We start from the raw sequence: 144,179 nt of genomic DNA on the forward strand, positions 1-144,179 counted from the left end.
TATAAATACCAAATAGTTTCTCTGGTGTGAGAAACTGAAAGTGTAAATAAGGACTAAAATGTATAACAGGTAATGTGAAATAGGAAGAAAAGGGGCAAAGGGAAGGAAGTGAGAGGGCTAGGGGAAAGGATAGAAGGGAATGGGATTAATATGAGAGAATGGAAAAATAGGAATAAAATCTTTGTAAATAGGGAGGAATGGAGGGGTTGAAGGGAGGGCTGGGCAAGGGTGAAAAATAAGAACCAAGAGAGATTATGTAAAGGTGCAAATTTCCAATGATGAATGTCATTATATTGTATATCTAAAATGTACCAATGATTAGAATGAATAATCGATAATGCAAAATAGGAAGAAAAGGTCCATAGGGGTAGGGGTAGTGGGAGGGGCAGGGGAAAGGAAAGAAGGGAAAGGAAAAATGCTGAGAAATGGAAAAAATGGAAATAAAGTCTTTGTAAATAGGGAAGGGTGGAGGGGGTGAAGGGAGGGGTAGGAATGGGGAAAAAAATCAGAACCAAGATGCATTATGTAAAGGTACAATTCCCAATGAGAAATGTAATTGTGTTGTATACCTAAAATGTAACAGCAAAAGAATTTAACAACAACAAAAAAAGAAATACAAGATTAGGGTGTGGCGAAGTTGGCTGGGTAGTAGACATGACCTCTTTTAGTTAAAAGATTCCAGAACCCATGCACATAACAAACAGTTCCTAAAGCCCTGCCCCTAGACTTCTTTCAAGAACACCAGCAAGTTTTCAATAGGATGGCCTAGACTTGACCTCAGTTTGAGGTGTGGGATCCCAGCACTGCCTCTCAGGACCCTTTGTTGAGGTTCTCACAGGTTCCCTCAAGATTTGGACAGTATAAAAGGACACAAACATGAAGAACTTGCTACCAATATTTTCTTCACGGTGGTCTTTCCTGCTTCTTCAGGGTGTCCTTTTATTGTTTTTTCTCCTTTTACTCTGCCCAAGCTCACTCTGCAGAGCCAGTTTCTCCTTCACTCTTCACTTTTACTTTCTCAAATAAACTTAGCCATTGCTTTTTGCTCATTTTGGTCAATTCTTTGCTCCAGACAAGAAGAACCTGAACTCTAACTCCAGAGGTAGAAGTGAGCAACCCAGAACTCAATAACATTTAGTTGGTAAGCCACTTTTAGAAGGAACTACCTAGTAACAGTATCACTTAAAATATAGGCCAGCACTGGGCAATCCATCACAATCAGTTAGTATTGTTACCTTGTGCTCTAAATTCCATGCACGTATCATTTCATAAAATACTACAATGATCCTCTAGGGGAGGTACTAATATTCCCATGTTACAAATAAGCTGACACAGACTTTACGTAAGCAGCCAGATCCCGAAGTGTGGAACCATGTTTCAAACTCCGAGTTCTAGAATCCCTAAGTATACCCTCTTGAACACCACAAAGGTCAGAGAAAAGAGACGTATCATTCCGGTGGCTGCAGCACTGCTACAAATTGGCACTTAGAGGCTGGGTTATACGACCCAACTTGGTTTTTTTGTTTGGTTTTTGAGACAGGGTCTCGCTATACAGTTCAGGCTGACCTTGAACTCACTATGTAGTCCAGGCTGGCCTCAAACTCGCGAAGATCCTTCTGCCTCAACCTCCAGAGTGCTGGGATTACAGGTGTACACCACCACACCCGGCACGACCCAACTTGAAAACCTTCTGTAGACTCAACAGGTCCAAGGTCTTGAAGCATAAAAGTGGGCTGAAACAGGAACATTTTCGGCACAGTATGACAGGAGCATGGCCCATAGACCCTCTGAATTTACCAGGCTGGAAAGTTCCAGGCAGGAACCGGAGGCCATTGAAGTTACAGAGGCAACCTCGAAACTAAGGAGGGGCTTCTAGATTGCTAAGAGGCATGAATCATCCTGCAGGTGAGAATGGACTAGAAAGAAGTTTAAGCAGCTAAAACTCGTAGAATGTAGAACAAGAGCTGCAGGGACACGCAAGGAATCTTCAGTGACGTGAATCACCTCTATCCCTGCCGATCCTTCTACTCTGTAGTTACACCAGACGTGAATGTGGAGGGCAGGGGCTGTACTCTCTGGCTTTAAAACTGCAGATTTCTGCATTAGCTTTGCTCAAATAACTATGGGACCAACTAGAGGCAAGAGAAGACTTAGAAGGGGACCCCACCCCCCCCCGCCATAGTCCATAGCAACTAGGCCTCTTTACAGCAGTGTCCAGATAGAGAAATGCCAGGGGGCCTGGACCAGGGGTCTCGTCAGGTGAGATGATGTGGCTAGCACAAGCCTTCAGATGTGCCAGAATATAAGTGTGTGCACGTGAGTGGAATACGTAGTAGGGATTTAATCTCAACAGGCTTTTCCCTACGCAGAACCCTATGTTCTTCGTAGCAATTATCACGTGTTGTAGCTGTTTTTCCTCTTTGCCTTCAGTCTGTCCTCCAACAAGCCGGGACTCCGAGTCAGCCAGAACCGCGTCTGACTCGGTCTCCCAAGAATACTCAGCCCAGAGAAATGCGCCGACAGAGCTGAGGCCGGGAGCGGTCCTGCCCTAGGGCGACATGGGGAAGTTGAGGAGCATGCGCCAGGGGAGCTGGTCCGAAAACCGTGAGGCCAAACAGACCGCAGGCGGGTTCAGGGTGGCTGGCTGGAGCCACCCCCCGCGTGGCGCTCTGGGAGTTGTAGGCGCGTTCTTTCCCCTCTCCTTCAACCGCTTGCTCGCCAAGCCCAAGGACGTCCAAGCGGTGGGCGTCGAGCTGCCCAGCCTGCCGGCTCCTGCCGCCGGGTCCCAGGTGGCGGCTGCCCCGCCCCCCGGCAGCGGCTTCCGGGGCGCCGCATTGTGGGTGTCGTAGTTCTGCGTGTGGCGGCCAGCGCCCTGCCGTTTCCCACCGAACTACATTTCCCCTCAGCCCGCCGGCCTCCCGCCCTCGCGGCCCCGAGGCGCGAGACGCGAGCTAGCCGAGTGTCTCCAAGATGGCCGCGTGGGGAAGGAGGCGTTTGGGCCCGGGCAGCAGCGGCGGCAGCGCCCGAGAGAGGTGAGGGCCAGCGGCTTATTGCTCCCAGGAGCCGGCTTGGGGTCAGGGAGCCAGTGAGGCCTCTGGCCGCGCGCCCTCTCTGCCTGGGCCACGGTTTTGCCGAGAGGACCCAGGCCCGTTTGGGAGTGGGCCGGCGCGGCCTCCGCGGGGCGCGGCGGACTTGGGGAGGGTGTCAGCGGGTGGCGCGGGGGATCTGGCCCTGTGCGGCGAGGGCAAGGCCTGGCCGGAAGGACCAGGCACCCCGCGCAGGCCCAGGCCCTGGGCAGCCTTGGTGGCTGTGACCGAGCGCCGTCCGAGCTTCCACCCCGCTGTGTCACGCACGTGGCGGTCTTTGCCGCGGCCGGGCCCCAGACGTGGCAAGAAGGAAAGGAAGGGAAGGTTTTGATGGTTGTGAGGATGCGCTCGTTTACTTTGAAGCCTGACCTACCCAAATAAGTATGCCTCCCGGCTTTGGTCTAGCCGCTTTCGCGAGGGGCGATCCGATGCCATCCCTGTGACTGAGAGTTTTGTGCAAGGGCTTCTGCCCTGGAAGTCCTTTACAGTGACCTTTCCTAGTGTGGTTAGGGTGCTAAGAGCTTGTTGCTTCCAGAGTGGTCTTCGTGTTGAACTTGCAAGTTTTGCTTCTGGAAAGTGTCTTTTGTTAGTAGAAGCTACTAGAAGCTGTTTAGCCACTAGAAATTTGAGAGAGAGGTGTATATCTATATGTAGAGCCACTTGAGTTAAATTGTTCTGTCCGTTTTGCTAAGTTTGATTGACATAGAAGAGTTCAGAAGAAAGGAAAGTTTTGTTTTCGCTTTTTTAGTTGTTTCGGGAAGGGTTGTCAAACAGAAAAGTTCTCTTAGCGACTCTGGGTTGTTCTTTCCTCTGATTCCACCCCATTTTCATTGCTATTGCCCCTGCAGCTGGCTTTCTTAGCCCAGAAGATTCTTCTTGTTTGGTAGTTATGACAGCTTACATTTTATTCTTAAGCTTACAGTTATCCAACCCTCCTGCATTTCCTCTTCCTTGGGAGAGCAGTGGCAAAGAGTTTAATACCCAACAGGTATTTCTTAGAGACCACTAAAAGAAATGACCTCTCCCCGGTGCGCCGCGGACATGGTGGCACATGTCTGTAATCCCAGCACTTGGGAGGCAGAGAGGCAGGAGGATCATCCCAAATTCGAGGCCAGTCTAGGCTACATAGTGAGTTCAAGGCCAGCTTAAACTACGTGGTGAGATCCTTTCTTAAAAAATAAAAATAAAAATAAGTAAAAAATTACCTCTATGGTTTTCAGATGTCATTTAAACCTAGCACTTTCAAGATTTTTATCGTAACCATCGATTGCACAGTAATAGGAAATGAACTGCTTAGAAAACTCAGCATCAGAAGGAAAGGTGTTCTTCACTGGATAAAAACAACTGAAAGGGCCAAATAGGGATGACTCAAGCGTGGTGCAGGTGGCTGGGCAAGTTGATGCACACCTGCAGTCCTAGCACTCTTGATAGGCAGGAGAATAGAAAGTTTGAGACCAGCCTGGGTGATTTAGTGAGAAACTATCTCAAGATTTAAAAAATTTGTTTAAAGATTAAAATATTTTAAAAAGTATTGGGGATATTGCTCCATGCAAAGGCCCTGGGTTCAATTCCAAAACAAAACACTAAAACTCAAACATTATAGGAGCCTTGCCGTTAAGCTTTTACTGATCTAAGACAATAGATACTGGGGATTATTTTTCCTTTGATTTGAGACAAGTGTTAATTCAAGAGTTGCCAACCAACATGAAAGGAACAGAATCGAGGATACAGAAATAACCTAAGCACATTCAGCTATTTGATCTTTGACAAAAGGGCTAAAAACATACACTGGAGAAAAGATACCCTCTTTAATAAATGGTTTTGGGAAAACTGGCTGTCCACATGCAGAAGATTGAATGTAGACCCTGAACTAAATCTTTCACCTGAACTAAACTAAAATCAAAATGGATCAAAGACCTAAATATTAAAACAGAAACACTTAACCTGCTGGAAGGCTTAATAGGTAAAACTCTTGAATACAAGTAATAGCACCAAGAATCAACAAATGGGATTACATCAAAGTAAAAGCTTTTGTGCAGCAAAGAAACAACAGAGTGAAGAGACAACCTACAAAATGAGAAAAAAATTTTGCCAACTACTCCTTGAACAGAGGACTAATATATAGAATGTGTAAAGAACTCAAAATATTTGACCTCCCCAAAATAAAAAGTAAAACCACACACAAAAAAGAGTTGCCAACCAGTGTATAGGCTGAATCCTGTCCTTGTTGAGGCTCCATGGCTTTTGATTTGTTTTGTTTGTAGTGCTGGGGACCCACAACTTGTGCATGCTAGCCAAGTGCTCTACCACTGAGCTATACCTCCATCCCCCTCAATAGCCTTTAGGAGAATTGAAATTAGTTGCCAATAGATTTCACATAAAAGACCCTGCAAAGCTGGGTATATTGATTGACTTTCTTTTATCACGGCAAGTGTTTTCTAGTTTGAGGTACCTCACCTGGCAGAGTCATTTCAGTTGACCGGTCTGGTCCCTGTCGGTGTTCTGGCTGCAACCTTTGGCAGTGAACCGAAGTCTCTATTCACACATGAAGATGTGTCAGCCAGGAATGAGCTGTCTGGTTTTGTAGTTCGAGAGTCACCAGCTGCTTTCTTCCAGATAACATGGTGTGGCTAGAGGTTAAACCTCCCCCTTCTGCTTTGCTGTAAGGCCCTAGCCAGGTACTGTGGGCGGAGTTGTTTGCCTAAGTCCATCTTCCCTAAGATCTTCCCTTGCTGAGCAGGACAGGGAAACACAACCTGCCTGCAGCCTGTGAACTGACTCCTGGGCGTACCTCCATTCCTACTCAGTTGGTGGCATGACTGGGTGGAAAGAGCTATATTAATTGATAGCCCAGCACCATAGATTATGAGGCCCAAGTTTATTATTATACTTCATGACTGAAGTAGGCTGTTTATGGCTCCTAAATGATTTTGTTCCATGTCACATTCAGACTAACTCAGATTTCAGCTCCACTGTTAAGAGCACTTTCCTGAGTTGCTCACACTTGGTTGGCATCTGCTTTATGCTAAAACTGAAGAGAGTGTTGTCTGGTCTGGGGCAGGGTTGGAGCAGAGCAGAGCAACATTTTTGCAAATTTGCCAGAATTGTCAATGGCTGCAGACTGTGGAGCATGCTTTGTATTTAAAGGCCAGCCTATGCTGCACTGTCTGTTCAGAATATGTAGTAGATAGGTTCTTGCTTTACTTGGTTCTTGAGTCTAGAAACAGCTCTGGGATTAGAGCTAAATGTCTGAATTATAGCAATTCAGTAGCCATATGATAATTACTTCTTTTTTTTTTTTTTTGAGATAGGGTCTTGCTGTACAGTTCAGGCTGACCTTGAACTCACAGCTATCCTCCTGCTTCACCCTCCTGAGTGCTGAGATCATAGGCATGCGCCACCACACCTGGCAACAATTATATTTAAATTAATTAAAATTAAATACAATGCAAAATTCAGCTCCTCAGTTTCAACCAGCCACATTTCAGGTGCTCAGTAGCCACTTTTGGCTAATGGCTACTACATTGGACAGAACAGATAGAGAACATTTCCATCACTGCAGAAAATGTGGCAGTGCTGGTCTAGACTAAAATAGGGGTAGAAATGGCAAACTAATAGCTGCTTGCATGTTGATTTTTCTCTCCACTCCATTAAATCTAGGGAATCAACAGTATTTATAATGAAGAGCATCAGACTCTGAGCTGTAACTTGAATTCTTGTCCAGAATTCGGGCATACTGGCAGCGAGCACATCATACAGATTGCCACTTGTCCTCCCGGCGTCCTTGAGGCACACTTGCGCATCTAGGAAAGTACAGAGCAGGTATCTGTGTGTTCTGTTACCTATGTGTCAGCTTGGACCAGCTCACAGACACCCCACCTGTCTTACTTGGGCTGCTTGGTGCTGCTCTCTCAGGGTTTCTGAGCATCTCTGAGTTCTCCGTGATTGTTGGAATGTGAGTATATAGTCCTCTGAATTCCTGTCATGTGAAGATGTATTTGATCTGTGTCTGAGCATGATGCAGGGCAGCCTGGGGTGTTCAGCTTCCAGGGATAGACAGTTTTCTGCTGCCTTCCCTACCCCAGAGTCTGCAGCCATTTGCCTCAGCATTTGTTAGGCATCCAGTTCTATAAGATTACTATGGGGTCACCTCTGCATCCTTCCCTGCCACCTTGGAGGGCTGTGTTTTATATGAACACAGATGGACAAGGTCCAGATCATCAGTGTGGGATTTATTGCCCAGTCCAGCAGAACAGACAGTCCACCAGCCAGGTGGGCAGTTTGGCTTGTGTTCCTAGGGTGACTGACCCTCTTCCTGACTGGATCCTTCCCTTTTAGAACTTGGGGTTTAGGGTATCTAATTTCTGGCTTTTATGTGTGGTGAAAGTTTTTCTTTCCTTCTGGTCTGGAGGAGGTGAGCAGGCACAGGGTTTGCACTCAAGTCTATCAATGTGTAGTTACTTGGGCTGAGCTCTTCTCAGATGGTTAGTGAAGGATGGTGTCACCCATGGCTGGGCTGCACATTCTGTTTGTAATGGGAGAAGGCTTAGGTTAAGCTCTGCAGTGGTTCAGCCTCTTTGGCATTAATGCACCTTGACATTTGTTTCAGACATTTTTTTTTTTTTTTTAAATTCACTCAGGCATTCCAGTTTGCATTCCAGTTGCATTGATTTGTGCCTCTATGGTTCATTCAGGCTACATTCCAGTGGAGACCTACCTTTCTGAGGAGGGGAAGCCTGATGCTGTGTCCAGGGAGGAGGGAGGTAGTTGAGGTCAAGCCTGAGGCCAAAGCTTCTCTGCCTTGGCCTGGGCTGGGCATGTCTTTCTCTGTGAGCCGAAGGGCTGTGGGCGGAGGTGGAAAGTGCTCCATGAGCAAGCACACAGGAACCTCCCAGGTGCCACCGAATTCTGTCTTGGTGCCAGCAGCAGGTTTATGGGCATAGGGTTGTTGGGAAAAGCCAGTAACCACTGAATAGTCCTAACAGTTGATCAGGAATGTGCAGAAGCACTTTCTGTATCTCCACTGTGCAACAGGGTAGCTATGAGCCACATGTGGCTATTGGGTGCTTGAAATGTGGTTTGTGTGTCTGAGGGGCTGCATTTAAAAAATGCAATCTAATTGAAAATAACAACTTAAAATTTAAATAGCCGAAGGTGCCTTACACTGGGTGGTGCTTTACTACTGTCCCCTTTGGTTTGTGTACCTGGCCCAGACCCTGATGTCACTGCTGTGAGAGAGGCAGGGCCTTTGGCCCCACTTGACATGAGAAAACTGCTCCAGGTAGCAAGGTGCTTTGTTCCTGGACACAAAGCTAGTAATTGAGAGAGAGACAACTTGAACCCAGGCCCCTCGACACACTACACTTGGTACTTTCTGATCTTATTCCTCAGGCAGAAGAGCTGCTCAGTTCTAGACCACAGAGGAGGAAAGTGACCTGTATATGGTTGTCTCTGAGATGGTTGAAAGCCTCAGGTGCCCGGTGAGAGTTCCTTGGACTGTTTGGAATCGCCCTCAATATTTGGGCCTATCTGCTTGTGCCTGTTTGTCTGCACTGACCTTTAACTCAGTGGCATAGGGTTTGACTGCTTAATCTTTCTGCTTTAGGGGCTTGAGGAAGCCATGCCTGGTTAACCAGAAGTGGATTTCTGGGACTTGGGGGCGGAATGGTACAGTCCAGCACCTCATACCACATGTTTATGAACTGAACCTGACATGGACCTACTTTAATTTTTCAGGCACCAGTTCTCTTAATTACCATCATTGTTTTTCTTCTTCCCTTCCACTAGTGTCTTTTGGAAGCCTGTTACATTCAGGCCCTTTGTTGGACATTTTGTGAGGAAAAGTTTTTACCTTCAAGGAGCCCAATCATCCCTTTGTATTTTATTTTATTTTTTTATTTTTTTGGTACCGGGGATTGAACTTGGGACTTTCCACTTGCAAGGCAGGCAGCAAAACCACTGAGCTAAATCCCCTGCCCTGAATCCCTTTGTGTTTTAGATGTAAGTTCACACTTGAATCCTGCGTAAGTTTCCAGGGTCCCATTATGAGAAGTAGGCCTAAAGCCACTACAGATAGGGTTTTTCTGGGTCTAGCAAGATGAAAAATGATGGAAACTTGGAAGGCACCATGGCCAGTGCTTACTTGAGTGAAACAGGGAAATGGAGTTTTCTCCACTTCTCTGGCAGGACTGCAGGGTTATGAGACCAGCACACTTCAGCCTTGAGGGCCTCTTGTTACCAGACAGGAAGTGCTGGTGCCCTGGCCCTTCTGCATGGTTACCAAGAAGATTCCAGAGCAGGAAGTGGCAGTCTCCTTCTCTCTTTGGTTCTTTTTACTCCAAGAGATACAAGTTGTTGAATGAGATTTTTCTTTTTAAGAAAATTTTACACTTACTTTTCCCATTATAAAAGAAGCACTTTTTTTTCTTCCTGCCCTTCCCCTCTTTTCTCTTCCCTCCCTTCTTTCTTTCTTTCAGAAAAACAAAAAAAAAAGAAAAGCAAGAAGAAAAACTTTATAGAGGTCACCACCAGGTGAAGATGATATTTTATCTTTTTGCATAGCTCCTTTGATATTTCCCTGATATACCTGTCTTGGGTATTAAAAAATTATATATTTACTATATCAAAAGTTTTATGAAACATAAACGTGCCACAACTCAATGACTCTTGATAGGCGTGCACAGCCACATCTGGCAAAATACAAACATTTTTTACGTCAACATTTGGATAAGGGACACTTAGCCTATGTTGCCTTTTTTCCCCATCTCCTGGTATGAGGATCAAATCTAGGGTCACTACCATTGAGCTGTGTTCCCAGCCCTTTTCATATATGTATTTTTAAATATTGAGTCAGGATCTCACTGAGTTGCCCAGGATGAGCTCAAACTTGTGATTCTTCTGCCTGAGCCACCCCAGTAGCTGTGATTAGAGGCATGTGCCATCATGTCTAGTTGTATTGCTTTTTAAAAAAATCATCTTCCATGTACCAGAGGTCAGCCTGTCAAGTTCTGTGGCCTATCTGTGGCCTTAGAAATTGGGGGTCACCTGGTGATGCTCTGATAATTCAAGGCAGCTGTCCAACTGGGTTCTTAGCCAGGTCACATTTGACACAGAAGCAGAAGCCAGGCATTGAGGGTGGGTACTGCGGTAGTTGGAAGGTGGCTGGACTTGTCTCTCTCTTAGGGAGCTTAGCTACCAGCTTCTGAAGTAGATGAGTTCAGAGTCCATATTAGCAGTATAGACCTGAGCCCTTTAATACCTGCTGGGTGCTGACTGCTTGGTCTGACCTGGTGGACTCTGACAGAGATATATCTCTTGCTTGTATGTCTGATTTGGGTTTGAACCTTACACCTCCTTCCTTATATACATCATAAAGGATTCCAGAAATCTGCTTCTCTAGACTTCAGTTTTATCCTGGCCATTAAATGGTGAAAAATCCTTTGACTGGCTTCACAGCAGACTTGGAGAGTCTGAGCCTTGGGCAGGTGTGCATGGCACAGCCCATGGGCTGGCTGAGAAATTGCCTCTGTGTGAAACGCCTGGGTTCTTCCAGTGGCTGTGCCCCTGATTTCAGATGGTGGGTCATTGGGTTAAGTCTAAGTCTGTATGCCTTAGTGAAGGAGAATGGGCTGAGCTGCCCACAGGGAGACACTAGGGCTATGCTTGGCAGGCAGTGGGGAAGCTCATGTCTCTTAGGAAGTACGTATTGGGTGTGCACACTTGTGTCTGCACATGGTGCCTGCAAATGGTAGTGGTCACAAGATACCTGTAGCTAAAGGTAGAGGCTGCCCAAGTCCCAAGTCTGAACCTCAGTGACCTGAGAGCGCCTTACTAACCTAGTATCTGCTGTTACTCCTGTGCTGTGGGGGTAGGGCACCTCATAACAGAAACAAGGCAGAAGCAGGCTGGCCTCTTATTCTCAGGCATGTTGGGACTCATCCACACACCTGCTAATCTGCTTGACAGATGGAAGGAAATAGCCTTGTTCACCGTGCCTGCTTGCCTGAAGAACCTGAGTGAGCCTTCCCTGCAGGGAGGATAGGGCAGGTGAATGTGGGTCCCTTCTTGGGCTTGCAGAGGGAGCTGAAGACTGTCAAGGGTCCTGAGAGGTGGCATCTGTCCACTACTATGCTTCCATAATGGGCTGTTTCAGGTGCTGATTGAACTGGATATTCTTTACTGGGACAAACAGCATTTTTCGCATTAAGAATGGCTGCTGGCCTGCTGGGCAGAGAACTCAATACCATGGTAGATTAGGGATTTTTTTTTTTTTTTTTTTTGGTACCAGGGATCGAACTTGGGACCTTGTGCTTGTGAGGCAGAGATTAGGGATTTGGCAAGAATATTCTCTAATCCTAACTTGACACCACCATTTACTTTGAGAGTTCCACTGGGATAAACACTTGCCTGTGATGTCCCACAGCCATGTGTCTCTGGGCTCACTTTGAAAGTGGATAGAACACACACCTGCTTTTTTGGAGGAGGGGGGCTTAACTTCTTTTTGATTTCACAAATGGGTGCATGATTTCACCCTTCCAGTCTCCTGTTCTTTGGCCTCTTGACTGATGACATTGAGGCCATAAGGAAATCTGTAGGGCAGGAGCTCTGGAACCTGGGGTTAGAACCCCTGTCCCTCCCATACACGGGAGGCACAGTCACCCTCATAGCTCTGACTTAATTTCTGTGTGATTACATGAGAGCTATTCACCCATCCTACTGGTGGGGTGAAACCTTGCCTCAGGCTTGCTTTTGTTCTAGATGGCTTTTAAAATGCTGAATTCTGGTCTGGAGAAACAGCTACAGTGGCCTCTCACCTCTTTTCTGAATTTTCTCCAAATGGAAACTTCATGGAAAAACTTCAAGGAAAAACTGCTTTTCTGGTTCAGTTTATCAGCTTCCCGTGTGAGGACTGGCATGTTGTGTCACAGGGTGGTTGTCTACATCCCATGTTGAGGCTTCTGAGGGAGCAAATTTCTCCCCAGTGGACTATGATTTAATTAGGAGGCTCTGCCTTACCCCAGCTTAATTAGTTACTTTTTAGGTTTAAGATTTCCCTTTCCCTTTGCTTGCGTCAAACCAGGGCCTTTTATGAAAGGGGCACCCACTTAAGAGTGGGATCTCCCTCTGCCCTTGGGAGCAGTCAGCCCATTACTGATGACTTTTTTTTTTTTTTTTTTTTGGTGCCAGGGATCAAAGTCGGGACCTTGTGCTTGTGAGGCAGGCGGCGGCACCACTGAGCTAAATCCCCAGCCTGACTTTCATTTTTGACAGACCGTGTAAGAACATTAATCAGTTGTTCATCCAGCTGGAGTGAAACTCTGCCTCTAAGGCTTGTTTATCTGCTTCCTCAGTGAGTTTTAAAGAGCTGAATCTTGGCTAGGGGTGTAGTTCAACATTAGAGCACTTGATTAGCAATGTGTGAGTGCCTGGGTTCCATCCCCAGTACCAAAAATAAGTAAAATAAAGTGCCAGATCCTGCCCAGAAGTGACAACTGGAAGGAGTCTAGTCTGTTGGGATTGAACTCAGGACTTTGTGCTTGCAAGACAGGCATGGTGCCACTGAGCTAAATCCCTGGCCTTGGTAATCTTTTTTTTTTTTTCCTTGAAGTTTGCCCTCTCCACTCTGACTTCCACTGCCCTCCTCCCATGCTATTTCTTTAAAGGAGGACAAGAATCTCCTGTGCCTGAATTGAGAGGGTTTTGGGGGGACCTTGTTTTAAGTGTCTTCACTAGTCCCTAGCATGTCATAATGACTGATCAGGCAGCTTTGAGCCTAGCTCCCTGTAGCTTTCTTCTGCATGACCACTTGGTATGTAGGTGCCAGGGGACAGGTCAGATGGGCTGGACCTTATGCCTAAGGGGCACTTGGGCTGTGCTTCTTATTAGCCACTGAAGGAGCTGCTTTTGGCAGGGACAGTCAGCTAGAGTAGATGGTTACATTGTCCCTTGTGTGGCCAATGTATACAGTCAGAGCTCTCCAGTTGGAGGGGCATGGACTTGGGTGGAGGGAATGGTGACTACCAGGTCCCTGGGGTCTCATCATTGTGGTGGGTCTGACCAGCCTGTAAACAGCTTGATCCCACTTCCAGTGCTGTGTCTAGCAGCGTCTCAGTCTGGGATAAAGAAGGCTTCCTGAAAGATAAGCAGACAACAGAGCCAGGAGCAGTAGTCAGTGCTGCGTGACAATATGGAGGCTCAAAAAGATTGGGATAGGCTGAAACAGGCCACAGGAAAGTGGAGTGTGCAGCCCTGTACTTCGGTCTCCCTGTCCCAGGTGTGAGAAGATCTACTTTAGAAAGTCCTGCACAGGAGAGACCACACTGAGCCCCTACCCTACCCAACATGCGCCTGGGGGTGAGGTCCACTGTTGACTGGCTGTGATGCAGAACTGAGTCTTCCGTGGAGCTCAGTTTTCCTCTTTCCTGGCCAGGATCATGTTCATAATCCCCAGTGCCAGGGGAAGTTGGGAATCAGACTGGACCTATGAGGTGGGCCCCTATGAATAGTGTCCTCACAGGTGTGAGAGCAGCTTTTCCTGGGCTTGCAGAGTCATCGTGGTGTTGTCATTTGGGCTGTTTGAGAAGCCCTACAATGCCCGTAGAAGTTGTGAGCCACTTCTGTCCCAAGCCTTTTCCCAGCTCAGGGAGGCTACTTTTCCTTTACTGTGGTCCTTACCACAAAGATAAGGAGCTGGTGAGCTGCGCTGTGGACTGTTCTTCCAGAAAAAACCAGAGTTGGTTTTCAGGCTCCCAAGGTGAAGCTGTCCCTTTTTACCTTTTGTTCTACGGGCCAAAGATGACCACTTTTGATCCAAATGAAGGACGGAGTGTTTGGCATCATCTGTTGCAGGGTCTGTGGTTTCCATGGAAGAGCATCCTACAGTTGCCCTGATGTACAAAGAGCAGCTTCTGAGTTGCTGACCTTGTGTTTCTCTTGTGTTCATGTCCATGGCATTTGTGCTGAAATTGTTCTTCTCCTCTGGGCTCGTGCTGAGATGCAGACCTAGCAGGATGTCACCGTGGGCTTTGTGCCTAGCCCCTTGTCTTCTTAAACTTCCTGGTTTATTATTTTATTCTTTCAGGGAAGAATAATCTGATTATCTCAGGGGTTGAGTTCTAAAGTAGATAAACATGTAAGTGAGGTGTGCCCCCAGGGACGAGCCCCAGCCTTCTCCCAGTACCTGAGGAACACTGAAGTGCTTCTTGGCCTAACTGCCTGTCTCTCTACCCACCAAAGGGTGACCTTGTCGGCCACAGACTGCTACATCGTGCATGAGATCTACAATGGTGAGAATGCCCAGGACCAGTTTGAGTATGAGCTGGAGCAAGCCCTGGAAGCCCAGTACAAATACATTGTCATCGAGCCCACCCGAATTGGTGATGAGACGGCGCGCTGGATCACTGTGGGCAACTGCCTGCATAAGACGGCTGTGCTGGCAGGCACTGCCTGCCTCTTCACCCCATTGGCACTGCCCCTAGATTATTCCCACTACATCTCCCTGCCCGCTGGCGTGCTGAGCTTGGCCTGCTGCACCCTCTATGGGATCTCCTGGCAGTTTGATCCTTGCTGCAAGTACCAAGTGGAGTATGATGCCTATAAACTGTCTCGACTGCCTCTGCACACACTCACCTCCTCTACCCCGGTGGTGCTGGTCCGGAAGGACGACCTGCACAGAAAGAGACTGCACAACACGATAGCACTGGCTGCCCTGGTGTACTGTGTAAAGAAGATTTACGAACTCTATGCTGTATGACTCCAGTGAACAGGGAGCGGAACAGAACCACACAGCCTGTAAGAGACGAGGACGCAGAGGTTTTTTGCCACAGTGATACTTTTTGCTCTGTGAGGCAGCGGAGCCTGGGAAGGTGTTTGGTTTAATATTTGTTATTTTTTAAAAAAAGAACACAGATCATGGGTGTACCAAGGGTTTTTTCAGCTTATTACAAAAATGGATTTCCATAACCCTGGAGGGGGTCTGAGGCTATGGAAGTCTTAACTAGGCAGTGGACTGTGGATGGAAGCCAACGCTGCTGAGGGGGTGTGAATGCGCTGGGGGGGGGTGTCTTTAAGTATATTGTTTAACTGTACCATTCAGAGCCAACCAGAAGCTATTGACCATTAAAATTATGAGAATTTCAACCCTGCTCTTCTCTGTCCATGCCTGTACCTGCAGCTGCTGCTGTGTGGAGACGGGTGCCACTGTGGACATCACCCTGCCCATTGCAGCCAGGTGCCACCACTTGCAGTGATGACAGGCCTAGACCTGGGGTCTTGCTGCCAGACCCTGCCCAGACATGGTCTCATGGCTTACCTTGGCTTGTTCCCGAGGCCAGTGCTGCTGACATGCTATTCAGGGACATGGCAGGGTTAGGTAACAAATCCTAGAGGTCACAGGGCCTCCTTTGGATTCACTTGGGAATTATGGGGGCCAAGAGCCCTCTTTCAGAGAGTCTGATTTAGGAGGACACAAATTAAATTTGTGTTTTTTAAAAGCTGTTCTTGATGTGGACCCATGGGTCCCAGTGAGGGAAGAGCTCTGGAAGCAGTCTAGGTTCCATTTCACAGAAGCTTCTGTGGTTCTCCCTTAGCCTAGAGCTATATTCCCCCTAAGGCTTTGGATGCATGAGGAATTGTCCCTCCACAAAGGCTGAGGCCTCAGTGCTGTCTGTTGCTGAGAGTCACATAGCACCTCTTCTGAAGGCCAGGCAGTGTGTCCAAGACTAAGGTCAGCTAAGCTGACCTTGCACCCAGTTATGAAGGCTCCATCCAGGAAACCCAGTCCACACAGCAGGGTCTTAACCTGGGGTGCATGGCAAATCTTTAGGGAGATCCACAGCTTTAAAAAAGTTTAAAGAAAATTTGACTGACTTCCAGGGGCCCTAGAAATACCAACTGCTCTGTTGAGTGTTGGATGGCAGAATGATGTGAGGTGCACAGTATGTTTACATAGCAGCCTTTGGCCAGTGGGAACAATGGTAAAGAGGGAGCTGCCTTGGCCAGAGATCCAAAACAAACGCCTCATTTCGATTGTGCAGGGTAAGTTGGAATTGGCACCCACCTCTAGGGTGTCTGAGCACTGGCTGCTAACCTGCTGGGTAAGCACAGTATGGTAGGTGCTATTGTAAAAGACCCAAATTTGGGAAGGAAGCCTGTGTCTAGCCTGGCTCTTCTCATTCTGTACCTCAGATTTCAAGGGGGAGGTGGCTGGAACATGACAAGCCCTGGGACTGCAAATCAGATGAGCAGATGCCCTTGCCCAAAATAAACACCAGGAGGCTTGACAAGCAAAGTGGAAAGTGTCTTTAAACTTTATCAGATATATAAAGCAAAACCAATTAAAAATCATGCTTTTCAGACCTCCCAGCAGAACTTGAGGAAAGTGGGCCAAAAAACCACTAACCTTTGAGGATAGTAAAACAACGGCAACAGAGCTATTCATGATGGGCACTGCTCAAACACTGGTTTGAAAAATCCAAGAGCAAAATGAAGGTTGCTTAGAGGCCACAAGCTGAAGCCAGGCCATGGCTGAGCTGCCTTAAGGTGGGCACTTGGCAGGCCTCGTCCACAGGAAGGCTGTCAACTCCTGTCCATGTTAGAACAGTCCCAGGGCTGCCTCAGGAGGTCCTATGTGTTCAAACCAGTGCTCTCTCCAGGAAGGGACAATTCAGGGTTGTCTCAATGTAGGAATGGCAAGGGTGATCCCAGGTTCTCTGGGTCTTTAGTCTTTGAGGCTAAAACGAGCATCAGTCTGGTGCTGGTTTGTGTGACTTCTATACCTCTATGATTTGCCAGCCACCTTAAAAAGCCTCATGGTCAGCCTCTTGGCAAGGAGCTGTATCCAGCTAGATTTTTATAAATACTGTTTGCATTATATTCTTCTAAAGTAAGTTTTAGAAAACAAGTTTTAAAAATGTTAGGTGAGAAGTGCTGGGGCTGTAGGTCAGTGGTAGAACACTTGTGTAGGTGTGCAAGGCCTGGGTCCTATCCCCAGCACTACAAATAGATGTGATGTTCCCTGTCTTTGAGGATAGAATATGCTGTCAGTAAGCTTGTAGTGTAGTATATCCATCAGGGTTGACCATTTTATTTAATGGAGAGGAAAGGTCAACAGATGGATATAGGCCTTTTTGCACATGCCAGTCATCAAGTGTCTAAGGAGAGATATTCTGTTCTTTTTAGAGGAAGAGAGTCATTTTGCTACCAGCCACTGGTAGCCTGCTGGTGCTGGGCAGCCTCATTCAACCTGGGTTGGGGGTGGGGAGGTTGGAAGGAAGCTCTAGAAGTCTAGAACAGTTGCTGCCACCTTGGCTCCAGTGACTCTGGTACTGGGATCTACTGTGAACACTGAGAAGCCCTTTCTCCCAAGCCAGGACAGGTGCAGATGATTTACGTGGAAAATGAAGCAGCACCCATCATTTGTATTTGCATTTCACCAGAGGTTCCTGGATCTGTCCAGGGTGTACTACTGTGACCTGGAGCAGATCTAATCACCTACAGGTCCTCCTACTCCCAGGAAACTGGAAAGCCTCTGATTCCCTAACCCTAGACTGTTGTAGCTATTTTTATCATCTTTTGGGGGCAGCTGTTTAAAATAGAAGCTTGACATGGCTAGAGTTGGGATACAGTGCAAGATGTCAACATGACAGACTAGGTGATTTTTATTCCAAATTTGGGGACATCTACAATGGAACTACTATTCCAATATTCAGTTTCAGTAGTAGGAAAAATTTCTAAAACCTCAGAAATGAAGTTGACCTACTCAGTGAATCTCAACCACGTATTTTTAATAGAAAGGCAGATGTTCCAACTAGTTCCCATTTAAGGTACTCTTTCCACCAGGAGACCAGGGGTGTTTTAGACTCATCTCCCAGGGCTTCGTGTTCTAGGGTATCTGGGGCCATCAGGGGTCTCTCCATTTGGCTGGTGTCTCTTTAATAATTTAATCTTCTGCTTGAAGGGGTGCCTAACATCTTACATGGATACACTGAGAGTCCGAAGGAACGTGAGGAACTCCTGTTGGTGCTAGAGTTGACATTACTTGGGATATACCAAATAAGCCACCACACACTAGCCTGGCTTCTATGCTCAATGAGCCATCACAGGGCCCTGGAAACATATGAGTTTCTGAAGCTACACCCTTCACCCTCAAGCACTGGAGGTTGTCTCTGTGCCAAAACAATCAGGGAGATGGTCTTGGATAAGTCAAATATAAGAATAGTTGAGCCATTTCTAGGAGTTGGTGGGGCTGGAATTCAAAGGACATGTGGTTCCTCTAGCCCTTGAAGACTATGACTTACTGTTCCAGTCATTTAATTTGTAATTAGTTTAAACCCTGCTCCACATTTATTCCTCATGCATTTACCCCTCATCTTGGGAAGAAGCTTGTTGCCTGGTTTGTCCTGCTCTCCAGGGGCAGGGGCCGAGCCACAAATGAAGTTGTCCCTTGTAGAGCAACCAAGCCCAGGAAGTTGTTGCTTCTCAGCCCCAGCTCTGATCCACATTAGGAGTTCTTGGATTTCTGCTCTTTCCTGGCCCTGGAGGCCATGATGCTAAAGAAGAGCCCAGGAGCCAGATTTCGAAGATAAATGGCCAAGGAAGGCACCCAGTCAGCCAGGATCACATCTTTCTTCTTCTTCCCCACAGCAGCAAGAACATCCTGGGCCACCTCTGCAGGGCTCCGGCCCTGGGCTGTGTTTCTGTCCATAGCTAAAATAAAAGAAACACATGAACTTGGAAGCAGAGGTCCCACTCTTGATCTGAGCTGACACGAGCAATTAGGTTAGCTTGCTGCACTCCCTACTGGGGAGCTCTTCCTAGTCTGTCAGGAAGCAGAAGCATCTGATATTCTTAGCCCCCCCCCCGCATCCCCACTATTGGGAATTGAACCCAGGACCTTTGCACTTAGTTACATCCCCAGCCCTTTTTTAGTTTTTAGAATTTTGAGACAGAGTCTTGCTAAATTGCCCAGGTTCAGCTTGAGCTTGTGATCCTCCTTCCTCAGCCACCCAGAGTGCTAGGATTATAGATGTGTGCCACAGTGCCAGACCCTGATGATTTTATGTTCTGAGGAACCATTCACAGTTCCAAGTAGGTAAGTGGGGGTGAGGGAGATATGGGGTGAGGACTGGAGAGCCTACTCTGCTTGGAACCACAGTGAGTCCATCTGGTGGTCTATGGTGAAAGCAGAAGGCCAGCCCAAGTAAGGTCTCAGAGCTCCTCACACATCTGAGCTTCCTGACCTGGGAAACTTTTGCATCTTCGAACAACCAATGACTAAGCGATGTTATACATATAATTTGCCTGGGATGGCTTAGCTTCAGGGCTACCAGATAGGAGATGGGAAGGACTGTCTGACCCCTACATGCACTATCAGCTCACAGAAGTAGACAGATGCCCTAGCTCCCAAAGTCCTGTTATCTGGATAAGCCAGGAAGAAATCTTGTAGTTTGCTTTAGGTGTTGGAGGGAAGGAGGGAGATGGTAGAGTTTAGGAAGTGTATGACAGTAACTGATGTTCCTTTTTCACTAGTGATCTCACATTTTGCTGGCAAAGTAGGAGCAGTAAGCAGGTGCAGGAGACAGGCCATGGGCACATGCCATGTGAAACCATCCATAAGCTGTCCACACTGCCTGAGCTCCCTCACTGGGTCTGTTCTCATGTGTTACTGCAGAAGGATGGGGAATTTCGATTGTTGCTTATTTATTTTTAAATGCCAGAGACAATTTTTAAAGCAGTATCTATCTTCTAGGGATAAATAGGTATGAAGCTCTTGCCTGTGTGTGGCTTCTGCCATGGGGAGACTTGTTATGTGAGAGAGCAGATGCCAACCAGGACAGGGAAGTCTTGGTTCAGGCCCAGCAGGGTGGGTATATGACCAATGAGTGGGCCCTTGGCCAATGCTTTAGCACAGACCCACAGAGATCACATCCAGAGCAGCAGGACAGTACTAGAGAGGCAGGCAGGTCTGTGCCAAAATGAGGCACTTGTGGGACAACTGACCCGAAATAGCCTGTGTCTGCATGCTGGGATGGGATAGGCCAGGACTTCAGCCCATAAGTAGCAACTGCAGGTTAGCTCAGACCAAAACTGCTGCCCCACATTGACTCACCTGGAAGACCAGCCCTGAAATCAGTCATAACATATGGGAAGGGACTATTCAGGCCAAACCTTCCCACTTGTCATGAGGTTGATTCACTTAGGCCTGATCATGACAATACTTCGTGGATCTTGGGATTTGGGAATGGGTTAGATGAAGTTTGGTGGCATTTCAGCCTAAAGATTTCCTTTCTATGCCCCAAAGTCCTCAACCCAGGCTCTTTGTGGAGTTAAGTGAAGATTATGCAAGAGTCTGTATTTATAACGAATGTGAAGATTTTTAGTTTAAAAAATTCTCTTCCAAATGAAAATGACTGAAGAATCACCGGGGTAAAAGAAGTATGTCCCACTGTGGCTGCCCAATAGCTTTTCTTTTTTTCTTTTTTTAAAATTTTGCTTTGTTTGGAGACAGGGTCTCGAGATGTAGTTCAGGCTTGCCTTCTGCCTGTGATCCTTCTGCCTTAGCCTCCCAAGTGCTGGGATTACAGGTATGTGCCACCACACCTCACTTCCAATAGCTTTTCATAGGAGAAAAAGAACCCTGCCGTACCTCCATATCTGGACCCATCACTGGTGACAGCATTTACAGAGAGGTTGGTGCGGATATAGCCAGGGCTGATGACAGTCACCTTGATTTCATCCTGTTCCATTTCAGCACGCAGGCAGTCAAAGAATGCCTGGGTTGCATGCTTGGAGGCTGCATCTGCAACAGTGGAAAGAGGCAGTGAGGGCAGTGGGGTGGGCAAGGCCCAAAGCCTACCTATTTATTTCCATTCACTGTCTCTCTTTCAAACCTGGTTTTACCATTTAAGAGTATAGCATTATAGCAATGTTCATTCTTGGTTTTGAAAAGTGCACTATGTCCTTGTTCTCAGAAAACATTGAAATAGTAAGGAGGAAAGGAGCATTGTGTACCGAGCCCCCTTTCACACAGCTTAGAAAGAAAATGCGAGTGTGCACACACATGCGCGCGCACACACACACACACACACACACAATATGCTAAAGCAAATAGGGAAGAGGTAAAATGGGGAATCCACATGTAAGTCACATGGGAATTGTTTCTGCTGTTTCTACAACTTTTCTTTAAGTGTGAAATATTCCACATTAAAAGTTAAAAAAAGGGACACGGATTTAGCTCGGTGGTTCTGGCGCCTGCCTTGCAAGTGCAAGGTCCCGAGTTCGATCCCTGGTACCAAAAAAAAAAAAGTTACTGCCTACTGAGTAAAAAATTCAAAATAGTATACACCATAAGGTAAAAAAGTGAAAATCCTTCTGTTTTCAATTCTGATCTCAGAAGTTACCAATGCTGTTTCTCAGACTTTTTATTTTATGTGTTCACACATGATTTTACATAGAAGTAGTATTTTTTTTTATTGGAATGGGAGCACAGTTCCCATTGTTCCTACAAGTAGTTTTCTTCACCAGGCACAGGCAGTACAGACTCCTTCCCTGCCAACCCTACATACCTACCACAAACAACATCTCAGGTTGTCTCATTTCATCTGGCTCTGGCTGCCCAGTCTTCTCCTGGGGTTACTAGGTGACAGGACTGGTCCTATCAATGGACCTCAAGGGCTATTTCCAGCTTTTGCCACTGTAGAACATGCTATGAGTGAGGATCCTTGCACATACATGTGCATAAAATCCATGCCTAGCTTCTTAAACACTTCCCCTGGCAAACTTCTGGACAGTAACTTTCATCTGGAAGAGCCACAGAGCTTACTCTACCTACAAGAGACAGAATCACCTGTGCTCCTCAGCAACAGCTCCACAAGCCAGTGAAAAGTAGTGCGGGGACACAGGGACCCTGAAGGGACATCCTTGGGAAGTATACCAACATCTTCACAGAAAATCAGTTTTCTCTAGTTCAGAATCCTAAATGTTTTTAGTCTTAGTAAAAAAAGTGCATCACCCATCAGTCAAGAAAACAGGAAGGGAAAAAGCCAGGAAATGGCACAGCAAATCACAGAAGAAACTGGTCATGGGGGAATTGTGGGTGGAGAGAATATGGCTGTTGGCTGTGATTCCAGGGCCAGCCCAGCCCAGAGGATGGGGAAGAATGGGTCACCCTGGTCTCCACAATAGGATACACACTGGTGGCTGGGTCTCCTCTGATCTCTTAGGCTGCAGGTGCTTAGCAAGGATGAGCTGGGCCAAGCCCTCACTGCTGTCACCATCACCTGCCCCCTCTGTGCGTGGATGATCTGACATGGCCTCTCAGCAGTAGTGTGAAGATGAGGCTGTTCCCTTGGCTTATAGATGAGAAGGCTGTTGCCGATCTGGGTTAATTCACTCACCCAGAAGGCACAGCCACTCATTCAGTCTGGTTACTATACAGCAGTGATGGTGAACCTTTTAGAGCTTTCAATGATACAAACAGCCCGTTGTGGCACACATGCCATAGGTTCCCCACCACTGGTGTACACTATCAGACCAATCATGGCACCTACTGAAGTCAGCAAGCTGTTAAGAGTGTAAAAGCCAGTGGGGTTAAACCAAAGTAAAATGTGGAAATAATGTAGTACAAAGAACTCTGTATGCCCTTTATGCTGATTTACCTATTGTTAATGTTTTACCTTAGTTGCTTTATCATTTGTGATTTCATATAGTTGTTTTTATTTTTGTTTTTGTTTTTTTTTGTTTTGTTTTCTGAACCTCTTGAGCAGGCTTAAGTTACTATCCTGTTTGAGCAGGGCTGAAATAGAATATGAACAAACAGAGAAACCTTAGAGATAAATATGGATACAATTCTTTTCAATTTATAGAGGACATCTCCAGCTATCTCATTTCATCTTTTAGACCAGCCCTGGGAAGTGTTCTGATGAGTGTAAGTCTCATGGAGAAGGAAGGAAACGGAGTCAGTTCAGGTCCACAGACATGTGACCAGAGCTAACAGGCAGAACAGGGACTCAGATCTTGGGGAAAAGCATAAACTTTTGTTCAGATGTTTGGTTACACATTATTGAATTGGAGTGTCACTATCCTTTCAACACTCTGAAAGAGCTTAGCCACCCACCTTCTTCCTGACAGGGCTGTGTCTGGGCCTTGAGGGGTGAGAGCAGATGAGGCTGTCCCAAGTCTTTCCTTTCAGAGGTTGCAGCAAAGAAAGTGACAAGATGGTTTATGAAATTTCCTTTAAAATCTTTTAAAAAGCAGAAATTATACTCTGTATGCTTGCTGATGTGACGCAGAGGTAGAGAGATGGATGAAATGATATCTTAGATTGTGGCATAGACACTCTCCTTTGTGGAGATGTATGTATGAACTGGAAGGCAAGTCAGTAGGTTTAATTTCGTCTCTTACTTGAAAACAAGGGTGGGCACAGAATGGGGAAGATTCTTGCCCAAGGTCACACAGTGGGTAAGGAATAAAGCTGGGATCTGAACTGAGACATGTAGCTCCAGAAAACCATGTTCACATTCTGTGGTTCCTTCACATTCTGTAAAAGGTATTTTGTCAATATCTTAATTCTGGAAGTAAACATTTTTATAATCAGAAAAATAAAGAAAATCATTCCAGATGAGGGAGGGAGAAGAAAGTACTCACAGGCTGATCGGAAAGGAATGCTAATTTTTCCTTGGACACTGCTGATGGTGACGATGTGGCCTCGCCTCCTCTTGATCATGGATGGCAGGAGCGCTGAAGGGAGAATGCAGTGATGTAGATGGCACTGTTCTCCCAGCCATGGGAAGTGACAGCCCCTTGATGACAACCATGCAGAAGGGGAAGGAGGCAGGGGGAGCCGACAAACAGCCTAGCTAAGTAGTCAGCACAGCACCTTTGTTCTATGGAAGACTGTCCCCTGGACTGATGTCTGTGCCCAGCATCAAAACATTCCCACATTGTCAAGGTTTGCAGACATCATGGGAAAGATACAGGCAATGCTGTGCAAATGAGGCTGCACTGCAGAGACCCTAATGTGTGAGAATAATGCACATAAAATATAGATAAAGGCCTGAGGGGGAAAAACACCCAAATTGTAATGACCATAACCCCTGTATGGTATAACAGCAGACAGGGACAGGCAAGATCTAACCAAAATGGAATCGACTGAGACAAAAAGAATGCCAACACATCAGTGCCTTTTCTCTTTTAACCCAAGATTGTTACCTTTTGTTAAAGCAACAGGGCCAAAGTAGTTTGTCTCCATAACCTTCTTGTCCACATCCACTGTGGTGTCCATGATGGCCCCACGGTAGCTAATGCCAGCATTATTGATGAGGATGTCCACATAGCCAAAGCACTGCAGGATCTCAGCTCCTGCAGCCATGACAGCCCTAGGGTCTGTGAGGTCGAAGGTCACTGTGTAGGGCTTGTGTGTCTGCTTCTGGTCAAAACAACAGACACAAATGCACTTCCTGAGTGATGTGTCCCTGCTTTTCAGAGTTCTTGGAATGGCCCACTGGGCATGAAATGACACATGATGCAGTAATCTTCTTCCCAAGAGATGAAGCCTACAGGGTTCCTGCCTACTGTCATCATACCTACCTGGGCAACTGTTCTCCTGAACTGAAAAGGACGGCACCCTATAAGAAGTGACCTGGGGCCTCTCTCAGCTTCATTAGACAGACTGTAAGCTGCCCAGAGCAGGGTCATGGATTGCATGGCCTGCTGTAGATTATCATAGGAGCTATTAGTTACATCTCCCCACACTGCTCTGTGTTGTCCATTGTTACTACCTTAAGCAGCAGTGTGTGTGTGTGTTGCTGTCTTTCTCAAGGTATGTTACTTGTAGTCATTTGTTCATGGAATATTATTTACATATCTCCTGTGTGCCAGGGACTGGGATGTAGCAGAAAGACAAGGTTCCTGTCCCTCTGAAGCACACAGTCTAATGGAGAAGACAGGTTCTATAGTTCTATAACTGTAAAGAATGCTATGAAGAAGAAAAGGGTGCTAGAGAAATAAGTAATTGAGCAATGTAACTTGGAGGGCTTCCCCACAGAAGTGAGGCTAAAAAGACACCAAGAAGATGAGTGGGATGAAGTCAGAGAAGATGGCAGAATAAGCAGGAAGCACCAAAGATATACTCGCAGAAACTCTCTGAAGGGACCCTTATGGAATGGTGGAATTTACCTGAATGCTTGTAACTTCCAGGGGAGTGTTTGCTGGTAAACTGCAGTAATTTTGGTAGATTTCACCCGTTAGCTTACTGATACCTAGCAGCTCCACTACCACTGCCCCGCTGGTTGGCATTGTTTGAGTTACTACCAGCTACAGCAGCTTGTACCTTGCAGTGGAGGCAACTTCTAATTTAAGGACTGTTGGGAGCAATGCTACATAATTTTAGGGAAAAATCATTTGGTTAGCCTAGTTCTCCTGCCTACAGCCCAGCTATGGAATTTGGAGACATAATTGCATTTTGGCCTCCTGTCACAACTGAGACCTCAATGATCCGGTGATGCTGTGATTCTCCAGGACAAGAAACATCCTGGGAGCTGAAAACATCCTGGGAGGAACAAAACATCCACTCAGTTCCTCATTATTCTTGGACCTTTACCATCCTGTTTACGCAGATGTACTGAACTCTCTGCAAGCCATTTGTTACCTTTGTTTCTCCCGATGTCCTGAATAAAAGGTGCAGTAAGCTGGGGGCTTTTGTCTTTGCTGCCCTGAGCAGCAGTGATCAGACTCAAAGCTCCGCTTCTTCTCAGTCTCATTTGTCTACCTGTCCTGTAATTCGCCATGTGCTGCCGTGGCTCGCAGGAGACCAGGACTCACTGCAGAGGTTCTGGTAACATCCCCTTCCCGTTCCCTACAAAGGACCTGTGACTGTTTTATGGACATTCAAAAATACAAATAAATTTCAAAAAATATACTCAAAGAAATACTGGACTTACTAGACAGAGATATTAAAAAGACTGACGTGCTGGCACATACCTGTAATCTCAGCACATTGGGACACTGAGGCAAGAGGACTGAAAATTCGAGTCCCACCTGAGCAACTTAGTAAGATTCTCAAAATATATATATTTTTAAAGGGCTGGGGCTGTAGCTCATGTAAAGGTTCTGGGTTCAATTCCCAGTACCACCAAGTAAAAATTTAAAAAAAGACTGTCCACTATGCTCAAAGAGTAAGGAGACATGGACAAAACCAGGAAACTATTAAAAATGGGAATATAAATTGAAAGATCTGGAGCTGAACAGTACAATAAGTGAAATAAGATATACAGGGAAAAGCAAACAAGCACACTGAAGAATTAGTGAACTTAACGAAAAATGAAATTATCATATCTGAGGAACAAAGAAAAAAGAATGAAGAAAAGTAAACAGTGTACCTAAAGGTAAATGTCACTCCATCAAGCAGACCAACATACACACTGTGGATTTCTAAGGAGAGAGAAAGAGATAGAGGTAGAGAGAATATCTTGATGGCTAAAAACCTCCCAGCTTTGATGAGACATGCATGAACCTACACATCCAAGAAGCACAGCACCAAGTAGAATAAACTCAGAGACCACATTGAGACAAATTATAATCAAACTATTGAAAGACAAAAGGAATCTTGAAAACAGCAAGAGAGAAGGGAACTCTTCATATAAAAGGAATCCTCATTAAGATTATCAGTTGAGGGCTGGGGATTTAGCTCAGTGGTTTCGCCGCCTGCTGCACAAGTGCAAGGACCCCAGTTCGATCCCCGGACCCAAAAACAAAACAAAACAAAACAAAAGATTATCAGTTGACTTCTCATCAGAAATCTTGAAGACCAAAAGGCAGTGGATTTATATATTCAAAGTAATGAAAGAAAAGCACTATCAACCAAGAAGTCTGCATCTATACAACTGTCCTTCAAAAATGAGAGAAAAATAAAGATATTTCCAGATAAACAAAAGCTGAGGGAGTTCAATGTCATTAGGCCTGTTCTGCAAAAAATCCTAGGGGAATCCTTCAGGTTTGAAATGAAAAACTGCTGGACAGTAACTCAAAGTCAAAGGAATAAGTAGATCTCCAGTAATACATGGGCAGTTATAATGGCTATTATTACTACAATTTTGGTTTATAAATCTACCTTTTGGGTTCTACATAATTAAGAAGACAAATGAATAAAAACTATTATTAATTTGTTACCAGGCAAACATTATAGGAATATTTAATCTGTGACATAAATATCAGAAAGGGGGGATTACATGGGGGCAGAGTTTTTGTATGCTACTGAAGTTGATATAAATTTAAATCAGTGTTATAACTTTAGGATATTAAATGTAATCTCCATGTCAGCCAGACATGGAGGCACATGCCTGTAATCCCAGCCCAGCCCTTAGGAGACTGAGGCAAGAGGATCACTGTGAGTTTGAGGATAGCCTGGGCTACATAGCAATACACTGTCTCAAGAAAAAAAAAAGTAATCCCCATGGTAACCACAAAGAAAACATACATATAAAAATAAGAGAAGGGAATCAAAGTGTTTCACTACAAAATATCAAATAAACAAAGAAGTCAGGAAAAGAAGAAATGAAGGACTGTCTTTCCTCATCTCTGGGACACAATATGCAACACCTAGAAATTAAAGGAAGAAAGGTTTATTTTGGCTTACAGTTTGTAGAGGTTTCAGTCCATATTTGGCTGGCTCCAAGGCAGAGGGTCATTGTAGAGGAGAAACAGCTCATGGCATGATAGTAGGAAGGAGGAAGAGCTCAAAGGAGGAGGGAGGCAGCTATACCCATCCAGGCCAGGCCCCTAGTGACCCACTTCCTCCAACCTGGCTTCACCTCCCAACATCACATTTAGGTATAACTCATCAGTAGACCACTCCACTGATGAGTATCACGCCCCAATGATCCAATCACTTCCCAAAAGGTCCACCTATGAGCACATGAGGCTTTGGGGGGAACATTTAAATATAAACTATAACAGGAATAAAAGAGCTAAAACAGTAAAATACTAGTAGGTCTCTCATCGGTAATTACTTTAAGTGCAAATAGATTAAACTCTAGTCAAATAACAGAGATTGTCAGAATGGACTTTTAAAAAATGATCCAACAATATGTTGTCTATAAAAAGACTCATTTTAGCCAGGGATCGTGGCACACGCCTGTAATCCCAGAACTCATGAGGCTGAATCAAGAGGATCATCATGAGCTTGAGGCCAACTTGAAATACACAGTGAGACCGTCTCAAAAGCACAAATAAGTATAAAGTAAAAGGATGAAAAAAGATATTCCATGCAAATAATAACCAAAGAGAGTTGGGATGGCTATACTATCAGACAAAACAGACTTTAAATAAAAAAGGGTCACGGAGAAGGATATTATATAACAATAAAAGTTCATTATGACAAGAAAATACAAGAAATTATAAACATTTATGTAGCTAGTGGCAGGCCCTCCAAATATATGAAGCAAAACTACTAGGAAGAAACATTAATATTTTGATACTTCAATACCATACTGATATGGTCTGGTATGTATGTATGTATGTATGTATGTATTGTATGTATTTATTTATTTTGAAACAGGGTCTGGCTATGTAGTTCAGGCTGGCTTCCAACTCACAGTGATCATCCTGCCTCAGCCTCCCAAGTGCTGGGATTACAGGTGTGTGCCACCACGCCCGGCTGGTTTGGATTTTAAATGTCTCTCAAAGGTCCTTAAGCTAAAGGCTTGGTCCCAGGCCTGTGGCACTATAATGGAAGATGGACTCTTGCAGAGGTGGGGCCAAGTGGAAGGAAGCTAGCTCATAGCTTGTGTGGCCTTGGAGGGGACAGACAGTAGAATCCCAGCCCCTTCAGCTCTCTGGCCCCTTCAGCTCCCTGGCTTTGCTTTACAAACACCCTGAGGCTAGCAGTTCCCTTCACACTCTCCTCTCCTTGATGTGCTGCCTTGCCATAGGCTGAAAGGCAATAGAGCTAAGTAACTACTAAGTGAAACCTCAGAAACTGAGTCAAAATAAACTTTTCCTCCTTTTAAGTTGGTTTTCTCAGATATTTTTTTCATAGTGATGGAAAGCTAATGTACCTATTTTCAACAAGGGAAGGAACAACCAGACAGAAGATCAATAAGGAAAGAGAAGACTTATACAACACTATAATCCAGTGAGGCCTGAGAGAGATGTACAACTCTTCACCCAACAAGAGCAGAACACACATTCTTCTCAAGTGCACACTAAACAGTTTTAAAGCTAGCAGAGGAAGAAAATAACAATAATTAGGGCAGGTATAAAACAGACAATAGAGAACATCAATGAAACTAAAAGTTGACTCTTATTTAGAAGAAAAAAAACAGTGAAATTGAAAAATCTGAGCTAGACTCATAAAGAAAAAAAGAGATACAAATAATTAAAGTGAGGTCATTGCTGCTGATCTTTCGGAGATTAAAAAAATTGTCAGATAATAAAAAGCTGGACATAGTAGTGCATGCCTATAATCCCTGCTTCTTGAGAGGCAAGGCAGGAGGACTTCTGAGGCCAACCTGAGCAACTCAGTAAGATCCTGGTTACATTTTTTTTTTTTTTTTTTTTAAGAAAAAGGTCCAAGGATATATCGCAATACTCCCCTGGGTTCAAGCCCCAGTGGTGGTGGTGGGGATCAATATTTTTTAAAAAGATTATAACAACACTATGGATAATAAGTCAACAAATTAGATAGCCTAGAAAAAATCGACAGATTCCTTGGAACACACAAATTACATAAACTGACTCAAGAAAATAAAATAGAAATCTCAGTAAACTTAAAACGGGTTAAGAGATTGAATCAGTAGTCAAAAAAGATTAAGTTCTGGACCAGTTAGCCTCATGTGAATTCTACCAAATGTTCAAGAAGAAACAAGGGCCAGGGATGTAGCTTAGCAGGCACTGCACCTGCCTGGCAAGTGCAAGGTCCTGAGTTGGATTCCCAGTATGGGGAGGAGGAGGGGAAACAGCCATCATTCTAATACTCTTCCAAAAAACTGAAGAAGAGAAAGCTCTTAATTTATTCTACAAGCCCAACATTATTTTTTTTATCAAAGCTAGATAAAAACATCACAAGAAAATGATAGACCAATATCCCTTATGAATCTAGAAGCAAAAATCCCCAACAAAATATTAGCAAATTGAATTCAGCATATTTAAAGGATTATTCAACAAAAGGGCATTTGTCCCCAGGAATGCATGGGTGGTTCAATATCAGAAAATCAGCAATGTAATAAATCACATTAATAGAATGATAGAAGAAAATACACATAATCAATTGATGCAGAAATGAGGTCTGACATCTATCATCTTTCCATGATTAAAAACATTTAATAAGAATGGAGGGGAAATTCATCAACATGGCAAAGGATGTTCATGAAAATCTCAGAGGTAACATCATATTCAATGGTAAAAGACTGAACACTTTCTGCTCAGGTTAAGAAAAAGACAAGGGTGCCCGCTTTCACTGCTGTTAATCAATGGTGTTCTAACTAGAGCAGTTAGACAAGGTAAAGAAAGAAAAGCCACCCAAATTGGAAAGGAAGAAGTAAAACTATCTCTGTTTGCAGATGACATAATTCTACTGTTAGAAAATCTCAACAAATCCATGAACGCTATTAAGAGCTAACTAACAAAAAGAAAAACACATTATATCCTAGGAGTTATATTAGGATATTTAGGTAAAATAAAACCTGCATATACATTAAACAAAAAAAGAGAGCTAACTAACAAACTCTACAGAGCTGCAGGGTAGAAGACCAACACATAAAAATCAGCTGTGTTTCAATACAGGGGCAATGCATAATTTGAAAAGGAAATTAGGAAAGCAACTCCATTCAAAATAGAAGTTAAAATAATTAAATATTTAGAAATAAATCTAACCAAGGAGGTAAAAGATTTGCATGCTGGAGACTATAAGACACTGCTGATAGAAATTAAAGATAACATAAATACATGGGAAGACAATCATATTCATATACAGGAAGACTTAATGGTGTTAATTTGACAATACTACCCAAAATGATCTAATGGCTCAATGTAATTCCCATCACAATCCCAGTGGCAATTTTTGCAGAAATAGAAAAAAAAAAAAATCTCAGAATTCATATGAGATTGCAATGGGCCTTGAATAGCCAAAACAATCCTGGAAAAGAACACAGCTGAAATACACTTCCTGACTTTGAAACTTGTATTTTTGGAAAATTTTTTGGAAAATTAATTCTATAAATGATTCAAACTTTTTGTGACTGTAAAATAAAGTATCTTTCAGTATGAAGGTTCTATAATCCATATTTTGGCAACTTAAATAATTCTGCAGATTTTCAATTAAATTGACAGATTCTGATAACTATTCTGTAAATAATATAAATTCCATTAAAGTAGAACTGGAGTATTTTTAAGAACAAAAAAAGAAAACAAAAGTTCTTTCTAAACTTATAGGCCAAGTTTCTGGATATGGGACTTAAGAAGTTAAGCACCAAAATTAAAAAAAGTTTTCTTTAAACAGAAAGTTAGGGACAAAAGCATGTATACATTTACCAAAAAAATTAAGTACTCTAATCCTAATAGTATCAATAATTGATAATTTGATAGATTGCTAATCTGAAGTTTAAAAGATATATATATATATATTTTTTTGTATATCCTTTCATTGGTACACTTTAGGTGTACAATATAATGACATTCATCATTGGAGATATGCACCTTTACATAATCTCTTGGTTCTTATTTTTTCCCCCTTCCCCTGCCCTCCCTTCCACCCCTCCATCCCTCCCTAATTACAAAGACTATTTCCTTTTTCTCATTTTCTCATATTAATTCCATTCCCTTCTTTCCTTTCCCCTACCCCTCCCACTTCCCCTTCCCCTTTGCCCCTTTTCTTCCTATTTCACATTATCTATTATACCTAAAAGATACATTTTTTGGTGTTTGTATGTGATAGTATATGGAAGATATAAAACACAATTTTAAGATCTCAAGTTATATAATCTTTTTTTTTTTTTTTTTTTTTGTACCGAGGATCGAACTCGGATCCTTCAGCTTGCAAAGCAGGCAGCGGAACCACTGAGCTAAATCCCTGGCTCTCAAGTTATATAATCTTAATCAAATGAGAATGTCACACTATTTGTGCATAAGAATTTTATATTTTTATTTTATAGTGTGTATTTTCCTTTTCTCTCAAAATTCATGACTAATGGATATCACTAAATCATTCTGAAGTGCAGAGAATTTATGACATATGTTCTTATGAAAAAAAATCTCCTCTGAAAATAAGAGCTCAAAATAACTATGTGTAAATGACACTTTAAAATAATATTCCTATAAAATAATAATCCTACAAGTTTGCCTTCTTGTGGATCTAGTTAGCAACATAATTTCAATAACCAAAATAGTAACTTTTAATTTCTCTTTTCCATGATATGTCTACTCTGTTACAAACAGAAGTAATTTTTTAGCATGTGTATAGATAAAATGCCGAAAAACTTAAAAGATTTAAAATCTATGAGTCATACATGATTACATACACAAGACTGGAAATGAGCAACTTTAACTAAGCATATGCCTTAAGCACTTGCACAAAAGAAGAAAAAGACAAAAAACAGGAGAAAATATTTCTCCTTGTGTAACTTTTGACTAGAGTACACAGCAGAAAAGCAAAATACAAGATATTTGGTTTTCACTTCAAAAGAAATTATCCAGAAATTAAATTCACTAAACATTAGAACTGTAAGTGTGCAGTATTTAGATTCATTCTATTCAGATGGAAGATAATACCTTTTTGGGAAAAAAGATCCTTCCCAAGCAATGTAATTTGTATCTCATTTACCTTCCAAACACCACTTCAACTTTACTACCTATACCATAAGCTTTCTTGACAGTTTCCAATTCTACCTATCTAAAAAAAGAGTTTAACCTCATAGATTCCAAGTGTTATGTCCAATTCCTCAGATCCCCCTAATTCTATAATCTTATTATAAACCTACATAATTAAAACAGCATAGTACTGACTTAGGCCAAGTATACAGACCAACAGAATAGAATAAAGAGCCCAGAAATACACCTTCAAATATATATCAATTGATTTTTGACAAGGGTGCTAAGACCATTCAGTGATAGTTTTCAATACATGGTTCTAGAAGTAGATATCCACATGCAAAAGAACGAAGTTATTCCCTTACCTAATAACATATATAAAATCAAAGACCTAAATGTAAGAGTTAAAACTATAAAACTCACAAGAAAAAAAAACACCAGAGAAAATTTTCATGATACTGGATTTGGCAACAATTTTGTGGGTATGACACTAAAAGTAGAGGCAAACAAAAGGAAAAATTAAACTGTATTTCCTCCAAATTAAAGATGTGTGGATTAAGGATATTATCAAGAAAGTGAAGGCAATCTACCAAAAGAAAGGAAATGTTTACAAATTGCATATGTGATAGGGATTAATATTCAGAATATATAAAGAACCCCCAAACTCAATAACAAAAAAACAACTTGATTAAAAAATCTGCAAAGGGCTTGAACAGACATTTCTAACGATATATAAATAGCTAATAAGCAAATGAAAAGATTCTTAATATCATTTGTAATTAGGGAAATTAAAATCAAACTACAATGAGATATTACTTCACATCTCTTAGGAGAATGGTATAGTTTTAGAAAAGCCAAAAAACCCCCAGAAAATAACAAGTATGGAAAAACTGGAGTCCTATATATTGCTGATGGGAATGTAAAATGGTGTAGCTGTTGTGGAAAGCAGTTTGGTGGCTCCTCAAAAGGTTAAACACAAAATTACCATATTATCTAATAAATCCTCTCTTAGGTATATATATAAAAAAACCTGAAATCAGAAACTCAAATACTTTTTACACCAATATTCATAGTAGGATTATTCATAATAGCCAAAAAGTAGAAACACTCAAGTGTTCATGGACAGATGCATGGGTAGATAAATACACAGTATATACATACAATGGCATCTTATTCAGCCTTAAAAAGGAAGGAGATGCTGATATAGAGTACAGCATGGATGACATTTGAAGATATTGCTCTAGGTGAAACAGAAGGGCAAATACATGAGGTTCCTAGAGCAGGCAAATTCCTGGAGACAGAAAGTAGAAGACAGGTTTCCAGGTGTGGGGGAAGGGGGAGTTACTGTTTAATGCATACAGAATTTTTGTTGGGAATGTTAGAAAAGTTTTGTGTGGAGATAGGGTTAATTGCTACCCATATTATAAATGCATTTAATATCTATGAGTTTTATATTTATCAATAATTAAAATGATCAATATGTAATTTTTAAAACAAACAAAATTTTAGGCACTATCAACCCCTCCTCAAGAGGAGCAGAGAGTAGCCAGGTAAAAAAAGGAGGAAGCATTCCTGCAAGGGGGACTTCCTCACAGCTGATTGGCAGCCACACATAGACCATGGACTCACTTCATGAAGAGCTCTGCTGCCTTTCCTGGTACAGCATGACCACATGGACAACCAGGAGCACTAGGTGGACACCACTGGCTCCTCAGGGGTCTGTGGAGGCAGACTACAGTGCTTCCCCAGGAAACTTTGTCCAGCTTACCTGTGGGGAACGAAAAGCTGTGAGCTCTCTGACGAGTTCCTCGAGGCCCTCCACATTCCGGCCACACAACACCAACTTAGCACCGGCAGCATAGAAGGCTTTGGCACATTCTAAGGGAGAGAAAAGAACCTTGACAGCCAAAGACAATCAGTGCTGCTTCTCTCCAGTACAATTTAAAGACTCCCAACATTGCACAGTGCAGGTTTGTCTCTTCATGCAACCCCCATGTGCTGGTGGGTGCTGTGGATCAGTGTGGGGCTGGGAGTTAGGGCCCAAGGTAGGGTTCCTGTCCAGAGGAGTGACAGGAGGTGCAAGAGACAACCACAAGGCAAAGACAAGGTTAAGAGGGATGGGCAAATGTGTGTCATATGATGCTTACAACTTTCCCTGATGCTTTTATTTAACCTTGAACAACCTGAGCATAACCTTCATTTTCAGAGGTGAGGAAGCTCAGCAACTGATGTTCCCAATGGCCAGTCAGAGAACCCATTCCAATGAGCTAGGATAAGTAAGCCTGGCTGTCACCTGCTATCCAAGGAGTCTGTGTTCCAGCACTCTCTGACTTACTCCTTAAGCCACCCAAGAGCAATCAGCACAGATCCACAGGTGACTTGTGCTGCTCTGCAGAAAATCAGGGCAGAGACTGTGAGAAAGTGTGGTGTCTTTCCCTGGAGTCCTGGATCCTCAGGGGCTGTTTCACAGACAGTGCTCCAGTCAAAGGGAACAGGATGTGTACAGCACCCAAAGGATGAGGGGCAAAGGATGCTAAGACAGAAAGTGGAAGGCCAAAGGCTTTGCTAGGCTGGGGGTGGGATTCAGGTAGCAAAATGTTGTGGGGTATGGGGAGGCCAAGGGGGAACAGGGATAAGGGGGTGATTAGGGGAATGTGGGGTGAGAAGAGGTCTAGGAAGCTGGGGCCATGAATGTGAGGTGCAGCAGAGTCCCAAGGGGATGTCTCTTGCTTGCTTTACCCTCAAACATGTTCCAGCTATTGTTCAGTGTCCTGAAAACTTTCAGCCCTGGAGAAGCAGTGAAGCACAGTGGTCCAAAAAAGGGACTTTTTGTGTCAACTCTGACTTCCCATGCTTACTGGTTCTGTGATGTCCAATAAATTATCTTTCAAAAAATTTTCTTCTTCTTTAAGATGCATATAAAACAGTGCCTAATTCAGGAAGAAGTACATGATTGAATAAGTTAAAGTAATGAATCCTTCCTATAATACTGGGCAGATAAAAAGCACTATGAAGCATTGTCTTTAATAGTACTTGTTTTTACTACTTATTAATATTTTAATATTTCTAAGCTGCCTTTTAAAAATGGTCTTAAAATTACAGATGAAAGCTTTGGCATGTGGGAATAGGGCTGAGCACTACCTGTCCTCACTTGAGGCCTAGTCTCCACAAACATGCATGAGAAGCTCTTGGGACACCTTGGGTCTTGACTGACCAGTGGGGCACAACATGGTCCTCGAACAAATCTTATAGGCCCAGATGGTCAAGTGGAAGGCTAAGGCTTCTTAGTCTTACTGGCTCCTAAAAGGGCCAAGCTTGCCCTACAGGGTAATTCCATCTCTGGGAGCCATGCTGCAAGGGCTTGGTGAGGTATCAGGGTTATCACCTGCTTGACTGGGAGGGGACAGGGTCAGAGGATACAGACAGTGTGTGTTGGATTTGAACAGCCCTTCCCTCACAGAAGTGTCAAGTTTCTTTAAATCTAGAAGGTTAACAGGAAAGGAGTCCAAATTCCAGTGTCTTTCAGGACTCGGGCCTGAGGTGTCATGGGAAGAAGGTGCTATGTTGCCTGCCTGTCTCTGGGTATGAAGTCTTCTCTGCAGCTGCAACAGTACCACCACCACTCCTGCTTCCCACTCATTCCCACACATAGTTCTCACTCACCCCCTCAGACAGTTTTCTGGAAGGAGGGACTAAGGAGATGACATAAGGAGTCCCTTCCTCCCTATGTCTGGGTAGCCTGGCCTGGTCTGGCCACAGCACGTTCTCAGCAAAGCAGCAAAGGCCTCACAGAAGTGATCATGGTGTAGGTCTCATACCATGCCAGACACTGTGTTCCTGAGGCTGGAATTGCTCATCCAGTTTATCGAATCATTCCCAAAGATTAGGAACCTTGGGCCCTGTTTGTCCTGTCCTAATGAACATATAGGATATTTTGTTTGTTTGTTTGTTTTTTTTTGGTACCAGGGATCGAACCTGGGACCTTGTGCTTGTGAGGCAGGCGGCGGAACCACTGAGCTAAATCCCTGGCCCCCATATAGGATATTTTGTGTGATGCCACCAAAGGGTGTGGACATAAAGAACCAAAGGTGGAGAGGCATAGTGGTATATAAACAGTTTCTGGAAAATGATCATCCAAATTCCACTTAAGCCTTGCTTCTTAGTAAAACCAGATGGGGAGGAAATTAAAGTGTGTGTATGGCATGAAGAACGAAGACGCGATTGGCAAGATTCCATCTTTTCTTGAAAAAGCTGATGCAGAGGGCAAGGAGGATCAAGGGATAAAAGGCTAACAGTTTCAAAGCGGCAGTTATCTAGGGTTGAAGTGGAGTCCCCAGTGCTGCCAGCATGTCTGGACTATAAATCAGAACACCTGTGCACAGCCATGTGCTTCAATGTGGCTGAAGAAATCATCCAGAACATTCCATGGTTAGTCAACAGCACTACTATTCTACAAGAACAAACCCCATGTAGCTTAAATGCACTAAATACCAGAAAAGATAGGAGAAATAGGAAAGCTGTCTGAAGACTCATCACAAAGCCCGTGGCCCCCAGAGTAATGACATGGCAGGCAGAGCCATTGAGGACAACTCGGGTTTGATCCTCACAGAAGCCAGCCAGTGGAACACAACCTTGGTGGCATCTGGCATCAGTTGTGGATATCTGTACTTGAGACAGCCCATTTAGAGTCGTTCTCACTTTTATTTGGATGGAGGGACGCCTGTCCTTAAGATGCTAAATGGGGCAGAATATAAGTAAAGTGGATGGGATCCAGGAAAGGCTTAACTACATGTACAGGAGTGGTTTTCTTAACTACATTTCTATTATGTTCACAGTCTTGGAGTTGAAAGGAAATGCAGAATAATGAAGAGGACAGTGTCTTCTGAAACATCCACATATTGGGACACCTGCAACTCCCTGGTGACTCCACACCAGGCAGCTCTCAAATACTCTTCAAGGACTTTTAAAAATTGCTTTCTCTGAGATCAAGAAGCAGCTGCTTACTACCCTATTTATAGAAGCTAAGTAAGGTCAGAGAACTAACTGATGGCAAAGGGCCAGGGGGCAGCTGTCCCTTTGAAGGTCTGGATATCCAATGACAGGCTCAGGGTTCACCCTTGAAGACCTCACCTAGTGGCCACAGTGGTGTGCAAATGAACCCACACTCCCTATAAAGTCCTCCCAGGCTCCCTCAGCCCTGTCTGCTTCTTTATTTTTATCCAACACCCAACTGATCACAATTCCCTGTGCTACCATGCTGCTCCTGTCATGAATGCCCTCCCTACTGGCCACACTTTCCTTTTACAGGGCCATCTCTCCCTGGGTGAGGCTTTAAAACTGAGTTCTGGCCAGGCATGGTGGCATATGCCTATAATCCTAGCACTATGGTGGCTGAGGCAGGAGGATTGTCATGACTTTGAGGACAGCATGGGCTACATAGTGAGTTTAAGGCCAGCCTGAACTGTATAGTGAGACCCTGTCTCAAAAAACAAAACAGACTGAGTTCTGAAGTCAGAGAGATGTGGGTTTGATTCTTAGCTTTGGCTTTCTGGATGGAAGTCCTAGGGTAGTGATGGTGAACTTTTTAGAGCTTTCAATGGTAACAGCTCACTGTGGCACACATACCATAGATTCACCACCACTGTCCTAGGGGAAAAGTCAAACCTCTGAATCTCAGGTGGAAGAATTTAGTGAGATCATGCACTTAAAAATGCTTAGCACAAGCCAGCACATAGAACTGGGCTTCCCTTCATCAGGCCTGACTGGGAACATCCACTACTATTTAGCACAGCTAAATAGCTGCCTTTCTCCAGCAAATTACAACCTTAAGAGGACCCTGTCTTTAATATATTTGTTTTTTTGTTGTTATTGCCGTGCTAGGGATGGAACACAAGGGCTCACATGGTAGGCAAATGCCGTATCACTAAGCCATCCCCCTGAGGCCCCAGGGACTCTGGCTATCACCTGTTTGTCCAGCCCTTGGCCCAAAGCCTGGCACTTTGCAGACACTTAGTGGGCACTCGTTGTGCTAGCAACAAAACATGCAGCAGCAGGTGGCCCATCACATTTCCCAGAGTTTCTCACCCTCTTCCCTGCAAAGTGCACTTAAGTGTGGGTGGTTACAATGTGGTGTGTGTGCAGAGGCTGAGGAAGGAGGGTGGAGACTTCATACCATGTGCCCTTTGCCTTGGCTGCCAGAGTCTATATTAGGTATACTCCCCTTCAGTGATACTTTGAGCTCCTGAGGCCTGGGCATGGTGTACTAGGACACAGACCTGGGACTCTGACAGCTCTGCAGTGCATGTGCATGGGCTTCTAGGCAAAGAAAGACTAGGGGTTTGACTGACCCAGGTCTGTGTCCTAGTACACCATGCCCAGGCCTCAGGAGCTCAAAGTATCACTGAAGGGGAGTATACCTAACGTGGAGAACCTGGTAAAAGGAACAGCTGAGGCTTCAATTATCCTGTCTCTGACCCTGCTGAGCCCTGGAAGGGAAAGGGAAGAGAAAGGTGTGTTCCAAGGTCATGCAAGGCTGGAGGTGCTAGCTGAATCAATGAAATAGTATGTTTATTTGGTCCTCACCGAGGTAAAAATACTTGTTTAGTTATCCATATTTGAAAATCAGGAGATTTCATATCAAAATCATCTTTCAAGAAGCAGCCAGAGCTAAATTAGGCATCCTTTCAACAGATAGTGGAGTCTTTTTTACTTGCTTTTGCCTCCCCACTCTGAGAGTCAGGGCCATTTCTCATTGTGTGTAAGGCCTTACATTTTTTCAACTAGACTCAAGGACTGTGTCAGCCAGTTTGCACATCCTGCAGTCCCTGTGCAGCCAGCCTCCCCTCATGCCTGGCTGGCTCTCCACACCCAACAGCACTGATCCCTGACCTACCTCTCCCCAGCCCTGAGGTGGCACCTGTGACCACCACCACAGCATTCCTCAGGTAGGCCTTCATGCGAATCCACTGCAGCAGCCGGAAGAGGCCAAAGATGCCCAGGCAGCCAAACAGCAAGGGCAGGATGGCTGTAGAGGTGATCAAGTCCATGGCCCTCCTCTTCAGCAGACTCTTTCTGGAAAGACCCAAAGCCAAATCAATAAATGACAGAGTAGGAAAACACAAGAAACTTGCTAAGGTTCCTCCCCTGATACAAATCCCAGATCTCCCTCCTGTAGACCTCTGCTTGGGGGCCACAGCAGTGCTTCTCCAGGTCCAGCACTGCATTCGACTGCTCAGCATCATGGCTTTTGTTTTCCCATACTGCACTGCTATGAGCAGACAGTAATACCATAGGCCTCAAGGTGCCTCTCCAAGATAAAGCTGAGAGTATCATTCAGCTTAGGGCTCGGTAGTTCAGTGGCCTGGCAAGTGCCACAGGAGGTGGCAGCTATCAGCACTCACTCGATTTTCCTTCAGAAACCTGTTTTAGGGAATTTACATCATGCCTGTTCTCATTTTCAATCCCTGAGTATTTGTGGGAAGAAAATTGTTTTAGAGATAAGGAAAAAGGAAATCATACTGATTTGTACACCTCTCCAAGCAGACAGGATGGATGTCTCTTGGTGGGGCAGCCCTGGGACCCACAATGGCCCTAAATGTATTTCTGACCACAGACCTCATGGACACTCAGGGGAATTCAGTGCAGGATGCCTGGCTGTCAGTGCTAAGGGTCGGCACAGACAGGCTGGTGAGCATGGTGCCCTGCCATGCACATGACATGGTCTCAGCTGGCATTCTCCAGGAAGCCATGGTTGGCCATATGAAATCAGGAGGGCACACCAGTGTTGGTGCAATAGTATAGTTAAATGTTTAGGAAACATAACCATTTTGTTCACAACTACCCTAATTTCCTTATTTCTCCCGAGCCTCCTCAGCTCTTCACTTCTCAACCAGAAACTATGACCAAAGCAACAAATAATCAGGAAGACAAAGAGTTAAAGTCAACTATGAGCTAGTGAGGACATCACTGTGATCAGTCATTTCGAAAGAAATGTCATCTAAGGCCAGAGTCTATTAGATAAAGGTCTCCTAACAGCCCACAAGCTAGACTGTGGTGTCAGGAACACAGTGATCCTTTGCAGGAACGAAAAGGCTAGAAATCAAGAATAGAGTTCTAGCGAAACAGGTGTGTCTTATTACTTTTCTCTCATTGCTGAGACAAAATACCCAACACCAAAAGCTGGAAGGGAAGGGGTTTATTTGGCTTACAGTTCATGGAAGTTTCAGTCCATAATCAGCTTGCTCCAAGGTAGGGATGGCAAACAGGTATTGCAAAGGAGAAACAACATGGTGGGCACAAGCCAGCAAAGGCAACAAGAGGCCTTCAATGAGTCTTTCTGCCTCTTTTATCCCATCCAGACTATGAAGATTAGGGCAGTGCCACTGAGGCCATCCTCTTAAGTGAAATAAATAGGACACACATGTGTAAATACCGAATAGTTTCTCTGGTGTGAAAAACTAAAAGTGTAAGAATCAAAATGTATAATTGATATTATGAAATAGGAAGAAAAGGTCTAAAGGAATAGGGGAAGTGGGAGGGGAAGGGGAAAGGAAAGAAGGGAAAAGAAAAAATATGAGAAAAGGAAAAACATGGAAACAAAGTCTTTGTAAATAGAGAAGGGTGGAGGGGGTTAAAGGAAGGCAGGGGAATGAGGAAAAAAATAAGAACCAAGATGCATCATGTAAAGGTACAAGATCCCAATGATGAATGTAACTGTATTGTATACCTAAAATGTACCAATAAACTTAACAGAAAAAAAAAAAGATTAGGGCAGTGCCAAACTAATCACTCACATGTAGTAGTTTAGTAATCGCATGCCCTTAACCCCAGCATCACACATTCCAGGTTCAACTACCTCTGAAAAAGAAAGTCCCACCTCATCTGCCTGAGGCTTTGGGGAGACATCTAAACACAAGCCACAACAAGGTGGAAGCTTTAAATTATTCATGAGTTTGGGAATAACTGTGTAAAACCATCTACCTACTAAATGTCCCATTGGCTCAACCCTGCACATTAAAAAAACTTTACAACCTGTGCAGGCAGATGGGCTGCACATGGCATGAGGCAGGTGCCTGTGGCCAAGGGAAATCTGGGTATCAAAACTGACTCCAGAAGAGAGAACCTAACAGACCAGTAGCAATGGAAGAAATTGAGTTACCAGAAACCTGTCATTCCCTATAATGAAGGCTCAGCTGGTGTCACAGGTTAAAAAAAAATCCTTCATAAACAAGAGAGATCAGAAGCAACGATGGAAGCTTGAAGCTCATGAAAAGAGGCCGCCAGTCCTAATGTCTTCAAAACAAGATATATCACCGCATATTACCAGTGTTGATGAAATGAAGCATTATTCGTGTGGCTGTTGCACAGCTTTCAGCAATATAGCAATCACATTTCCAGTTCCAAAGGTCTTTTGGCAGCACCTTTATGGACTCACAACCTGGGATGCAGTACTTCAGTTGAGGAGGGATGGATTTTGAAATTTGTATCAGGATATCCTCCCACCATGAGTACAGAAAACAACTGTCCTGGCATTTATGTTTGGTCTGTATGAGGATTTGTCTTGCCTTCTCCATAAGGACGTCAGTGCTCCAGAGTTGCAACCTGGAGTGTGGGGGCATTACTTGCAGGGCCAACAGAAGCCATTTTCGCTCTCTTGGAAAGAGTTCAGACATTGTTTCAAGACCACAAACATCATGACAAATTTACAAACACTTAACAGGCCTTCAGGGTGTTGAAATGCCATGCATGGAATTAGAAAGTATTATTGAGGCTTGGTGTCCATTCTTTTCCAAAAATGGATTCAGCAATGTTCTTTTTTTTTTTGGCCTTCGAGGTCCCATTAAGGAGCATGTGCTTACTGCAACAACTCACAGTGCTCATTTGGTTAATGCCTTTATTTGTGAAGGTGTATTGGATGCCATGTTGGGATTCTTGTTTTTTTCCAGTTAATGTTGCAAAAACTCACATACAGTCTCAGATTGGTGGGAAGTTTCAGTCTTTCTACAGGTTTTCAAAACGATCTGGCTAGAATGGGACAGGAAACTGACAAATCTCTTCAGGGGTGCACATCTAAATTATCTTCAGTGCTTCGTCTCGTGGGGCATCATCAATGTGACTTATGAATTCTTGTTAAAGATCACATGAAAAAAAGTCACCAGTGAAGTGCCACATATCAACTGAACAGACCTGAGAAAAATGCAGTTTGACTTAGGTTAAAACTGGCCCCAATACAAGTTGGTGTCAAAAAGAAAAAAACCAAAAAAACCCAAGTTGGTGTCATTCAGTCCAGGACATAGTGAATTACGGGCAAAGCTGTTTTCCCTGAGCATCAACAAAAACAGAATAAAAGGTTTCAGTAGGAAACTTTTAAGTTATTTTTCTCTTTTGTTTTTAATTTTTATCATAACCCAAGAGCTTTAGGCTAATTGCTGGTAAATAGCTGTTTATCTGACAGTCTTTCACAAGGTATCCTAATAGTCAGGATACCATTCTTTTCCCCAAAACGACCTTTGAGCCTTTTGCATTGAAGCCTAAAATGGCCACAATCCAGGCCAGGAAAATGCCCTTAGGGCCCTTAGACTTCTCAGGCTTACTTTGTTACTTCATTTCTTCTTTGCTCTCAGGAGCAGTTGCAAGGTGGTCTTCATTAAACTCAAGCATATATGTGGCAGGGCACAAGGGCAGAAGAGAAAAGAAAAACAGCTTATTTGGTCAATCTGAATTCTTGGTGTTAGTTTTGAAATTAAACACCTGTTGGGATAGTCATAATCCAGATTCATCTGGTTAGATGTGCTAGATGGAATCATGCAGCTAATGAAAGTTCTCATTTTGTTTTCTATCTTTGGATGTTTTCTGTTTAATTCTGAATCTGACCTTAAACCCTTCCAAAATATCCTTACGCTAATTTTACTGATTTCATTGACGAAAGATGGGAAGATTTAAATTTTTTATAGATGTTTCATCGTGTTATTAATTACATATAGTTCCTAGTCTCTCTCTAAAAAAATTAAAAACATTCCACTTGCTTTCTTCAGGTGACATAAACTCTGTACATGCTGTAAGCCCAGGAACACTACAAACTTCCATCACACATCTACCTATATGAAGTTGCTTTGATCCTGCTTTTGATCCTGAAGTTCATGTTCAGAGTGGCTGTCCCAATCTAAGCTAATCTACATCTCTGCCAAAGGGTTCTGCTCAAACTTCAACTGTCATTTCGAGAGTTTAGTATTTAATTTTTTACCTGCCTTTCAAAATATGTCTAAATTTTTTGATTAACACAAAAAAATCAACACTTGGGCTTAAAAATGACTGTCCCATCAACGGTCGCTTTATCCACTACATGTGCCTCTCTGTTCCGCTGAGGGAAGTAAGTAGACAAACAAGGAGACAGAGTGGCATCGAAGTGCCATGCTTTTCACCCAGTGCTACTGGGACCATCTCTTCCCCCAGCAAAGGTCCTAAGTTCTGTCCTACAGGTCATGCCAAGTCCCAAGTACATGCTGGGACCCAAGATCCTTCATCTGGCCCCTGGCTCAGTAAGGTGTAAAGCCAGCTCCGGTTCCATGCTGGGGTTCTGCGGGTGCTGCCTCGGGTCCTTCACAGGCCCAACCCTGCAAAGTGGAAGGGCAGGTTTCCTGAGGGCAGGAGGCTTTACTGGTTGGGGTTGGAAGGACTGCCAGTCTATTAGTACAGTGTACCAGATAACTACAAAAAATGGCAGAAAGTATGGGGAGGCCCTCACCTAAGTATAGCTTACAATTCTTATATAATGAATTAATTAGAGAGGGGTACATTTCAATCCAGCTGTGTAGCTACTTGGGAAAAGGTTTTTCTCACTGCAATCCTAGGTCCTTATAAGGCAAGTCTCATGGTACAATCACCCTGACTTGTCCAGAATGGCCCAGAATCAGCCACTTCCCAGGATAAGCAGGAAGGTGGGAGGAAGGAGGCAGGGAAGGGCAACAGGGCTCAGCCTCTGGGGCTAGGCCAGAGCTCTGCACACCCTCCTGTGAGCCTCTGGAGACCAGAGCTGACAGAGTTAGTGCCATTTCAAACCCACAACCTGGGACTGAGCCACAAGTCTATCCAAGGCCATGGGGGTCAAACACCAAATATGCAGCTGTCACCTCCAGAAATGCAGAGACCACCTATAAAATATGACTGCACATGGCAATGGCAGTGCAGGGGTCCTGAGAATGAACCCTTGAGCCAGCCTAACTGTTGTTATAACCTGTCTTGGCAGCTTACCAACCCAGAAAAAAGACCTGAAGCTTTGTCTTGTCTCTGAGATTGGAGAATGTAAGAATCCACCTCCCAGGTCTGCTAAGGGGTTGGATGAGTTAATCTGTGTGCCTGGAGAGTGGCTCAGGTAAGTGCTCAGGGAATGCAGCTGCCAGCAGAGCAGAGTGACCCACATAAATTCAGAGCTCCTGGGCTCAGGAAGTCACTTCACAACAATCAGACTTCTTCCAAGGTTCATAAAAAAACACTAGTTTATAAATACTGGTTCTTTCCAAATGTAGGAAACTCACTGAACATAGAATTCAATGTATTTTAATTTTCATTTCTTCATAAACCAGTTTAACAAATAGGAAAAAAAAAGTTGGAATTAAATATCCTATGTTCCAATTCATGTGCCAAAAAATGTCCCTAAGAGGCAAGCATGGCAGTACACATTTGTAATCCCAGTGACTTGGGAGGGTGAGGAAAGATCAATGCAAGTTCAAGGCCAGTACTGGCAAGTTAGTGAGACCCTGTCTCAAAATAAAAATAAAATAGAGGGCCGGGGATTTAGCTCAGTGGTTTTGCCGCCTGCTACACAAGGACAAGGACCCAAGTTCGATCCCCGGTACGAAAAAAAAAAATAAAGTCATAGTGTTTGGGCCGGGGATTTAGCTCAGTAATTTCACCACCTGCTGCGTAAGCGCAAGGATCCAAGTTCGATCCCCGGTACCGAAAAATAAATAAATAAATAAATAAAATAAAATAGAATAAAATTAAAAAGGGAGGGGGATATAGCCCTTGGGTTCTGTTCCCAGCACTACACTTCAGAAAAAGGAAAAAAAAATGTCACCAAGGTCAGGAGAGCCCAGACAGGCAATAAAGTATCCTCAGCCTTTTACACATCCAGGAAAGAGCAGGGTAAAAATGAAGCACCCACAGAGTGCTTCCACTCAATGGAAGATAATTAAAGCTCCCAACAAACTGCAATTAAAACTCAAGAAAGAAAACAAAAACAAAAACCTATGACATGTAGAAGAGGGGGGACACTCTCAGTGTCCTGTACACTACTAGGATTCCTTCAGCACCTGATACAACATCACAAGCCAGCTTTGGTCACCTGGTCCAGAGGACTGCTTTGCCTGGGGCAAATATGGAGCAGGATTAATGGGATCCATCCTCCGCCCACAGCCACTATGGGGAAAGTGCACAACTGTATTCAGTCTGTTGTGAGAGGATCAGAATGCACAATAAATTAAAAAACCATGCCGACTCTCCCCAACTAACACAGGATGATGATAATGGGAAACAACACCCCATACCAAGCCGTTTATTTGAGAATCAAATTCAATTTCAGCATGATTTTCCCAACCAAGCCAGGCAGGATGGCACATGCCTGTATTCCCAGCACTATGGGAGGCTGAGACAGGAGGATTGCTCAAGCCTAGCCTGGCCAACTTAGTGAATTAGGGCTGGATGTAGCTCAGTTTGAAGGCCCTATGTTTAATCTACAATACAAAAAAGAAAACAAAAAATAAAATCTTCACTAGGTAAAACTATTCAAATTGGCAGTCCACTTCTTCCCACAAGTTTTTCAAATTCTTAAAAGATCTCCCAACTCTTATTCCATTGTGCATACATCCCCTTGATGGCCTTTCAGGCTGCTGGGCCACCTCAGGTTCAAAAAAACAGTTGTACCAAGAGGGCCAAGAGAGTGAGACAGGGAAAGATCCCTTGCTGTGGTATCCAGGAATCTTTTCACAGCATAGGAGACTGCTGCAGAGTGGAAGAAAAGAACTTTATCTTGGCTAGTTGCATTTCCAGATTAGGAAAAATTTTTTTCTATATAAAGCAAGGTCACCAGGAGGTCTGTGCTTTTTGAAAATGGAATATAAGAAGATTTAATGTTTGTTAATTATGCATTTATATCAAAATGTTTATTAACTGCTAGTTTTGGATCTGTAACCAGATTATGGAGTGGAAAGGCAAGAGTGATGGTATAAAAAGGAAGTGGGAGGGCTGGGGATTTAGCTCAGTGGTTCCGCTGCCTGCCTCACAAGTGCAAGGTCCCAAGTTCGATCCCCGGTACCAACAAAAAAGGGAGGGGGATAAAAGTGTCTTGCTCAGAATTTCCAGTATTTGGAGATCAAATGGTAGAAATAAGGGACAGGCAGAGTCTGCCAGCACCACTGTGAGCCACAGCAGGAAGCAAAACAGGGAAACAGAGAAAGTGAGGTCAGGAAAGAATGAGACCCTTCCATAGAAACCACAGAGCACACATCATCCACAAGTAAGGCCATGCTGCTTATGTGCAAAATGTGTGCCACAGTTATGTCCACTCTTTATTTGCCAGGGAAGGGACTTGAGGCATGAACTTGCACTAATGGCCCACTGAAACTGGCATGAGCCTTAGAGAACTCAAGGGTCACATGGTAAGGCTGTCTGCTTGTATTTTCATACAGCACAAAATTAGTGAGTTCAAACCTAGGTTTGAGTGTAAGGGGATGTAAGTTCCTTTAAGAATGAATATTTTCAGGCTCAGGGAGCAAGAGAGGTTGTGGGTTCTCACTGTGACTCTGGTTTAGTGGCTCCCTTACTTTCCATAGAGAAATTCTTTTTCAAGGCTTTCAGAACTTCAACTTAACAATAAGGCTATCACCCAAAGATCAGCTCTGAGTAGAAATGCCACCCTTCATGATATCTACTACCTTCCTCATACACTGGCCAAAATTCTCAATTGTGATTGATAAATGGAATCTGTTCCCAAGTCTCCTTTCTTTTCTAAGAAGTTTTTAAAGAATTAATTATCAATAAAAATAGGCTGTTGGAATTTCCTCAGAAACTGCACACAGAAATTAAACAACTAAATCTGAGAATCAAAGAAAGGAATCTTAAAACCCTCCCAAGATTAAAAAAAGAATCATGCTAGGTCTATGAGAAGGATGAATCATGAAATAACTCACCATGTTACAAGAGAAGCAGCCCAAAGGGCAGAGAAGTTCCAAATGGAAGCAGGACATTGAGTATGCGGCAAGGAGTGGCTTAGTATCACCAAAAGCAGTCAGGATCCTGTTCCCACAAACTTAAGCCTACTCTTCTATTTCCTAAGTGCTGACTTGTTCTAATCAGCTGGTCTACTTAAAGTGACATAAACTATGGCTCATGCTTACCACCCATATCTGTAAATATATCTAAAAATCTATTTTTAGAAAGTAAAAGCAGAGTAAAGCTGTTCTTTTCTGGAGTCAAACATCTGAGAAGCAGAGCCAAGGCTCTCTTTAAATGGAAAGAAAGAACCTTAGATGGCAGCTACTTTGCACAAGTCCTGGCACCAGTGCCTTCTCTGGTCTTTTGACCTGAGGCAGAGTGACTGGGACCAGAAACCAGAAGGTATCTGCAGGTCAACTGGACCTCCCAGGATTTCTGGAACAAGCCATAGATGAGTGTCTTGTGGGGTGTATCTTGGGACGCCAGCCTGAAGGGCTCTAGTTTAGAGGATTGCAGGCTGGTATCAGTAAAAACAAACTTGAAGGAAGACTGAATACTTCAGACCAGGCTCCTGAGTGTTCAATTCTGGGAAGAGCAACCATGTTAAAGTATGCTCTGCTTTCTAGTAAGATGCTGGGCACTGTGTCCAGCAATCCTGGCAGGGAGAGCAGGAAGGGAAGTGCCAAAGCTCAGCCTCAGCCTGGCGGCTTGGCCACACAGGAGCACAAAGCACAGCACTACATGGAGGATGACTATTTGTTAAGGTCCCGAGTATTAGATAAACCCAGCACTGACTTTAACATACACAAAAATTGAGGTTTCAATATGCTTTTCAAAGGAAATTTAAGGTTACTGGAAGATGATGAAATGATCTCACTTTCTTTTCTAGAAAACATGCTGGAGATGACTCTCTGGACAGAAACTGGACAAGGCACTCTCTGTGATGGCAATGTAAAAAAAATTACCAGGTTGGCACCAAAGAGTGCTATGTATACTTGTCACTGGACACAGGCAATTTATTCCCTGTGCACAACTAGATGTCCTGTTGTCAAAATGGATTGTTTAGCAACAAAAACCAACTTTAGTTTCTGATGTGCTTTTAAAGTGAACTTGGTTCCCAATCTATAGTAGAATGGTTGTAAAGACTCAAGAAGTCAACAACACAGAACTGATAAAAACTCAACGGGTAAATGTCCTCCCAGTGTCCTGAAAGTATTCTAAAGCCATCTCTTTCAAATTTAATATTTACATTAAATCTGTATTTCCTTTTATTTTTGTGCAATGCTAAGGATTGAACCCAGGGCCTTTCCTATGCTAGGCAAGTGCTACTATACCAACCTATATCTCCAGCTAAACTTGTACAGGTATATATTTTTTATTTTGGTAGCGGGGATTGAACTCGGACCTTGTGCTTGTGAGGCAGGTAGCAGAACCACTGAGCTAAATAAATCCCTGGCCCATACAGGTATATTTTTATTGACTGATTGACTGATTGAGACAGGGTCTCAGGAAAACAAGCTAACCAGGTGAGTACCTTTGTAGAAGTAGCTTAAATGCTTCAGCCAGTTTTTTCATGTGCAGAACATGTCTATATCTACCTTATAAGATTGCAGGGAGGATGATATGACTAGATGTATGTTAAGAAACCTTCTATCTAACATAAATGATACTGATTATCACTGTAATTTCTCGGTGATTTATTTAGAGGGGTAGTAGGTAATAGGAGGAATGGTGAAAAGAAAGGACAAAGAAAATGAATAAATCTTCCTTACTGTGCCCAGCCCTAATTGGTAACCAGATTAATCAATTTAAATTTCTTAGCTGGGCACAGTGGCACACATCTGAAATCCTAGCACTTGGGAGGCTGAGGCAGAAGGATTGCCATGAGTTTGAGGCTAGCCTGGGTTATGTAGTGTGAGTCCTCGTCTCAAAAAACAAAAGAAAGAAATATTCTTTATCTATCTACCAAAAGACAATTTAGTAATACATTTTATTCCCCCTTTTTAAAATTAAAATGCTTCTACACAGTATATAAAATTCTACCACATGTAACATACAAATATGTTTTGTATTTTTGGTGGGTGGGACAGCAGGCAGGGAGCGGAGAGGACCCCACATTTGATGAACTTGAGCACCAGGATCCCCCACCTATGGCTGGCCTTACCCCAGCCCCGGGATCTCCGTTCCATTCCTGCTCCTTCCACCTGGCTGCATCTAGCGAAAGCAGTCCCCAAGCTGAGCTCTCTCCCAGCCTTTCATCTGGAGCAATGTCTCTAGAGTTCAACAGCTACCGCTACACCAAGGTGGGCTTTGCACCACACAATCTTCTTCCAGAAACCTAGGCTGAAGGAGCCTCCAGCATCAGGGACATCCCCATCCTGTGGCAGAAAGAGATCTCGGCAAGTTGCCCAACTACGATGGAGGCACTGAAGCTTAACAAGATTACGGAAGGCCACAGTTAGCAAAAACATTTACACTGGAAGTCCCTCTGAAGAGTCACCTGACAGCTGTGCTTCCTATATTCTGAATGTGTCTGGCCAGGTGGAGCAGAAAACAGTCAGTGTGCTGGTCATGCTGTGCTTATATCCTGATGGCTGCTCCACAAGGTCAACACTAGGTTCCATCCATCCTACTGCTTTCCCAATGCCCAGTCTCATAGGGTTCATTTTGAACCCAACACTATGGCATCATCAACCTCCCTCCCAAATCCCTGCTCCCATTCCAAGAAGCAGGATGGCTACTGAAGAAGCCCAAGAAGATTTCTGTCTCCCAAGAAAGCCACTCTAGTGACAATTCACAGCTGGGCTTATAGGACAGTCTCCCACCCCCTAGCCTCAGTTCAGTCATGTCTTCTACTTGCTACCAACACATGGACACCAGCAGCAGTGGCCACTGGAACAAAGACTATGACATCTGCATGTGCCACAATGAGAAGGATCTGACTGCTGCCCAGGAACTGGTCTCCTTCCTGGAAGCCAGCACTGCCAGCCTGTGTTGCTTCCTACAGCTTTGGGATGCAACCCCAAGAGTGCCATCATGTCTGAGCTGTGCCAGTCACTGAGCAGTAATCACTGCCACATGCTGTCCATCACCTCAGGCTTCTTTTATAACACATGGTGCAAGAACAAGATGCTACAAGCCCTGACCCAGGCCCCAGGGACCAAGAGTTGCCCCATCCCCTTGAGGTCAGACCTGACCAGAGACACCTACTCCCCATAAGCCCTAATTCAAGTACTACGTGGATGGCAGAGGCCCCATGGACGGTGGTGGTTTTCACCAAGTCAAAAAAGCTGTCATGCATTATCTACCAACAGTTGACACTTCTAAGGTCATGGAACTCACAAAGTTGAAGTCAACCTGGAAACAGCTCACATTAGGGCCTTGGGTTCCAGAAGATGTGCCAGGAAGCTTTAGGAGCAAGAGTCTGCAGCACTTTGCACATGACCTGGGGATCAGATTGTCCATCAGGCTTCCATTACTGTGGGCTACACAGGAAGGCCAGGGGGACAGGGTCTTTTTCTTCTTTTTTCTTTTTTTCTTCTGTGAGAAGGCTATTCTTTGTAGGACAGGCAAAGTTTCATTCATTTGTACTCAGTAAGTTTGTTGTTGAACTAAAATGAATTTTCACCCCCCCCCAAAAAAAACCCAGGCATTTTCCTATAAAGCTACACTTAATTTCTTTAAAATCAACTAGAGAGGTAGGGTCTCTACCTTTTATCAGCATAGATTCCTTTGAAAATTTGATTGTCGTTATGTCTCTGCTAAAATGCAAGTACGTACAAAATTGTGGTAATTATTTCAGAAGATCCACAAACCATCTGAAACAAAACAGAACACCTACTTTTGCTGGAAAATCCCTCTGTAATGCAAATGTTCATCACTTAAGCCTGGATGAATTAGTAAACCTGAATTTTCATAAAGCTAGATTCTTTTAAACTAAGAGTCCAGCACTACAAATGAAATGTAAATCACTACAGTTCCCACAAGGCAAAGCAAATGATTTGGAGTCAAATTATTGCCACCATAATGTCTTCTGTTTGACACCGGAACTTAGCTACTTTGCACCTCACCTGTGGAATGTGGCAGTAATCATGCTCTCCGCATCCTAAGACAGTTATGAGATGGGGTGAGGTGGGGGGGGGGGTCGACTGGAAGGAATTACTTAGCCCATAGCTGCTAGAAGAATCCTCTGCTACTACTGCATTTTGGCTTCCTATGAGTACTTTTTAATGTGAAGGTACGAATTAGATTAAGAAAAAGTTCAAAATTGTCTGGTGCCTCCTGCCAGACCTCCTAGAACACATGGATGCACTTGATCTGTCCATATACAGTCTCTCTGGTAGCCTAAGACAAGCCACTTAATTTCATCCATTTCCTGGGCTCAGATGCTAAGTTTGAATGAAGATGAATGATGAAAAAAAGTATATGTGAAAGGAGCAAATACCTTTAACACTTTGGGTTCCCTCACTGTATTTCTATGTCCTAGTTTTCATCAACTGTGACTTCAGGACCCCAATTACCACCCCAAATAGTCAGTAGCCAGCTGGAAGGTCCCTCAGGAGGTGCACGCACAGGTATATGAGAGCCACTATTCTGTCATAATTTGTAAATCTCTGGGTTAAGATGATAGGAAAAAAAAAGCTCACCCTGGGGTTGGGGATTTAGCTCAGTGGTTCTACCACCTGCCTCGAAAGCACAAGGTCCTGAGTTTGATCCTCCGTACCAAAAAAAAAAAAAAAAAAAGAGCTCACCCTTTGTAAAGAACTGGCAGGAAAAGAGGAAAAAATCGTGATGGCAAAAAGAGTGACTATTCTCCTTTTGGATGCCATATATATGTATGTATATATACATACATATATATTATAGAATGCTACAAGGTTTAATATATATATGTACGTATATACACACATATATACATACATATATATTATAGAATGCTGCAAGGTTTAATGTCACAGCTCTTACTCCTTTGAAAATGTAGTAGAGCTGGGCATGGCTGTGCATGCCTGTAATCTCAACACTTGGGAGGCTGAGGCAGGAGGACTGCTGTGAGTTCGAGGTTAGTCTGGACTGCATAGTGAGTTCAAGGCCGGCCTGAACTACACAAGACCTTGTCTCAAAGAACCCTCCAAAATAATTAATAAAATAAAGGGAGAAACATTGCTACATATGCTGACTCCTCAAACCAAAAGTTTATTTTTGTTTCAAACACAATTAACTTTTTGCCTGTCCTGGAGTTATTTTTATTATATAGTGACAACTTTGAGTGAAATGATAATAAAACACAGATGTCTAAGTCATAACAAAAAAGTAATTTTTTGTCTGCTACCATATTGTGGAAAGAGAAATATTGATAATGATTACTAACATTTTTTAGTATTTGCAATGTGCCAAATACTACATACTTCATACTCATGCTCTCATTTCATCTTCATAGCTATCCTATAAGGTAGGTATGATTGCTATTCCTATTTGCTAAATAGTCACATAGTAAATGGTGGAACAGAGATTTGAACCTAGGTAGTCAAACTCTGAGGCTCATATTCTCTTTTCTTCTTTGTTTTTTTGAGACGGGGTCTTGCTATATGGTCCAGGGTGGCCTCGAACTCACAGAGATCCTTCTGCCTCAGCCTCCCCAGTGCTGAGACTACAGGTCTGCATGACCATGCCTACCTAAAGCCCATATTCTTTTTGGGGGGGAGGGAGTTGATACAGGGTCTCATTATGTAGCCCAGGCTAGATTTGAACTCACTGTGTAGCCCAGGCTGGCATCAAACTCACAGTGATCCTCCTGCCTCAGCCGAGTGCTAGAATTACAGGCATGCACCACCATGCTCAGCTAAAGCCTACAATATTAACTCTTAAAAACTTCCACTGGGGATCATGTGAAAACAACAATCCTTTAGTAGGAGCTTTATACAATATGGAGTCTAATACCATCTAGGAGATAAACAGATTCCTAAACTCAGTTCTAATACCCAAACAGAATGCAAAAGCTTCTACACAATAATTAATTATAAGCAAGCTAGTTGCTCAACAGGAACTTGGTATGGTTTCCTTGTTTCAGTTTAGCTAACATGTTAAGCCAGTCTGGACAGTAATGCCTTGCTCACAGAGGTATTTTTTGTTGTTGTTGTTTTTTTCTTTGGAGGCAGGGTCTTGCTATATAGTTCAGGCTGGCCTTAAATCATTATGTAGCCCAAAGTGACCTTGAACCTGCAGTGATCTTCCTGCCTCAGTCTCCCAAGTGCTGGAATTATAGGTATGTACCACCACGCCTGGCTAACTCACACAGAATTTTAAAACAACAATAATGTCCTATTATAGTGTCTGATTTAATCACTGCTAAACACTGCACACACAAACTTGAATTTTTTTTTGCGATACTGGGGAGCGAACCTGATCAGGACCTTGCACTTGCCAGGCAGGTGCGGCTCCCCTGAACCACATCCCCCGCCCAGACCTGGAAATCTCTCTTCAAAACTTAGTGTTCCTGGTACAAACATAATCCTACTTAATAAAACAAGGGCACAGTGAGAGTATGTAAAGGTGCAAATTCCCAATGATGAATGTCATTATATTGTATATCTAAAATGTACCAATAAAATTAATATATAAAAAAAAAAACAAGAGCACAGTGTAACAAGCAAACTCAAAGCACCAGCAAGAAGCATTCAATCAATTCAGCAGCCACAGCAGACTTCCCTCCACTAGACAGTTCAGTGGCCAAATCTGAAGTCAGGAGGAGACTTCAGGTAGAATCAAAAGGAATTCATTGTATTTCCTACATTGTGGGTAGAAAGATGCTTCCAAGCTCAGTTTTCATGTCATTCAATCTCAATTTTCATTTTCAAGGTATGTGGCCTTCCAGAATAGAATGAGATTTCATTTCTGCACTAAATGATAGTATTTCTTACCAAAGACAAGTTTCATATGGGGTATAACTGGGTGAAAGTGAACAGTAACATCATTGCCATTAATGATAAGACAGGCTTTGAAAAGGTTAACTACTAGGAACTACAATTGTGGTTGGACATCAGCAGGAATTTAACTAAAACTACAGGTAATATTTTTTTCTTTTCTTCTCTCTCTCTCTCGTTTTTTTGAGACAGGGTCTCACAATGTAGGCTGTCCTTAAACTCACTATGTAGCTCAGGCTGGCCTCGAACTCATGGCAATCCTCCTGCCTTGGCCTTTCCAGTGCTTGGATTACAAGTGTGCACCACCATGCCTAGCTTAGTAATATTTTTCTTAAAAAAAAAGCATACAAGTTTATGGATTAGATACAGCTACTTGAGGGGACCTTACCACAAGCAACTATATATATGGAACTCAAACCATTCCAGAATAACACCCATAAAACGTCCAACATCTTGAACACTACTCCAGTCCAACATCTTATTACACTGCAAGTATCAATAAATTTTAAAATGTGAATTTTCCTGTTGCCCAAAGGAAAAGAGGTATTTTCCCTATTTTCTTAGAGCATTTCTTTGAAAAAACTATTTTAACTATTCCTGTGTCCTTTTGTATATGTAAGTTTTTAAAAAGATAAATAAGCTAATTCTAGCTAGGATAAAACCCAGGACTGTTCTTCTGAAGGACTTGAGCCCATCTTGTGAATGTAAATGTCAAGGAAGAGAGTACCCTATCTTCCTGTCTGAAAATTTAGTCTAGATACCCTCCTGTGTATCACATAGATATAAAGTGTCTCATTTTCCCTTAATATAAAGGCAATTAAGTAGCATAGATGATTACTACAGGTGAATTTGGGATGACCCATGATAGCATATATACCAGAGTGCTTGGAATCTTCTTACAAAGGGACAAATTCTCAATAATTTGAGATTATGTACACAATGGGCTGTTTCTGCTTGGCTAGATTTGGTGGGATTTCTTTTTGGTCTATATAATCCCAGGCTACTTTACTGGTTATTCAATAATAAAACAGGGAAATGCAAATCAAAACTACACTGAAATTCCATCTCATCCCAGTCAGAATAGCTATCATAAAGAATACAAAAAACAGGGCCAGGCATGGTGACACACGCCCTGAAATCCCACCATTTGGGAGGCAGAGGGAGCAGGATCACCATGAATTTGAGGCCAGCCTGGGCTACACAGTAAGTTCAAAGCCAGCCTGAACTACATAGTGAGACTCTGTCTCAAAAAAACCAAAAAACCCAAAAACCAAAACCAAAACTGCAATAAATTCTGGTAAAGACTGGGAATAAGACCTCTTCTACACTGCTGGTGGGAATGTAAATTAGTACAGCTACTAAGAAAATAAGCATGGAAGTTCCTCAAAAAACTAAAGAGAGAGCTACATTTGATCCATCTATAGCATTCCTTGTTATATACCCAAAGAGATGAAAGTCAGCATACCCCAGGATACCTGTATACCCATGTTAACTGTAACACCATATGCAATAGCCAAGATGTGGAGCCAGCCTAGGTTTCCATCAACAGATGAATGGATAAAGAAAATGTTATATAGATACAATTATTCAACTATAAAAAAAAGAAAGAAATTTTGTCATTTGCAGAAAAATGGACAGATCTGGAAATCAGGTTGAGTGAAATAAGCCAAACTCAGAAAGACAAATATCAAATGTTTTCCCTGACATGTGGAATGTAAAAACAATGACAAGAAAGTAGAAGAGTATTATTAGACAAGAGAAAGGGAGGTGTATAGTCAGGTAATGGGGGAGTGAATATGATCAAAATATATTATATACATTGAAACCCCCAAAAAATGTTAATGAGGGGGAGGGTGGGGCAAGGAGGATGATGGGAAAGATAAAGTATGTTATGTGCTTGTACAGATCTGGCAAAATAAAACCCATTAATCTACATAACCAATATGCACTAGTAAAAACTTATGGGAAATAATAAAAGGAATATTTTCTATCTTTCCATATTTGTGAAGATCATTTTCTAGGTTGGCAGGAAACTGTATTTTTTATTTTGCCCCCACATAAATATAGAGAACTTCTATACCCTGTCCTGGGCCATTTCACTATTGCTTTCCCCACTAGATGGTTCCCTCAAAACAAGAAAATAAGCCAGGTGTGGTGGCCCTCCCAGCACTATGGGAGGCTGAGGCAGGAGGATTGCAACTTCAAGCCCAGCCTAGGCATCTTAGCAAGACCTAGGATCAAAGTTTTTTTTTTTTTTTTTTTGTACCAGGGATCAAACTCGGGACCTTGTGCTTTCGAGGCAGGCACCAGAACCACTGAGCTAAATCCCTGACCCCTCAAATTTTAAAATAAAAATAAAAAAGACCTGGGGCTATAGCTCAGTGTGAAGGGTCTGGGTTCAATACCAGTATCACAAAAAGGCAGGAAGGAAAGAGAGGAGGGAGGGAAGAGAAAGGAAGGAAATGGAAGAGATGGGAAAGAAGGAAGAAAGGAAGGAGAGGAGAGAGGAAGGGAAGGGGGAAAGAAGGAAGGACAGGAAGGGGAGGAAGGGAAAGAAGGAGGGAGGGAGGGAAGGAAGAAAGGAAGGAGAGAAGGAGGGAAGGAGGGAAGGGGGAAAGAAGGAAGGTCAGGAAGGGGAAGAAGGGAAGGAAGGGAGGGAGGAAGGAAGGAAAAAATATTCCTCCTAGACAAAAGCTTCTTGAGACTAAGCCCATTTCTGTCATCTGAGTGCCAAATTCTTCCATAAAATTGTGTCTGTGGCATCTCCATGTGGATTATTTCAAAGATATCCTATTCAAAACTGAACTCAGCCTTCCCTCAGGGTTTCCTATCACAGATACATAAGTCAGAAAAGAATAAGCCCTCCCAAAAAAGAATAAGCCCAGACATCACTTTCCTTTCTCACCTAGAACCAATCTATCACCAAACCCTGCTGACCATACATCCTAAATAGCCAGAGAAGATCTACAGTAGTCCTTCATAAACACAGACCTGGTGGTCCTACTCCAACTGGAAAGCTTCGATAGATCCCCTACACTCCTTAGGATAAGCCCTGAGTCCTTGACATGGCTAAAAGGCTTGCACGGTATGACTTCTGTCTTCCTCTACAACCTCACCTTCCTTATTCTCCCCTTCTCTCTCGGTCCTCCAATCCCAACTGAGAGCTTAAGATCCATGAGGACAGAGACCATGATTATTTGCTTACCACCGTATCCCTAGCACATGCTAAAAATATATATACATACTGAAGAATAATGTTGATAAAACAACTGTAGCATTCTAAGTGGGAGGCAAGTGAGACATGAACTAGATTATGCATTATGGAGGGTTGGTGGAGAGAAAGAGTATGTCTTTTTCACATTTGCATAAGGTAGCTAACAGAGCTTGGATCATAATGGGGCTAAAAAAATATTTGTTAACTTACAAACCGGGGGAAAATGATAAAATACAATATTGGCACTCTGCATCTATTTTGCTTTGCACACTGCAAATTGCCACATGCTGATGAAGTCTCACATTTAGGTATCTATTCCTCTTTCCATCCCAAATTATCTCCTGTGGGCAACCAGAGGTCAAACTGTGTATTGGAGGATAGGAAACTGGGCTCCAAGACAGAGCTAGAAAATAGATGTGAGGCTGGGGATTTAGCTCAGTGGTTCCACCACCTGCCTTGCAAAGCGCAAGGTCCCGAGTTCGATCCCTAGAACCAAAAAAACCAAAACAAACAAAAAAGAAAATAGATGTGGAGTTGATATGTTCCAAGAAATAAACCAAGACTGGGGAGCCGTACTGCTCTCAGAATAAGATCTCTCTATCTACACTGTATTCCCAAACACCTAGCACACTGCTGGGACACAGCAGAAATAAAAATAAATATCTGTTAAATGAAGGAATGGGGGGGGTGCAACTCAGTGATACAGCACTTGCCCAGTAAATGGAAGGCCCCAGGTTCAACCCCCAGAGCCACAAAAATAAATAAATAAATAAGGACTGACTATAATAAATAAATAAACACTGGGTTTTGGAGTAACAGAATTGGCTATCTTACTAGCTCCACAGCTAGGTATAAACTTCTTAGCATCTCAGCCCATTTCTTCCTCTGTAAGTGAAGATAATAGTTTCTACTTTACAAAGAATGAATAATCCCTATAAAAAGCTTGGCATAGTGCCTGGTATATAGCAAATGCTCAATAAATATTAACTATTACAAGTTGAGCATCCCTAATTGAAAACTCCAAAATTCTCTGAAATCCAAACATTTTTGAGCACCAATAGGACATTACAGACAAAAAAATCTACCTCTGATCTCATGTGATGGGTCACAGTCAAAATGCCTATGTACTAAAAGTACTGTATCATCTTACCTTTGGGCCACAAGGTATATACACAGAAATATAAATGACTTCTGTGTTTAGACTTAGGTGCCATACCCAAGATATTTCATTTTATACATATGTACATATATCAAAATCCAAATATCTGAAATCCAAATATCTGAAATCCAAAAATATTTATGGTCCCATTTCAGATAAGAGATACTCAATCTGTATTATTATTAAATAGAGAAAAAAGGACATAAATATGGTAGGGAAGGCACAGTCCACACTCTTGACTAGGGTACAAACAGCTCCCTTCATACAAACATACTATTACAAATTTGAATAAAACAAATACATATTACACATTTTAATCTGTAGAGAATTGTTTTACCCAATCTGAAAAATACAGAGGTAGGGCAGGTTATGATTACTTTGATTAGATTTTCAACTTAATTTTTCTGAAATAGCAGTCCTCCATGTACTGGCTTGTTTTCAGGTTGGCTTCTTTTTTGACAGTAAGATGGCTTCTAATAATAACCGGGGCTATCTATACTACTGAACCGAAGTCCTCAACTTCACTCTGAATAGACAGGTCATGTGCCTAACCTAGAATCACTATGTCCAAGTGACTTCCACAGACTAATTGACTGGAGCTAAGGTTATAGGTTCCTTAGTGAACATCTGTTATGTCACAAACTTTCCTTCTCAAATTCCTTTGTAACTACGTCTTTTGTTTTTGTTTTTTGAGACAGGGTCTCTCTATGTAGTTCAGGCTGGCCTTGAATTCACTATACAGCACAGGCTGGCCTTGAACTTGCGGCAGTCCTCCTGCTTCAGCCCCCCAAGTGCTGGGATTACAGGTGTACACCACCAGGCCCGGCTTTGTAACTATGTCCTTAATATACAACTTTAAACACAGTTTAAGTATAACTCTTCAGTGGATAATGTTTCAGCCAATGATAGACCACACAGATGACAATGGTCCCACAAGACTATATATCACCTACTGGTATAGCCTGCTTAGTCTGTGTAAGTATATTCTTTGATGTTTACACAACGGTCAAATCACCCAATGACACACACAATGTATCTCACAAATGAACACGTTTTAGTGTTCCTACAAGATTTCTAGTTAATCTGTAAACCCCCCCAAAATTAGAAGATCCTTTCCAATGTTATGTTTTTTTGTCAGAGTTTGTGTTTTCTACAATAAAAGAAACACCTAATTCATTAGCCAATGTAATGGCATAAAATATTGTATATGATCCCAAAGTAGCACCAAACATTTCAAAGGAAAAAAATTTATCAAATTAGGTAATCTTGACTCCTAAAAAAAAGATAATTTCAGCAAAACACAACATGTACATCAATTTTTATTACACAACCCCTTTAAAGTAACAAGCCCTCCGAGGATTACATAACCTTCAATCAACTTTTAACTTTGTTTGCAGTACTCAGGTTTAAACCCAGGGCCTTCCCACTGAGCTATATCCCTAGTCTCCTCCTCTTTCTAATTTTTTTTTCTTTATTTTGAAAAAGGGTCTTGCTAAGTCACTAGGTTGGCCAGGCTGAGCTTCAACTTATGATCATCCTGCCTCAGCCTCCCAGAGTGGTGGGATTACAGGCATGCACCACCATAACTAGCTGTTAACTTTTTAATTTTCAACTTTCTTTTCTGTTGCTGTTATCAGAATGCCACCCCCAGGGAATTCCAGAAGAAAAGAACACTGTCAGTCAATCTTACTGGTCACTCCTGACCATTCCAGGACCATTAAGTCCTGACCATTCCTTCCATCTCTAATGGTTTCCATGATAAGTCTCAGAAGAAAGACAAAGCATCATCTTGGGAAAAAGTTGGGGCCTCTATACATTGATTATGTTATGGTACAGCTCTAGATTATACTTTTTTGAGGTGAGGTCTTACTATGTTGCCCAGGCTGGTATTGAACTCCTGACCTCAAATGATTCTCTTTTCTTGGGTTACCTGGATTACAGGTGCACACCAACAATTCTAGCTTTTCAGGGGAGGGTTTGGAATCCAGGTCATCCTGCATGCTAAGCAAATGCTCTGCACTGAGCTACACTCCTCAGCCCTTAATCTTTTAAATGTATTTTTAAAAGACCCATCCAAAGGCAAACTTTCGTATCTGAATAAACATAGGTTTTACCAAAAGGCTGCCTCCCTAATTTGTTGCAGGTAGATTAGCTTCCATAATTGTTCTGAAAACATAAGGTGATATCACCCACTTTGTTGTGGTGTGGAGGAAGAAAGATAACTAAAACACCCTTTCTAGTGGGTGTTCACAAAAGTTAGTCACCCTTGCTGCCCTTCTGAAAAAGTAAATTTTTTTGCTAATTAAAACTCTGTACCTACCACCAAGCTAAGGATCACCTTTCCACCTGCCACTTCTCTAGAAACTGGCTCCTTTTTTTTCTCCTATACAGGCTGGATGATGTGAAAAGCATTTTCTGGCAATTCCCCTAAGAGAAGGAAGCATTATGCTCACTAAACACATGTGAATATGAGGCCCTAAAGTATCCAGGTACAGTAGCATGCCTGTGGTTCCAGAAACTTAGGAGGCTAAGGCAGAAGAATAGCTTGAGCCTGGAGTTTGTGGTCAGTGGACAACAGAGCAAGAGACCCCAAAGTGGTGTGTGTGTGTGTGTGTGTGTGTGTGTGTGTGTTCTGTCAATTCTCAAATCTCTAAACCAAAAACTTGGGAACTGAGAATTATGTGGGTACTATTTGTTGCACACCTATTAGATGCCAATGACCAGCTAAGTAGGTACCTTGCAAGTGCAATCTCATTCACACCTCACTACAGCCTTAAGAATGGGTGTATTCTTCCCAAAGTTACAGCTAAAGAAACACACACTGAGAGCTTGCGACGTTTGGTCAAAGTCGCACAGCTAGGGAGAAGCAGAACAAAGTACTAGAGGAGTAGATATCTAACTAACCCTTTCCCTTCCGAAAATTCAAATCTCCTTCGCTACTTCTAACACTCCTTACAAGGCTAAGGTGCCACCGGTTCCGTTGCTCCTGCCTTTGGTCACTCCACGCAGTCCACTATACAGGGACTGAAAAACATCCGTGCTCAACTGGGAAAACAAGCGAAAGAGAGGCAGTGCACTTGGGCCCAGTGGCCTTTCACATACACACCCCGGGCCACAGTTCTACTAGCATTTCTACTGAAACCAACACGAGACCGCCGGGACAACTAGGGGCTTCCCAACCAGAACACACCAGAGCCAGTACTCTAAAGTTTTGTTTGAGCTGAGCTGAGACTTTCTTCCAAGCCTGGGATCCGGAAGCCATCTGGGGACGGGAACCGCTCCCTTGGGCCCTGCACCTCGGCTCAGCTTCCTTGCCGCTTCCCTCCATTCACCCAAGCAAGGATTCACTCGAGTCGAGATACACCGCCCGTCATAGTGCGAGTCCAGACCCTAGGCACCTCCGCTGCGGAGGTTCCTTCTTCCCCAAACCGTACCTGGTTGCCTGAGAGACCATGATCAATCAACTTCATCCTCCCGCCTCGGAAATGACCTCAACCCAGCCAACTAGACCGGCCCAATCCCAGCTTCTCGGGTGCGCATGCGCACCGGACGTGCACGCCACAAGGCGTGGGCAGAAAAAGGAGTCTATTCCTGCCTGAGTGCCTTCCTGTTCTCCTTCCGGAGGGAAGTTCAGAAGTTTGTGGTTTGGGTTCCGAGCACTTCTAGGGAAGAACAAAATTGGATGATTTATTATGAAGTCATACTAATAAGAGCATGGTGATATTGGCGCAAAGATTTTAAAAATGAAGACCAGTGAAAATGAACAGAGAAGCCAGAAACCCATCCCCTCCCACACATTCACCAAAGGAGTAGCTACTGTGAAGCAAAGAGGAAAGTTATTTTAATAAATTAGTGGTCGGTCCATGAAATGTGTAGATTGAAAGGAAAATGAACTCTGCCTCCTATCTATGCAAAAAAAAAAAATCTATTCAAGGTGGATCGCCAACCTAAATGTGAAAAATACAACTCTAGACAATAACTAGGAGAATTATCGTGACTGTGGAAAGGGAAAATGCTTCTCAGGAGAACAAAGAGTACCAACCCTAAATTTAATTATGATAAATTGGTAGTAGTTAAACTTTAGACATCAAAGGATCATTAAAAGGATGAAAAGGCAAGCAATAGAACAGAGAAGATACAAAAATACGTACAACTGAAAATGGCTTTTATTCTGAACATCTAATTCTTGCAAATAAAAAATTTGAAAGACCTGGAGTGGCAGAAAAGGAAGTGTGGAAAGAGATTGTTGAGAGAGAAACAGAAGGAAATTCATGTAGCTGCTTAAATTAATTAAAAATAAGTAAAAGTTAAAAGTCAGTTCTTCAGTCACTTTAGCTACATTCCATGGTTCATTACAGTGAACGATACAACAAATGTTTATTACACATGTAGTACATTTCTACCACTGAAGGAAGTTTGTAAGCTAGCATTAGGAACGTCACAGTGAAGGCACGTTAACCATGAGAAATATCCCTTCTGCACTGTCATTTCCAGCAAATAATTCTACTCCTGTTAAAGACATCTGTCATAGTCTGTTTTGTGTTGTTATAATAAAATCCCTGAGACGTTGTAATGTGTAAACAATAGCACTTTATGTGGCTTATGGTTCAGGAGGCTAGAAAGTCCAAGAGTATGGTGCTGGCCATTGGTAGGGGCCTTTGAGCAGTGTCATCGTGATATAGGAGATGAATTATGAAAATATGATATCTCCCAACCTGTTAGATGTCTGATACACAGAGTTTGTGTTCTGTAAAATCAAAGAATAAATTCTAGGAACAATGGAGGTTAAGAGTAGGAAAATATTTATTGAGAGGATAGCTCCTGAGAGGTAGGAGGAAATCCAAATGGGTAGGCAGGGACCCCCACTTTACAGGGGAGTTTTAGAGAACAAAACCCATGTTGGTAGAATGTGGATTACAGCCACCATTAACCAATAAGGTTACAAATATACTCACCTAGGTGATGTTGAACTAATGGGGAAACAAGTCATGTAGTAAGTGTATATAGAAAGAACAAAGACTTTTTCTAGAAGTGATGGGCCCAGAGGTCTTGGACACTCACCGGGGTGACTGATGTCTTTCTAGACTTTATTAGGCCCAGTGTTTGTCTTTTGAGGAAGTATATAGGCCTTGTCATTTTGTCTTTATCTTGAGGCCTGCTCTCCAATAGATGTGTCTCCAGCCACAGTTGTAATGTGTTTTTGTCTTTGTCTTGACTCTTTTTGAGAGACAAGCCCTATCTGACTGCCTATGTTTTTACCTAACTTAACTGTCTATAATAATCTCAAGGCAAAAGATGGAAAAGAAATAGAGCTTGAGGGCAAGAGAAAGCCAAACTCCTTTTTATCAGGAATCCACTCCTGAGAAAGTGGCATTAATCACCTCTTAAAAGTCCCACATGTCAACACTGTTGCATTAGGGATTAAATTTCCAACATGAATTTTGGAGGTCACATTCAAATCCTGGCAATATCCATGTGTCAGTCTGAATCCATATCAAACCTAAAAAAAAAATCCACTTTCTAGTACTGGGTTTTAAGTGTGGGCAGTCATTATAAAGAAAGCACCCTTTACAGTTATACTGCCTGCCTTTTCTGGATATGAGTGGGGTTATTGGGTACAACTTTGCCTCAGGACACAGCTGTCTAATTTCTAGTCTAGTCAGACAGTTCTCTGACACTGAGGTCCTGTGGAAATAAAAGGCCTCTCAATACACATACACACACATCCTTATGTGTGTGCATGCACACACACGGATGTATACACAGAGTCTCAAGAGATTTTGCAAAAAATGCAAGAGAACTCTTAAAAAGCCAATTCTTATGTATTCTCCCCAAGGACTGTTTGGGATCTATTTGAATCACAATATGTCAGTTTAGTGTTTGCTGTATCTTAATTCTGTCTTGAGGAGAGATGGTTTTATTTGGTCAATCTGAGGGCTTTCACTGTTCTGAGGTTCCTGATGAATTTTAAAAGTAAAAGAAAAAACCAAAATGGAATTACAATAATTATGGAATATTTTGATTTTTTTCCCATTAAGTTTATTGGTACATTTTTGGTATAAAATACAGTTACATTCATCATTGGGATCTTGTACCTTTACATGAGTATCTTGGTTCTTATTTTTTTCCCCTTCCCTTGCCCTCCCTTCACCCCCTCCACCCTTCCCTATTTGCAAAGACCTTGTTTCCATTTTTTTTCCTCTTCTCATATTTTTTCCTTTCCCATTTTTTCCCCTTCCCTTACCCCTCCCAATTCCCCTGGTCTTTTAAACCTTTTCTTTCTGTTACACAGTATCAATTATACATTTTTTAAATTACAATATTAAGATCTAGGAGACATTACCACAGATTTTACAGAATTTAAAAGGATATAGAAAGCATATTACAAAAATCTGTTTTGAAATAAATTTGACAACTTTTAAGAAGTACCTTGGAAGACAAATTAATGAAACTAACTATGGAGGAAATATAAAATTTGAATAGCACCTATTAAAGAAAGTATATTCCTAGCTTGAAAACCTACCTATATGACAACAGCAGGCTCATATACATTTTAACTGATAAATTATATCAAACCATTAAAGCAGAAAAAAAAAGGAACACTTCTCCCCTCATTTTAGGAACTAACATTGTGCTAATCCTAAAACTGGATAAAGATAATAGAAGAAAAAAGTATGAACATAGGTAGAAATTTGTTTAACAAAACAAACTATTAGAAGTCAGATCTGGCAGGATGTAGAAAGTGGTTTTATTATAGGGATGGCAGTGTTGGTTCAGCATTGGAAGATCCACCCCCAAAAGTCATCATTTAAACAGAGGAAAGGAGAAAGCCATGTGATCCTGTCACTAGTTGAAGAAAAAGTACTGGACTAAATTCTACAGCTGTTCATGGTAAAAGCCATCAGGAGACTAGAAGTAGAACAGAAACTTCTCAACAGATTAAAGACATGTACTCCATACTTCCAGCAAGAATGCCTTATATAAATGGAGAAGATACAATGCTTTCTCCTTAAGGTGGGGAACAAGGGCAGACATGCTTACTCTTTATCTGCCCATTCAACTTTGAAACCTAGTCCCCACCAAAATAGTCTGGCAAAAAAATGACACAACTAGGATAGGATTGGCACGGCAGAAGCAAAATCTTTCTATGTAGATGAAATGATCATCTACAGAGAAAATACTAAGAAATCTCTAGGAGCCCCTAGAACTTGTACTTGAATTTGGCAGGATTAGAAAACACAAGGTATATATAAAAATTCAGGTCTGTGTATACTTGCTATAAATGAAGAATTGGATATTGAAATTTAAAAGTTATGTAGGAGTACAAAGGACCTAGAAAAGTTGAAAACAAAAACAAAACATAAACAAAAACAGTGTTGGAAGACGTTTAGTACCTAATTTTAAGACTTCTTCTAAAGCTACAGTAATCAAGGCAGTGTTGGTGTAAGGAAAGACATATAGATCATTTGAATAAAACAGAGAATCTAGAAATAGAACCACACATATATAGTCCACTGAGTTTTGAAAGATTATTTAACATTAGCATTTTATAGAATATAAACTCAATTCAAGAGCCGAGGAAGAGAGTGTTTTCAGCAAATGGCACTAGAACACCTGGAATCCATATATAAAAAATTAACCTCAACTCTTTTTTTCCATACATGAAAATAACTTGAAGGGATCTATGAACCGAAATAAGAAAGCCTAAAAGTATAAAACTTTAAGAAGAAATTATAAGGGAAAATATTTATGAATTCAGGGTAGGCAAGAACTACCTAGGATACAAAAAACATGACGTATAAAAGAAAAAAATTGATAAATGAGATTCCATCAAAATTCAGAATTTTAAATGACATCATTGAAATGAAAAGTAGTCGTTAAACAGACCATATTTACAATACATATAACCGATGACCAGAATATATAAAGAATTCTTAGAGCTCATCAATAGACAACCCAATTAAAAAGTACACATAAGAAGATGATAAATAGCCAGTATAGCACAAGGAATGGTGTGCAATTCTAGAATCAGAAAAATACTAATCAGTACAATAACAAGATTGAATTATACACTCATTAGGGAGATGAAGTTAAAAGTTTTAAAAGCCTTGTCATGACTTTTTCTTTTTGTTGGATTCTCCCACTTTGTGTTTAATTTGTCAGGCCCAATGGATTCATTCTGCTGGGTTTTCTGGGGTTGTGATCCTCATTGTCTTTTAGTAGGGTATTGTCTAAAATTTTTGGAGTGCTGGTTTGGTATTCATGAAGTTCCTGAGGTGCTCTTTGTCATGAAAGTATCTTATTTCTCCATCAATTTTGAAAGATAGTTTTGCAGGGTACATCAATCTGGGTTGGAGGCTGTTTTCCTTTAGGGCTTGAAATACATCATTCCAAGCTCTTCTTGCCTTAAGGATTTGCATTGAGAAGTCTGCTGTAATTCTGATGGGCTTTCCTTTGTATGTGATTTGTTTCTTTTCTCTCACTGCTTGTAGAATTTTGTTCTTCTGTTGGATTTCTGGAATCCTAACTATTATATGCCTATGTGTAGATTTTTTTTGATTAAGGCTAGCTGGAGTCCTATATGCCTCACTTATCTGTATGTCAAGCTCTTTTCCCCTCCTTGGGAAGTTTTCTGCCATCACTTCTGTGAACAGTTTTTTGATGTCATCTGCACTCTCTCCTGTTTCTTCATTGATTCCAATCAGTCTTATGTTACTCTTCTTTGCATCGTCTAGCAGCTGCTGGATTGATTTCTCCTGTTTCCTTACAATTTTAAAGCAATTTTTCTTTTCCTCCTCACTAATTGCAATCTTATCTTCTCTATCTGAAATTCTATCCTCACATTGGTTCATTCTGCTGCACAGACTTTCGATGGAGTTTTTAATCTCTTGGAAATCTGTTTGTATGTGTTTTATGGATTCCGTTTGTTGCCCATGTTGGGATTCCATCATGTTCCTCAGATCCTCTATTTTTTTTATCTGTGTCCTCTCTAGATTTATTAATCATGTCTTGCACCATGAGCAAAATCTTTGCTGTTATCTGAGTAATTATTTCTGATTTCATTTTTCCCAGATCCTCTTTTGTTGCCAGTTCAGAGAGTCCAGGTGGTTGAGTATCAGATTGTTCCATCTTGTTTCCCTTTGGGGTTGCTGTAGGTGATCCAGAAATCTGTTTTTGAGACTTGTTTATGTGTCTTCTCATTTCCACGGGAGGGGGTGCTTCTGGTACCCACGCGGCTCACCTTCTCTGCCCTAGGAGCTTGGGATAGTGGTGGGGGGAGCTTCCTTCTGGGTGCTGGGACCCGCTCACCTTCTCTGCCCTAGGAGCTTGGGATGGCAGTGGGGGAACTTCCTTCCAGGTGCTGGGACCGGCTGAGCTTCTCTGCCCTAGGAGCCTGGGATGGCAGTGGGGGCTATTTTGATTTTATTTACTTGTTTTGCAGTAGGGGGATTGAAAGAATATTTCAAAATATTTTTGTTATTTTTTTTTTACTGTTTTATTGCAAATGACAAATTATAATTATATATTCATTGGGCACAAAGTGATGTTGTTGTCGGGTAGTTTCTTTTAGTTTAGTAGTTTCAATTGGCTCACCAATTGAACTTATTCCAGGTTCTTCTCACCTCAAACAAAGAATTAACAAGACAAGCCAAAAATGGTGCCAAAAGTTTATTTGAAAAATAAGGGGTGAAGGGTTAAGGGAGAAACTGGCTATGTAGAGCAAACTTCGGGACAAAAGAAAAAGGAAGAGAGGAAAAGAGCAAAAATAAAAGTACACTCTCTATCTGAGAGACTCTGGGTGGGCTACTGTGAAGAGTTACCATAGCTGGCTCCTGTTGGCATCTGTCTCTTTTATGCCATTCACAAGCTTTACATATGAGGTCCTGGAAATTATTTGGTGCTATGCTGGGATCTTGTAATTAACAGGTCCTGCTGATTCCTGAAGCCAGCTTTTCCACATTCTACCTCCTATGTCAATGTTATGTTATGATTGTAGATTATTTAAACTAATTAACATATCCATCACCTCAAATACTTGCCATCTTTTCTAATGAGAATGTTTACTCTTTTAAAAATTTGGAAATTATACTATTATTAACTATATTAACCCCTGTGCATTAGATCTCAAAATATGTACTGTTTCTGTCTGAGGCCTTGACCATGATCTCCCCTTTCTCCCTACACCCCAGCCTCTGTAATTACCATTCTACTTTCTGTTTCAGTAGTGCAATTTTTTTCAGATTCCACTAATGTGTGAGAACATGGGGTATTTGTCTTATTATGCCTGGTTTATTTTACTTAGCATAATGTTCTCTGTGAAACATTTTGAAGTTTCCATTGGACAAATCAAAATTTTAACACTCAAATACAATGTAGTGTTGTTTGCAATTCCAGAAATCATGGAAAAATCTAACTGGCAGTGCCCCAGAGGCTGTGCCAGTGGTAAGGACATAAGGAGTGGCATTTTTCTCATGTGCTACCTCACAGTTTCTCTATGATACCATGGCCTCCCTCAGCAATAATGTCAGATGTCTTGTTGGTTTTCTGGAGGGTCCTTTTGTCTGGAAAAGCAATCCTGTAGGACATATTACAAACTCTTCGGTAGGTGGCATATGGCAGGGCAGTGTGGCTCAGGAAACAGCATCTATGAGTTGGCCTCTCCAGATTCCATTTTCTCCCATTTTCCAGGGAAAAGGGCTCCCTCCTTCCAGCTCTATTACCTTTTTGTTGTTTGAGACGGCTCTCACTACATATTCCAGGCTGGCCTAGAACTCACTATGTAGGCTTCAAACTGAGATTACAGGGATGTGCCACCACACCTGGTCAGGTCTCCTGTCTTTTAAACTCCCTCTTCTATAGTTGTGTTTAGACACTTCTGGCCACAGAGAGTAGATTTCTTCTAATCTGTCTATCCTATGAAGGAAGAAACTTTCTTTTGCTTTCACTGTTAAAGAATATTTAAGGGAGGCTAAACACAGAGTTGACTAGTTCAGTATTTTCTATTCCTTTTGTACATATAACACTCCCCTGCCCCTCAAAAATAAAAAGAAGCAATGGATTTCTCATACCTTTGTATTCCTGAGGTGGCCATGTTGCTCTCTGAAGCAGAGCCTACCTACCTAAGAGACAAAACTGCTTTGATCCTAAACTTTCTCCCAAGGAGGAACTGAATTGTTAGGGTTCAAACAGCTACAGAATCTGCCATTTAGCAACTATGGGACTTTATGCCATCAAAAGGTATTTGGGATTTTGAAAAACAACTGATTCTCAAACATTATGCTTATAATAACCTATTTGGACCCCTGCTGCCCACACACAGCCCCATATGCCACAGCACAGCAGAGTCCATGACATTTTTATGATGAAGGACTTCTTGCTGTGTGATTCCACAGTGGAGGGCAAGAGGACAAGAGCACACACACATGCAAGACAGTACGGGCCTAACTTCCCCTGTCTGTAAGATAAAATGGGAAGTGGGAACTCCACCAAATCCCTCCCTAAGGGTATGAAGACTCATAAATCAAGAAACTTCCAGTGTGGGGGTATAGATATTTGTAGTCAAGAACTTTAGGACTGGGATTAGTAAATTGTAAATGGTCAGAAGCATAATAGTCAGGCATTCTGTTTTTGTTATTTGTTCTGTGTGCCCCCCAACCACAAGGAATTGAACCTAGGGCCTTAGCACTGAGTTATGCCCCTAAGCCTTATTTTTATTTTGAGGTAGGGTCTTGCTAAGTTCCTAAATTTCCCTTGCTGGACTTGAACTTTTGATCCTCCTCCCTCAGCTTCCTAGAGTGCTAGGATTCCAGGCATGTGCCATGACACCTGCCTAGTCGGACATGCTATTGCATCTGTAGTTGTAGGTTCTCAAAGTTGCACCCCTTCCTTTTTGTGTCCTCACTGAAAATCACAGAGTACTGTGACTGATCTGTAATTGGCCAGCTGGAAGTTTTTCTCAGAAGGGTTGAGCCCAGGCCAAGGTCTTCAACCTTCCCAGGCAACTCTCATATAAACTCTCATATACACTCCACACCTTGACTCTCTCATTGTGAAGGAACCTAGGCAGAACATCTTTTTCCTTCACTGTCTATCATAAGGTGTGCCACAGCTCACCATTTAAAATTCCCTTAATAATGCTTTAGAATGATCACCTTGACATTCAGTGCTTCTTTCTTTGGATCCCAACTGGCCCCATTTTAGTATGGTTTGGGGTTTGGTTGGATAACTGCCCTGACACTGCTTTTAAGGTGACTCCTGTCCCAGGTTTGGTGGGACAAAAAAGTGGCTCATATGACTTGTGAAAAATGCACTTCAGCCAGATGTGGTGGTAAATGCCCATAATTCCAGCTACACGGGAAGCTGAAACAAGAGAATCTCAAGTTCAAGGCCAACCTGGACAATATAGTGAGTCTCTGTCTCTAGAGATGCAGCTTAGTGGTATAGTGCCACTGGTTTGAATTCCAGTACCACACATACAAAAAAGCCCTTCATGTTTTACTTCCCAATTTCTAGAATAAGTCCATTTGTTCAACAAATGCATACAGAGCACTTATTATGTTCAGGAGACTGTGGAAAGACAAGGTTTAGGCAGGCACAGTACAGCCCACAAAGATCTTAGGAGCTGGAGGAGAAAGAAGATGCACACCCTTATTTGGGACAGGAGAGAATAGCATTGATGAAGAACTTCAGATATCTTAGTGTGCAAATTTAAATAGGGATGGAATAAGAGTGGACATCCAGGAAGTGTTCACAGTATGTGTCTGTGATGTCTCAAAGATTGGGGAGGATTTCTGTAGGGGCAGAGATCTGTGGACAAGAAAATAAAATAGAAGCTTCCTTAGGTCTTCTAGCTGATCTTGACTAGGTGTTAAAAACTAACTTTGCTAAGGGCTGGGGAATTAGCTCAATGGCACCACACCTACCTCGCAAGCACAAGGTTCTGAGTTCTATCCCCAGTACTAGGAAAAAACAAAACAAAAAAACTTTGCTAGAGAGCTTCCAATGGGAAGCAAGTCAAAGACAGGGGTAGAAAAAAAAACAGATAAAGAAAGGAACCAAATAGGCATGGGACTCGCAACAAGAGACCACAAAAAGAGCTGACGGGCAGGACACAGAGAGAAAGCCAGGTGCACAAATGATAAGCCGCCCTCACCTCCAATAAAATATGGGGGGAATGACTAACTTTAAGGCAGTATATACTCCACCTATTCACTCTAGAATCACTATATTATTCACTCTAGGATCATTATAGAGTACAATGGATATCCACACACCCCTTACTAACTCTAAGCTAACCAACAATAAGGCGCCCCCTTTCCAACTACTACCCACCCCAAAGATAAGGCCTTAAAAGGCACATCAAGGACAAGTAAATAGACAAAAGGAAGCTGCACATAGACAACTGGAAGAAATTATGTTAGAAAGAGGTACCTGGAAGCCAATTCAGTTATGGCAAGTTCTTGGTAGAGGGGAAATAATCACTTACCCCCTATAAAAACAACTGAGGACAAAGGGCCCATGGGTCCTCCATCTTTCTGGACTCCCCTAACCTGATTCTTTCTTATCAGAGTAGCTATCTATCTTCTTCTTTCTCTTTCCTTTTCCTTTTTACAAATAAAATGTCTTTGTTCCATTAAACTTTATCCCTCTTATTTATTATTGGGGCTGAGTTATAATCCCAGTGGGCTGCTTGGACAACAGAGCAATGGTGCTGTCTCCCAGATGCAACATTTGGACAAATCCATTTTCCCCTTAGTGACATTAGTAAGGGGCACAGAGAAGGGGTTATCTTTTGATCTGGCTACTGTGCAGAGTGGATGAAGGTCAGAATTGGGTAGGATTTGAGAGGGCTTGGACCCTATTCAATCTGGGAAAGGATGTGGGCTCGAGGTCTACATTTTGAGGTAAGAAGAGAATAGGGCTATAGCAGATTGAATTAATATTCATCCAGATGTGATACTTCACTCTTCAAAGAGATTAAACATCCTTACTCTGTAGAATTCAGGAAATAGATATGACTTATGTGACCAATAAATTGTGAGCAGGAGTGACATGTCACTTGTGACAGAAACTATAGAAATCAAGGATTGGTGACTTTGATAGTGCTACATGCATCCTATAGGCTATTCACTGCTCTGTAAGTAACCCTTAATAAACTCACTCACCACACTAGTCTTGTCTGAGTTACTCTGAACTGTCACTGACCCTCTGAATTCAGAGACAGACATTACAGAACACCACCATATATCCAGTGATTTGATCGCAATGAGTTACTTGATTTTTTCCTTTTTAACCTTAAATTTGGAGAGATGCAAATTTGGTCTCAGTGATGGGGAGGCAGCTTTACCTCCCAGTCCCTGCAGCTGGTTTCAGGTGCCTGAGACTTTAAAACTTCCTGATGAGTTTTAAGAAAGCATTTGGCAAAAGACAAATGGGTGACTTTGGTTTGGGGTTTGGGAAGTGTTTTCTCCCAGTAAATTCTCTCCTGTGCTAGCCTGTCCTCCTGTTCCTCGGTCTGTCGGGCTGTCAATTGGTTCCACCAATGAATGAGCAGGAATCATGGCAGGGCCAATCAGATCTGTCGCTAGGGCTTCTGCACAGAGATTAAGGTCCAGAAAGAAAAAGAAAAGGGGCTGGGGTGGGAGAGATTCCAAAGGTTTAGCAGGTCGCCCTGTGAACCTGCCTATTAGATCCTGTACTCTGGATCCTTCCTCTTTCCTTCCTTTAAAACTCCCTTGCGTTACTGCAACAGAAATAAATAGCAAGCTTCCCAATCAACATTAGTGTAAACGACCATATTTTATTCACTCCACTCCCCAACAAAAGATCACACTTCCCAGAGTCCTTTGCAGACCACAACTAGTTAGCCCAAACAACTTCCAGCGACCCGGTGGGAGGGGCCCACGGACTTACTCTGAGGGACGAGGGTGTCCTCTTTGCCCTGGACTCTGGCCTCCTTCACACCCTATTTTAGGAAATACAGATTCAGAGGCTTGTGCTCAGAAAATAACCCAAGAAGGGTGTTTTTTCAGGGCTTGCAGGAAAAGGCAGTGTTAGAAAGAATTCACTTGTCAAAAACACAGGCCCTTTATCATGAGAAAAAGAAAAGTTTATTCCAGTGAACAGGGACTAGAATCAGGGTCTAAAATCAGGAGATTCTAGCAGCCAGCAGGGAAGGAAGACTATACTTATATAGATTTGGGGGCAGGGTCTATAATCATAAGGAATTTTTATGACTTGGATGCCTAAGGACAGTCTGCTCAGGTGTGTATACAAATACTGGACTTCTCTGTGCCAAGGGGGGTTGTATATTACATTTTGAGTCCATTTTTCCTATTTATTGGGAAGCTGCTGTTGTTTGCTGAAAGCAGCCTGTTTGCTTTGTTCTGTTGGTTTAGGCCAGGACTGATAGGCAGCAAGATTGAATTGCAGCTAAATTAGGTATAGACCATCAGTGATCCTGTGATTCTACCCTTGGGTTTGTTGCTGAGAGAATGTGCAGAGCATTGTACCTGCACTTTGTCCATAATAGACAGCAAAAACAACCCAAATTGTTCATCAGTAGCTAAGCTACGATAAAATTATATAGTGTATTAACAAAGCAGAGTGAAAGGTACAGGCAATGTGGTTGATGAGCATAACACAGACGTGATGATGTAAGAAAGCAGATACAAACCTACTATTCCACAGTAGCCCAGGGAAAACTTGAGTTTCTAGGGTCAGAATAATGGTTTCCTGCATGAGAGGAAGAGGAAAAAAATCCCAGAATATTTGATGACTGATTCCCAACTCCATGCAATTTCCAATACTTTTGTATGGGTGGAGTTATAATAGAGAAGTCCACACTTTTTTCTGCTCTAGCATTGTTTATACTTGAGTTATATTTGGGTGATGGGAGAAAAGTCTAATCTCAATACTTAGGACCTTACAGGTTCTTGTGGCAGATGTATTTTTAAAAATGGCCATATCCCACCACTTACAAGGTAACCTAATGCTCTGGGAGGGCTTGTGGCTATGGTGGAGGTGAGGCCATGTCATTTCCAAGTCGGAGTGGATAGTGTACTCCTGGTTCCTTAGCGACCCTTGTTGCAGTGTTGTGAGGAAGTTCAAATTACACAAAGTAGTTCCATGGAGGCTTTCCACCTACACGCCCAGTTAATGTCCCAGCCAACAGCCAATGTCAAATGTCAGGCATTAATTGCAGCAAAGGAGTCTTCAAAGTGAACCAAGTTCCAGGAGAGAGTAATAAAACAGCTGTTGGTTGTTTTAAGACACTAAGTTTTGGGGTAATTTGTTATATGGTAGTGAATAATTGAAAGGTTTAACAGGGCCCTCCTTTCCCCCATCTGGATAATCCTACTTGTTTTCAAGACTTGGCCCCAGTGTCCCACCTATGAGTAGCCTTCCATGACCTTTAGGGTTGGATGTGATGTCCTTCATCCTGGCTCTCACAGCCCTCTCTCTGGTCCTCGCTGGGCCCTTTTATCACTGCTTACTTGTCTGTTGTCCTCACTTAGCTAAAACTTTAAACCCCTTTGGGCAGTGACTAGATTTTTTTATCCTATATATTCACAGTGACTAGAACAGAGCTAGAAAAAAGTAAAAGCCAATAAATTATGTAGGGAAAACAATATTTTTGGGTTGTTCGTACAAGTGAAGCATTGGCTGGGAAAGTCAGAGGAGGTCTTGGGGACACAGGCTGAGGTTTCCTATCACACCTGGATAACTTCAATCAAGTTATTGAACTTCTCTGTGCCCCAGTTTCTGGAGTATGGTGACGCTAATGGCTCTACCAAAAGAAAAATGTGCAAGTTTTGAGTACTGAGTAATATTTACTTCCAGTGTAAACATGCAAAGTCTGGCCTGTGAAACTAAGAAGTAACAGATAAAAAGAGAAGATGGCAGAGTTAGGAGTGTAGCTCACTGGTAGGATGCTTGTGTGGCATGCACAAGGCACTGGGCACCATCTTCAGTACCACACATACACATACACACACACACACACACACACATAAAGAGAAGATGGAGCCAGGCATGATGGAACACACCTATAAGCCCAACACTTTAGGAGACTGAGGCAGGAGGACTGAAAGTTGGAATCCAGCCTGGAAAACTTAGCAACTTAATGAGCCCATATCTCAAATTTTAAAAAAGGACCCAATTGCCCATCAACTCGAGACTGGATATAGAAGATGTGGGTTTTTTTTTTTATAAAATGGAGTACTATTCAGCCATAAAAAATGAAAAACTAGACATTTATAGCTAAATGGATGCACATTGAGGCCATACTCTTAAGTGAAATAAATAGGACACACATGTGTAAATACTGAATAGTTTCTCTGGTGTGAGAAACTGAAAGTGTAAATAATGATCAAAATGTATAATAGGTAATGTGAAATAGGAAGAAAAGGTCCAAAGGGGAATGGGAGGTGGGAGGGATAGGGGAAAGGAAAGAAGGGAAAGGAATAAATATGAGAATATGAAAAAAATGGAAACAAAGTCTTTGTAAATAGGGAGAGGTGGAGACATTGCAAAGAGGGCAGGGGAATGGGGAAAAAAAATAAGAACCAAGATATATCGTGTAAAGGTACAAATTCCTAATGATGAATGTCATCATATTGTATACCTAAAATGTACCAATAAACTTAATGAAAAAAAAGGAGGGGTGTGGCTGGAGATGAAGCTCTGTGTGAAGCTTCTGGATTCAATCAATCCATAGTATGGCAGAGAGAGTGAGGGGCGTTAATGAATCAATGTCAGAACTTTCTCAGTAACTACTTCATTGGTTTGTTAGGGGAATTACATCATAATAGAACAATTTTTGACACATAGTAAATAAATAATTAGCTATCATTGTTATTTCAATTAGCACCATCACCACAGCCTCAGAAAGCTGGCTTCTAATTGTCATCTTGCAACTAAAACCCTGTGAATTTGGACCTGTGAGCCTCATGGTGGCTGGGGAGGGAGGGAAAAATGGAAATTGATGCCTGCTTCTTGGGACTGTAATGAAGACGACACAGAATTACAGATGGAAGAGCAGTTATTTCAAGAAGTAAAAGAGATTACTAATTGATTTAATAATCTTTGTTAAATCAATAACATAATCAATTTAATTAGATTATTTTTGAATATTTTTCCCAAGAAAGGCAAGTGCAGGATAATTTAATTAGCTTCAACTTAGACATTTTTAGTGGGCATTTTTATTTAACTTTCCAAATGTCAACAACATTGTGCTTCTGCATCACATATGAACTTTTTTTTTTTTTAGTTCTTTTATTGGTACATTTTAGGTATACAACTCATTTACATTTATCATTAGGTGTTTGTACCTCTACATGATATATCTTGGTTCTTATTTTTTTTCCCCCATTACCTGTGCACCCTTCACCCCTCTGCCCTTCCCTATTTACATAGATTTCATTTCCTTTTTTTTCTTTTCTCATAGTTTTTCCTTTCCCTCTTTTCCTTTCCCCTTCCCTCCCTTCACTCCTTCGTCTTTGGACCTTTTTTCCCATTTCAAATTATCAATTATTCATTTTAATCATTTTAACCCTTGCTTACACTATCAGTTTCTCACACTAGTGAAACTATTTGGTATTTACATGGTATTTCACTTAAGAGTATGGCCTCGATATGCATCCATTTAGCTATAAATGACTCTAGTTTTTCATTCCTTATGGCTGAGTAGTACTCCATTTAATAAAAAAACCCACATTTTCTTTATCCAGTTTCCAGTTGATGGGCACTTGGGCTGCTACCAAGCTTTAGCTATCACAAACTGTGCCGCTATGAACATGGGTGCACATATATCACTGTGGTATGATTCTTTTAATTCTTTGGGGAAGATACCCAGCAGGGGAATAGCTGGGTCAAATGGGACCTCTAGTCCTAGTTCTTTGAGGTATCTCCATCCTGACTTCCACAGTGGTTGCACCAGTCTGCACTCCCACCAGCAATGGAGAAGGGTTCTTTTCTCCCCACAACCCCGCCAGCATTTGTTATTTGTTGATTTCTTGATACCAGCCATTCTTTCTGGGGTGAGGTCGAATCTCAGTGTTGTTTTCATCTGCATCTCTCAAATGATGAATGATGTTGGACATTTTTTCATATATTTGTTTGTTGCTTTTACTTCCTTGTCTGAGAAATGTCTGTTCATTTCAGATGCCCATTTTTGGATTGGGTCTTTAAATTTGAGAGGTCTGATTTTTTAAAGGTCTTTATAGATTAGAGATAGTAGGCTTTTGTCTGAGGGACCGCTGGTGAAAATTTTTTCCCACATTGTGTGCTGTCTCTTCACACTGCTTGTGGTTACTCTTGCTGTGCAGAAGCTTTTTAGTAAGAAGAGATCCCACTTGTTGATTGTTTGTGCTAGTTCACGGGTAAATGAGGTTTTGTTCGTAAAGTCTTTTCCTACCCCAATGTCTTTAAGAGTTCTACCTAACCTCTGTTCCAGCCGCTTCAGCATTTCTGTTTTTATATTTAGATCTTTAATCCATTTTGATTTTAGTTTAATGCATGGTGAGAGATACAGGTCTAGTTTTAATCTTTGGCAAGTTGAAGCCCAATTTTTCCAGCACCATTTATTAAAGAGGCCATCTTTCCTTCAGTGAGGGTGTTTGGCTCCTTTATCCAAGATGAGATGGCTGAGTGTGTCTGGCGTTGTTTCTGCATCTTCTAATCTGTTCCACTGGTCCTCGGGTCTGTTTCTTTGCCAGTACCATGCTGTTTTTATCACAGTAGCTTTGTAGTATAGTTGCAGGTTGGAGATTGTAATACCCCCTGCCATGTCTCTGTTACCTAGAATTGCTTTTGCTATTCTGGGTCTCTTGTTCCAAATGAATTTTTGGATATTCTCAAGGTCTATGAAGTATGCTGCTGGGATCTCAATTGGAATTGCATTAAATCTATATAGCAGTTTTGGAAGTAGGGCCATTTTCACTATATTAATCCTTCCTACCCAGGAGCAGGGGATGTCTGTCCATTTTCTGATATCATCTTCAATCTCTCTTTTCAGAGTGCTATAGTTTTCAGAGAAGAGGTCTTTGATTTCTTTCATTAGGATGATTCCTAGGTATTTCAGTTTTTTGGATGCTATTGTGAAAGGAATTATTTGCCCTATTTCTCTCTCAGTGAGCCTGTCATTCGTGTAGAGGAAAGCTATTGATTTTTGTGTGTTGACCTTGTAACCAGCTACTTGACTGAATTTGCTTATCAAGTCTACAAGACTTTTGGTGGAGTTCTTAGGGTGTTCTAAATAGAGTATCATGTCATCTACAAATAATGACAATTTGACTTCATTACCTATCTTTATTCCTTCTATTTCTTTCTCTTGTCTAATTGCTGTGGCTAATGTTTCCAGAACTAAACTGAACAAGAGTGGTGATAGTGGACATCCTTGTCTTGTTCCTGATTTTAGTGTGAAGGATTTCAGTTTTTGACCATTTAGTATGATATTGGCTGTTGGTTTTTCATAGATGGCTTTTATCAGTTTGAGATAGAGACTGTCTATTCCAATTTTTGTAGGGTTTTTATCATAAATGGGTGTTGGATTTTGTCAAATGTTTTTTCTGCATCTATTGAGATGTGCATGTGGTTTTTGTCCCTGGCTCTATTGATATAGTGTATTATATGGATTGATTTGCATATGTTGAACCATCTCTGCATCCCTGGGATGAATCCCACTTGATCAGGGTGTGTGATCTTCCTGATGATCTTCTGCATTCTATTTGCCAGTATCTTATTAAGGACTGTTGCATCTATGTTTATTAGTGAGATTGGCCTACAGTTCTCTTTTATTGTTGGGTCTTTCTCTGCTTTGGGGATCAAGGTGATGCTTGCTTCCAGGAATGATTTCAGGAGTATTGCTTCCTTTTCAATTTCATTGAAGAGTTTAAACAGTAGTGGCAGTAGTTTCTCTCTAAATGTCTTGTAGAATTCAGAGGTGAAGCCATCAGGACCTGGGATTTTCTTGGTTGGCAAGTTTTTAATTAGGTTTTCAATTTAATTGGTTGATATTGGGTTGTTTAGAATTTTTAGGTCTTCTTCATTCAACTTTGGTAATTCATACTTGTCTAGGAATCTGTCCATTTCTTCTATGTTTTCCACCTTATTGGCATATGGCTTCTCAAAGTAGGTATTTATGAACCTCTGGATTTCTGCTGGATCTGTTGCAATTTCACCCTTTTCATTTATAATTGCATGGATTTGGGCCTTTTCTTTCCTTTTTCTGATAATGTTGGCTAAGGGTTTGCCAATTTTGTTTATTCTTTCAAAAAACCAACTCTTGTCTTCATTGATTTTTTTATTGTTTTCTTTGTCTCCATTGCATTGATTTCTGCCCTGATCTTTATAATTTCCTCCCTTGTATAAGCTTTGGCTTTGTCCTGCTCTTCTCTTTCTAGAAGCTGGAGGTTTAGCATCAGGTTGTTTAACTGGGCTTGCTCTGTTTTCCTAATATGAGTATTCATTGCTATGAATTTCCCTCGTAAGTCTGCTTTCATTGTGTCCCATAGATTCCGATCTGCTGTGTTGCCATTATCATTTAATTGAAGGAACTGTCTGATTTCTTTAATTTCCTCTGTGACCCATTGGTTATTCAGAAGTGTGTTGTTCAATTTCCATGTGTTTATGAAGTTTTTGCAGTTTCTTTCTTTATTTTTTTTATTAAATTCTTTTATTGGTACATTATAGGTATACAACACAATTACATTTCTCATTGGGAATTGTACCTTTACATAATGCATCTTGGTTCTGATTTTTTTCCCCATTCTTACCCCTCCCTTCACCCCCTCCACCCTTCCCTATTTACAAAGACTTTATTTCCATTTTTTCCATTTCTCAGCATTTTTCCTTTCCCTTCTTTCCTTTCCCCTGCCCCTCCCACTACCCCTACCCCTATGGACCTTTTCTTCCTATTTTGCATTATTGATTATTCATTCTAATCATTGGTACATTTTAGATATACAATATAATGACATTCATCATTGGAAATTTGCACCTTTACATAATCTCTCTTGGTTCTTATTTTTCACCCTTGCCCAGCCCTCCCTTCAACCCCTCCATTCCTCCCTATTTACAAAGATTTTGTTCCTATTTTTCCATTCTCTCGTATTAATCCCATTCCCTTCTATCCTTTCCCCTAGCCCTCTCACTTCCTTCCCTTTGCCCCTTTTCTTCCTATTTCACATTACCTGTTATACATTTTAGTCCTTATTTACACTTGCAGTTTCTCACACCAGAGAAACTATTTGGTATTTATACATGTGTGTCCTATTTATTTCACTTAAGAGTATCGCTTCAATGTGCATCCACTTAGCTATAAATATCTCTAATTTCTCATTTTTTATGGCTGAGTAGTACTCCATTTTATAAAGAAAACCACATTTTCTTTATCCAGTCTCCAGTTGATGGGCATTTGGGGTGTTTCCAAGTTTTAGCTATCACAAACTGTGCTGCTATGAACATGGACACATATATATCACTGTGGTATGATTCTTTTAATTCTTTGGGGAAGATCCCCAGCAGTGGAATAGCGGGGTCAAATGGGACTTCCAGTCCTAGTTCTTTGAGGTATCTCCATACTGATTTCCACAGTGGTTTCACCAGTCTACACTCCCACCAGCAGTGGAGCAGGGTTCCTCTTTCCCCACAGCTCTGCCAGCATTTGTTATTTGCTATTGATCTCCAATTTCATTGCACTATGGTCTGATAATATATAGGGGATAACTTCAATTCCTTTGCACTTACCTAAATATGTTCTATGAGTGAGTATGTGGTCTATTTTGGAGAACGACCCATGTGCAACTGAAAAGAATGTGTATTCTGATTTTGTGCGGTGGAAGACTCTGTAAACATCTGTTAAGAGTTCAAGAGTTTGATTGAGTTCTAGTATTTTGTTGCTTGTTTTTTGTCTAGTTGATGTATCTATTTGTGCTAATGGGGTATTGAGGTCCCCCACCACTATTGTATTATTGCTTATATGGTTTTTCATGTCCATTAGTATTTGTTTTATACAGTTGGGTGCACTAGTGTTTGGTGCATAGATATTTTTGATTGTCATCTCTTCCTCTTGGATTGTTCCCTTTATGAGGATATAGTGTCCTTCTTCATCTCTCTTAATCAGTGTTAGTTTGAAATCCACTTGGTCTGCAAAGAGGATCGCTACTCCTGCTTTTTTCTGGGTTCTTGTGGCATGGAGAACTGTGTTCCATCCTTTTACTTTCAGTCTATGAATTTCTTTTTGAGTTAGGTGCATTTCTTGTATACAGCATATTGTTGGATTTTGCTTCTTAATCCATTCTGCCAGTCTATTTCTTTTGATTGGTGAATTGAGACCCTTAACATTGATGGTTATAATCGATAGATACTGACTCATCTTTGTCATGAGTTTTACTTTTGTTGGCTCTTTCAGTTCTTATTTTTCCCCCTTTCCCTTTAGTTTCTTACCTTGTCTGGTGGATTCCCTCTTTTGGGCTTCTTGGAGTTGTGGCCTTCATTGTCATTTGCTAGGGTATTGTTTAGAGTTGTTTGGAATGCTGGTTTGTTGTTCATGAAATTTTTCAGGTGTTCTTTGTTGTGGAAGTATCTAATTTCCCCCTCAATCTTTTTTTGGTGCTGGATATCAAACTTGGTTCCTTGTGCTTGAGCAGCAGGTGGTGAAACCACTGAGCTAAACCCTGGCCCCTCCCCATCAATTTTGAAAGATAATTTTGCAGGATAGAATAGTCTAAGTTGGAAATTATTTTCTTTTAGTAGTTGAAATACTTCACTCCAGGCTCTCCTTGACTTGAGAGTTTGTGTTGAGAAGTCTGTGATTATGATGGGTTTCTTTTGTAGATGATTTGTTTCTTTTTTCTAACTTCTTGTAGGATTTTGTTCTTCTGTTGGGTGTCTGGGATCTTGACCATTATATGTCTAGGTGTAGATTTTTTTTGATAGTGGCTATTTGGAGTTCTATCTGCCTCACTCATCTGTATGTCCAATTCTCTCCCTCTGTCTGGGAAGTTTTCTACTGTTACTTTTGTGAACAGTTTTTTATGTCATTTGGACTTTCTCCTGCTTTTTTGAAGACTTCTACCCATCTTATGTTATACTTTTTTGCATGATCTAGCAGCTGCTGGATCGATTTCTCATGGTCCCTTACTATTTTTTGAGAAATCTCTGTTTTCATGGTCACTGACCACAATCCTGTCTTCCATATCTGATATTTTATCTTCACATTCACTCAATCTGCTGTGAATACTTTCAATGGAATTTTTAATCTCCTGGATATCTGTTTGAATCTGTTTCATGAATTCCAGTACTTTCCTATGTTAGGCAATCATGGTTCCCATTTATTTCTTATGCTGGGCATTCATGGCTTCCATCATGGTTCTGAGATCATCCGTTTTTTCCTGTTTCCTTTCTAGAGCCTCTAATCATGCCTTTCACTGTGCTCAACATCTCTCTAATTATCTGGGAAATTATTTGGTTTGAATTTTTCTAGAGCCTCATTCATCTGTTTTGTTCCTGGGCTATCATTTCAAGGTGTCCAGGTGGTTGATTATCGGACTTTTCCACCTCTTTCCACCAGAGTTTGCCTTCGGTGGGTGGAAATCTGGGTTTGTACCTTGCTTAAATGTCTTCTCATTTTTGCTTTTGGTACTGTCCTTGGTTTAATTCCTGAGCTGATACTTCAAAATTGTGTATTGTAAGTATCTTTGTTGCCTGTATTTAGAACCCTTATGGAATGATTGCTTCTCAGAGGTGTCTTCCAGATATAGCTGGTCTTTAGGTTTTGAGTCTCTAATGACTCTGGGGCTATCTCATTTTCGTTATACCAGGAAGGACAACTGATTAGGTCAATCACACCTTAGCCCAAGTGATACAATCAGCAACACCATAGTATCAAGCACAGCTTAGAGAATGACAATTTGTGGTTGTTATTAATCTATCCACTTTAAATGTGTGAATTAAACAAAACTCGAGGACCAACCCAACATATGTTTATAGTGAATAGACTCTGCAATATAGCAACTTTACCCTTCAGGATGGGGAATTAGAAGGAGTTGAGGAAGGAGGGATAGATAGGTAGAAGGATAGGAATAGGTTAGCAGTGAGGACAGAGGACACAGGAAGATCATGTAAACTAAGAAACTGTTAAAGGCAAGAGGAAAAGACAGAATGAAAGAATAAAAATGTGAACAGAACAACCAAATACCAATAGGCAGGCTAGAAACTGTGCTTTTCTTTAAAGCTAATGACAATTAAGAGAAGGAAAAAGAGAAGAAAACAAAAATAAAGAAGAAATCCAAATTAGTGTCAGAACAGGAACAAAAAGGGAGATGAAGAACAGTGTGGGCCAACAAGTCAATGAGAGATTTAGAAAGAGAGAGAAAGAAAATAGAAATGAAGAGAAGAAAAAAGAGGAAAAAAGAAAAATTTGAAAAGAGTAGAAAAAATAAAAATTAAAAATTAAAAATAAGGCAATAATAATTTTGAAAATAACTAAAAATGAAGGGCCTCCTTCAGGGTAGGTCTCTTCTGTCACAATAGTCAATGTGGGCAGCAGTGTGCAGATATAAGTTAATGAGTCTTAGCACACCAGTAGCAGATCCGTGAGATGCAGGCAGATTTCTGGCTGGAAGTCCCAAGTTGAGCTCCCTGTCCTCTTGCTGGCTTGAACTTGGCAATATTCTACTCCAGGTTCCTGCTGTGCATGCCCTGAAGATAGTCCAGGTTCTAATGGGAGGTGATGATCCCTCCACCTTACCAAGTACAGTTGACTGGTGTGCCTTTATTGCAGAGATTCTTTTCACATTTCTAGTGGGCTTCAATTTTCATCAAGGAGCCTGAGAGAGGCAGTCTTTCTGTTGTTCACTTCTGCTCTATCTTCTGGAGCTCAGGACAATGGTATTTATGACCCCCTGTGCCTCTGTAGTCTGGAATCAGGTACCAGCACAGGCAGGAGGCCAGAGGTGGGGAGGGGGGATGCAGGAGAGCTAATCAGGTCACTGAGGGTGGGGCTTGGGGAGGGAGCCCCAGGAAGGAGGTAAAACAGTGCTCACCTCAAGTGTCTGGCTCTCTGTATTACAGATTTCTACAGCACCTCTCTATGAGGCTTGTATTGCAAAGGGCAGTTTGATCTAGAAAGTGCCATCCGGTTTTGTTGCAAAGCAAAGGTTTGGAGAGCTGTCAACTTTGTGCTAACAAGAACTAGGGGTTAGAAGCTGAATATACTCTTCAGAATGACTCGGCATTTCCAACAGAAGGTTTCACTCCAACCCTGTCCCTGAGGCCTTTTCACTCATGAAGTCAGTGGAGGTGATGGCATACAGTTCTGTGCCTTCTCAGAGAAAGCACTGGGAACTGCTCTGGTGTGGCCCTGAAGTAAACTCCAGGAAGGAAGTAAAACAGTCTTAACCTCATGTCTGGCTTTCTGCATTACAGATTTCTACAGCACCACTCTATGAGGCTTGTATTACAAAGGGCTGTTTGGTCTAGAAAGTGTCATCCAGTTATGCTGCAAAGCAAGGGCTTGGAGAGATGTCAAGTTTGTGTTACGAAGAACTTGAAGTTACAAGTTGAACACACTCTTGAGAATGACTTGGCAGCTTGAAATGAAGTTTGGTCTCCAACTCTGTCCCTGAGGCCTTTTCCCTATTTAAATCAAAGGAGAGAATGGCATCCAGTGCCATGACATCTCAGAGAAGGCAGCTGGAACTGCCCAGGTGTGGCCCTAGAGTCCAAACCTGGAAGGAAGTAAAACAGTCTTAACCTCGTGTCTGCCTCTCTGAATTCCAGCTTTGTACAGCACCTCTCTATGAGGCTTGTACTGCCAAATGTAGTTTGGCCTAGAAAGTGCCATCCAGTTGTGATGCACAGAAAGGGTTTGGAGAGCCATCAACTTTGTGCCAAGAAGAAGGGGGGTTAGAATCTGAACACATTCTTGAGAATGGCTCGGCAGTTCAAACTGAAGGTTTCAAGCCAGCCTTTTCTCTGGGGCCTTTTCCCCTTTGAAGTCAATGGAGGGGATGGCATCAAGTGCAGTGACTTCTCAGAGGAGGGAGCTGGAACTGCCTTGGTGTGGCCATCAAGTCCACCCTAGGAAGGAAGTAAACCAATCATTATCTCGAGTGTCTGGTTCTCTGCAGTCCAGGTTTATATAGCATATCTCTATGAAGCTTGTATTGCAAAGTGCCATTTGCCCTAGAAAGTGCCATAAAGTTTTTCTGCAAAGCAAAGACTTAGAGAGCTGTTAATTTTGTGCCAAGAAGAACTGGGGATTAGAAGCTGAACACACTCTTGAGAATGGCTCAGCAGGTTGAAATGAAGTTTGGCTTCCAACCTTGTCCTGGAGGCCTTTTACCTATTGCAGTGAAAGGATACCTATGGCATCTCAGAGAAGGCAGCTGGAACTGCCCAGGTTTGGCCCTCAATTGCAAACTGGGAAGGAAGTAAAGCAGTCCTAACCTTATTTCTGGTTCTCTGCCTTACAGATTTCTATAGCATCTCTCTATGAGGTTTGTAGTACAAAGGGCCTTTTGGTCTATAAAGTGCCATCCAGTTGTGCTGCAAAGCAAAGGCTTGGAAGGCTTTCAAGTTTGTGTTAAGAAGAACTTGTGGTTGCAAGTTGAACACCCTCTTGAGAATGGCTCAGTAGTTTGAAATGAAGTTTTGCCTCCGACCCTGTCCCTGAGGCCTTTTCCTTATTAAAGTCAAAGGGGTGGAATGCCATCCAGTGCAGTGACATCTCAGAGAAGGCAGCTGGATCTGCCCCAGTGTGGCCCTTAAGTTCAAACAGGGAAAAAAGTAAAACAGTCTTAACATCGAATATCCGTCCTTGCATTCCATGTTGTATAACACCTCTCTATTGGGCTTGCACTACACAATGTAGTTTGGCCTAGAAAGTGCCATATAGTTGTGCTGCAAAGAAAGGGCTTGGAGAGCCATCACTTTTGTGCTAAGAAGAACTGAGTGTTAGAAGCCAAATACACTCTTGAGAATGGCTCTGCAGTTCAAACTGAGGGTTTCATGCCAGCCCTTTCTCTGGGGTCTTTTCCCCTTTGAAGTCATTGGAGTGGATGGCATCCAGTGCAGTAATTTCTCAGACAAGGCACCTGGAACTGCCCTGGTATGGCTCTCAGGTCTAAACCAGGAAGGAACTAAGAGTCCTAACCTTGTGTCTGGCTCTCTGCCTTCCAGCTTCATACAGCACCTCTCTACGAGGCTTGTACTGCAAAATGCAGTTTCACCTAGAAAGTACTATCCTGTTGAGTTGTAAAGCAAGGGCTTGGAGAGCTTTCAACTTTGTGATAAGGAAAACTTGATGCTAGAAGCCAAACACACTCTTCAGAATGGCTTGGCTCTTTGAAGTTTTGACTCCTACCATGTGCCTGAGGACTTTCCCTTTAAAGTTACTGGAGGGGATGACACCCAGTGCAGGTACTTCTCAGAGAGGCAGCTGGAACTGCCCTGGTGTTTGCAGCAAGTCCACTCTGGGAATGAATTAAAAGAGTATTCACCTGGAAAGTCTGGCTCCCCAGATTCAAGGATTGTACCACACCTCTTTATGAGTCTTGTACTGTGAAGGGTAGTTTGGCCTAGAAAGTGCCACCCAGTTCTGCTGCAAAGCAAGGGCTTGGGGAGCTTTCAACTTTGTGATAAGGAAAACTTGATGCTAGAAGCCAAACACACTCTTCAGAATTGCTTGGCTGTTTAAACTGAAGTTTTGACACCAATCCTATGCCTAGGCATTTTCCCTTTTGTAGTCAATGGACTGGATGAGAACCAGTGCAGTTACTTCTCAGAGAAGGCAGCTGGAACTGCCCTGGTGTTCACAACAAGTCCACTCTGGGAATGAATTAAAAGAGTATTCACCTGAATTGTGTGGCTCCCTGGATTCAAGGATTGTACTGCACCTCTTTATGAGGCTTGTATTGTGAAGGGCCATTTGGCCTAGAAAGTGACATCCAGTTCTGCTGCAAAGCAAGGGCCAGGAGAGCTTTCAACTTTGTGCTAAGAAGAATTTGACGTTAGAAGTGGAACAAACTTTTTAGATTGGCTCAGCAGTTTGAACCGAAGTCCTGACTCCAACCCTGTGCCTGAGGACTTTTTCCCTTTCATATCAATGCACTGGATGAAATCCAGTGCAGTTACTTCTCAGAGAAGGCAGCTGGAACTGCCCTGGTGTGGCCCTCAAATCCACTTCAGGATGGAAGTAAAACAGTAATCAACTTGCATGCTGGCTATTTGCATTGCAGTTTGTACATATTTTTGTACCTAACATCTCTATGAGGCTGCTATTGCCAATGGCAGACTGGCCTAGAAAGTGCCACCCAGTTCTGCTGCAAAGCAAGGGCTTGGAGAGCTGTCAAGTTTATGCTAAGAAGACCTTGGGGTTACAAGATGAACACACTCTTGACAGTCACTCAGCACTTTGAACTAAACTTTGGCATTCAACCTGTCTCTGAGGGTTATTCCCCTTGAAATCAAAGGAAGGGATGGCATCCAGTGCAGTGACTTCTCAGAGGAGGCAGCTGGAACTGCCATGGTCTGGACTTGAAGTCCACTCTGGGATTGAAGTAAAGCAGTAGTTACCTTTGAGTGTTTCGCTCTCTGCATTCCAGATTTGTACTGTACCTCTCTAGGAGGCTTGTATTTCAAATTGCATTTGACCTACAAAGTGCCATACAGTTCTGCTGCAAAGCAAGGGCTTGGAGAACTGTCAAGTTTGTGCTAAGAAGAACTGGGGGTTAAAAGATGAACACACACTTGAGAATGGATCCACAGTTTGAACTAAACTTTGGCCACTAACCCTCTCCCTGAGGCCTTTTCCCCACTGAAGTCAATGGAGGGGATGGCATCCAGTCCAGAGTCTTCTCAGAGGAGGCACTTGGAACTGCCCTTGTGTGCCCCTCAAGTCCACTCCAGGAAGGAAGTAAAACAGACTTAACCTCGTAGCTGGCTCTCTGCATTCCAGCTTTGTACAGCACCTATGAGGTTTGTATTGCAAAAGGCATTTTGTCCTAGAAAGTGCCATCCAGGTGTGCTGCAAAACAAGGGTTTGTAGAACTCTCAACTTTGTGCTACACAGAACTTGGGGTTAGAAGCCAAACAAACTCTTCAGAATGGCTTGGCAGTTTGAACTGTAAATTTGACTCCAACACAGTCCCTGAGGCCTTTTCAACATTGAAGTCAAAGGAGGGAAGGGCATCCAGTGCAGTGACTTCTCAGAGGAGGCAGGTGGAACTGCCATGATGTGACCATCAAGTCCAAATTGGAAAGGAAGTAAAACAGTCTTAACCGCATTACCTTCCCTGCATTCCATTGTATAACATCACTCTATGAGGCTTGTACTGCAAAATGCAGTCTGGCCTAGAAAGTGCCATCCAGTTCTTATTCAAAGCAAGAGCCTGAAGAGTTAGCAACTTTGTACTAAGAAGAATTTGACATTAGAAGCTAAACACACTTTTAAGAATGTTTGTGCAGGTTGAAATGCAGTTTTTATTCAAACATTCTCCTGGTGCCAACTCTCCCATACATGTCACAGGAAGGGGATGACTTAAAATGCAACTACTGGTTGCCTTTGCTGCCTTGTGCGAGCCATGTTGTCTCTTCTCTGTGATGCTTGTTTGCCATCCCAGCCTTGGAGCCAGCCAATTATGAACTGAAACCTCTATGAACTATAAGCCAAATAAACCCCTTCCCTTTTAACTTTGGGTGTCAGGCATTTTGTCTCAGCAATGAGAGAAAAGTAACTAACACAGAAGATTGGTACCTGGAGTGGGGCCATTGCTGTGATGTTGCTTGGCCATGTGGCTTAAGTTTATAAGCCTTGAGAATCAAATTGGAAAGGTTTTGAGAGAGCAACCAAAGAGGCAGCCCTGGTAAGCTCTAAACTATATGGGAAATTTTGGTCGGAGCCTGGAAAATCAGAGTACTGATGGAAATGCTGCCACTTAGGATGAGGTTCAGGAGGCCTCTGTTGAAAACTGCATTGACTGCTTGATCCCAGGTAGTGTATATTGTGCTTTGGGAAGTAGTTAGTGTGCATTTTGCTTGTGTTTAGAGACATTGCCTGGGTGGCAGAAAATTTCCGTGCAGTATATTGTTGGGATGGTGGCATGGTTACTGTTTAGGGCTTTTGGCCGGATCTGTGCTGGAAATTAGGACTGGAGAACCAGCAGGGTGATTTGAAGCATTCAGCCAGAGAGGCTCCAGTGCAGGTATGGATTACAAGGACAAAACAGAGGAGAACGTAGTTGTAGAGAAGGAACAGGACAATGGAAAAATGACCTGAAGCCTTTTACCAGACAGGAAGAGTATATTTGGATTGTAGGAAATCACATGGGACCTCCTTTAGTGTAGCCGCTTCTGTTGTCAAAGTTATGGGAAGCAAGATAGATGCTTAGGAGTGAAGCTCAGCCGGTCCCAGCACCCAGAAGGAAGCTCCCCCGCCTCCATCCCAGGCTCCTAGGGCAGTGAAGCTCAGCTGGTCCCAGCAACCAGAAGGAAGCTCCCCGCCTCCATCCCGGGCTCCTAGGGCAGTGAAGCTCAGCCAGTCCCAGCATCTGGAAGGAAGCTCCCAGCCTCCATCCCAGGCTCCCAGGGCCAAGAAGGTAAGCTGCTCCCAGCACCCAGAAGAAAGCTCCCCCACTGCCATCCCAAGCTCCTAGGGCAGAGAAGGTGAGCCACATGGGTGCCAGAAGCACCCCTCCTCTGTAGAAATGAGAAGACACATAAACATGCCTCAAAAACAGACTTCTGGATCACCTACAGCAACCCCAAAGGGAAAAAGATGGAACAATCTGATACTCAAACACCTGGACTCTCTGAACTGGCAACAAAAGAGGATCTGGGAAAAATGAAATCAGAAATAATTACTCAGATAACAGCAAAGATTTTGCTCATGGTGCAAGACATGATTAATAAATCTAGAGAGGACACAGATAAAAAAAATAGAGGATCTGAGGAACATGATGGAATCCCAACATGGGCAACAAACGGAATCCATAAAACACATACAAACAGATTTCCAAGAGATTAAAAACTCCATCAAAAGTCTGTGCAGCAGAATGAACCAATGTGAGGATAGAATTTCAGATAGAGAAGATAAGATTGCAATTAATGAGGAGGAAAAGAAAAATTGCTTTAAAATTGTAAGGGAACATGAGAAATCAATCCAGCAGCTGCTAGACGATGCAAAGAAGAATAACATAAGACTGATTGGAATCAATGAAGAAACAGGAGAGAGTGCAGATGACATCAAAAAACTGTTCACAGAAGTGATGGCAGAAAACTTCCCAAGGAGGGGAAAAGAGCTTGACATACAGATAAGTGAGGCATATAGGACTCCAGCTAGCCTTAATCAAAAAAAATGTACACATAGGCATATAATAGTTAGGATTCCAGAAATCCAACAGAAGAACAAAATTCTACAAGCAGTGAGAGAAAAGAAACAAATCACATACAAAGGAAAGCCCATCAGAATTACAGCAGACTTCTCAATGCAAATCCTTAAGGCAAGAAGAGCTTGGAGTGATGTATTTCAAGCCCTAAAGGAAAACAGCCTCCAACCCAGATTGATGTACCCTGCAAAACTATCTTTCAAAATTGATGGAGAAATAAGATACTTTCATGACAAAGAGCACCTCAGGAACTTCATGAATACCAAACCAGCACTCCAAAAATTTTAGACAATACCCTACTAAAAGACAATGAGGATCACAACCCCAGGAAACCCAGCAGAATGAATCCATTGGGCCTGACAAATTAAACACAAAGTGGGAGAATCCAACAAAAAGAAAAAGTCATGACAAGGCTTTTAAAACTTTTAACTTCATCTCCCTAATGAGTGTATAATTCAATCTTGTTATTGTACTGATTAGTATTTTTCTGATTCTAGAATTGCACACCATTCCTTGTGCTATACTGGCTATTTATCATCTTCTTATGTGTACTTTTTAATTGGGTTGTCTATTGATGAGCTCTAAGAATTCTTTATATATTCTGGTCATCGGTTATATGTATTGTAAATATGGTCTGTTTAACGACTACTTTTCATTTCAATGATGTCATTTAAAATTCTGAATTTTGATGGAATCTCATTTATCAATTTTTTTCTTTTATACGTCATGTTTTTTGTATCCTAGGTAGTTCTTGCCTACCCTGAATTCATAAATATTTTCCCTTATAATTTCTTCTTAAAGTTTTATACTTTTAGGCTTTCTTATTTCGGTTCATAGATCCCTTCAAGTTATTTTCATGTATGGAAAAAAAGAGTTGAGGTTAATTTTTTATATATGGATTCCAGGTGTTCTAGTGCCATTTGCTGAAAACACTCTCTTCCTCGGCTCTTGAATTGAGTTTATATTCTATAAAATGCTAATGTTAAATAATCTTTCAAAACTCAGTGGACTATATATGTGTGGTTCTATTTCTAGATTCTCTGTTTTATTCAAATGATCTATATGTCTTTCCTTACACCAACACTGCCTTGATTACTGTAGCTTTAGAAGAAGTCTTAAAATTAGGTACTAAACATCTTCCAACACTGTTTTTGTTTATGTTTTGTTTTTGTTTTCAACTTTTCTAGGTCCTTTGTACTCCTACATAACTTTTAAATTTCAATATCCAATTCTTCATTTATAGCAAGTATACACAGACCTGAATTTTTATATATACCTTGTGTTTTCTAATCCTGCCAAATTCAAGTACAAGTTCTAGGGGCTCCTAGAGATTTCTTAGTATTTTCTCTGTAGATGATCATTTCATCTACATATAAAGATTTTGCTTCTGCCGTGCCAATCCTATCCTAGTTGTGTCATTTTATTGCCAGACTATTTTGGTTTAGACCTATGTTTCAAAGTCTAATGGACAGATGAAGAGTACCATATCTGCCCTTGTTCCCCACTTTAGGAAGAAAGCATTGTATTGTCTCCATTCATAGAAGGAGTTTTTGTTGGAAGTATGGAGTACATGTCTTTGATCTGTTGAGAAGGTTCTGTTCTACTTCTAGTCTCCTGATGGCTTTTACCATGAACAGCTGTAGAATTTAGTCCAATACTTTTTCTCCAACTAGTGACAGGATCATCTGGCTTTCTCCTTTCCTCTGTTTAAATGATGATTTTTGGGGGTGGATCTTCCAATGCTGAACCAACACTGCCATCCCTATAATAAAACCACTTTCTACATCCTGCCAGATCTGACTTCTAATAGTTTGTTTTGTTAAACAAATTTCTATCTATGTTCATACTTTTTTCTTCTATTATCTTTATCCAGTTTAAGGATTAGCACAATGTTGATTTCCTAAAATGAGGGGAGAAGTGTTCCTTCTTTTTTCTGCTTTAAATGTTTGATATAATTTATCAGTTAAAATATTTATGAGCCTGCTGTTGTCATATAGGTAGGTTTTCAAGCTAGAAATATACTTTCTTTAATAGGTGCTATTCAAATTTTATATTTCCTCCAGAGTTAGTTTCATTAATTTGTCTTCCAAGGTACTTCTTAGAAGTTGTCAAATTTATTTCAAAACAGATTTTTGTAATATGCTTTCTATATCCTTTTAAATTCTGTAAAATCTGTGGTAATGTCTCCTAGATCTTAATATTGTAATTTAAAAAATGTATAACTGATATTGTGTAACAGGAAGAAAAGGTCTAAAAGAGCTGAGGAATTGGGAGGGGTAAGGGAAGGGGAAAAAATGGGAAAGGAAAAAATATGAGAAGAGGGAAAAAAATGGAAACAAGGTCTTTGCGAATAGGGAAGGGTGGAGGGGGTGAAGGGAGGGCAAGGGAAGGGGGAAACAAATAAGAACCAAGAGACTCATGTAATCGTACAAGATCCCAATGATGAATGTAACTGTATTTTATACCTAAAGTGTACCAATAAAGTTAATAGGGAAAAAATGCAACTACTTCTCAAGGAAAGCAGCTAGAACTCTTGTCATATAGATATCAACACCTCTGCAGTAATGATATGCAACAGTAGTCATTTCAAGGTCTACCTCTCTGTATTGCCCATTTGTGCAGCACATCTCCATGAGGCTTGCATTGTGAATGGTACTTTAAGCTAGAATGTAGTATCCACTTCTGTAGCAAAAAAGGGCTGGAGAACTGTCAACTTCATCCTAAGAACAAATTGAAGTTAGAAGTTGAACACACTGTTAAAAATGATTGTGCAGTTTGAAATGTGGTTTTTATTCAAACATTCTCCAGGCACCAGCTCTCACATATGAGTCAAAGGAAGGGGATAACATAAAGTATAGTTACTTCTCAGAGAAAGAAGCTACAACTCTTGTGGTTGGGAATCACCTCCACTCCAGTAATGATGTGAAACAGTAGTCATTTAAATGTCTGCTTCTCTGCACCGTACATTTGTGCAACACATCTCTGTGTGGCTTGTATTGTGAATGGTACTTTGGCCTAAAAAGAGCTATCCACTTCTGCCTCAAAGAACTGGCCTGGAGAGCTCTTAACTTTGTCTCAAGAAGAACTCAAGGTTAGTAGCCAAACACACTTTTAAGGATGGTTCTGCAGTTTGAACTGCAGTTATTTTTCAAACATTATCTTGGTGTCAGCTTTCCATAAAGGCCAATGGAAGGGAGTGACCTAAAGTGCAGTTACTTCTCAGAGAAATTAGCTAGAACTCTTGTCATATGGTTATCAACTTCACTGTAGTAATGATGTGAAATAGTAGTAATTTCATTGTCTGACTCTCTGTAATGTCGATTTGTGCAGCACATTTCTATGAGGTTTGTATTGTAACACTTTAGCTTAGAAATTACAATCCATTTCTACTGCAAATAAAGAGCTGAGGAGCTGTTAAATTTGTCTTAAGAAGAAATTGACATAAGAAGCCAAACATGCTGTTAAGAATGGTTCTGCATGTTGAACCACAGTTTTCTTTTAAACATTCTCAATGTGCCTGTTCTCCCATACAAGTCAACGGAAGGGGATGACATAAAGTGCAGTTACTTCTCAGAGTAAGCAGCTAGAACTTTTGTGGTATCACCATCCCATCCACTCCAGTAATGACATGAACTAGTAGTAATTTCATTGTCTGACTTGCTGTAATGCCGATCTGTGCAACACATCTCTATGAGGCTTCCATTGTGAATGGCACTTTGGCCAGAACATTCCATCCAATCCTGCTGCAAAGAAAGGACCTGGAGGGCTTTCAACTTTCTCACAAGTACAGCTTGATGTTAGAAGTAAGCACATTTTAAAGTATGGTTCTGCACTATGAACTGCAGTTTTCATTCATATATTCTCCTGGTGGCAGCTCTCCCATACAGTCAAAGGTAGGGGAGGACATAAACTACTAGCTACTTCTCAGAGAACGCAGATAGGCCTCTTTTGGTATCACCTTCACTTCCACTCCAGTAATAATGTGAAACAGTAGTATTTTCAATGTCTGCCTCTCTGTACTGCCAATTTGTGCAGCATATCTCTATGAGCCCTGTATTGTGAATGACATTTTGGCTTAAATTAAGCTATCCAGTTCTGCTGCAAAGAAAGGTCCTAGAGAGCTGTCAACTTTGTCCGACCAAGAACTTGATGTTCGAAGCTGACAGCAATTTTAAGAAAAGTTCTGCAGTTGAAGTGCAATTTTCACTCAACAATTATCCTGGCACCAGCTTTCCCATACAAGTTAATGGAAGGGAATGACATAAAGCAGAGTTCCTTCTCAGAGAAAGCAGCTAGAACTCTTGTCATATGGTTATCAACTCCACTCCAGTAATGATGTGAAACAATAACCATTTCAATGTCTGCCTCTCTGCACTGCACATTTGTGCAGCACACCTCTATGAGGCTTGTACTGTGAATGGCACTTTGACCTAAAAAGTGCCATCAATCTCTGCTGGAAAGAAAGGACCTGGAGAGCTGTCAACTTTGTCATAAGAAGAACTTGACATTACAAGACAAATACACTTTTAAGAATGGTTTTGAACTTTGAACTGCGGTTTTCATTTTAACATTCTCCCATCACCAACTCTCCCATAAAAGTCAATTGAAGGGGATGACATGAAGTGTGGATAATTCTCAGAGAAAGTAGCAACAACTCTTGTCCTATGGCTATCAAATCCAATCAGGGAATGATGGGCAACAATAGTCATTTCAATGTCTAACTCTCTGCACTGACAATTTGTACAGGACATCTCTATGAGGTTGGTATTTTAGAAGGCACTTTGGCCTAGAAACTACTATCCAGTTCTGATGCAAAGAAAGGGCCTGGATAGCTTTTAACTTCGGCCTAAGAAGAACTTGACATTAGAAGCAAAACACAGTTTTTAGAATAGTTCTGCACTTTGAATGCAGTATTTATTCAAACATACTCTGGGGGCCACATCTCTCTTCCAAAGGAATGGACAGGTGTGACATAAAGTGTAGTTACTTCTCAGAGAAAGCAGCTTGAACTCTTGTCATATGGCAATCACCACCACTTCAGTAATGATGTGAAACAGTAGTCATTTTGATGCCTGCATTTCTATACTGTCAGTTTGTGCAGCTCGTAACTATGAGGCTTGTATTGTGAATGGCACATTGCCCTAGGGATTGTCATCAAGTTCTGCTTCAAAGAAAGGGCCTGGAGAGCTGTCAGCATTGTCCTATGAAGAACTTGAGGTTAGAACCCAAACACATTTTTAAGAATGGTTCTGCTCATCCAGGGGACCGTGAGGACAACCCCCCAGGGAGGCACACTGGCTGCCAGTTTGGCCTTGTGGTTGGATGCAGGTAGCTGTGCCCTGCTCTGTCCAGCTTGCTCTACCTGCTTGCATCCAGGAGACCATGAGGACAACCCCCAAGGCAGGCACACCAGCTGCCAGTTTGGCCTTATGGTCAGATGCTGGTAGCTGTGGCTTGCTCTGTCTGGCTTGCCCTACCTGCTTGCATCCAGGAGACCATGAGGACCCCCACTGCAGGCCCACAGGTTGCTGGCTTGGCCACATAGGTACCTGTAACAACAGCCCCCTCCTCTGGCCTCTTGGCTGTGCAGCTACCCAGTTCCACATTACAGAGGGAGAAGGGGACATAAAGACCTGAGTTGTTCTGAGTTGTAGAGGTGAACAGCAGAGAGAGGGCCTCTTTCAGGCTCCCTGATGAAAAGTGAAGCCCACTGGAAAAGTGAAGATAATCTCTGCAGTATAGGCACACCAGACCACCATACTTGGTAAGTTGGAGAGATCATCACCTCCCATTTGATCCTAGACTATTTTCGGGGAAAGATAGCTGGAACCTGTAGTAGAGCCTTGTGGAGTTCAGCCCTGTGGGAGGGCAGGGAGCTTAACTGGGGAGTTGTAGCCAGAAGTCTGTCTGAATCTCACAGGTCTGTGACTGGCTTACTGGGACTCATTGACTTATAACTGAAAGTAGCAAAAACAAAATGAAAAGACATTGAGGCAAGTCACAAACCCAGGCTTACACCTCACAAAAGGCAATTTCTGGGGAAAATGAGGTGGAAAAGTCTGCTAATCAACCACCTGAACACCCTGAACTGATAGCACAGGAAGTAACAAAACAGATGAATGAGGATCTGGAAAAATTCAGAGCAGAAGTAATCTCACAGATAACTACAGAGATGGTGAGCAGAGTGAAAGACAAAATTAGAGGCTCTAGAACAGAAACAGATAAAAAAAAAGATGAGCTCAGAAATATGCTGGAAGTCATGAATGCCTAGTATAAGAAAGAAATAGAAATCATGATCACCCAACATAAGAAAGAAATGGAATCCATGAAACAGATTCAAACAGATGTTCAGGAGATTAAAAACTCCATTGTAAGCATGCATAGCAGATTGAGGGAATCCGAAGATAGAATATCAGATATAGAAGTCAGGATTGCAGTTAAGGATGATGAAAACAGAGATTTCTTAAAAATAGTAAAGGACCATGAGAAATCAATCCAGCAGCTGCTAGATGATGCAAAGAAGAATAACATAAGACTGATAGGAGTCCAAGAAAAAACAGCAGAAAATACAATTGACGTAAAAAACTGTTCCAGAAGTAATAGAAAACTTCCCAGACTGTAGTGGAGAATTGGACATTCAGACAAGTGAGGCATATAGAACTCCAATTAGCCATGATCAAAAAAAATCTATGCCTAGACACATAATAATTAAGATCCCAGAAACTCAACAGAAGAACAAAATCCTGCAGGCAGTTAGAGAAAAGAAACAAATCACCTACAAAGGAAAGTCCATCAGAATCATGGCAGATTTCTCAACACAAACCCTCAAGTCAAGGAGAGCCTGGAGTCAAGTATTTCAAGTGCTAAAAGAAAATAACTTCCAACCTAGACTGTTGTAAGCTGCAAAATTATGTTTCAAAATCAATGGGGGAAATTAGATACTTTCACAACAAAGAACACCTGAGAAATTTCATGAATACCAAACCAGCACTTCAAACAATCCTAAGCAATATTCTAGAAAAACACAATGAAGATCACAACTCCATGAGGCCCAACAGAGGGAAGCCACCAGGCAAGGTAAGAAACTAAAGTGAAAGGAAAAAAACCCCAAGAAATAAAAGAATCACCAATAGTAAAACATCATGACAAGGAAGAATCAATATCTATCAACTATAACCATCAATGTTAAGGCTCAAATCCATGCAATCAAGAATGAAAAAGGTTAAGTCACAACAGATCCAAGAGAAATCCAAAGCATCATCAATTCTTACCTCGAGAACCTGTACTCTAATAAAATGGAAAACACAGAAGAAATGGACAGATTCCTAGACACATACAAATTACCAAGGCTAAATGAAGAAGATATATGAATTCTAAACACCCCAATTACAACGAGTAAAATTGAAAATATAATAAAAAAATTTACCACCAAAGAAAAGCCCAGGTCCTGATGGCTTCACTCCTGAATTCTACAAGACATTTAAAGAACTATTGCCATTACTCTTTATTTTTTGTTAAATTCTTTTATTGGTACATTTTAGGTATATAACACAATTACATTTCTCATTGGGAATTGTACCTTTACATAATGCATCTTGGTTCTTATTTTTTCCCCATTCCTAGCCCTCCCTTCATGCTCTCCACCCTTTCCTATTTACAAAGACTTTATTTCCATTTTTTCCATTTCTCAGCATTTTTCCTTTTCCTTCTTTCCTTTCCCCTGCCCCTCCCACTACCCCTACCCCTTTGGACCTTTTCTTCCTATTTTGCATTACCGATTATTCATTCTAATCATTGGTACATTTTAGGTATACAATATAATGACATTCATCATTGGAAATTTACACCTTTACATAATCTCTCTTGGTTCTTATTTTTCACCCTTGCCCAGCCCTCCCTTCAACCCCTCCATTCCTCCCTATTTACAAAGATTTTGTTCCTATTTTTCCATTTTCTCATATTAATCCCATTCCCTGCTATCCTTTCCCCTAGCCCTCCCACTTTCTTCCCCTTTGCCCCTTTTCTTCCTATTTCACATTACCTATTATACATTTTAGTCCCTATTTACACTTTCAGTTTCTCACACCAGAGAAACTATTCAGTATTTATTTATGTGTGTCCTGTTTATTTCACTTAAGAATATTGCCTCAATGTGGATCCACTTAGCTATAAATGTCTCAAATTTCTCATTTTTTTCTTTTTTCGGGAAAAATAATAAAAGTTTACTTGCAAGCAGGCAGGACTGCCAGAAACTGGTCTGGTCAGTGTCCATGTCCTGCTTTTTGTTAGTCTCCTCTTTTATACCTTTGTTAGTCATTATCTCATCCCTAGTGGTCTTTGTTAAGTAAATAAAATTCCAATTCCTATTTAATGGTTAGACACAGGTGGTTTCTGTTACTGATTACAGTCCTAAACACATGACAGTTAAAGTAGATATATCACAAGTTTGCCCAAGCATTGCAACTTTGTACTTCAGAGTTAAGATGTTATCTGTAGGAAGGCTACAGATTGAGTCATATATCCATCGCTTTAAACAACCAGAGCAATGGGCTAAGGCAAGTTTTATTTTTCTCAGAAGTAGTATATTTATTTCACAAATACTTAGGATTTCCCAGTTTTCTTCCCTCCTTTTCAATGCTGCACAGCAAGGCACAGATGGGGAAGGGTGTAGGCCCAGCATAAAGTACTGTCACCCATGCCAATGGGCTTGGCCCCACCATCTCCATCAGCTGTCACTGAGCACAGTGGTGTCACCTACCGACCCCAGCGGCACACTGGAGTGTGACACACTATGGGTGATGCCCAGGACACTGCTTTCTCTCACTCTATCTTCTGAAAGGCCTTGATGGGAGCGACTCTGAGAGCAGCAGGGTGCCGTGGTGGAGAAACCCTGGGCTGGTGTTTCTGGAAAGTGAAGAACATGGGCAAATCCTGGCCCCTACACCCTTCAGCTCGGGGTGTTGGATGAGGCAACAGGACCCTGGGCCCCATTCACAGCTACAGTCTACGGTTGGTGGCATCAGGGCTGCACTGGCCCCAGGAGGTGCTCACTGTTTTGGTGAATTTTATATACAGAAGCAGTGCTGCTCCTCAGTGTCCCAACCTTGTCCTTATGCTGTGTCCAGCTTCTTGGCTGAGCAGAGGGGGAGTTGATGAGGTTACCCCTCAGATCCCTGCAGCTGCAACCACCTTGCCCTTCCAGTGCCTCAGACTGCAGTGCTGAATGCACAAGGCCCTGGTGGTGCTGGCTGTGTCCTCACATTTGCTGTCCCACAGAGGGGACCGACGGGCAACTGCCTGTCAGTGCCTCAGCCAGGGTCCCACCTGCAGCCCACCAGGTACAGAGCCCCTGGGCACCCCAAAATGTCTTCCATACTTCAGGCTCTCCTCTGGGCTGTAACTCGGGGGAGGGGGGGAGATAAGTGAGCCCTGAGAGGGAAATAATTTCCCAGGACAACATTCCTTCACTGCCTCACTGCAATCCTGATTCTGTACAACTCAGAATGGTTCCCCCCCCACTTCTCCAGCACACTTGCTGTGGGAGAAATTCCAGCTCTTCTCAGCCAGAGAGTAGAAGGATTCTTTCTCTCCAAGTCATGAGACTTCTTGTTCAGAATTCTGGGTTGTCTCACGGTAGCAAATTATTTTCAGAAACAATGGAAACTCTGTTTCCGAAAGTGTTTCCTGAGGCTGGGCAGTGCTCAGCATGCTGCCAGAGTCCTATTGGGCCAAGCCGTGGCACCCTGCACTGAGGGCACACACACAGCTCTGGAGTGGGCAGGATGCAACCTGCACACCCAGGACTTCTTCCTGGCCACTAGCTTTTGTTTACCCATGATTTTATCATCGCTTCTCAAGAGTTTTGCATTCAAATCATTTCCTCATAGTTTAGTGGCTGCTCAGGCACAAACTAACTAAAGCACTTAAGGCTGGCACCCCTGGAGCTCCCCCAACAACCCCAACTTGTCTTTGCTGGATCTTGAGAAAAGGGGCCAAACAGTCCAAAGAGGTCCTGGCTGGGTAGCTGCTCACAGGTTTTCTAATTCAGCTGTCAGCTTGATGGAGGCCCCAGCAAACTGAGCCAGCTGTTTGATGTGTGCCCTTCTTCCCTATGATGGCACCCACAGCCTGGGTCAGGATGAAGAGATTCACGATCTCCTGCTCTGGGTGTGAGTGATGATGTGGGAATGGGCCCAAATGGTGGTGCAGGTACAGGCTGGCCAAGTATCTGGAGTATGTAGTGAAGGGGTGGTAGGGGGCAGCGGGGAGAACCCCTTGGGGCCCTGCTGGTGGAGGCAGCATGGACAGTCCTGTTGAAAAGATGACAAGTGTGCTGAGGTTCAACCCCAGTATCAGATTGGCTTGTTGATTAACGGCCAGCATGTCATTTTCAAAGGCCTCACATAGCTTCTTCTTAATCTCTACCTCAGCACTGACACAGGCTTCCACTGTGCCCTTCACAGTGACAGTTTGCTCAGGGTTGTATATACCCAAATCCTGCAAAGATGAGATTGTTATCTTGGTCCCTGTCTCATGTTCAATTTTCTTCAAATTTCTGCCTTCTTTGCCAATCAGTCTTCCAACCGAGCCATTGTGGGCCAAGATTTTCAGAGGAATCTCTTTAGCTAGTTTGGTCTCATCGGCCTTTTTCTGCATGATTTCAAGGATCATGCCGCAGGCTTCAGACATCCCCTCTGGGGTGGCATGGATGGTGACAGGCTTCTCTGCAGCCCCAGAGTTCTCCTTCCTGTGGATGTCTATCTGGGACTGGGTCTTCTTAGTGATGTTCTTTATGGTCAAGCTCTCCTTTCTGATGATGCCACCAACAAACTGGGTGGGGACCAGGATCTGCAGCAGGAAATCAATCTGCCTGGCCTGAGAAGAGCCCCCAGGGGGGTGGCCTTGCTCCCGGAAAGAGTGGTCCCCACACTGGGCTCCCTGGGAGGGGGGTGAAGGGGAGCTCGTCTCTTCATTGGGGATGTAGGAAATCTTGAAGTAGTTTTCAAACTGATGCTCACTTAGCTTCTCCATGGCTATTTTTGCTTCTTCTCTTGTTGCATAAGTGACATTGATAACAACAGTTTCTGTATCTGTGTTGACTCGTTCCACATTCTCCACTGTCCCATACTGAGCCAAAAGTCCATCCAATACTTCCCACTGTAGGTGAGGAGGGATGTTTTGAATCTGAATTTTCCTGCTCCTTAGATTTTCAGAGACCAAATAATCAACTTCCGTGATTTTCCCATGCAATTTCACTTTACTAGAGAGGGTCTCAATGGCATGGATGGCCCAGTTTTGGTTGGGGTAGTCCATGAAGGTGTAGACAGACTTGAGGAGGACCTGTCCTGCCAGGGGCAGCTTCTGTCTCCGAAGAGCTGCCAGAGGTTGGCAGTGACATCAGGGCTCAGGTCCCCAGTGTAGAGCTTGTTCATCATCTGCACCTTCCCCTCCACTCCAACCCCCTGCGGGCCCTGTGCCTGCCCCGCCCCTAAGGTAAGTTTTATTTTGTAAAGGGATACACTATTTTGCTTCTACAACTACTTTAATAGTTAATCTACTAAGCTGTCTCAAACTTTTTCCCTATCAAAACAAACCTCATCCCCAGTTAGTCTCGCCCTCTCTTGCCATTGTTTGAGGCAGCCTGGCAGCTCCTTCCCCAATAAAGCCCTGCCTGGGGTTAAAAAAAAAAAAGAAACTTCACCTATGTGTTTACTCAAATTGACTGAGAACACTGTTGTAAAAGGCCTCCCTATAGCTTTTATTTATTTATTTATTGGTACTGGGGATTGAACTCAGGACCTTGTGCTTGCAAGGCAGGCATCAGCACCACTGAGTTAAATCCCCGGCCCCTTTGAGACAGGGTCTTGCTCTATAGTACAGGCTGACATTGAACTCACTGTGGAGCCCAGGCTGGCCTCAAACTTGTAGTGATCCTCTTGCCTCAGCCCCCTGAGTACTGACATTACAGGTGTGTACCACCACACCTGGCCAACCTTCCTATAGCTTTTAAACTCTATAAATCTTTTGATGAAGAGTGAAGGATGAACTGTGCCTAAAGGTCTTTCCACATTCACTGCATTCAAAGGGTGTCTCACCAGTGTGAGTTCTCATGTGCTGAGTTAAGGCAAAGTTGTCACAAAAGGCCTTTCCACATTCTTTGCACTCAAAGGGTTTTTCTCCAGTATGGATTCTATAATGCCGAATGAAATTTCCAGGTTGTGTAAAGGCCTTTCCACATTCTTTGCAAACATAGGGTTTCTCTCCAGTGTTACTCCTCATGTGTCAAATGAAGGAAGAGCTATAGGAAAAGGATTTTGGACATTCTTTACACTTTAAGGGTTTTACTCCAGTGTGGCTCCTCTTATGTCCGATAAAGGCAAAGTGCTGTGTAAAGGCCTTTCCACATTCATTGCATTCATAGGGCTTCTCACCAGTGTGACTCCTCATATGCTGAATTAAGGAAGAACTGTCACAAAAGGCCTTCCCACACTCTTTGCACTCAAAGGGTTTCTCTCCTTTATGAGTTCTCTTATGCCTGATGAAAGTAGAGCAATGAGCAAAGGCCCTTGCACATTCACTGCATTCATAAGGCTTTTCACCAGTGTGAATCCTCATGTGTTGAGTGAAGGAGGAGTTGCGACAAAAAGCTTTCCCACATTCTTTGCATATAAAGGGGTTTTCTCCGGTGTGAGTCATGTTATGGTGGATAAAAGTAGAGCGGTGAGTAAAGGCCTTTCCACAATCAGTGCACTCATATAGTTTCTTTCCAGTGTGGATTCTCATGTGTTGGGCAATAGAAGAGCTGTAGTAAAAAGCTTTCCCACATTCTTTGCACAAAAATGGTTTTTCTGTACTGTGTATATGCTGGTGCTCTGTGAGGTGAGATCTGCGTTTGAAGGCCTTCTCACACCATTACATTCATAGGGCTTCACAGCAGTATGAATCTGTTGATGCTGAGTAAGGGCCAAATCCTTGCCAAAGGCTTTTCCACATTCTTTGCATTTATAGGGCTTGTTCCTTGGATCAATTACATGGTCTTTTCCTGGCTTTTCAGAGCCATGTTCATGGATAGCATCTTGTGCAATGACTTGCTCCTGTAAAACTCTTAAACACAGATTATCACCTGTCTTCAAATCATCATGTTTATGGCTCTGCTTTCCAGAACATGTCTCCTTAGAGAGGTCTGTTCCTGGCCTCAAGTTGCCTTCCTGCATTTCTAATAGCCTTTCCTCATGTGTGGCTTGCCCCAAGCTGGAATCCTTTGAGGATCTCTGTATTAGTTGTTCTTGATAAGAGGATTCCTTGGAAAAGACTATCTGAGAATCAGAAGGCTCTGATCAAGTTTTGCTTTCTCACCTGTACAGGTGTGTTGTAAGAGGCCTCTCTTCACCATCCATAGTCCCTGTCCATACTCCAGTGGATACATCAGCTCTGCTTTGGGAACAGGACACCCCAGTGAGACCAGGAGCTCACAGTTCTCCAGCATCACTTCCTGGTACAGAGTCCTCTGGGTCAGGTCCAGATGCCACCATTCCTCCCCAGTGAATGTCACAGCCACATCTTCAAATGACACCAATGCCAGCGCAGGTGCCGCCATGGGATGCAGTGGGAGGAGCAAGGCTGTGATGGGGGGTGACCAGAGCCATTAAGGAGGCCTCAGCGAACCCCTAACTCCAGTCTTGGGGAGCGTAGACCCTCAAAGTTTCAGCTTTGTAAAATACACACAAGGCTCAAAGCGACGCAAGCAGATGTGGGATAGAGGGCTGATGCCGAGGCCTCCCCAAAATGCTCAGTGGACAATTCTGTATGGGAGGGTGCACAGGAGGGAGTCACAGTTGACGGCATAGGTGCGAGTGGGTCCTGCTGTCCTCACTGTCCTTCTATGCTTGGTCTCAAAAAGCTTAAGAAGCAGCTTCCAACCCACACTCCAAGCCACCACCAAATGACATCATGAAATTTCTCATTTTTTATGGCTGAGTAGTACTCCATTTTATAAAAAACCCCACATTTTCTTAATCCAGTCTTCAGTTGATGGGCATTTGGGCTGTTTCCGAGTTTTAGCTATCACAAACTGTGCTGCTATGAACATGGACACACATATATCACTGTGGTATGATTCTTTAATTCTTTGGGGAAGATCCCCAGCAGTGGAATAGTGGGGTCAAATGGGACTTCCAGTCCTAGTTCTTTGAGGTATCTACATACTGATTTCCACAGTGGTTACACCAGTCTACACTCCCACCAGCAGTGGAGAAGGGTTCCTCTTTCCCCACAGCCCCGCCAGCATTTGTTATTGGTTGATTTCATGATAGCAGCCATTCTTTCTGGAGTGAGGTGGAATCTCAGCGTTCTTTTCATTTGCATCTCTTGAATGACCAGTGATATTGAACATTTTTTCATGTATTTATTTGCTATTTCTGCTTCTTTGTGTGAGAAATGTCTGTTCATTTCAGATGCCCATTTTTGGATTGGGTCTTTAAATTTCGGAGGTCTGATCTTTAAGTTCTTTATAGATTGGAGATAGTAAGCCTTTGTCTGAGGAACAGCCCATGAAGAATTTTTCCCCACATTGTGGGGTGGTTTCTCTTGCTGGGCAGAAGATTTTTAATAAGAAGTGATCGCACTTGTTGATTGTTTCTGGTAGTTCATGGGCAACTGAGGTTTTGTTCATAAAATCTTTTCCTACACTGATGTCTTCAAGAGTTCTACCTAGCCTCTGTTCCAACTGGCTCAGCATTTCTATTTTAATATTTAGATCTTTAACCCAATTCGATTTTATTTTAGTGCATGGTGAGAGATATAGGTCTAGTTTTAATCTTTGGCAAGTTGAAAGCCAATTTTTCCAGTACCATTATTTATTAAAGAGGCTATCTTTCCTCCAGTGAGGGTGTTTGGCTCCTTTATCGAAGATGAGATGGCTGAGTGTGTCTGGAGTTGTTTCTGCATCTTCTAATCTGTTCCACTGGTCCTCTGGTCTGTTTCTTTGCCAGTACCATGCTGTTTTTATCACAGTAGCTTTGTACTATAGTTGCAGGTTGGGGATTGTGATACCCCCTGCCATGTCTCTGTTACCCGGAATTGCTTTTGCTATTCTGGGTCTCTTTTTGTTCCAAATGAATTTTTGGATTGTTTTCTCAAGGTCCATGAAGTATGCTGCTGGGATCTCAATTGGAATTAAATCTATATAGCAGTTTTGGAAGTATGGCCATTTTCACTATATTAATCCTTCCTATCTAGGAGCAGGGGATGTCTGTCCATTTTCTGATATTATTTTCAATCTCTCTTTTCAGAGTGCCATAGTTTTCAGAGAAGAGGTCTTTGATTTCTTTCATTAGGTTGATTCCTAGGTATTTCAGTTTGTTGGATGCTATTGTGAAAGGAATTATTTGCCCTATTTCTCTCTCAGTGAGCCTGTCATTCGTGTAGAGGAAAGCTAATGATTTTTGTGTGTTGACCTTGTAACCAGCTACTTTACTGCATTTGGTTATTAAGTCTAGAAGACTTTTGGTGGAGGTCTTGGGGTCTTCTATATAGAGTATCATGTCATCTGCAAATAATTACAATTTGACTTCTTCATTTCCTATCTTTATTCCTTTTATTTTTTTCTCCTGTCTAATTGCTGAGGCTAATGTTTCCAGAACTATATTGAACAAGAGTGGTGATAGTGGATATCCTTGCCTTGTTCCTGATTTTAGTGTGAAGGATTTCAGTTTTCGACTATTTAGTATGATATTGGCTGTTGGTTTTTCATAGATGGCTTCTATCAGTTTGAGGTAGAGACCATCTATTCCAATTTTTGTAGGGTTTTTATCATAAATGCATGTTGGATTTTGTCAAATGCTTTTTCTGCATCTATGGAGATAATCATATGGTTTTTGTCCTTGGCTCTATTGATATAGTGTATTACATTGATTGATTTTCATATATTGAACCATCCTTGCATCCCTGGGATGAATCCCATTTGACCAGGGTGCGTGATCTTCTTGATGATCTTCTGCATTCTATTTGCCAGTATCTTATTAAGGATTTTTGCATCTATGTTCATTAGTGAGATTGGCCTATAGTTCTCCTGTTCGGTTGGGTCTTTCTCAGCTTTGGGGATCAAGGTGATGCTTGCTTCCAAGAATGAATTTGGAAGTATTGCTTCCCTTTCAATTTCATTGAAGAGTTTAAACAGTAGTGGCAGCAGTTCCTCTCTAAATGTCTTGTAGAATTCAGCAGTGAAGCCATCAGGGCCCAGGCTTTTCTTAGTTGATAAGATTTAATTACATTTTCCATTTCATTGGTTGATCAATATCAACCAATTGTTCTTTAGAATTTTTAGGTCTTCGTTCAAGTTTGGTAATTCATATGTATCTAGGAATCTGTCCATTTCTTCTGTGTTGTCCATCTTATTGGCATATAGGTTCTGGAAGGAGGTATTGATGATCCTCTGGATTTCTGCTGGGTCTGTTGTAATTTCACCCTTTTCATTCCTAATTGTGTGGATTTGGGCCTTTTCTTTCCTTTTTCTGGTAAGGTTGGCTAAGGGTTTGTTAATTTTGTTGATTCTTTTGAAGAACCAACTCTTTGGTTCATTGATTTTTTTGTATCATTCTCTTAGTCTCCATTGCATTGATTTCTGCTCTGATCTTTATAATTTCCTCCCTTGTATGAGTGTTGGGGCTGTCCTGCTCTTCTTTTTCTAGAAGCTTGAGGTTCAGCATCAGGTTGTTTAATTGGGCTCGTTCTGTTTTCCTAATTTGAATATTCACTGTAATGAATTTCCCTCGTAAGACTGCTTTCATTGTATCGCATAGATTCTGATATGTTGTATTGTCATTTAAATGATGGAACTGTCTGATTTCTTCTTTAATTTCCTCTGTGACCCATTGGTTATTCAGAAGTGTGTTGTTCAATTTCCACGTGTTTATGAAATGTTTCCAGTTTTTTTTTGCTATGGATCTCCAATTTCATCGCACTATGGTCTGATAATATACAGGGGATAACTTCAATTCCTTTGCACTTACTTAAACATGTTCTATATGTGAGTATGTGGTCTATTTTTGAGAATGACTCATGTGCAGCTGAGAAGAATGTGTATTGTGATTTTGTGGGGTGGAAGACTCTGTAATCATCTGTTAAGTTCATTTGTTCAAGAGTTCGATTGAGTTCTAGTATTTCATTACTTATTTTTAGTCTGGTTGATCTATCTATTTGTGACAGTGGGGTGTTGAGGTCCCCCACTACAATTGTATTAGTGCATATATGACTTTTCATGTCCATTAGTATTTGTTTTATATAGTTGGGTGCACTAGTGTTCGGTGCATAGATATTTATGATTGTCATCTGTTCCTCTTGGATTCTTCCCTTTACAAGGATGTAGTGTCCTTCTTCATCTCTCTTAACTAGTGTTGGTTTGAAATCTACTTGATCTGTCAAGGGGATAGCTACTCCTGCTTTTTTTCGGGTTCCTGTCACATGCAGTATTGTTTTCCACCCTTTAACTTTCAGTCTATGAGTTTCCTTTTGAATTAAGTGTGTTTCTTGTATGCAGCATATTGTTGGATTTGGCTTCTTGATCCATTCTGCCAGTCTATTTCTTTTGATTGGTGAATTGAGACCATTAACATTGATGGTTATAACTGAAACTTATTGACTTGTCATTGCCATGACTCTTTCTTTTTGTTGGGTTCTCCCCCTTAACATTTAATTTCTTGTTGTGCCGGATGGGTTCATTCTGCTTTGCTTCCTGGGGTTGTGATCCTCAATGTCTGTTCCTAGGATATTGTCTAAAATTTTTTGGAGTGCTGGTTTGGTATTCACAAAGCTCGTAAGGTGCTCTTTGTCATGAAAGTATCTTATTTCTCCATCAATTTTGAAAGATAGTTTTGCAGTTTACATCAATCTGTGTTGGAGGCTGTTTTCTTTTAGGGCTTGGAATATGTCACTCCAAGCTCTTCTTGCCTTGATGGTTTGTGTTGAGAAGCCTGCTGTGATTCTGATGGACTTTCCTTTGTATGTGATTTCTTTCTTTTCTCTAACTGCTTGTAGAACTTTGTTTTTCTGTTGAGTTTCTGGAATCTTAACAATTATATGCCTATGTGTAGATTTTTTTTGATCAATGCTATTTGGAGTCCTATATGCCTCACTTATCTGTATGTCTAGTTCTTTTCCCCTGCTTGGGAAGATTTCTGCCATTACTTCCATGAAGAGTTTTTTTTTAATGTCATCTGCACTCTCTCCTGTTTCTTCTTTGATTCCAATCATTCTTATGTTATTCTTCTTTGCATCATCTAGCAGCTGGTGGATTGATTTCTCATGTTCCCTTAAAATTGTGATGCTATTTTTCTTTTCCTGGTCATTAATTGCAATCTTATGTTCTATATCTGAAATTCTGTCCTCACATTGGCTCATTCTGCTGTATAGACTTTCAATGGAGTTTTTCTTCTCCTGGAAATGTATTTGCATCTGTTTTATGGATTCCATTTGTTTCCTATGTTGGGATTCCATCATGCTCCTCAGCTCCTCTCTAGATTTATTAATCATGTCTTGCACTAGGAGCACAATTTCTCCTGTTATCTGAGAAATTATTTCTGATTTCATTTTTTCCAGATCCCCTTTTGTTGCCAGTTCAGTGGGTCCAGCTGGTTGAGTATCAGAGTGTTCCATCTCATTTCCCTTTGAGGTTGCTCTAGGTGATCTGGAAGTCTGGTTTTGAGACTTATTTACATGTTTTCTCATTTCGACTGGGGGCAGGCAGGGGGTGCTGTTGGCACCCACAAGGATTACCTCCTCTGAGCTGGGAGAGGTGGGACAGGGGATGGGAGTGATGGTAGGGATCATGGCCCAGAAGCTTCTTCCTCTGGGCCGGGAGTGGTGGGACAGAAGGTGGCCCAAAAGCCCTTTCTTCTGGGTTGGGGGCAGCAGGAGGGATGATGGCCAGGAAGCCCCTTCCTCTGGACCAGGAGCAGTAGGATGGTGGCTCAGAAGCCCCTACCTCTGGGCTGGGAGCAGTGGGAGGGATGGAGACCTGGAAGCCCCTTCCTCTGGACCAGGAGCAGTAGGACAGTGGCTCAGAAGCCCCTACCACTGGGCCAGGAGCGGTGGGAGGGATGGTGGCCTGGAAGTCCCTTCCTCTGGGCTGGGAGCAGCAGGAGGGATGGTGGCTGGGAAGCCCCTTCCTCTGGACCAGAAGCAGTAGAATGGTAGCTCAGAATCCCCTACCTCTAGGCTGGGAGTGGCAGGAGGGATGGTGCCCCAGAAGCCCCTTCCTCTGGGCTGGGAGTGGTGGGACAGATGGTGGCCCAAAAGCTCTTTCCTCTTGACTGGGAGCAGCAGGAGGGGTGGTGGGCAGGAAGCCCCTTCCTCTGGACTAGGAGCAGTGGGTTGGTGGCTCAGAAGCCCTTACCTCTGGGCCTGGAGTGGCGGGACCCAGTACCGTGGTCTGGTGGTCTGGTGTCCTCTGCATCTTTATAGTGTGGAACTGGGTGGCTGTACAGAGGAGTGGGGGGGGGTTGTCCAGTGGATTGCTTCAGGGGCGCGGGCTGATTCGGCGTTTTCTGCCTGACTGGTGACCTCGGTAGGGTGTCCGCAGACCTGCCTGTCTGCAGCCGCCATTACTCTTTAAACTCATCAAGGAAATTGAAAGGAACCAAAGCTTCCAAATTCATTCCTAGAAGTAATTATTACTTTGATTCCAAAACCAAGGAAAGGCACAACCTAAAAAGAAAATTGCAGGCCAATCTCCCTAATGAATATTGATGCAAAAATCCTCAACAAGATACTGGCAAACAAAATACAAAGTGTCAAGAAGATCATACACCTTAACCAAGTCAGATTTATCCCAGGGATGCAAGGATGGTTCAATATTCATAAATCAATAAGTGTAATACACTATATCAACAGACTCAAGGACAAAAACCATATGATTATCTCAATAGATGCAGAAAAGGCATTTGACAAATCCAACACCTATTTGTGATATAAACATTGCAGTAAATTAGTATAGAAGGTCTTTATCTCAACTTGATTAAGGCTATCTATGAAAAACCAACAGACAACATCATACTAAATGGTCAAAAATTGAAAACTTTCATGCTAAAATGAGGAACAAGGCAAGGACGCCCATTATCACCACATCTGTTTAATATTGTTCTTGAAACATTAGCCACAGCAATTAGAAAAGAGAAAGAAATAAAAGGAATAAAAATAGGAAAGGAAGAAGTTAAACTATCATTATTTGCTGATGATACATTACTTTACACAGAAGACCCAAAATACTCTGCCAAAAGACTTCCAGACTTAATTGACAGATTCAGCAGAGTAGCAGGATATAAGTTCAACACTCAAAAAAACAAAACAATAGCCTTTTTATATATAAATAATAGACTCACTGAGAGGGAAATTAGGGAAACAATTCATTTTACAATAGCATACAAAAAAATGAAATATCTAGGAGTCAGTCTAACAAAGGAAGCAAAAGACCTCTACTCTGAAAACTATAGCACTTTGAAAAAGGAGATTGAGGAGGATATAAGAAAATGGAAAGACATCCCTTGTTCCTGGATAGGAAGAACCAATATAGTGAAAATGGCCATACTTCCAAAACCATTATACACGTTTAATGCAATGCTGATTGAAATTCCAACAATATATTTCACAGAACTGGAGAAAGCAATCCAAAAATTCTTTTGGAACCAGAAGAGACCTAGAGTAGCCAAAGAAATTTTAGGCAACAGAGATATGGCTGGGGGTATTACAATCCCCAACTTGAAACTATACTATAAAGCTACTGTGATAAAAACAGCATGATACTGCCAAAGAACAGACCTGAGGTTCACTGGAATAGATTACAAGATGCAGAAATAACTACAGATATGCTCATCCACCTCATCTTTGACAAAGGAGCCAACATCCTTATTGGAGGAAAGATAGCCTATTTAATAAATGGTGTTAGAAAAACTGGATTTCAACCTGCCAAAGATTAAAACTTGACACATGCCTATCACCATGCACTAAATTAAGGTAAAAGTGGATTAAACATTTAAATATTATGACAGAAACATTACATTTGCTGGAAGATTAGGTAGAACTCTTGAAGATATTGGTATAGGAAAAGATTTTATGAACAAAACCTCAGTGGCATTGGAACTTGCACAAAAAATCAACAACTGGGATCTTATCTTATTAAAAAGCTTCTGCACTGCAAGAGAAACCAACAGAGCTATGAGGCAACCTACAATGTGGGAAAAAATTTTCAGCACCTGTACCTTAGACAAAGGACTACTATTGAGAATATATAAAGAGTTGAAAAAAATCAGACCCCTCAAATTCAAAGACCCAATTCAAAAATGGGCATCTGAAATGAGCAGACATTTCTCAGACAAAGAAGTAAAAGCAGCAAATAAATACAGGAAAAAATGTTCAGTATCACTGGTGTTTTGAGAGATGCAGATGAAAACAACACTGAGATTCCACCTCACCCCAGAAAGAATGGCTGCTATTAAGAAATCATCTAATAACAAATGCTGGCAGGGGTGTGGGGAGAAAGGAACCCCTCTCCATTGTTGGTGGGAGTGCAGTTTGGTGCAACCACTGTGGAAATCAGTATGGAGATACCTCAAAGATCTAGGCTTAGAGGTCCCTTTTGACCTAGCTATCCCCCTGCTGGGTATCTTCACAAAAGAATTAAAAGGGGCTGGGGATTTAACTCAGTGGTTCCACCACCTGCCTTGTAAGTACAAGGTCCTGAGTTTGATCCCTGGTACCAAAATTTTAAAAAAGATATTAGGGCCAGTGATTTAGCTCAGTGGTTTCACCACCTGCCTTGAAAGCACAAGGGCCCAAGTTCTATCCCTGGTACAAAAAAAAAAAAAAAGAATTAAAAGAATCTTACCACAGAGATATATGTGCACCTATGTTTATTACTGCACATTTCATAATAAGCGAAAGCTTGGAAACAGCCCAAGTGCCTATCAACTGGGTACTGGATAAAGACGATGTGCTGTTTTTTTTTTTATAAAATGGAGTACTACTCAGTCATAAAGAATGAGAAACTACAGACATGTATAGCTAAATGGATGCATATTGAGGCAATTCTCTTAAGTGAAATAAATAGGACACATATGTGAATACCGAATAGTTTCTCTAGTGTGAGAAATTGAAAGTGTAATTAAGGATACACATGTATGAAATGGCCTAATAACATATTTCTCATATTGTGTTTCCATTGCATATTATATGACTGTATTGAAATTTAAATTAGGGAGAAGTTTGGCTTATATGGAGTCTGCTAACTAACTGGAGTTTTTTTTCCAGATCATTACTTGTTCAATATTGGTTTTGGGGATCTTTCTGAAACAAATCAGATCCTCTGGTGTCTTGGTGCTTGAGATGCTTTTTTAAGTTATATAGAAAAATGTTAAAGTGCTTTTCAGTTTTGTTCTGGTTGAGTTCTACTGTATTTGAATATTATTGTAGTTTTTTCCCCTTGCATTGTTCTTCTCTGAGTTGTTTTAATTTTTTGTATGTGTGTGTTTGATAAAATTATTTAATAAAATTTAAAAAAATAAAAATTTAAAAGATGGATAATTTTTTTGTATATCCTTGTATTGGTCTATTTTAGCTGTATAGTATACTAATATTTATCATTGGAGATATGCACCTTTACATACTCTCTTGGGCCTTATTTTTTCCCCCTTCCCCTGCCCTTCAACCCCTCCATCCCTCCCTATTTACAAAGACTTTATTTCCATTTTTTCATTTTCTTATATTAATTCCATTCCCTTCTTTCCTTTCCCCTACCACTCCCACTTCCCCCTCCCCCTTGCCCCTTTTCTTCCTATTTCACATTATCTATTATACCAGAAAATCAACATTAAGTAAGTCTTTTTTTTTTCTGATACCAGGGATCGAACTCGGGTCTTTGGCTTGTGAGGCAGGTGGTGGAACCACTGAGCTTAATTCCCGGCCCTAAAAGATGGATAATTATATAAAAAAAAGTGGTTCTGCAGGTTGCACTGTAGTTTTCATTCAAACATTCTTGGGGCACCAGCTCTACAATACAGGACAATGGAAGGTTGTAAAATAAAGTGAAGTTACTTCTCAGAGAAAGCAACTAGAACTCTTTGTGTTATGGCAATCAACTCCACTGAAGTAATGCTGTGAAATAGTAGGCATTTCAACATCTTTCTCTCCGCACTGCAGTTTTGTGCAGCATATCTAAATGAGGCTTGTATTGTGAAGGTCACTTTGGCCTAGAATGTGCCATCCAGTCCTGCTGCAAAGAAAGGGCATGGGGACCTGTCAACTTTGTCCTGAGAAGAACATGAGGTTAGAAGCCAAACACACATTTCAGAATGGTTCTACAGCTTTAACTGCAGTTTCCATTCAAACATTCACCTGGAGCCAGCTCTCCCATAAAGGACAGTAAAGGGTATCATATAAAGTGCACTTCATTGTCAGAGAAACCAATTAGAACTCTTGCATTATGGTAGTCAATGATACTGAAGTAATTCTGTGAAATAGTAGGCATTTCAATGTCTGTCTCTCTGCACTGCAGATTTGAGCAGCACATCTTTATGCAGCCTGTAGGGTTAAAGGCCATTTCGCCTAGAAATTGCCATACAGTTCTGCTGCAAAGAAGTGGCCTGGGGACCTTTCAACTTTATCCTAAGAAGAACTTGATATTCGAAGTCAAACACATTTTTCAGAATGGTTCTGCAGATGGAACTGAAGATTTCATTGTAACATACTCCTGGTACCATCTCTCACATAGAAGACAATCAAGGGTAAGATATAAAGTGCAGTTACTTTTCAGAGAACACAATTAGAACGCTTCTGTTATGGCAGTCAACTCCACTGAAGTAATATGGTGAAACAGTTGGTATTTCAATGTTTGCCTACCCATACTGCAGATTTGTGCAGCAAATCTCTATGAGGCCTGTATTGTAAATGACATTTGGGCTAGAAATTGACATCCAGTTCTGGTGCAAAGAAAGTGCACAGAGAGTTGTAGGTGATTTCTTAAGAATAACTTGATGTTAGAAGTAAAGCACAATTTTCACAATTGTTCTACAGTTTGAACTGCAGTATTCATTGAAATGTTCTCCTGGCATGAGTTCTGAAATACAAGTGAAGGGCAGGGTATGATATAAAATACAGTGACTTCTCAGAGCAAACAACTGATACTCTTGTGTTATGCAAATCAACTCCACTGAAGTAATGCTGTAAAGCAGTAGGCATTGCAATGTGTGCCTCTCAGCACCATAGATTTGTGCTACACATCTCTATTAGGCCTGAATTGAGAATGGTACTTTGGCCTAGAAAGTGCCATCCAGTTCTGCTCAAAGAAAGGGCCTGGAGAGCTGTCAACATTGTTCTAAGAATAACTTCTTTTTATAAGATAAACATATTTTCAGAATGCTTCTGTATTTTGAAGGTTAGTTGTCATTCAAACATACTCCTGGCACAAGCTCTCCCATACAAGAAAATCAATTGTATGATATAAATGTCAGTTACTGTTCACAGAAATAACTTAGAACTCTTGTGTTATGGCTGTCACATTGAATGAAGTAAGGCTGTGAAATTGTAAGATTTCAACGTCAGCCTCTCTGCACTGACAATATGTGCAGCACATCTCTATGAGGCCTGCACTGTGAACGGCCCTTTGGCCCAGAAAATGCCATCCAGTTCTGCTGCAAAGAAAGGGAATGGAGAACTCTCAACTTTGTCCTGAGAAGAAGTTGTAGTTAGAAGCCAAAAACACATTTCAGAATAGTTCTGCAGTTTGAACAGCAGTTTTATTTCAAATATTCTCTGGGAGCCACCTCTCCCATACAAGATAATCAAGGGTATGATATAAAGCACAGTTCTTAGACAAACCAATAAGAACTCTTGTGTTACAGCAGTGAACTTCACTGAAGTCATGCTGTGAAATGCTAGTCATTTCAATGTCTGCCTCCACCCAGGGTAGATTTGTGCTGCACATTTCTATGAGGCCTGTATTGTGAATGGCATTTTGGCCTGGAGAGTGCCATCCAGTTCTGGTTAAAGAAAGGACCTGGAGAGCTGTCAACTTTGTCCTAAGAAGAAATTGAGGTTGGAAACCCAACACACTTTTCAGAATGGTTCTGGAGATGGAACTGCAGTTTTCATTCTAACACACCCCTGGCACTAGCTGTCCCATAGAATATAATCAAGAGTATGATATAAAGTACAGTTACTTCTCATAGAAACCAATTAGAACTCTACTGTTATGGCAGTCAACTCCTCCGGAGTAGTGTAGTGAAACAGTTGGTATTTCAATGTGTGCCAATCCATACTGAAGATTTGTGCAGCAAATTTCTATGAGGTCTGTATTGTAAATGACATTTGGCCTAGAATTTGCCATCCAGTTCTGCTCCCAAAAAGGGCATGGAGAGATGTCAATGATTTCTTAAGAGTAACTTGATGTTAGAAGCTAAACACAGTTTTCAGAATTGTTGTACAGTTTGAACTGCAGTACTCATTAAAACATTCTAATGGCATCACCTCTGACATGCAAGAGAAGGGAAGGGTATGATATAAAGTGCTGTTACTTCTCAGAGAAAACAAAACTCTTGTGATATGCAAATCATCTCCACTGAATTAATGCTGTCAAGCTGTAGGTATTGCAATGTGTAGCTCTTGGCACCATAGATTTGTGCTACACATCTCTCTTAGGCCTGTATTAAGAATGGCACTTTGGCCTAGAAATTGCCATCCAGTTCTGGTTAAAGAAAGGACCTGGAGAGCTGTCAACTTCTTCCTAAGAAGTAATTGCTGTTATAAGCCAAACATACTTTTAAGAAATGTCCTGGTAAGTCCTCAACTTTGTCCTAAGAAGTACTTGATCCTAGAAGCCAAACACACTTTTCAAAATGGTTCTGCAGTTTGCACTGCACTTTTCATTCAAACATACTTCTACCATGAGCTCTCCCATCCAAGTCAAAGAATGTTATGATATAAAGGGCATTTCCTTCTCAAGAAAGCAGCTAGAAATCTATCACTGTGGCAGAATATTCCACTCTGAAAATTCCACGGAATAGTATTCACATCACAATCTAGCTCTCTGCACTGCCAATTTCTGTAGCACATCTGTATAAAAGGCCTGTGCAGCGAATAGCACTAGGGCCTAGAAATTGCCATGTAGTTCTACTGAAAGAAAGGTCCTGGAAAGTTCTCAACTTTGTCCTAAGAAGAACTTGATGTTAGAAGCCAAACACACTTTTCAGAAAGGTTCTCCAGTTTGCACTGCAGTTTTCATTCAAACATCCTTCTAGCACCATCCCTACCATCTAAGTCAATTGAAGTTTATGTTGTAAAGTGCAGTTCATTTTCAGAGAAAGCAGCTACAACGCTGTCAAAGTGGCAGAGCATTCCACTCTCTAAATTCCATTTAATAGTATTCACATCACAGTTTGGCTGAGTGCATTGCAAATTTCAGTAGTACAACTCTAAGAGCCCTGTATTGTGTGTAGCACTTGGGCCTCAAAATTGCCATGTTGTTCTGCTGAAAGAAAGGTCCTGGACAGTCCTCAACTTTGACTGGAGAAAAACTTGATGTTAGAAGGCAAACACACTTTTCAGAATGGTTCTGCAGTTTGCACTGAAGTTTTCATTCAAATATACTTCTAGCACCTGCTCTCCCATGCAAGTCAAAGGAATGTTATGATATAAAATGGTGTTCCTCCTCAGAGAAAGCAGCTAGAATACTTTTGTTCTGGCAGAATATTCCAATAAGTAAATATCATTTAATAGTGTTCACATCACAATCAGGCTCTCTGCATTGCCAATTTCTGCAGCAAATCTCTATGAGGCCTGTACTGTGAATAGCACTAAGGCCTACAAATTGCCATGTGATTCTGCTGAAAGAAAGGTCCTGGAAAGTCGTCAACATTGCCTTAAGAAGAACTTGATGTTTGAAGCCAAACCCACATTTCAGAAATGTTGTGCAGTTTGCACTGCAGTTTTCATTCAAACATAATTCTAGCACCAGCCCTACCATCCAAGTCAATGGAAGGTTACGATATAAAGTGCAGTTCACTTTCAGAGAAAGCAGCTAGAGTGCTGTCACAATGGCAAAGCAGTCCACTCTGTAAATTCCATTTAATAGTATTCACATCACAATCTGGCTCTCCGCATTGCCAATTTCAGTAGCAGAACCCTACGAGGCCTGTATTGTGAACAGCAATTGGGCCTAGAAATTGCCATGTAGTTCTGCTGAAAGAAAGGTCCTGGACAGTCCTCAACTTTGTCCATAGAAAAACTTGATGTTAGAAGGCAAACACACTTTTGAGAATGGTTTTGCAGTTTGCATTGCAGTTTTAATTCAAATAAACTTCTAGCACTTGCTCTGCCATGCAAGTCAAAGGAATGTTGATATATAGTGGTGTTAATTCTCAGAGAAAGCAGCTAGAACTCTGTTACTGTGGAGAATATTACACTCAGTAAATATCATTTAATAGTATTCACATCACAATCTGGCTCTCTGCATTCCCAATTTCTGTAGTACATCTCTATGAGGCCTGTACTGTGAATAGCACTTGGGCCTAGAAATTGCCATGTAGTTCTGCTGAAAGAAAGATCCTGGAAAGTCATCAACTTTGTCCAAGAAGAACTTGAGGTTACAAGCCAAATAAACTTTTTAGAATGCTTCTGTAGTTTGCACTGTAGTTCTCATTCAAACATACTTCTAGCACCAGCAATCCCATGCAAGTCAATGGAAGGTTTTGATATAAAGTGCAGTTCCTTCTCAGAGAAAGGAGCTAGTACTCTGTAACTGTGGGAGAACAGTCCACTCTGTAAATTCCATGGAATAGTATTCACATCACAATGTGGCTCTCTGCAGTGCCAATTTCTGTAGCATATCTCTATGAGGCCTGTACTGTGAATAGCCCTTGGGCCTAGAAATTGCCATGTAGTTCTGCTGAAAGAAAGATCCTGGAAAGTTCTCAACTTTGTCCAAATAATAACTTGCTGTTAGAACACAAACACACTTTTCTAATGGTTCTGCAGTTTGCATTGCAGTTCTCTTTCAAACATCCTTCTAGACCCAGCAATTCCATGCAAGATAATGGCAGGTTATGATATAAAGTGCAGGTCCTTCTCAGAGAAATATGCTTCAACTCTGTCACTGTGGGAGAACATTCCACTCTGTAAATTTCATGAAATAGTATTCACATCACAATCTGGTTCTCTGCATTGCCAATTTCTGTAGCACATCTTTATATGGCTTGTACTGTGAATAGCACTTGGGCCTACAAATTGCCATGCATTTTTGTGGAAAGAAATGTCCTTGTAAGTCCTCAACTTTGTCTTAAGAAGAACTTGATGCTAGAAGCCAAACACTCTTTGCAGAATGGTTCTGCAGTTTGCACTGCACTTTTGATTCAAACATACTTCTTTCTTTTTAAAATTAATTTTATTGGTACATTTTAGGTATACAATTCATTTTCATTTATCAGTGTGTGTTTGTACCTGTATATGATAGATCTTGGTTCTTGTTTTTTTCCCCATTACCTGTGTGCCCTTCACCCCCTCCACTCTTTCCTATTTACATAGATTTCACTTCCTTTTTTTTCTTTTCTCATGGTTTTTTCTTTCCCTCTTTTCCTTTCCCCTTTCCCTTCCTTCACTCCTTCATCTTTGGACCATTTTTCCTGCTTCACATTATCAATTATTCATTTTAATCATTTTAACTCTTGTTTACACACTCAGTTTCTCACACTACAGAAACTATTCAGTATTTACACATGTGTGTCCTATTTATTTCACTTAAGAGTATGATCTCAATATGCATCCATTTAGCTATAAATGACTCTAGTATTTCATTCTTTATTGCTGAATAGTACTCCATTTTATAAAAACCCCACATTTTCTTTATCCAGTTTCCAGTTGATGGGCACTTGGGCTGCTTCCAAGCTTTAACTATTACAAACTGTGCCGCTATTAACATATATCACTGTGGTATGATTCTTTTAACTCTTTTGGGAAGATAACCAGCAGGGAAATAGCTGGGTCAAATGGGACCTCTAGTCCTAGTTCTTTGAGGTGTCTCCATACTGACTTCCACAGTGGTTGCACCAGTCTACACTCCCACCAACAATGGAGAAGGCTTCCTTTCTACCCACAACCCCACCAGCATTTGCTGTTTGTTGATTTCTTGCTAGCTGCCATTCTTTCTGGTGGAATCTCAGTGTTGTTTTCATCTGCATCTCTTGAATGAAGAGTGATGTGGAACATTTTTTCATATATTTGTTTGCTGCTTTTAGTTCTTTGCCTGAGAAATGTCTGTTCATTTCAGCTGCCCATTTTTGAATTGGGTCTTTGAATTTGGGGGGTCTGATTTTTAAAAATTCTTTATATATTCTAGATAGTAGTCCTTTGTCTGAGGCACAGCTGCTAAAATTTTTTTCCCATATTGTAGGTTGTCTGTTAGCTCTGTTGGTGGTTTCTTTTGCAGTGCATAAGCTTTTTAATAAGATGAGATCCCAGTTGATTCTTTCTGCTAGTTCTCGTGCTGCTCAGGTTTTGTTCATGAAGTCTTTGCCTATGTCAATGTCATCAAGAGTTCTACCTAACTTACCTTCCAGCAACTTTAGTGTTTCTGTCTTAATATTTAGATCTTTTATCCACTTCAATCTTAGTTTAGTGCATGGTGATAGGTATGGGTCTAGTTTAATCGCTGGCAGGTTGAAATCCAGTTTTTCCAACACAAATAGGCTATCTTTCCTCCAATGATGGTGGCTGGCTCCTTTGTCAAAGATGAGGTGGCTGAATATGTCTGGAGTTGTTTCTGCATCTTCTAATCTATTGCACTTATTTTTGGGTCTGTTTCTTTGCCAGTACCATGCAGTTTTTAATCACAGTAGCTTTGTAGTATAGTTTCAAGTTGGGGATTGTGATACCCCCAGCCATGTCTCTGTTGTCTAGAATTGCTTTTGCTATTCTAGGTTTCTTCTGCTTTCAAATGAATTTTTGGATTGTTTTGTCTAGTTCTGTGAAGAATATTCTTGGAATTTCAATCAGCATTGCATTGAATCTATATAGTAGTTTTGGAAGTATGGCCATTTTCACTATATTGGTTCTTCCTACCCAGGAACAAGGGATATCTTCCCATTTTTTTATAACCTCTTCATTCTCTTTTTTCAGAGAACTGTAGTTTTCAGAGTAGAGGTCTTTTGCTTCCTTTGTTAGGTTGATTCCTAGATATTTCATTGTTTTAGATGCTATTGTAAAAGGAATTATTTCCCAAATTTCTCTCTCAATGGGTCTGCTATTTATATATAAGAAGGCTATTGTTTTTTGAGTGTTGACCTTGTGTCCAGCTACTCTACTGAATTTGTCAATTAAGTCTAGAAGACTTTTGACTGAGTTTTTTTTGATCTTCTATGTAAAGTATCATATCATCAGCAAATAATGACAGTTTCAGCTCTTCCTTTCCTATCTTTATTCCTTTTATTTCTTTCTCTTTTCTAATTGCTATGGCTAATGTTTCCAGAACAATATTGAACAGGAGTGGTGATAGTGGGCATACACTTCAGTTTTCATTCAAACATTCTTTAGCACTAGCTCTCCATCCAAGTCAATATAATATTATGATATAAAGTGCAGTTCCTTCTTAGAGAAAGCAGCTAGAACTCGGTCAGTGTGGCAGAACATTCCACTCCATGACTTCCATGGAATAGTATTCACATCACAATCTGGCTCTCAGCATTGCCAGTTTCTTTAGCACATCTCTATGAGGCCTGTACTGTGAATAGCACTTGAGTCTACAAATTACCATGTGTTTCTGCTGAAAGAAAGGTCCTGGAAAGTCCTCAACTTTGTCCAAAGAATAACTTGATGATAGAAGCCAAACACACTTTTACGAATTCTTCTGCAGTTTGCACTTCAATTCTCATTGATACAGTCTTCTAGAACCAGCTCTCCAATCCAATTCAATGGAATGTTATGATATAATGTGCTGTTCCTTCTCAGAGAAAGCAGCTATAACTCTGTCAGTGAGGCAGAACATTCCATTCTGTAAATTCCATTTAATAGTATTTACATCACAATCTGGCAGTCTGCATTACCAGTTTGTGTAGCACATCTGCATGAGGCCTGTAGTGTGAATAGCATTTGGGCCTAGAAATTGCCATGTAGTTCTGCTAAAGAAAAGTCCTGGTAAGTCCTCAACTTTGTCCTAATATAACTTGTTGTTCAAAGGCAAACACACTTTTCAGAATGGTTCTGCAGTTGGCTTTGCAGTTTTAATTTGAATATTCTTCTAGCATCTGCTTTCCCATGCAAGTAAATGGATGGTTATGATATAATGTGGAGTTCCTTCTCAGAGAAAGCAGCTAGACTCAACTATTGTGGCAGAATATTCCACTCTGTAAATATCATTTAATAGTATTCACATCATATTCTGGCTCTCTACACTCCCAATTTCTGTAGCACATCTCTATGAGGCCTGTTACATGAATAGCAGTAGGGCCTAGAAATTGCCATGTAGTTCTGCTGAAAGAAAGGTCCTAGAATGTCCTCAACTTTCTCCTAAGAACTTGATGTTAGAAGCCAAACACAAGTTTCTGAATGGTTTTGCAGTTCTCATTTAAACATTCTAACACCAGGTCTCCCATGCAAGTCAATGGAAGGTTATGATATAAAATGCAGTTCCTTCTCAGAGGAAGCACCTAGATCTCTGACAGTGTGGCAGGTCATTCCACTCTATAAATTCCATGAAATAGTATTCACATCACAATCTGGCTCTCTGCATTGCCAATTTCTTTAGCACATCGGTATGAGGCCTGTACTCTTCATAGCACTTGGGCCTAGAAATTGCCATGTAGTTCTGGTGAAATAAAGGTTCTGGAAAGTCCTCGACTTTGTTTGAAGTATAACTTGATGTTAGAAGTCCAACACACTTTTCAGTATGGTTCTCCAGTTTGTATTGCAGTTTTCATTCAAACATTTTTCTAGCACATGCTCTTCCATGCAAATCAATTGAAAGTTGTGATACAAAGTTCAGTTTCTTCTCAGAGAAAGCAGCTAGAACTCTGTGTCTATGTCAGAACATTCAACTTTGTAAATTTCATGGAATAGTATTCACAGCACAATCTGGCTCTCTGCCTTCCCAATTTCTGTACCACATCTCTATGAGTCCTGTACCATGAATAGCACTTGAGCCTAGAATTTGCCATGTAGTTCTGATGAAAGAAAGGTCCTGGAATGTCCTCAACTTTGTCCTAAGAAGAAGTTGTTGTTAGAAGCCAAACACACTTTTCAGAATGGTTCTGCAGTTTGCATTGCAGTTCTCATTCAAACATCCTTCTAGCCCCAGCAACCCCATTCAAGATAATATAAGGTTGTGATGTAAAGTTCAGTTCCTTCTCAGAGAAAGATGCTAGACCTCTCCCACTGTGAAAGAATATTCTACTCTGTAAATTTCATTTAAGAGTATTCACATCACAATCTGACTCTCTGTATTGCCAATTTCTTTAGCACATCTCCATGAATCCTGTACTGTGGGCAACACTTGGGCCTAGAAATTGCCTGGTAGTTCTGCTGAAAGAAAGGTCCTGGAAAGTTCTCATCTTTGTCCAAGTAATAACTTGATGTTAGAAGGCAAACACATTTTTCGAATGGTTCTGCAGTTTGCACTGCAGTTCTATTTCAAACATTCTTTTAGCACCAATGTTAACATCCAGGTAAATGGAATGTTTAGATATTATGTGCAGTGACTTCTCAAAGAAACCAGCTAGAACTCTGTCACTGTGGCAGAACATTCCACTCTGTAAATTCCATGGAATAGTATTCACATAACAATCTGACTCTCTGCATTCCGAATTTCTGTAGCACATGTCTATGAGGTCCATGAATACACCTTGGGCCTAGAGATTACCATGTAGTTCTGCTGAAAGAAATGTCCTGGAAATTCCTCATCTTTTACCTAAGTCAAACTTGATGTTTGAAACCAAGCACACTTTTAAAATGGTTCTGCTGATTGCACTGCAGTTTTCATTCAACCATAATTCTAGCACCAGCTCTCCCATCCAAGTCAAAAGGAGGTTATGCTATAAGTGCAGTTCCTTTTCAGAGAAATCATCTAGAACTCTGTCACTGTGGCAGAAGAGTGTACTCTGTGAACTGCATGGAATAGTATTCACATCACAATCTGGCTCTCTGCATTGCCAATTTCTTCAGCACATCTCTATGAGGTGTGTACTGTGAACAGCACTTTGTCATAGAAATTGCCACATAGTTCTTGTGAAAGAAAAGTCCTCAAAATTGCTCATATGTTCCTAAGTAGAACTTGATGTTGGAAGCCAAACACACTTTTAGAATGGTTCTTCTCTTTGCACTGCAGTTTTCATTCAAACATACTTCTTGCACCAGCTCTCCCATCCAAGTCAATGGGAGGTTATGATATAAAGTGCAGTTCCTTCTCAGAGAAATCAGCTAGAACTCTGTCACTGTGGCAGATCAGTCCACTCTGTGAATTGCATGGAATAGTATTCACATAACAATCTGGCTCAAGCAACTAGATCTTTGTCAGTTTGCATGTGCACTCCACTCTTGGACTTATATCCAATACCATTCACATCCCAATCTGGCTCTCTGCATTGTTGATTTCTGCAGCATATCACTATGAGGCCTGTACAGTGAAAGGCACTTTGGCCTGGAAAGTGCACTGAGGTTCTGCTGAAAGACAGGTCCTGGAAAGTCCTCAACTTGGTCCTACGAAGATCATTATATTAAAAGCCAAACACCCTCTTCAGATTGGTCTGGCAGTTCGCACTTCAGTTTTCCTTCAAGCACACTTCTACCACCATCTCTCCCATGCAAATTAACGTAAGGTTAGGATATAAAGTGCAATCCCTTCTTAGAAAAACAGCTAGAGCTCTTTCAGTTTGCTAGGGCACACCACTCTTTGCCATCCATGCAGGATCATTCACATCACAATCTGGCCATCTGCATTGCTGATTTCTGCAGCACATCTCTATGAGGCCTATATGGTGAATAGTACTTTGGCCTAGAAAGTGCATTGAGGTTCTGCTGAAAGACAGGTCCTGGAAAGTCCTCTACTTTGTCCTAAGAAGAACTTCATGTGAGAAGCCACACGCAGTCTTCAGTATGGTCCGGCAGTTTACACTTCAGTTTTCCTTCAAGCACACTTCTAGCGCCAGCTCTCCCATGGAAGCCAATGGAAGGTTAGGTTAAAAAGTGCAGTTCCTTCTCAAAAAAATCAGCTAGAGCTCTGTCAGTTTGTCAGTGCACTCCACTCTTGGACTTCCATGCAGTACCATTCACATCCCAATCTGGCTCTCTGCATTGCTGATTTCTGCAGCACATTTCTATGAGGCCTGTACTGTGAATAGCACTTTGGCCGAGAAAGTGCATGGAGCTTCTGTTGAAAAACAGGTCCTGGGAAGTCCTCAACTTTTTCCTAAGAAGATCTTCATGTTAGTAGCCAAACACACTCTTCAGAATGGTCCGGCAGTTTGCACTTCAGTTTTCCTTCAGGCATAATTCTAGAGCCAGCTCTCCAAGGCAAGTCAGTGGAAGGGTAGGATATAAAGTGCAGTTCATTCTCTGAGAAAGCAGCTAGAGCTCTGTCAGTTGGCCAGTGCAGTCCACTCCAGAACTTACATCTAATACCATTTACATCCCAATCTGGCTCTCTGCATTGTTGATTTCTGCAGCACATCTCTATGAGGCCTGTATTGTGAATAGCACATTGGCCTAGAAATGGCACGGAGGTTCTGCTGAAAGACAGGTCCTGGAAAGTCCTCAACATTGACCTAAGAAGATATTTATGTTAGAAGCCAAACACACTCTTCAGAACAGTCTGGCAGTTTGTACTTCAGTTTTCCTTCAAGCACACTTCTAGCGCCATCCCTCCCATGCAAGTCAAAGGAATGTTAGGATATAAACGTGCAGTTCCTTCTTAGAAAAAGCAGCTAGAGCTCTGTCATTTTTCAAGTGCACTCCACTCTTGGACTTCCATGGAGTATCATTCACATCCCAATCTGGCTCTCTGCATTGCTGATTTCTGCAGCACATCTCTATGAGGCCTATATGCTGAATAACACTTTGGTCTAGAAAGTCCACTGAGGTTCTGCTGAAAGACAGGTCCTGGAAAGTCCTCTACTTTGTCCTAAGAAGAACTTCATGTGAGAAGCCACACGCAGTCTTCAGTATGGTCTGGGAGTTTGCACTTCAGTTTTCCTTCGAGCGCACTTCTAGTGCCAGCTCTCCCATGCAAGCCAATGGAATGTTAGGTTAAAAAGTGCAGTTCCTTCTCAAAAAAATCAGCTAGAGCTCTGTCAGTTTGCCAGTGCACTCCACTCTTGGACTTCCATGCAGTACCATTCACATCCCAATCTGGCTCTCTGCATTGCTGATTTCTGCAGCACATCTCTATGAGGCCTGTATGGTGAAAGGCACTTTGACCTAGAAAGTGCACTGAGGTTCTGCTGAAAGACAGGTCCTGGAAAGTCCTCAAGTTTGTCCTATGAAGATCTTCATGTTAGAATCCAAACACACTCTTCAGAATGGTCCAGCAGTATGCACTTCAGTTTTCCTTCAAGCATGATTGTAGCCTCAGCTCTCCAAGGAAATGTGTTGGAAGTTCAGGATAAAAAGTGCAGTTCCTTGTCAGAGAATGCAGCTAGAGCTCTGCCTGTTTTCCAGTGCACTTCACTCTTGGACTTACATCCAATACCATTCACATCCCCATCTGACTCTGCATTTCTGATTTCTGCAGCACACCTCTTTGAGGCCTGTAGCGTTCAAGGCAATTTGGCCTAGAAAAATGCATTGAGGTTCTGCTGAAAGACAGATCCTGGAAAATCCTAAACTTTGTCCTAAGAAGATCTTTATGTTAGAAACCAAACACATTCTTCAGAACAGTCCGGCATATTGCACTTCAGTTTTCCTTCAAGCACACTTCTAGGGCCAGCTTTCCCATGCAAGTAAATGGATAAACTTTTTCCTTAGAAGTACTTGATGTGAGAAGCCAAACACACTCTTCAGTATGGTCCAGATGGTTGCACTTCACTTTTCCTTCAAGGATACTTCTAGAACCAGCTCTCCCATGCAAGTCAATGTAAGTTTAGGGTATAATGTGCAGTTGCTTGTCAGAGAAAGCAGCTAGAGCTCTGTCAGTTTGCCAGTGCACCCCACTCTTGGACCTACATCCAATACCATTCACATCCCAATCTGGCACTCTCCATTGCCAATTTCTGCAGCACATCTCTATGAGGCCTGTACCGTGTATAGCAGTTTGGCCTAGAAAGAACATTGAGGTTCTGCTGAAAGTCAGGTCCTGGAAAGTCCTCAACTTTGTCCTAAGAAGAATGTGATGTGAGCAACGAAAACACACACTTCAGAGTGGATTATGCACTTAAGTGCATTATTCACTTCGGTTTTCCTTTAAGCATACTTCTAGCACCAGCTGTCCCATGCAAGTCAATAGGTTAGGATATAAAGTGCAGTTCCTTCTCAGAGAAAGCAGCTAGACCTTTGTAAGTTTGCCAGTGCACTCCAATCTTGGACTTACAACCAATACCATTCACATCCCAATCTGGTTCTCTGAATTGCTGATTTCTGCAGCATATCACTATGAGGCCTGTACCATGAATAGCACTTTGGCCTAGAAAGTGCTCTGAGGTTCTGCTGAAAGACAGGTCCTGGAAAGTCCTCAACTTTGTCCTAAGAAGTTCTTTATTTTAGAAGCCAAATACACTCTTCAGAATGGTCTGGCAGTTTGCACTTCAGTTTTCCTTTACGCAAAATTCTAGCACCAGCTCTCCCATGCAAGTCAAGGGAAGTTTAGGATATAAAGTACAGTTCATTCTCAGAGAAAGCAGGTAGAACTTTGTCATTTTGCCAGTGCGATCCACTCTTGGATTTACATGCAATAAAATTCACATCACAATCTGGCTCTCTGCATTGTTGATTTCTGCAGCACATCTCTAAGAGGCCTGAATCGTGAATAGCACATTGGCCTAGAAATGGCATGGAGGTTCTGCAGAAAGACAGGTTCTGGAAAGTCCTCAACTTTGACCTAAGAAGATATTTATGTTAAAAGCCAAACACATGCTTCAGAATGGTCTGGCAGTTTGTACTTCAGTTTTTCTTCAAGCACACTTCTAGTGCCATCTCTCCCATGCAAGTCAACGGAATGTTAGGATATAAAGTGGAGTTCCTTCTTAGAAAAAGCAGCTAGAGCTCTGTCATTTTGGAAGTGCACTCCACTCTTGGACTTCCATGAAGTACCATTCCCATCACAATCTGGCTCTCTGCATTGCTGATATCTGCAGCACATCTCTATGAGGCCTATATTGTGAATAACACTTTGGCCTAGAAAGTGCATTAAGGTTCTGCTGAAAGACAGGTCCTGGAAAGCCCTCTACTTTGTCCTAAGAAGAACTTCATGTGAGAAGCCCACATGCACTCTTCAGTATGGTCTGGCAGGTTGCACTTCAGTTTTCCTTCCATCATACTTCTAGCACCAGCTCTAAAAGGCAATTCAATGCAAGTTTAGGATATGAAGTGCAGTTCCTTGTCAGAGAAAGCAGCTAGAGCTCTGCAGCTTTCCAGTGCACTCCACTCTTGGGCTTACATCCAATACCATTCACATCCCAATCTGGCTCTCTGCATTACTGATTTCTGCAGCACATCACTTTAAGGCCTGTAACATGAAAGGGACTTTGGCCTAGAAAAATGCATTGAGGTTCTGTTGAAAGACAGGTCCTGGAATGTCCTCAACATTGTCCTAAGATATTTATTTTAGAAGCCAAACACACTCTTCAGAATGATCTGGCAGTTTGCACTTCAGTTTTCCTTCAAGCACACGTCTAGCGCCAGCTCTCCAGGGCAAGTCAGTGGAAGGGTAGGATATAAAGTGCAGTTCCTTCTTAGAAAAAGCAGCTAGAGCTCTGTCATTTTGCAAGTGCACTCCACTCTTGCACTTCCATGGAGTATCATTCACATCCCAATCTGGCTCTCTGCATTGCCGATTTCTATGAGGCCTATATGGTGAATAACATTTAGCCTAGAATGTGAATTGAGGTTGTGCTGAAAGACAAATCCTGGAAAGTCCTCAACTTTGACCTAAGAAGATATTTATGTTAGAAGCCAAACACACTCTTCAGAATGGTATGGCAGTTTGTACTTCAGTTTTCCTTCAAGCACACTTCTAGCGCCATCCCTCCCATGCAAATCAAAGGAATGTTAGGATATAAAGGGCAGTTCCTTCTTAGAAAAAGCAGCTAGAGCTCTGTCATGCACTCCACTCTTGGACTTCCATGGAGTATCATTCACATCCCAATCTGGCTCTCTGCATTGCTGATTTCTGCAGCACATCTCTATGAGGCCTATATGGTAAATAGCAGTTTGGCTTAGAAAGTGAACTGAGGTTCTGCTGAAAGACAGGTCCTGGAAAGTCCTAAACTTTGTCCCAAGAAGTACTTGATGTGAGAATCCACATTCACTCTTCAGTATGGTCCAGAAATTTGCACTTCAGTTTTCCTTCGAGGATACTTCTAGCACCAGCTCTCCCTTGCAAGTCAATGGAAGTTTAGTATATAATGTGCAGTTCCTTCTCAGAGAAAGCAGCTAGAGCTCTGTCAGTTTGCCAGTGCACTCCACTCTTGGACTTACATCCAATACCATTCACATCCCAATCTGCATCTCTACATTGTTGATTTGTGCTGCACATCTCTATGAAGCCTGTACCTTGAATAACACTTTGGCCTAGAAAGTGCATTGAGGTTCTGCTGAAAGACAGGTCCTGGAAAGTCCTCCACTTGGTCCTAAGAAGAACTTGATCACAGAAGCCGTATACAGTCTTCAGAGTGGTCCGACATTGTGCACTTCAGTTTTCCTGCAAGCATTCTTCTAGCACCAGTTCTCCCATGCAAGTCAAAAGAAGGTTAGGATATAAAGTGCAGTTTCTTCTCAGAGAAAGGAGTTAGAGCTCTGTCAGTTTGCCACTGCAATCCCATCTTATACTTACATCAAACACCATTCACATCCCAATTTGGTTCTCTCCATTGCCAATTTCTGCAGCACATCTCTATGAGGCCTGTACCGTAAATAGCACTTTGGCCTAGAAAGTATATGTATACTTACATCAAACAGAAAGCTCTAAAGACTGCTAAAAATCTGTTACAACTAATTAACAAATCCTATTTTTCAAAATCTGCATGTAAATATGAATTGCATTTCTATACACTTAAGCTTTACAAAATTGAAGAATACAACTCAATTTATAATAACATCAGAAAGAATAAAATACCATATTTATAAAAATAAAATTTATTTCTATGCTGAAAATTATGGAACATTGATGATGTAAATGAAAACACAAGTAAAAAAAAATACGCAAAATTACTATGGATTAGAAGAATTAATATTGTTGAAGTGTCCATGCAACCTAAAGCAACCAACAGAATCACTGTCAAAATATCAATGACATTTTCCCAGAAATAGAAAAATAACTGTCCTCAAATTCAAATGTAACCCCAAAGACCACAATGACCATCCTATCTTCATAAAAAGGTCAAAGCTAGAGGTATCATATTACAGGATTTCAAAGTATATTATAAGGCAAAAGCAATCAATATAGTATTGTACTTCAATAAAAAAGGCACTACAAATGCATGAGAGAATGCCATGTGAATAGGATGAGCACAGGGAGCCAAACAGAAACTCATACATATGCATTCCATGAGGTTTTGACATGGCACCAAAAACACACTAAGGAAATGGCTCTCACCTCAGTGTATGCTGTAGAATTGTCTGTCTACATGCAAAACAAGGAAATTGGACCTTTATCTTATCTCACACACAAAACTTCAAAAAATGGATTAAAGATTTAAACATAAGACCCCAAACAGAAACATCCTGAAAGAAAAAATGGGGGGGTGGTTTAAGGAGGAAAACTCTTTGACATTGAATGTGATGCTATGACTCTAAAAACACATGGAATAAAAGCAAAATAAACAAATGTTACTCCACCAAACTGAAGAACTTCTGTAAAGCAATGGAAACAACAGAATGAAAATGCAACATATACAATGGGAAAAAATACCCTCAAAGGATACATCAGACAAGGCACTAATACCAAAAATATGTAATAAACTCATACAACTCACTAACAAACAAAAAACAAATTGCAATTTTAAAAATTAAGAAATAACCTGAAATGACTTTTCTTTCCCTATGGAAGACAAACAAATCTCCACTGAGTATATATCAGTTCATTCTTGTTGCTAGAGTAAAATAACTGAGGCAGGTGATATTGCAACGAGGATGATTTAATCAGATCAGGCATCTGGTGGCTCAAGGGCATGGTTCCAGGATTGGTTCAGCTCTGGTGATGATGGCAATGGCAAAAGTCTCACAGTGGCAGTGTGGGAGAGGGAGAGGTCATATCACAAGATGCAAGACAGAGAGCAAGGAGTAACCTTTATCATGTGAACCCTTGGAGGATGCTCGTACCATATCCAAACCACATTAAGGTCTATGCAAAGGTGCTTAACATCACGAGTGTGGGGGAAATGTAAGTCAAATCACAACAAGATACTACCTCATAGCTGTTGGGATATTGAGTCTCAAAAAGTCAAATGACAAGAAGTGTTGGCCGGAGTGGAGAAAAGGTAACATATATACTTAGCGGGGATGTAAACTGGAACAGCCATTAGAGAAATCAGTGTGAACATTTCTAAAAGTCAGTGTTTTGTTTCTCAAACAAAAACAAAACAAAAAACAGATCTACTCCATAGTCTAGTGCCACTACTCTATACATAGCCAAAGGAATTGATATTAGCATAATGAGGATGAACTCCTGTGTTCATTGCAGCATTATTCATAATAGCCAAGATATGGAGTTAACTTAAGTGTCATTTAACAGGTAAGTGAACAAAGAAAATGTGAAGGATATGCAGAATAGAATTCAGATAATATAATTCACACTTAGCAAAGAAGGAAATCCATCCATTTGTGACATTACAGGGGACCTAAAAGACACTATGCTAGGTGATTAAAAAATGGACACTGAAAGACAAACACTGCATACCAGTGGTGCCTCAGTTCATGAACTTAATTCTTTCCATTTCTTCTTGCAACCCAAATTAAATGAGAACCAAATCAAATTTCCCCCTAAGGTCAACATAGAACCTAACCATTGATTTTTTTTGGTTCTCGTCCAATTTGGTTTGTGACCAAAAAGGTGGAAAAGAATAATGTTCATAAACCAAGGTACAGCTGTATTCCACTTACATGTGGAAAGTACAGTTAAACTCATAGAACAAGAGAACAGACAGGTGGGTGCCAGGGGATGGAGGAGGGATTGGAAGAAATGGGAGGATTTGATCAAAGGGTATATGGATAAATAAGTGTGAAGATCAAATGAAGACATAGTAATCATAATAATACATTACATCACTTACATTTTCTTGTAGCATAGACCTGGAATTTTCTCATTATACACAAAAGGAAGTTTCTCAGATGATAGATATGATGAATATTTTGATGACTGTAAATAAACCATTCATAAGGTATACATATGTCAAAACATCAAATTGTGCATATCCAACATATATGATTTTCATTGCTCAAAAAGAAACTAGAATGGTAAAAGGCCAATGTTAATAGTTGATTTTGGGGGGTAGCAAAGTAAGAAAAGAGTAGTTTTCAGAATTATGCAATCTATGCTCATTTCTGCTATTTAATATAAAATTATATTATGTATTTCTACTCTTCTAGAACAGGCTTTTTGGTGCTTTGTCGGAAAACAAGCATGCATAGATCTCAGAAAAACATATTTGTTTGAAGGCTTCTTGCTCTACAATAAATTGTTCAATGAAAATGACACTGGTCTGAAGATAGAGCCATGTATGTCATGCTCTATGTGCCCAGGTAATTATGGTCCAATAAGTTAAATTCTCTTGTTTACTTTTAGTTCCATACAGTCCAACAGTCTGACAGTACTTCCTTCTCATGGTGACATTAAGGTCTTTATATTCATAAATCCTACACTTGGAGCTGACTGAGGAGAATCCCTCAGAGGCATCCAGGGGCAGCAGTTTCTGGTAAAGCACAAAGACTCTCCCAGGTCTCTGCAGGTGTATGAGGCAGCAGAGCCAGATGCCTGCCTTCCATTAATTCATAAATAAAACTACAACCTGGTCTGTTTGAAGCCCAGTAGAGATGATTTCAGAATGCTGCTTCTCAGAGAGAAAGGAGAAGGGAAATCACAACTCATAGCATAATTCTTTTCTATAGGTCTGGCCTCACCCTCCTTGCTGATCCCAGAACCACAGGAGGCCAGGCCACAGCACTTACTTCTCAACTGGTTCCACTGGTGCTGCACCTGAACTAATGGCAGGAGGTAAATGTAGTTAAAAAAAGGGAACCCTACAGCAATAAATAGCAACACCAAAACAGGAACAATCTCAAACAACATCATGCTGTACTTCAAGGAACTAAAAAAACAAGAACAAACTAAAGTTAGTAAAAGGAAGGAAATAATAAAGATTAGAGCAGATGTACATGAAATAAAGACTAGAAAAAATAGAAAAGAATCAGCAAAATTAAAAGTGAGTTTTTGGAAAAGATAAAATCAGCAAAATTTTAGGTAGATTAAGGAAAAGTAAAGATGACTCAAATACATGAAATCAGATATGAAAAAGGACATATTGCAACTGACATAAAACTACAGAAGTTCAAAAGAGACTTCTATAAACAAGGATATGCCATCAAGGGTATAATCACAAAGCAATGGACAGATTCCTTGGCACACAAAAGCTATCAAGATGGAATTATGAAGAAACACCTTAGCCTAGTAATGAGTGGTAACAAAGAATCTCCCATCAAAGTAAAGTCCCAGCCTGATGGCTTTGCTGCTGAATTCTAGCAAACATTTAATGAAAAACTAGAGTCTGGAGCAGTAGCTCAGTGGTAAACCTCTTGTCTAACAAGCACATATTCAATCCCTGTCTCTATAAAGGCAATTAAAATAAGAATGAATTAATAGCAATTCTTTTTCAACTCTTCCAAAGAACAGAAGAACAGAACACTTCCAGCTCCATCTAATTGTATCAAGGACAGAATTACCTTGATACCATATCCAGAAAAACTTCAAATAAATAAATAAATAAAACCCTACAGGCCAACATCCATGCTGAACATAAATGCAAAAATTCTCAACAAAGTCCAAGCAAATTTAACCCAACAGCACATCAAAAAGATCATTCTTCATCACCAAATGAGATTTACCCCACAATGTAAGGTTGGTTCAACATATGTAAATCAATAAATATGATATACCACAAATTAACAGCATAAAACACAAAACTCATAGTATGATTTAAATATATGGAGAAAATACATTTGATAAAATGGAATTTTTCATGATTAAAAAAAATCAGAAGAAATTAGAAACAGAACAAATGTGCCTCAACACAATAAAGGCTACATAGGACAAAACCAAAAAATATCACACTGAATGGAGAAAAGCTGAAATCCTTTCCAGTAATATCAAGAACATTATGAGGATTCCATTTTCATCACTCTTGTTCAATACAGTTTTGGAAATCTTAGCCAGATTAATGGGCAAGAAAAAGAATCAACATCTAAATAGGAAAGGAAAAAGTCAAATTATCTCTGTTCGTGGATGTATCATTTAATAGACAAAAATAGCAGCCTGCCTTATTATTATAAATGCCATGGATGTCCCTAATTTTCATGCCTGATGTCTTCTCAAGGCTCCCAAGACTCTGGCTGCACAGAGAGGAAATGGGCACCAATTCAAAATTCACTTCTCTGGGAAAGGAAATGGATGAGCCTGTTGGGGTAAACACAACAAATGTTCCAGAAAGTTCATAGCTCAGAAGACACTTGTCCCTTTTAACATGATCACAACACCAGCGATGAAGCGGTACCAGGATTTCACTATTATAAAAAGTGAACTTACACAAAAAGCAAAATACACAGGGGATCAACTCTTTAAACAAGCAAATGGTGAAATCTAATTTCCATGACTCATTAAATAAGTTCTTTACATTTTAATTTATATTTAAACTGTAATAAAATGCATGTAACAAAATGTAACCATCATAAACATTATTAAGAGTATGGTTCAGGGATATCCAGCACATTTACATTATTGTGTAGCCATCACTTCCATCCACATCCAGAACACTTTACTCAGTGCAAAACTGAAATTCTGAACCCATTAAACCATAACACCCACCTTCACCTTACCCTAGCTCCTGACAACCACCATTCTACTTTCTATAAGATTCCTTGGAAAATATAATGTTAAGTGAAATAAATCAGAAACACAAATTTGAATACCATATGATATCTTTCATTTGAGTAAGGCGAAGTGGTAATAAAGGACTGATAGAAGGAAACAAGAAGACAGAGCTTTGGCAAATGGGAAGGAGTCCAAGAGATCAAAGGCATGTGGGGGGGGGGCTAAAAGATGTGTCATGTATCTGTACCAAATACCCACACTGAGGGCAAACTTTGTAAATACCCACACTGACTGTAAACATGAACAAAAATAATAATAATGAAAATGAGGAAAGACAATAGAGGGAGGGAGGTGGGTGAGAAGGGGAATAGAATAAAAAGAGTCAAGATGTGTTATGTCCATGTACCCATTCCCTCAAATGTATGCAAACTTCATGTACTACAAACATGTACTGATAAAATAAAATTTTAAAAAAGAATAATTCAGCAAAAAAGTTCCTTAATTCCATATGCCATTAGGTTACACTTTGGAAGTTTCCAACTTTTTAAATTCTACACCCACAACATGAGGGGAATTCAGGACCCAGTGCACCACACAGAGGGCAGTAGTCACTATGGTCCATGCAGGCTGCTTAAGAATTCTTCAGAGAAGTCCATGGTCGGCAAGAAGGGCTGTGTGCACTTTCAAGGATCCCAACAAAACTCATCACATTTAACCATAGTGTGAAACAACCTGATAACAAGTAACGGGTGTGCCTGAAATTTACTCAGTTATGGAGGCCATGGCAAAAGGAGTCAGATTAGACCTACAGTGCTCGTGCCAGGGTTGCAGGAAGAAGAGGGAGGTACAGAGCATACACTGGGACTGGGGGAAGGAAACATTAAAGAGAATGGTGGCAGGGGTGCTCAGGAGCAAGTCAGCAAGTGACTAGATTATTATCAGGCCAGAAGAGGTAGGTGGAGTGGGATCCCATAGAAGGAAAGGGGGAAGAAGTAGAAGAGGGAGAAGAGGGGACTACCCACTTCTTACAGTGCCAACACTCACCTCCTGCACAGGCTGGTGACCAGCTCCACGGAGTGCCCTGAGCAGGCAGATTGGGAGGGAGGTCAGGCCTCTCCCTCTGCTGCACACACCTGTCCTCCCCAGGGCCAGAGCCTCCTCCTTGGGTCCTGGTAGGTGCTGCTGATCAAGGTGGGACACTCAGCCCAACCTAACCTTGCTGAGCTGGACCACCCTGAGCCCACTGAGGCAGAGCCCAAAGGTGGGGACTGAGCACTGTGGGCCTGTGGGGGAGCAGAAGTGGCCTTTTACAAAGAGAAAGATTCCAGGTGCTGGAGCTGCCCTGGAACACTGAGGCATGCAGCAGTCAGTGGTTGAGGCAGAGTGGGGAAGCCTTCCTGGGGTGGATTTATGCCCAGAACTATCTCTGACAGACACTGCAAAGTTTTTGGCCCTGGAAGGAACGTGAACCATTGACGATCATTTCTCCTCTGCTGTTTCAGGTGCCGGTCTAAGCTCAGGTCCCACCTGCAGAGCTTGTGCCAGCTCCATCTCCAGTGCCCTCACCAGCTCTGAGACCAAAGGGAGAAATAGCCAGGAACCCCATCCTCATGAGCTCCAGAGCTGGGGCTGTGGTTGGCTGCTGCTGGCTCCATAGCAGGTGTCAGCTCCTGAAATCCACCTGGGGCCAGGTCCTGCCAAACACTTGCCCTTCCCTCCCTTCTCCTTGTATTTCTTTCCATTCTCATTTTCACCCTTATGCCTATAATCCTTTCAAATATTATGGCACAAGTTCATTTTAAATAAAAAGTAAGGTTTCATTTGTTTTAACATGATTGTTTCAGTGGTATTAAGCACATTTGTACAACCTTCACCTCTGCCCAATTCCAGAACATTTTCCACAGTTTTGTATCCTACAACTCAGTAACATCTGCTGTTGAACACTGGATAGTGTCCAACTTTTCACACCCATGACAGGGCTGATGGAACATCTGCATCCATAAATCTCATTGTTTAAGATGGATCACTACATATGGAATTTCCAGGATATCTGGTGCTCCTGAAAGCTGCTGGAAGGTCAGGGTATGAAATCTGAAATTAGAGGACAGCCTTAAACCACCCCAGGTTCCTCCAGCAGTGACCACCACTCCCAACACTGAGCCTTAAAATAGTATGCAAATGAACAAAGGTACTCACAGAAAATGTATTTTGTAGGGTTGTATATATTTGAAATCTCTCTAGCTGGGCACAGTGGTGCATGTCTGTAGTCCTAGCACTCAGGAGGTGGAGACAGGAGGATTGCTGCAAGTTCAAGGCCAGCCTGGGCTACATAGTGAGTTCAAAGCCAGCCTGAACTCCATAGCAAGACCCTGTCTCAAAAAATAAATAAATAAATAAATAAATAAAATTAAAAAGAAAAAGAAATCTCTAGAATACATCAACAGCAATATACAGAAAAAGATGAGCACTTACTAAGCTAGGAATTTCAGATTGGTAACAAATGGGAAGTGACTCCCAATGGGTACAGGGTACATCCTTTGGTGATACTGACCCATGCTGAATCACAAGGAAACAGAACACATGGACAGATCAATAAAGAATAAAGACATTCAGTAGTGCTGTCTCCTGCTTCGCAAGCACAATGTCCCGAGTTCAATCCCTGGTACAAAAAAAAGAAGAATAAAGATATTGAGTAATAATCAAAACTGCTCAAAAAGTAAAACAGAACAGGACAAGATGTATTCCCAGTGAACTCTATCAAATATTTAATAAAGAGTAATCACCAATCCTTCTTCAGCTCTTCCAGAAAATTAAAAAGAAGGATCTACTTCCAAACTCATTTTAAGAAGACAAAAATCATCATGATCCCAGAGCCAGACAAAAGAAAGGGAGGGAGGGAAAGATGGAGGGAGGGAATTGGGGAGGAAGGAAGATGGACTTAGAGTCCAATATCCCTGGTAAACTTAGACAGAAAATCAATCAGAGAAATACCAGTGAACCAAGTACAATGGCACATTCAAAGGACTAAACACCACAATCAATTGAGACTAATCTCAGAGATGCAAGAATGCTTTAAAGTCCACAAATGATTCAATGTGATAAACCGCATTCACAGAATGAAGGACAAACTTCATACTATCTCAGTAGATTTGGGAGAAAACATTTGAAAAACCTCCACATCCTTTCATGATAAAATTATCCAAACTCTAGATATGGAAAGAATGGACCTCAACAGGGTAAAGATCATGTACGACAAGCCCACATCATGCTCCATGGGTGAAAAGCTGAAATCTTTTCTTCTAAAGTCAGGCACAAGACTAGGAGGCCCACCTTGCAACTTCTATTCCATACAGCACTGGAAGTCCTACCTAGAGGAATTAGTCATGAGAAAGAAATCAAAGGTATCCAAATCAGAAAGGAAGCAGTAAAAGTTGTCTCTGTGTCCAGGTGACATGGCCTTACATATAGAACACCCTAAAGACTCCACTAAAACATTCTTAGAACTGGGCTGGGGATTTAGCTCAGTGGCACCATGCCTGCCTAGCAAGTGCAAGGTCCTGAGTTTGATCCCCAGTACCAAAAAAAAAAAAAAAAGTTAGAACTAATTAACAAATTCAGTCAAGTTGCAGGAGAGAAAAATCCACATTTCAAAGTCAATTGCTTCTTTATACAATTAAACTGTACAAAAATGAAGACTATAAATAAATTTATAATAGCACCTCCAACAATAAAGTATTTAGGAATGAATAATCAAATGCTTTACTAAAGCAAATTTATCTGTGCCATGAAATGAATGAAAGACACAAATAGAAGGAAAGATGCACCATGACATTGGATTAGAAGAATTAATATTGGTAAAATGTCCATGCTATTTAAAGCAACCAGCAAAATCAATGACATTCCTATTAAAATATCAGTGACATTTTCCTAGAAATAGAAAAAAAAATCCTAAAATCCATATGGGACCTCAAAAGACTACCAATAGCTTCCCATCTTCTGAAAGAAAAGTAAAGCTGGAGGCATCACTGAACCTGATTTCAAAGTATATCACACAGTGAAAGCAATCAAAATAGTATTATACTGCAACATGAGAGACTCAAAACAGATTAGAGATACCATAGAAATAGGAACAGAACAGGAAGTCCAGATAGAAACCAATGCATATGTAGTTAATGAGATTTTGTCAAAGGCACCAAAATGCACACTAGGAAAAGGACAGTCAGTCTCTTCAGTGTGTGCTGCAGGGACAACTAAGTATCTACATGCAAACAAAAGCAATTGGACCTTTTTCTTATTCCACACACAAAAGTCAACTAAAATGGATTAAAGGCTTAAGCATAAGAACTGAAAGGGAAATAGCTTTAAAATAATAGGAATGAGGGAGATTAGGTAGAAAATTCCTTGACACTGGATATGACTCCAAAAACACATACAAAACTAAATTAAATTATATTAAAACAAATAAGTGATATTCCACAAAACTGAAGAGTTTCTGCACATCAAGACAAATAGTCAACAGCCCTGGCATGGTGATGTACGCATGGCATGGTGGCCTGCTATCCCAGCACTGTGGGAAGCTAAGGCAGGAGCATCACAGTGTCACACCCAGCCTTGGCAACTTCGTGAATTATGTAGACGCTGTCTCCAAATAAAAAGGGCTGGGGATATTGCAGTGTAAAGGCCCTGAGTTCAACAACCTATACCATACTACATAGACACACACACAACAACAACAACAACAAACATAAAGTTAACAAAATAAAAAGGTAGAATGTTTGCGATACATTTATCTCCTAGGAGTCTAAGATGAAAAATAGGAAAGGAACTAATACAACTTAATAATCAAAAGAAAAATATACCAATTTTAAAAATTGTTAAAGGACCTAAAAAGAAAAATTTCCCAAAGAACTGCAAGTGGCCAGCAGGCAAGTATTTGCCTGTTTTGGTACTATAATGACGTACCTCAGGCTGGTAACTTTACAAGGAAAGCGCTTCATTCAGCTCAGAGTCCTAAAAGTTCTTGAGAATGGGGCTAGCATTGGCTTGGCTCTGGTGAGGCCATGTCACAATGGCAGGAGCACGTGTGAGAGAGAAAGATCACAAGACAGGAAGCTAAAGAGGGTGTCCCAGCCAAATCTCCTAAACATGAATCCTTGGGGGAATGCTCTATAACCATATACAAATCACAACAAGGTAGATGAAAAAGTGCTCAGCATCACTGTCAGTCAGAAAATGTAAGTCAAATCACAATGAGATACCACCTTGTAGCTGTTAGGATAATGATTCTCAAAAAGTCAAGTGATAACAAGTGTTGGCAAGGGTTGGAGAAAATGGAACTTTTATACTGTTCGTAGGGATATAAGTTTGGACAGCCTCTAGGGAAATCAGTATGATCTATCTTTCTTTCTTTCTTTCTTTCTTTCTTTCTTTCTTTCTTTCTTTCTTTCTTTCTTTCTTTCTTTTTCTTTCTTTCTTTTTCTTTCTTGTTGTTGTTGTTTGAGACAGGGTCTCTCTATGTAGCTCAGCCTGGCCTTGAACTCACTATGTAGAACAGGCTGGCCTCAAACTCATGGTGATCTTCCTGCTTCAGCCTCCTGAGTGGTGGGACTACAAGTGTGTACCACCATGCCTGCTGTAGCATGATGTTTCCTTAAAAAAAATAGGTTGAGGTTGTGGCTCAATGGCAGACCATTTGTCTAATATGTGCAAAGCCCTGGGTTGTTTGATCCTTAGCAACACACACACAAACACACACACACACACACACAAAGAACCACTATATGATCCCATCCCACTTCCAGCTATATAGTCAGAGGAATGGAAATCAGAATCAGAAAGTTCATAGTAAATAAGATATTGGGTCAATTCAGGTGTGGCTTAACAAATGAATGGAAAAGGAAAATGTGAGGGATATAGAGAATACTATTCAGACTATAAAAAGGAAGAAATCTATCCATTTGTGATAGCATGGTAGACCTAGAGGACACAATGCTGTGATACAAGCCAGACACAGAAAGAGGTATAGTACATGTTCTCAAGCCAGGTTTGGTGGCACATGCCTGTAGTTCCAGTACTCAAGAGGCTAAGGCAGGAGGATTGCCATAAATTTGAGGCCAGCCTGGACTACCTAGTGAGTTCAAGGCCAGTCTAAACTATATAGAGAGATCCTGTCTCAAAAAAACCACCCAGAAAATTGGTAACTATGTTATTACGAACTAGTATCATATACCTAAAATTTGCTGAGCATGTCCCTCTGAAATTTGCTCATCACACACTCCAAAAATGATAGCTATATAAGGTAATGGATATTTATCTAGATTAATTGTGGTAATCATTTCATAATATATATGTATATCAAAATCTCAAGTTGTACAAATTTAATACCTACAATTTTTTGTCAGGAAAAGAGACTGCAAAAGGCCAATACTAATATTGTTCTTTAGTTTAGCAAAATAACAATTTTCAGAATTACTATGAACTATGTTCACTTCTGCTATTTAGAATACAATTGTATCATATGATTCACATCTGTTCTTTTAGAAGATCAGTTTTTTTAGGTATCCCCAGAAAAAAGGTAAAACTCACCAGTATGCTTATTTCTCAAAAAACATACTTGGCTGAGGCCATCTGACTTTAAAATCACATGTCATAACATGTCTCTTTTTTCCACATAATTTTTGTTTTGCAAATTATAGCTGGTCATTAAGTTGTAGTTCCATAAGGGCTGGAGATTTAGCTCAGTGGCACCATGCCTGTCTCGAAAGCTCAAGGTCCTGAGTTTGATCCCTGATACCAGAAAAAAAAAAGTTTCAGTTCCATAGATTCTAGTATTTCCCACACGTGGAACTGACCAAGGGGAACCCTCAGAGACCATCAGGACCAGCAGTTTTGCCAAAAGAGGAAGGCTCTCTCAGGTTTCTGCTGCATAGCCGGCTGTCTGCCTTCAAGTAAATGATAAATTGTTACAGTCTGGGCTGCTCAAAGCCCAGCCAAGATGGGTTTGGAGTCCTACTTCTCAGAAATAAAACAGGTAATCAGACCTTCCCACATGCCTTCTCTGTCCTCAGTGTCACAGGACGAGACTTGTTCATTTCAAACTACTGTGCTCCAATAATGTTAGTCATCATTCACAAGAACTAAAAGGAAATCTACAACTAGTAATAAGAAAATCTCAAACCCATATTTAATCACTCAGTATAGTACTTAATTACATTTTTTGACTACCTAATATTTACAAAAGCACTGGCCTGGAATCTGGAGATATGAGTGAGCTAACATTCTGACCATTTTCTAGAAGTTTCTGAATGGATTGGGGACCATTAAGGACACTAAGAAAGACACATCCTTCTCTGGGCCTTAAAAAATTTGAGGAAAATTTGGTTCTCTCACAGCTAGCCTATCTGTGACTGGCAGGCTCCATGTTGGAGCTGAGGACTAATACGGGAAAACAACTCCCCGTGTTACCATGTATACCCTTTAACATCTTTATTGTAAAATATATATAATATAAAATTTACAATTTTACCAACTTGTACAGATTGTGTACAATTTGGTGGCATTAAGTACATTCACATTGTTGTTTAACCAAAACCACCATCTACCTCCAGAGCTCTTTCGGCTTCCCAAACTGAAACTCTGAGTCCCTTAAACACTCATTTCCCATTCCTTCTCCTCCAGCCCCTGGCAGCCACCATCCTAGCTTCTGTGTCTATGAATCTGATGGCCCTGGGTACCTCACAGGACAAGAATTGTATAGTATTGGTCTTTTTACAACTGGCTTAATGTCTTTAAGGTTCATCCTGGTTTTTTAGTAAGGCTGAATCATGTTTTATTGTACAGATATATTGTATTTTATTTACCCATTCACCTGTCATGGACACTTGGGCAGCCTTCACTTTGTGGCTGCTGTGAACATTGCTGCTATGGACACAGGAGTACAAGCATCTCTCCAATACCCAGCTTTTGGTTCCTTTGGATATGTTCCCAGAAGTGGAACTGCTGCATCATCTAGTAATTGTTTAATTTTAAAGGAATAACTACACTATTTTCCAGGACAGCTTTACTGTTTTACATTCCCACCAAGAGTACACAAGGGCTCCAATTTCTCTATGTTCTGATCAACACTTGCTATTTTCAAACAGGTATTA

General features: G+C 41.6%; 2 protein-coding genes and 4 pseudogenes across 7 annotated transcripts; 3 read left to right on the forward strand and 3 right to left on the reverse strand.

Annotated features, from left to right (window-relative positions):
• Positions 1-2,875: 2,875 nt before the first annotated feature.
• On the forward strand, positions 2,876-15,224 carry Tmem11 (transmembrane protein 11). 3 transcript variants are annotated; one of them, XM_021247487.2, is made up of 3 exons: positions 2,916-3,032; positions 6,747-7,041; positions 14,322-15,224. In XM_021247487.2, coding segments are annotated over exons 2-3 (519 nt in total). In that variant the 5' UTR covers positions 2,916-3,032; positions 6,747-7,039; the 3' UTR covers positions 14,839-15,224. The 3 variants fall into 3 exon arrangements, with proteins under 3 accessions (XP_004868803.1, XP_021103146.1, XP_021103145.1); XM_004868746.3 differs by lacking the exon at positions 6,747-7,041 and having other exon boundaries at positions 2,876-3,032; XM_021247486.2 differs by lacking the exons at positions 2,916-3,032; positions 6,747-7,041 and adding an exon at positions 9,355-9,617.
• A 2,501-nt stretch (positions 15,225-17,725) lies between these two features.
• Dhrs7b (dehydrogenase/reductase 7B) lies at positions 17,726-62,946 on the reverse strand. Of its 4 annotated transcripts, none has more exons than XM_004868743.4 (8): positions 62,823-62,946; positions 39,778-39,956; positions 34,654-34,763; positions 24,294-24,507; positions 23,730-23,822; positions 23,200-23,262; positions 20,731-20,883; positions 17,853-18,791 (listed from the first exon to the last, which is right to left on the reverse strand). In XM_004868743.4, exons 1-8 carry the CDS (start codon positions 62,840-62,842, stop codon positions 18,586-18,588), a joined length of 1,038 nt encoding a protein of 345 aa, XP_004868800.1. In that variant the 5' UTR covers positions 62,843-62,946; the 3' UTR covers positions 17,853-18,585. The 4 variants fall into 4 exon arrangements, with proteins under 4 accessions (XP_004868801.1, XP_004868800.1, XP_004868799.1 ...); XM_004868742.4 differs by having other exon boundaries at positions 24,294-24,510; XM_004868744.4 differs by lacking the exon at positions 23,200-23,262 and having other exon boundaries at positions 17,726-18,791; positions 24,294-24,510.
• On the forward strand, positions 41,907-43,204 carry LOC106008028 (mitochondrial nicotinamide adenine dinucleotide transporter SLC25A51-like; annotated as a pseudogene).
• On the forward strand, positions 50,776-51,785 carry LOC110346456 (toll/interleukin-1 receptor domain-containing adapter protein pseudogene; annotated as a pseudogene).
• Positions 62,947-101,806: 38,860 nt separating the features above from the next.
• On the reverse strand, positions 101,807-103,320 carry LOC101720471 (insulin-like growth factor 2 mRNA-binding protein 2 pseudogene; annotated as a pseudogene).
• Positions 103,321-103,784: 464 nt separating this feature from the next.
• Positions 103,785-105,479, reverse strand: LOC101720829 (uncharacterized; annotated as a pseudogene).
• Between the last annotated feature and the right edge of the window lie 38,700 nt (positions 105,480-144,179).

Source organism: Heterocephalus glaber, unplaced genomic scaffold (genome assembly GCF_053883595.1).
Source record: "Heterocephalus glaber isolate CG9 unplaced genomic scaffold, H.glaber_assembly_v1.0 deba00001813, whole genome shotgun sequence".
In the NCBI taxonomy this organism is placed as follows: domain Eukaryota; kingdom Metazoa; phylum Chordata; class Mammalia; order Rodentia; family Bathyergidae; genus Heterocephalus; species Heterocephalus glaber.

Excerpts from the sequence above, each read along its gene's own strand:
- Dhrs7b (XM_004868742.4), bottom strand. The coding sequence starts at position 62,842 with ATGGTCTCTCAGGCAACCAG. Across the intron at positions 23,823-24,293 it reads CCCTGTTGCTTTAACAAAAG|CGCTCCTGCCATCCATGATC; the intron begins GTAACAATCTTG and ends TTCTCCCTTCAG. Across the intron at positions 18,792-20,730 it reads TGATGGGTCCAGATATGGAG|CTATGGACAGAAACACAGCC; the intron begins GTACGGCAGGGT and ends CTTTTATTTTAG.
- Tmem11 (XM_021247486.2), top strand. The coding sequence starts at position 9,445 with ATGAGATTTTTCTTTTTAAGAAAATTTTACACTTACTTTTCCCATTAT. Across the intron at positions 9,618-14,321 it reads TTTATAGAGGTCACCACCAG|GGTGACCTTGTCGGCCACAG; the intron begins GTGAAGATGATA and ends TACCCACCAAAG.